The following is a 144,179-nucleotide window of genomic DNA, read 5'->3' on the forward strand; positions in this document are numbered from 1 at the left end:
TTCAACCCGTTTGTGCATCGGTTATTACAGCTAGCGGTAAATGATGGATTCAACCTGTTTGTGCATCGGTTATTACAGCTAGCGGTAAATGATGGATTCAACCTGTTTGTGCATCGGTTATTACAGCTAGCGGTAAATGATGGATTCAACCTGTTTGTGCATCGGTTATTGTTGCAGCTGTGCGGCTTGTTAGGCATTTAAACCACAGCATCCCTGCATGCAAGGCACTAACCTTGTAATGATCAGTTTATTATAAACACGGTATCAAATGACTAAGTGTAAAGTACAAAGGGGTGACTCGTAAATACAAACTTATCGTCCATTGTTTTTATTTTCCAACTGTACGCTGCCAGCCCAGCACCCAATGGTTGACAGACAAAGTTCGGGACTGAAGCTTTGATTTACTCGCGGTTGGTGCCGTAGCACAAGCCTCCGCAGGCGGCGCGCGAGCTCCGAGCATGAACGGAAACGAGTGTAACCCATAGATATATATTGTCTCCAAGAAGGGGACAAATCTCCACAGGAGATCACCATTACAAACTAGAATGGCTACACGTGTGGTGAGTTTGGCCAAAAGTTGGCGCAAATTGTGGAGGCAAGGGAAAAAACTACAATTAGAGGTTATAGTGATGGGAGGAGGGAGGGAAGATGAGGGGCTCAGGCTGCATGTGTGGACTGTGGACGGTGGGGAAAGGAGGCCCATGGCTGACCTCAGCTGCCGCTACAGAAATGATCCTGCCAATTATCCAGGACGTATTCCTCTAGTGCTCCAAACATTCAGCGGCCAGCCTTTACGACCGTAGGAAACTTTCTGTGTTGTTTTACTGTGGTGACCTCACTTCAATTAGCGTGCACTCGAGCTCTGCTGGGAAGAGGGGCTGCTACTTGTCACAACCCAAAAGCGTGACGTCAGGGGGAAAGAGAGTTTAAAGACCTGTGCAAACCTCTATACAGTAGTCAGCTTGGGTTGCAATGTGTGTGCCTGTAGGAGGCACGTTTTAAAAGGAAAGTCTTATAAGCATATAAAAAAAACACCTTTTTCAAAATGAAGGTAGGGCAGTCAATAATGACAATATAAACACTCCTTGCTTGGAAAACAAGACGTACTGTCATGTTGAAATATTGCTTGACAGCATTCTACCAACCACTTCACGGAAATGAAGCTAATTCTAACCGATGATATGATAAACACCAATCCAGCTTCGGTATCAAAGTCTGACAGAAAGAGAGGCGAGAGGGTTGTTGTGGATTACCTCAGCGTAAGACGTCAGTGGGTGGTGTGGTGGTACTTTGTCTCGTTTGGCCATAAAACCGATGAGGCAGTGCCAAATGGCGCTACGCTCATTGTAGTGCCACACATGAAAGAGGTTGGTGATATATTGTCCTGCCAAAAACCCGTGCCAAAAAAAATATCAGAAACTAAATTCATCACATGAAGCCTCATCAACTCATAAAGTATGTGCCTACAGTCTCCAACATCAGCAATTAAACCCCTGGAACTCACAGCCGGGCAATCATAGAAGCAGCCCCCAATAAACTGTTCACTGAATAATACCTGCTTTTTCCAATTTGTTTATTTAAATGATTAATTTATTTGTAGCTCATCTTGTTCATTTTTCAAGTTCTGAATCTATATCGATCATTTTATGTTTTAACATACCCTGCGGAGTTCAAGTTCAAGTTAATAGAATAGGAGTTAACGGTAAGAACATTACTTCATAGAGCTGTACATTGAAGGGAATCTTCAAGCTCATCAGAAATGTTGATTGTCGATATCAATATATATATATATATATATATATATATATATATATATTTATTTATATATTGATATTAGGGGTGTAACGGTTCACAAAATTCACGGTTGGGTTCGGTACGATACAGTGGAGCCACGGTTCGGTACGTTTCGGTCCAGTAGAAAACTATAAATGCCAGAGAAATGTACTTGATTTTAAAATATATTTATTCATTACTACTAACATCATCAAGTTATTCTTTGACTTTGAACAATGATGGAACTATACCTGAGTCTTCTTAGCAACACATAAGCATAAAAAACTAAAACTGCTCCTTAATGTTATGTAGTATTGTTACTTACATCTTGCTTACAGCTTGTATTGTTACTTACATCTTGCAAAAGAGATTTTTAATCTCAATGGGACTACCTGGTTAAATAAAGGTTTTAAATTTTTATTTTTTTATTTTTTTTATTTTATTCAAACTTATTCGGTTCGTCATGCGTACCGAACCATGAGCCTCGTACTGAACGGTTCAATATGAATATGCGTATCGTTACACCCCTAATATATATATATATATATATATATATATATATATATATATATAGATGTATATATAGATATATATATAGATATATATAGATAGATAGATGTTGACATTGACAAATCTGGAAAATTAAGGTTTTTTTTGCCATATCACCATATTTGCCATGTGCCATTTACATTGTAGGTAAAAGTAATGAAGTATCTTTCACTCAGTACACACAGCCGAGCAGAGGAAAGGGGAAACGAGTAATGGCTGTTGGCAAAGTCTTCTTAAACTATGTGCCAATCACAACAACATATTAGTCCATCACAGCCAATCAAATGCCTCGGTGTCAGAGCTGGGAGATACCCCAGCTTTCTCTGATTTTACGACTGCATTTAGTACAAGCTGTTGGCTCTCAGAGAGGCTGGTATGAGAACCAGACTGGAATCAGTTAGAGACCGATGCCAGTGTGGATCAAAGTAAATGGATGGCCATATTTAAATGAGCCACGCCATTCATTTGTCAACGTAAGTATGTTAAACAAATGCAGTGTAGGTCAATTCGTCTTATTGAGATTGTTGGGAAATTCTGACAATGCAGTAACATACAGAAAGTACATGACACACATGGTAGAAGGACCTTCAATTTTGGTGCGAGGGATAAGATCAAAGACATAAAACATACTGTTCACACATATATCATCTTCATTCAGTGTCCTAAGGGCCCAAAACAAAGGTTGTCAGCTGATAACCCAGGAAATAACCTGGTGCCGTCATCCAGAGTAAGTGTTCAAGACATTTCACTCACCACGGCCTGTTGCAATACAATGGAAGTATCACATTCATTTTTCATCGGCAACAGAGCACAAATAACAATCCTGATCCATCCCAGTGAAACCATATGGGTCTATACAGGACAGGATCCAGCAGTCTAATTATTAACACCAGTCCCTCTGTGCCTACAGGAAGGGAAGATTTGGAGAAAGACAGCGGGCAGCTCTGCTGTTATGGTGGAAGCTCTGAAAACAATGAAATGCGGCGATAAGATCTGGACGAAATCTGCAATAAACAGAAACCCACAAGTCTTTTTTTTTTTGACTCAATCAGTATGCAATACAATGAGAAACAGATACATTCACATGACAACTGAGCATTGGAGAGAAAACTTAGAAATATAAAAACCAGCAGGCCATGCCGAGAGAAGAGCGTTTCATCCAACAGTCAAAACGAGACATAACAACCCACGCTACGCTGCTCCGGATCACAAGATATCTGCACATATATGTTTGCACGAGAATAAATGTGCAAGCATGTGTACAAGATCAAACAGACTGTGGCTACGTGGAGAGCAGGGTCGCCCTTCAATCAGAGGATCGGCGGTTCGATCCCCGGCTCCGCTACTCGCATGTCGATGTGTCATTGACACTTAACAAGCAAGACCCCAAAATTGCTCCTGTAGCTGTGCCTACGGTGTATGAATGTTAGCGCCTGCCATCAGGGTGTGAATGGGTAAATGATGACTAGTAGAGTGAAAACGCTTTTGAGTGGTCGGAAAGACTAGAAAAGCGCTATACAAGTACAGTCCATTAGCCATTATTATTGTGTCTATAAATGTGTTGGACCCATTCTCTCCATCATGAGGACGACAGAGTGGCGGTATCTGTAAAAATTGCACGAGTTCATACATTTCTAAGTGAGAGGCTGAGGTACAGGAGGTGAAGATTTTTTTTTTTCATCTCTTGTGTTGAGGTTTCTCACCACTGAATAAATGGTCACCAAAATTCAATTTAGGCACGAGGAAAAAACATGTAGAATCTCAATGACCATTTGAATAATTTCTCTTACTCGGGTTTTCCCAAGCGTAGCTTTAGCTACAGGGCATGCCATTATGTACATGTGCTGTCTGTAGTTACTTTAGCCTCTGTGGAAACAACGTTGACAGACGATGGCTGAGGACAACACGCTGCTCACGCTTTCATGTTATTTCTATCATGCTTTTTATGCTGATGTACTCATCTTCAGAGATGCCGATTTAGCTTTGAACATTCTGAAAAACTTGGTTTAAACTGTGCAAAAGCAGACCATGAACTTAAAAAAAGTTTCTGGAATTTCCTACCGGATCCCATGGAGCCCTTCAGTGAATTAAACTTGCTCATGGTGTCAACACCTTATGGTCAAAAAGCGAATAGGTGAACCTTTAGTTTAGAGTATTTTATCACAGATAAAGTGTTCCGAAGGTCAGGAATGAACCTCCATGCTGTTAAAGAGTTAAAGTGTACTCTCTGTAAATGTAGACAATCGTCTGTCACTGAACATAAGAAAAGGAAATAAGAGGACAGTGTGGGACCACAGTGTTGTGTGCACTAACGCAGTCAGACTTCTAAATATCAGCAGTAATATTTGGAGCAAAGGGGAACACCTGTAAAGCCCAAAAGACAGACTCCAACCCGACACACCAGCAGTGTTTGTTTTCCATTCCTATAGGATGTCAGTAGATATGGCAGCAGAGAAGAAACAACCAGAGCTATGTCGGAAATAGCTTCAAAAATAAATCTCTTCAGGCGTAATATTAGTTGACGTAGCGGTTCTAATCATATCAATGTCCAAAGTGAGATCCAATGCAGGAAATGGATAGGGTGGTAAAACTGGCAAGCACGCACAAATCCAAGGATTCATAAAAGTGGATTTATGAATGGCTTAGGATCGACTGCAGCTCAGCACGCTGCCGTTAAATGCTTTAAGCTGTTGTGGAGTTTTATGTACTGTAAGGTGTGTTTAATAATGCTGGTTTACTACAGTACATTTGGCATTTCACTGGCGCTTAATTTACCGTATGGTGTACCTGGCAGCGTGATGCAGGCTGTTAGTAGGATCTACATCCAAATACCAATCAAACAAGTTAAAGTTTGTTCAAACTCAATTGAAAACACAGAAGGAAAAGACTAATAAAACAGTGTTAATGAGCTGAGTTAATAATCTCTGTCTGAATAGTTCCTTCACAGCGTTGAATTGTTGTTCATACAACACATTTTTTTTTTTCCACATCTCAATTGACAACAACCCACAGAAACAAGGAACTCTTTGATTTATTGCTTTACTGCTAGAAGCGCAGCTCTTTTTTTAATGGCCTGTTTGATAGATGGCCCAGTTCTCTTTGAGTACTTTCCCACAAAAGGTGGAGGGTGGAGAAGAGGACGATGAAGCAATGGGTAGGAAGAAAACCATCAAGGAGGGAAGCAAAATAAAGGAGAGAAGAGGAAGCGAACATGGAAATGCAACTGTAAGAAGTCATTAAAGGTTGGAGAAGAGAGCTCCATTTATAATTGTATCCAGCCAATCCCAGCATGGGGGCACGCACCAGCCTGGCCACTGAGAGTCTTTGCTAAGGGGGGTACGATCCAAAGGCAGAAGGGGGCAGTCCAGGGGGGTAAATGGTCCTCTCCAAAACCTTAATTCCTAAATTGGTCATTCGTTTTCCTCCTCCTCCCCTGATGCTCTGACCCTCACTCACTCAGCCAAGGAAATCATCAGTGACTGCTGTTTAAGGCAGAGCCAGGGCCAATCTTGTACACATGCGACTATGGCGTCACTATGGAAAATGCATATCCACCCAAGTGTTTTAGTCCTGCATCGCATCAATATCTCAGTCTTTGAATGGTGTCTGATGGAGATAACATTTAGTAAAGCTCACACTGGGTATTTTTTTGTAAAGTTTACGAGGCCCAAACTATTCACACGTATACCGGTAAATGTTGTCTTTTTTCACAAAAAGAAACTGTGATGCGATATGCCATAGAGTCACTGTTACGTCCTTATGGACACAATCATATTTGATGAGTTAGATCATTTTCCGATAACATATCCTCATTTCCCCTAAGTAAGCTACTGTTCCGTATTTTTCCACATTAGCATCCATTTATGATTATGAATGAAAGCATGTCAAAGAAATTCCATATCACTCCATTTTCCAGGCTGATTGCAGCTCCTGAAGCATTCCAGACGAGTGCATGTCATTACGTCTGCCTCATCCCACATTGGTCTCCATTACGAGACACGGCCTCATGATTCCACTATCTCCGCAAATTAGGCCACCGTTGTTTTTCTCCTGCTCGCGCACACACACACACACACACACACACACACAGTCAGATGTGTGTGCTCAAAATCAAACAAACTTGCACACAAAGTCTCACGCACGCTTTCAGTTCATGCACGGCTCTACCCTTGAGTAATGTACATCCAATACAGTAATGTATAGCCTATAATGTCAGCCACATATGACACACATTTCATTGGGTGATTTACTGGTTAACAGTTACTGTTGAAACACATCCAGCATTGCGGAATGAAGGGAATGAAATCTAAACATAAATCAGCTCATGGGGTCGCTCTGTAAGGCAAGACTCCAGTTTTGGGAACTGGTAGTGTGCACGCACACAAGAACACACCAAGGATGGATATGCTGTAGAAAAGACACGTCTTACCCTATATATTGTGGCTTTTACTGCTGTTGGCTTATGTTCCACTTAACGCTCTTTATGTTAACAGGCAGGTTGGAGTATATCACTCCAACCTGCCTCTCAGCTCACTGCTAATCCAGTGGGCCAGTGATCCACTGGGTCACTGAGGAGGCGCAGACTGACACCAGGTAGAGCAAATAGACTGCTGGATCACATCTACAGTACAGCTAAATCACACAAACCTTTTTGAGAGTTGTAGGCGCACGTCTACACATAAACGTTCATACACTATGCTGCATATCTATCACCAGAACACCCACATCTTGTGCGTGTACCGCGTAAAACCAGGACAGAGTATCATTTGACATTTTTCAAACCTGATTTCTTGGGTTGCAAACACTTATTTCACTGTTAACTAACTTTTTTGTCATTTAATGATGTCCGATCAACAGTGCAAACCTGATAATATTCCATGAACAATTATGTAAAAAAATATATAAACTGCATTTCCTCCGATTTGAGAAGCTGATTTTATTTATTAATCATCTATATGTTTTCTTATTAATCTTTTTTTCATTTAAGGTAGTAATGTCAAAGATCCTCATTGAAATACATTTTTTAAGTCATTGTTTATCGCCAAATGAGGTAACACAATGGTGATTGAGCCTATAGCCACTGACTGCAATATTTATATGTTTGCAGTATTAAGAACTTAGTTACTGCTGATGCAAACTTAGGATTTCCCTCTGCTGCAGCTTCACATTAAAAGCATTTAACCGGCGGAACACGAGTTGACATTTATTATAAAAGTAGTCACGGGAAATGCAATGTGTTTATCCCTGCCCCAACACTGGAATTCTCTTCAACCCACCATCCAATTGTGCCCCACTGTTAAGATCCTCAAGAGACATCTTAAAACACACTTGTACTCATTAGCTGTTAACTGCTCCTCACTTAATCAACCCGGATATTTCTCCTGAAGTCTCTCATATTATTGTCATTATTATCCATCATCACTCCGATCTCTCTTCTAATGTTTTTTGTTTGTTGTAAAGTGCTTCGGATCAACTGCGTTGTGTGTAAAGTGCTATAAAAATAAAGTTCATTCGATTTGTAAGTGAGTCTGACACTGACACCGTTGTTCATTGACAGTGGGTATTCAAGACAGGAAAACGGTCTTTTTCAGCATTTTTTTACAGTGGATAAGTTTGAAATTTTGCAGGGAGTGGTATTTTATGCCGTCTGCAGCATAAAATGAGATCATCGTTTCTTATAGAATTAAGGAAAAAGGAAAATTATTGTCCGATAAAATGTCACTTTGTTTTGCTGTCCCCAGTATTCTGGGACCTTACGAAACCACATCTGCTGTTACCACCATTAAATAGGATGGCGCAAAATCAACCAGGACTCAAATCTTAAAGATTGTCAATTCAACAAAAGAGGCTCACAAATGTAAAACACAAGCAAGCGTGCCAGAACGTTGCCTGAATGAACCAGTTTATAATGAGCCAAATGTTCATCAATATCAGGAACCATTTAAAATAAAAAGAATCTGATAGATGGTAGTTTTTGGTAGTTTTGGTTTAGTACCAATAAAGGGGGGGAAAAGTCTGGAGAAATCATTTTAATGTAGCTACTCAATTGCTGAAAGGTAAGAATGCTTTGAAATAACGAACACACTTATTTTTCCTTCAAACAACATGCGGTGGAAAAACTTCATTCCTGATTTTCTGTGTTCTGCAGACATATTTAAATGTACTGTTGCACAAACTCTGTATTGGAGATTGTGTAGGATTTCCAAAAAATGCAAGAATGTCGGTTTGAACAATGATGCCATGCTGAAAACAACAACTAGTAAGACGCTGTCAGACTGAAGCCTCAAGTTGGACTTTCCTCCTGTAGCTGCACGGCATGGCAGGTTAGTGACTAAAAACATCTCATCTTCCAGCTGTAATGTAACCCATGACTACACACAAGAGACTAAAACACGTGCTTGCACACAGAGCAAGAACTGTGAGACCGGTCTTATAAGACGATCTCGCTATGAAAGTTCTGTCAACAGCACAGCTCCTCTGAGTTGAGGATGATTGCCGTTCTGCTGTTTCAGATGATCAGCAGCGACATAAAGTGTGCCAGTGTGTGTGTGTGTGTGTCAGCTGTGCCATACTCTACTCTAGTGCAGAGATTTGACTTGACATGTGGAATCATCTCAGCCAAATAGCAGAATATTTTCCTAGTTTAATGAAAAATAAACCCTCGAGGCGAAATAGGAAACTAAATGTCCTGTAAATAAGGCTGTGGTTTTTGCAGTGTGGGCAGCCTTGATGTCAAAGTGAAAACAGCTGAGAAGTGATACAGTGCAATCATCACCAGGGCTGGAAAACTATAATTCAGTTTTTAACTGTTCTGTGGATTACATTATTTCATCTTTACAGCAAGTCTCCCTTTAATACACAATCACAAAGCGTACGTATATCACTGTCTTATTCCCCATTGCATGCTGTGACAGTGATTACAACGTCACAGTTTCTCTCCTGCACCTGCAAGACATTAAAACCATATGTCCTGCAAAAGAAGTGAACTCCATACTAATAAGTTGTTTTAAATGAGACCATCGGTTAAACACCTGAAATAAGTACGATTTATAACGACTATAACACCCGGCTATTATCTCAACACATATGCACAACATAATCACAGAAACTGCTCTTTAAAACTATGACAGAGTTTATTCATCTCTAACAATACTGATCAAAAATCAATAACATTATAAATCAACAATACCACTACTTGAGGAGGGAGAAAAAAGAGAAAAAAGAGAGAGCAAGATGGTGGACGTAGTCACGTGAGTGATTTCGCTGCGCAAGGATCCGCAATTTTCCGCCGGTGGGTTAAGCAGCGTGCTGATCCGCGTATTGGCAGCGGGGAAAAAACAGCGAATGTCGACTTGAACAGGAAGAGAGCGCGGCTTAGTCAACCATCTCTTCTTCTGAAGAAGATGCATCTTCCTGCTGCAGCTTAAAGTGGGAAAGCGCGGGGAAAGCTATCTGTCTCTTTTGTCCTGTAGTTTACTTTTTGTTTGTCATCGTTGTCGCCCGGTCGGATGTTTTATTGTTGTGAACAGTAGTCTCTTCAATATAATATGTGCCTTTTTGGAAAAAACAAACATGCAGTCAGAAACACTTCATAAAAAGGTGAAAAGGTGTTTAGGTGGAGAGTTCACGTCCAAAGAACAAGCTGTACACAAGTATGATTACACTACCAGCGAAACCCCTCTTTACACTGGAGATAACTTCTGCCTGTCATTTGCAAAGTGAGGAAAGATTTAGTCACACAAGAAATCTCAGAATCTCCTTGGTAGCAGATAAGCCATAAAATGAGGAGACAAAAATCTCCGGCATCTGCTTTTCAAAAGGCCATAAGGGAGTCTGGACTTTCTCTTGGTTACATAAACAATGGCGCTTTAAAGTCCAAATGCCTTTAACAGCACAGCTACTGCCCGGCCACTCAGTTTCCTCCCCTCCCTCTTTGCACAAACTTACCCAATAGACCACAGCGGCTGTGTGAAGCTGCTCCCTAAAATGACCAACAACCAAAATTCCAAGAAGGTTTGTCACGATGCGCTTTATAAGTATAAACATTTTCACCTTCAATTGAGAAAAAGCGGATGATGTAGATAGATATAGGCGGCATGCCACGACATCGAGGTCTGATAAGGTTGCAGGACAGACTAAATTACAGGGGAGGAAAATGAAGGTGACAAACTGAATTATTGTTGACAGAAAAGCTAAATAAAGGATTTATGAGAAAGAAATACAAAAGCAAGACAGAAAGTGAGAACGGAAGGACAATGTCATTCTCTTTTGAATGCTCCCAGCCTGAGAAAATAAATTTGTTAAATTTCTTTACATCTTTCAAGCATCGCATCGTTTTTAACAAGGCCAAGAACTTTCTTAACAGCAGAAAAAATGAGCTTTGTTTTTTTATTTGGGAGCAAAAGGGAAAGTGAGCATTTCCTTCGACGTGAGCCAGCGAGCACTTTTTTTATTAGAAGTGATAGTACATGTGTCTATACGTGTGCGTGTGTGTGTGGGTGTGTGTGTGTGTGTGTGTGTGTGTGTGTGTTTGTGTGTGTTTACACAGCTGGAAGTACAGAGTGGAATCACTTCAACTGGCGGGGGTTCCTGGGGTGTCTGCTGAGGCAGACAGGTTCTGGCAGCCTCTCCAGAAAACAAGAGGACTTCACTTACCAGAATATCCCTGCATTACAGCTCAAAAAGCAGGCCAAATCCCTACAAACCCCTGTTGAATTCACTTAGTGGGCACACGGTTCCCTTTCTAACCTCCTGATAGCTGATTGCTCTGGCAGGGTTCAGGTGGATCTGCTGAGTGGCCTCCAGCCCAGTTTCCATTCAAGTTTCCACTCAGACCCAGACTTGCCTCCACACCTCACTCTCATCTCTCTTGCTCTCACCCCAACCCGCCCTCTTCACATCCTCCTCCTCAGGCCCAGTCCAAAAGCCCAAAACACTCACAACAGATTTACTGAAAGCTCCATATCACTAGGTGTTTAACAATCTATCTATCTGTCTGATAGTCTCTCTCTCACTGTGCTCTGCTTCCCACCATCAACCTGAACTGTGGCAGCTGCCCTTGGAGCTTCCTGTTAGATGTGATTTACCAATTAGGCGATATTACGCTCAGCATATTTGTGGTGGAGATTAAAAAAAAAAAAACTCAACGATCCCAGTCCCTGATCTATCCATCTCACTCATAGCTGTTCTGAGTCATGGTCTGAGTTACGGGACGGAGGGCAGCATAGCACAATCCAGCATTACATTGTCGATCCCCAGCCCACCTCAGCAGGGCCACGCTCCGCCTGCCTGCATGCCGGGCGGTTTCCAGGAAAATCTACTGGCCACGCTGTGATACCGAGTGCTGGGCATTGACATCCCTCCAGGGCTTACTCACTTATCTAAACAAGGCCTTTTCACATTACACACACGCTTAGACAGGCATCCCTTATGAATACGCAAAACCAAAAAAAGCATCAGGATATCAAAACACACACTTTGTACACCTGGCACAGGATGAGAACAAGCATGCTGCTCACTAATCTTCTGGTCACTGTCCTGCAGTCAACAGAAATAAAGTGGAGAGACCAGAACCAATTAGCTGTGGGGGTGAAGTGGGGGTGGGAAGCAGGCCTGTGAAGGAGCATGCTGTGGTCCAGCAAGGCCTGTAATGTGGATCAAAGCGTCAACAAAACTGGATTGAGTCTCTGTTTCATCAGCCTGCTGTCCCTGCCCGGCTCTGTTTACAGGCCTGATTGAGCTGTATTGAAAGCAGATCACTGGCTGCTCACTTATCGTTTGTGCGCCGTCCAGACCAATAAAACTCATATCCATACATAAACAGGCTGCCAGACCCTGCAGGGGAAAACAGTGGCCTGGCCCAAACAGTGAAGCACTCTTGCATGTAATTAAAGCAAAAACCAAGCAATTAAAATCACATCATCGGATTCGCACACTGTGGGAGATGGGGAGAATTGTGGATTCAAATGATAACTGCACTTTAACAACAACCAGACAGACAGACAAAAAAACAAACAAACAAACAAATGGGGAATGTGTGTGTGTGTGTGTGTGGGTCTAAATCTGCATGCTTTTAAGTGAGATTCAAAATTTGATAGCAAAACATAAGCAACATTTCGGAAGGGAAGATTCAATCCATACCTGTGTGGCCTTTGGTCTTTGGCAAATCAGTGGAGGTGAGGGTCAAAACCGGGGCTGGAGGACGCAAAAGGAAAATGTGTTATGCAGCTGTAGACAGACGCTGCCAACAAACTGGGTCATTCTCCGGACATTTACACAGATCTACAGTTACAATTCAAACAGCTTTGAAATAAGATTTGCCTCATCCATCAGTGATGTAAAGGCAAAACAAGATTTTATTGCACTTAGCAGATGATGTACAATGGTCTTGGTCTTCATAGCAGACCGCAAAGATCAGAGAGACCAGATCTTTAATTACAATGATAAAACCTGAAGCCTCCTAAGCTTATCTTTCTGCCCAAACGGTCTCCTATTTCTCGAGCTGCTTCTCGACATGCAGAGGGGGGAATCTTTAGCAGTCAAACATTTGACAAGATTTTGCAGCAGCGATGAACAAATGTAAAAGTGGCATCTTAATGTGGAAACTGTGATTATTTAGGACAGGACAGCAACCTTTGGAACAGCCATCATAAAACAGAATGGTACATTTGTCTTGCTCCCGTGGGCCAATTTGCTATGCAGTCAGTAGAAGTTGAAGCATATTAAACAAACAAATTAAACAAGTGGCATCAATAATCCAAGCAGTGAAGAACAAGCTCTGCTTTTAATTGGAAACATATTCAGGTAAACCTGGGTAGGCGCTCGGGGTACACTGCTCCATACAATTCTAAAGTGGATTTTAATTAAATTTTTTTTAAAAGAGGCTTGCACGCAAAAATGCTGACTGTTAAAACAGATACAGATACTGTGTCGTAAATAATTTACTCAATCACTACTCCCTATCCCAGGAGGTCTAAATAGAGGACTACCGGGTGGGATTAAGGAATGAGTCCAACGACCTGGAAAGGCGTTAGTATTTGTACACTTCCGGTTCCATCGTCTCAAAGTCAATTTTGTTTTGGTGAGAGGCCTGAGACAAGGTTTGTGGTTTACAAAAGCTTCAAAGAGCCTGGACCAGGCATAACAATGGTTAGGCTGAAATACAGGCCTGCCTGTTCTCACGTCCTGAAAGCATCTCTTTTTTTATTGTAACAAAATGTTTGCATTCATAGGGAACTCACCAAAATGCACTGTGTAACCTTGAGGTACAAACCAGAATTACCACCTTGCGGTTGTATGGCTCAGCCAAACAGCCCTGTTGCAGTTTACATGCATGTCTGTCCAAAATGTAATCTTATTATCCTTTGAGCATTTTATCTTTGCATTAAATTGTCATAATTAGCACATGAATTATTAAGTTATGCGTTATGTTTGCGAGGTCACAGTGACCTTTGACCAACAAATTCTAATCATTTCATCCTTGAGTCAAAGCGGATGTTTGCAGCTTGAGAATGGACTGGACAGGCATGTTGGGGTCTGACCATATGGCTTCAACATGTGCTGTGGACAAAGAGAATCAGGCCTTCACTTTTTCAAGCAAAGGTTTCATCCTGATTTGTAGTTTGATAAGAGCAAAGGAATGTCACACTCGGGTGTGACATTCAGTCAGCGCGAGATACCTCTGCCAACATGTTGATATTTGGTGCGGGTAAGGCAAGCTATGGCACGCAAACAACTAACCAGATTGCATTATTACAGCACATTTTGAGTGTGCCAACCTGCAGCCTCAAGAAAAAAAAACTCCTGTGCTGCCAACAGCTGCATCATGCAAGACCTGTAGGCTGGTCTGCCCCATTTGGACTTCTATGCCCCACTCACAATGCAAGAATTGTTAAATGAGACAGATCATGAGCTGCAATACACCTTCTACGTAACAGGATCCCAAAACACATTCAAAGTGACTCAGGGCCACGTTATTTATTCTAGATCATCTATTTTGAACCACAGTACATCTGTCAGTCTGATGGGAAATTCGTAGCACAGAGCTTTGATAATTAAGACCCCAAACACCTGTTATCATTCCATTTCAACAAGATCTATGGTAAGTGCCTACAGCACTGTAGAGAGGGTAAACAGCATGACATGTGCCTGAACTTTGGGCAATATCCCTCAAACACAATGAGCACACACATACACTAGATGCATAATGAAGCATGCACGCACGCAAGTGCCGGCCAGATCCTGTGCAGTGCTGTTTTGATAGGCAATGAGTTGAGTGTTGGAGATGAGGATGTGTGTGAAAGACTGGGCCTGCTCAGAAGCTGCTGTGCATGAAGCCTTGGAACGCACACATGGAACACGTAATTTAATGAAAAACGGTCTCTCGCTGGATCGAGACAGGTTTCTGGCATCGTAATAAAAGCATGAGGTCGGTACAGGCTTTCGTTTTTTTGCTGCATTCGTTGTGTTTGCAGCACTTTGAGCCCCTTTGATTACTCACTCTACATCCTCCCTGTGCCAAAGCATGCATAATGTCATGAACCTGTACATGAAAAGTATAAATCAGATCTAATAAAGGGTGGAAAGGAGCTGTTTCCAGGAGTGAGAGAAAGAGACGGAGAGATTGGCAGAGTGATTGGCCGTGCAGTTGTTCCTGCTGCTGCTACTCTCCCGCTCCAGTGTTGCAGATCTCCTGCCAAGATGGACAACCACACACACACACACACACACACACACATTCACACACTTGCACACAAACTTCTCTCTGCTTGGCTTCTCAGCCCACGCCCTAACACTATCTCTGCCATTCACACTTACATTAACCACAGGTGGCCATGACGTACGAGTCAGTGGCATGCTAATAAGTATCGCAACAAGAGGCGCAGCAGTTACATGCACACAAACAAAAATAAATGGTAACGTGTACGCCAGACAAGGGCTGACATAGTGTCAGTGATTTACAACCTATGGCTACAGAGAAAGAAACCAGATGTGTCAACAAGCTCTAAGTTTTACTTGCTTTTTGCAAACTGGCTTCCACAGTCAACAGAGCATATTTCATTCTACTGACTCGGTGGGAAAGTTTTAATTATCTCTTAGAGGAAAAGAAATGGCAGCCCATTCCATTAAGTGTATGGGAACAGTATCCCACGTGATACAGAACTACCCTCTAAACTCTGTTTGCATCTTTTCACATGTGATTTAACTGAGAGGCCCAAAGTTTAACCTTCAAATTCTCTTGGCTGTATGTAGGCATAAAAATCTGGGAAGTTGACTGACATCCTGTCATTGATGTCTGATGAAGTCAGGGCAATTATAAACACAATGACAGGATCGGTTTAAAAACTCTCAAGAAGTGATGTCTTTGGGGTAGAAAAAATTTACCAGAAACAAACTGAAAGTATTGAAAAATAAACATACCTTGTGTTACGCCTGAAATAACTGTGATTAGATATACAGTTTACACACTGTCATTTTTATTCAGATATCCAGTTGGTACATGTTGTGATGACTTCGGTAAGATGTACCTAAACTTGCTGTATGTACACTGGGATTGATTTGGCCATTCAACGTTACTTGACTCCTAGTTTTTACAGGAAACATTGGGTATCTCATTTAGATGTTGGCATTCATCTACAAATCCGTTGAATAGAATGTACCACTTGAAGTTGTATTTGTGACAACTTTGTTGGACATCCATTTTTCACCACCTGGCAGTGAGCATTAACATTAAACTATCCAAATGACGTGTTGTTGCTATGAACCCTTTTTACTGTATTGTCTAAATCAGATGCAAAAAGTAGGTATGATTTTATGGATGTCAGCCAAATTTTCATTGTAGTGTAGGTTTTCCCAAATGTCAAACAATGGCCACACTTAAAATGTAGTCTGCCCTGTCTTCAAAAAGATGCATCTACTCACAAATAACAACAAACATGCAAGATTATCTGTGTTTTACAACTTCTGGCCACGCTTGAAGAGAATGAATATTTACTCACAATGAGGCGGTGGATGGATTTAATGGCGTTCAAGGAAATAAATGAATGGCTTTGGCTTTGAGTCGTAGAGCTGAAGTTTGGCTGTCATGTGTCCTGTAAACCCAGACCCCCTTGTGATGGTTGGTTTTAGTCACTGGTTATATCAAGACAGAAAGGTGATTAGAGAGAGAGGATTTAGAGGGGAATGAAAAGCAGACCGTGGTTCACTGAGCAAGTACCATGATTAATTCCACATTTCTTTCTGGCACATACAGATACCATTTTCTTCTGTTGCTATCCCTCCATCTCCATTTTGCACACACAAATACACAAACCATGCTGTCCTTACACTCACACAGGGCTCAGAGACAGCAAAGTTCCATCCTGCCAACAGGTTTAGGAGATAATGTTCCAAAAGTATTTACAAAAACACTGGTCGTGTCATCAGCGCACACTCTAGAGCCAAGGTTTTACATAAGGGATTACAGTATGTGCACAGCCTGAAACATTGCCTGCAATTTAAAGCCACTCACTCAAGTCTTATACATAACCGTCGCGAGGAGTGTCGACCTGAACGGGAGCCATGAAAATCAAATCCTCTTAAGTGATCCCAAGGTTGGACCAAGCTATAACTGCCTGGATGTTCCCAATCATTGCTGAACTTGCTGAAACCATGACTGAACCAGCATGCTATATTGTTATTACTGTTTCTAATTAGGTTAGAGTCCAGCTTTTTGTCTGAATTTATTATCCATCCGAGTATAAGACCCTGGGGTACTGCATGTCCACCTGCAGCAAGACAACACGTTCCAAGACCTAGTAGTGACCCACACGTCTTCAACACTGCTTCATTGCAGAGCTAACATGCACGTTTTCTTTAAAACTGTGAAGCATAATTGTAAACACATTGAGAACGAACATGTAAATATGTAGAGTCAGCGTTGCCAATCGATAAGAAAGAAAGAAACCCATTATAACTGCAACTTCAGGCTATGCTTTTGACCGAAAGACCATAATTCTCCTGCCAAATAATCCATGTTAATTATGATAAGGAACCTTGTTATTCACCCTCGGGGTAAACAAAATTTTCACAAAGATGATTTGGTCTGTGCTTTGCTGCAGGGTTATCGGACCATGCTGATTTATCCCAGTAGAGGTGATGTTTTCACACTATTTGTCATTGTTAAAGACTGTTTGAATAGACACTGAAACACACTAAACAATCCTTCTTCAGGCAACAGTCCTGAGTAAACGTTGATGTGAAAATACCATCTTCTTGTAGTTGATGACCATGACCAATGAATGTAAGCCAAACAGGGAAAAACAAGGCACAGAAGGACACCATTGATTTGATTTTAGCATATTTTTATGAAGCAGATCATAAATTGGCGAGATGTGCAAGTCAAAACAAATATCTTAAGTAACCCTAGTTTGATGAATCGCACTTTCCAGTCTTTAAAACAGAGGTATCCAGTCAAATGAAATATGTATGTGTACGGTGAATCTGCAGGAAGCATCTCAATCCAAAATCAAGATCATGCTTGAATCCAAACCAACATCCCACTTTAAACCAGTAGCCTGAGGCCAAATCACACTTGTACAGGAACAAAAATATTGCAGCACTATGAAGCAAAACACCCAAAACAGCCACACCACAACCTATCCTATCGTATATCCTCAGGCTAGCAGAACTAGAGAGGCCAGGAACCCACACTGCAGTAAACCACAAGTCTCTTAGGGATCGTGGGCAATATGAACGGAAATCCAGACACAGACAACACCACTGTTTACCTGCCTGAGATCGAAGCTTCCACGTGTACATTTAGACAAATATAAATTTGAATGAAAGATGTGTAGACATAGAAGTCAATGATCTCAGTCTTAAATACTTAGTAGTACTGCTACTTACAAATAAATTATTAGGCTGTGGACTTGTCCAAACCAGCTAGCCTGTTGCTTTATAGAGAGCAGAGCAGTGTGGTATCAGATACTTGTTGGACCACGGCACTCTTTGGCGAGTGAGACAGCTATTCCACGCCAATGCAGCAAACACCGGCTCACCCGGCATCCCTCTCGAACCCCTTCAACCCCCTTCATGGCTACTGGACATAATGACTTACCCCCACTAAGTCAGAGCTGTTTTTCAGGCACTGAAACCTAAAAAACAACACTAAAAGTGGAGGCTCCTTTTTTTTGTTACAACTTGTTCTGCCAAGAAATCTAATTTATGACAAGGTTCGTCTACAATAACATATTAAAGCCCTATGAGATGGGAATGCCTGTTTTTATTCCGCCTACATGAGGAGTATTCAATGGAAAGTAGAGGGGGAGAGACGTTCTGGTGAGAGTCAAAGTACACTGCAAACGTACTCAAGTGGTTATTTACTGTAGGAAGAGTGTGTGCTGGAACTGGACAGAGGCATGTACCACTCTGAGGGAACTGAAAACATTCGGTATATTGGTCAGGTTGGATCCAGAGCCAGCGTTAAGAGTGTGCCTCGTGTCTGAAACAATGCTTTTGAGTTACAGCGCATTGTTTGTGGTTAGGACATGTGGTTGAGTAGAGGTCCAGTGCACATTGTGAACTCTGCTTTCATTTAAATCTCTGCAGTCTCAACACAAAAGAAATGCTGGCTCTGAGGTCAAAGTTAACAGGATTGACACTCATCCATCGGTTTATGAGGTATACTCTGACATGTTCTTTCATCCATTTCATCTTTGTTTATCAATGTGCTATGCTGCATGAATCTTTCAAATGTGATTCATCATAGGGTTTATCTTCTGAAGATCAGGTATTGTAGGGCTCTTTGTCATCAGTCCATCTGTGTTACTACAGTCAATGTATAAGATGCCAATGTAGCAATACAGCTGATCACACAATGGGTTTGGCACAGTCACAATGCAGCAAGAAGGTCCTGATCAAGAAACATCTGCGATTTTTGCATATTTTCCCCATATCTGTGTGGGTTTCCTCCCTCATTATGAAGTTGTGCTGGAGAACACATTCTCATCCCAACTCGTCACATACTGACACTTGGTCAGGCCCTTGACATCACTTTCTACGGTCGCAGTTAGTATGTGGTTAACTTTGTGAATTCAAACAACAACACTTGCTTAGGTTTAGGCAGCATAAGGTTAACTTTGTGAATTCAAACAACAACACTTGCTTAGGTTTAGGCAGCATAACTTAGTTAGGTTTAGAAAAAACATAGTGGTTGGGCTTAAAATAAGTATGTATACTAACTTAAAAATACCTCACACAACAACTTTGGGACAAGAACACCGGTCTCCTGGTTGAAGTCCTGTGTTTGTTTGACCCATCAGGCAACCTGAGAATGACAACAGGGTGTGTCAGTATGTGTTTTAACCCTGTGATATGTCACATTATGACATGTTACCTAGTCCGAGAGCTTCAAATCTGCTTTGATAAGCACCAATGGGCACATCATCAGGACTTGACATCCACTTCTACAGTCTTATGTGAAGTATGTCAAAGATGTATTCGTGCCAGGTTAAAGGACTTCATTATCTGACCACACTGTCCAGTTGAATTAAATATATGATTTTTGTGAATCAAGGATGGTCACACTGTATTCCATGGATTATCATCATTACTGTAAATCACCCGATTAAAAAAAGAATTACTATGTATAGACTACGGTTCCATCATTTTAACAGGATGTCTGACCGCCACGGGTTGTCTGAAAAATCTGTTTCCGTCGAAACGCCCTGTTTTTTCCCAGAAGAGACAGCAGGATAAATACACAAACAGACATCAGAGTTAATGTTTACTCTACAGCACAAACACGCAGTAAACCTGCCTGGAACGTACAAGTGAGCACTGGAGTATGTAAAAACTGAATACACACACACCCGCGTATTCAGCGTGGCTAGCCAGATCCATTTACGATCAAAGCATATCACCAGTCAACTGACATCAATGCATTGTGGGCACAAACAACACAGAGCCAAGGAGCACTGGGAAAAGCTATTGCAGAAGTATAAGACTGGAATTGTTGAGGCATACCGGTCATATTTGACACTGACAGAATTGGTTAGATGCCACCTACCGTAGAATTCATATTTCTTCCATATTGTGCAGTAAATTTACAGCAGCTGCAACAGAAAATCCCAATTTTCAGCATCAATGGCAATTCCAGTGACAGCTACGAGCCTGCCACATGGGCTGCGCCTGCCATTGGGGTGGGGGCTTAGTGAAAGAGGCTAGCAAAACAACATTCTCCAGCAATGCTAATTGGCATACTTTCACATGGGTTGGAATGCTATGATAACATCCACCTCCATTCCCAGAGGAGGCCTTGATCCTGCATGCGTTTACTGGGTCAGGGGACCTTAATGTGGATGAAAGCAAGGTGGAGGGGCTTCATTATGGATATACAGAGCGGGGGATGGTCTCTCACTCTTGAACTGACTCTTGGTATTTGGATATGTTTGGGGATGCTGATGCTTACAGCAATGTTTTTTTTTTTTGATGCACTGGGGGACAGAGGGAGGCTTTGGCTAAAATGTCTTGTCATTTAGGGGCCTCTGCTGTCAGGTAGCTGTCACGGCCCATGCACAGCGGGGGGCTATGAGGCAGGGGGACTAGTGAGGAAGCGGGGTGGGTTTTGGGACAAAGTGGAGCCCTGTCTCTGCAGGGATGGTTACAGAAGCATGGGATTGATGGGGTGGTGATGAGAGATGGAGATGTCAGGGAACAGCCACCCATTCAGAGTGGGACCAGTTAGGGAGGCCTACTGGGGAACTCTGGGGCCCATCATCACCTACGCTCTCTGACCTGGGCTGGGGAGGGAAGCATAGAGAAAAATGGGGGGGGGGGGGACTGTCCAGTAGGGTTCACACACATCAACCCACTGTGGTTTTATTATTCTGGAGTGTGACCTGAGCCAGCTGCCCCGGCTTCTACAGAGCCTACAGTATGTGTCCACGCAAGATGCTGTGAATCAATTACTTCTCTATGCTACCTAAATAAATACAAACGTCACTGTGTGTCATGCTAGTAGGTTGTGGAGAAGAAATAACAGACCTAGCTGGCTTCCTTGACATGATATTTTGGGTCACAGCTCCATCTCAGGGCCTCCCTCATATGTCTGAGAGCAGACACACAGAAATAGGAGACTGATAAGAATCAGCCAGCAAAGGTCATACCAGGTACTCAGAGGGAGACTGCAGTAGATATGCATATATAATGCAAGTATGCAGCAATCCAACTTTGTCGCTATCGATTCCAATACCTCCGCTCAGGATACTGCAGGTACTAGTTATCGATTCAATGGCAGTGTTCTCTTTTTACCAATTTTAAAACCTGTATGCCTCACTGCAAAACTTAATTTAGGTGTTTCTATGAGCCTATTTATAGTAGACAGTAGAGAGATGACAATAAACCAAGGTCCCTGGCTGGATGTGCCTGAGGACATTGCAGTTCATCGATAGCGATTCAACCACCATTTTTGATCATTTTTGAAATGGTGTCATCGAAGCGTTATCCGATCTGGGTATGGGCCCCAATTGTAAGTTGTTTTACGTGTGCATGCACGGTGTGTTTCTATGTTTATTTGACAATATTCTCATCTATGGGAGGGTTGAGGTTCTTTTCATGCTGTTGCCGTAGACAGGCAGAGAGATGAATGAATCGGCTATTGTTTGGGGTGCATGTGGCATACACGTCAAGGGACAGAGTAACCAGAGACAGACCCTCTCCACATCCCCACCAGGGATCTGAGCCAGAGAAACTCTAGTCACGTTCAAATAAATTCTTTCCTGTCCAAATTGACACCCTTCCGTTGCCATAGTGTGGCTTTGGTTTAGTTTACAGTAATTTGGAGTCTGGGTGGCACAGGAATGTGGTGCGGGACAGAGGCTTATGGAGCACTTAAGATGTGCTCAAATTATGGGGTGGGTTTCCCCAACACTTATCACATATACAGAGGAGGTTTACCTGCTGCTAGAAAGAAGCAAGTAATTGTTTAAAATGGGTTAAATATCAAAATCTCTCTTAGTTCTTTCTCTGTAATAAAGGCTTCACCATTCATCACTCTGTCAAGATAATCACTGACCCATTGATCAATTTTTCTTTATAAATGTCAATGTTAGTCTGTGTTGGTTAAATGGCATCTCATATACACTACCATTTAGTTGGACCAAAGTGGCATATAAAGACTTTAAGGTCAACTGAAGATGCTAACCTCATGTGAAACGTACTACTTTATGTCCAATATCAAGCAGATCATGTTTGAAGCTCCCTCAAAGTTGGGCCACACCCATTCCCAGACAATGCATTTGTAACAAAAAAAAATCAATAATCAACTTTTACCACACCAAAAGCATTCAGCGGCGTGTGTGTATGGTTTGTGTCAGCTATAGTATTGACAGCCGCACAGCAAGAGTGGACGTTCACATACCCATGAACAGTGAAGCAGGCGGACTCAGTTTTGGTCAATTTCAAACAATGACAGACCAACATGTGGTGCAGTCTTTATTTACAATAAGCAAGATCTAATAAAAGTTCCCCGTGTACACAAGGAAGACAGACACATGGTGTTCATCAGCATCATAATGCCCTTCCTGCTAAAAGGTAATGGAAACCCCACTGCACAGAGAAATTAAATACACACATGCACACTTCCACAGCCAGATAGCATCTCTTTACACTCACTGTCTGTTCCCTTGTCTCTTCCACACTTTTCTCCTGTCATCTAGATTGTCAGCAGTCTATCCAAATTCCTGTTTGAATGTAAAGACTTGCATTCGATTGGAAGATGAGGTCTGCAATATAGGTCTTATTTAAGCCAGCAGCCATCTTTCCTGCTATAGGTAAAGACAGGGCAAGTAAGGACTATCAGCACAGCGTCCCTACAAATGACCTGCACATACGAATGCAGGAAGCAGTGTGCCCGAGATGTAGTGAGGCAGAAAGTAAGGGTGCGAAGGTCAAGGTTGATGATGGTCATGTAGCACGTTTTACTGTCATGCAGGGGACAAGAGTTGGCGTCTTGTTACAAACACGCAATGAATATTAACTGTCCCTGAGTTTAATTGTGCTTTAGTTGCCATGTGCAGATAAAATAGTATTCTGAAAAAAGTGGCCGTAATCCAGGGTTTTTCAGAATTGCCCCCAGAACCCCCCCCTCATACATGGTTACAAACACATGAACACATGTCCAGTTGAAGTAAGATAGTGGGGAATGGACCAGGCATTTCACCACAGTACAGTCTATTTCAAATTGAGTTATGCAGTGGTTATGTTTTCCAGTCACATATTACTGTGGAAATTAAAGCAATCTGACTTCACGCTCAGAAACCCTCTGTAGCTGGGGAACAAGCAGAGGCCAGCTATACTTCAGCCGCTAACCCCAAACTGTTTCCAATGTCTGGAGGCCGGCTCCTAATGGCAGAGCTCATCAAAAAAACAGCGTTCTCCAGATGAGAACTTTTACTCGACAATCCAAACCATCCTTCATCTCCAACTGTGGAGCGCTGATAATGTCTGCAACACGGACCACTAGGGTTCCTATTGGTTTTAATAAGAGACGAGGCCGAATGTCAGTGTTTATAAAAGGAGGCCTATTATCATTATTACTGTTGCGTATTTTAATATGTACCTGCCCTGGCCATGACCACTTACAACCTGATTATTGCAATAAATCTCCAGGAACAAGACGCAGAGCAGTTCGTTTCTTTATGGCCATCGCTCGTCTTTCCAAGGCTGATCACCACATAGAACAAAAGATCAAATGCGTAGCGAACGCAAGGCCATGACAGTTAATCTCTCCATTTGAAAGACAGAAAAACATGTCAAGTCAGTAAAACATTAAAGTAATGAAGTGTAGAGTTTACAGTGAGCCAGTGGAACAATCCAGCCTTGCAGAGTGTGACAACAAGGGCGGGTTAGGTCCACAACAGTTAAGGTTAATGCTGAAACATGAAGTAAAGCTGGGCGACTCTGAAAGATGCTAGCAGGAAGAAATACGCAGGGCTGACTGGCTGCTGGGAGATGAAGGGCTGTTGTTTTTGTGCCTGAAGTCTTGAAGAGAAAGAAGGGGTATAATCCGAACATGTGTGAAAACTTGCTGTTTTACTTCATTCTCCTTCAGCGTCCTTTTTATATTCCCTCCCAGTTTAATACCCTACACAGCGATTCAAGTGGAGACACCCAATAGAGAAATTCCAAGGTAGCAGCATTAAATCAACTATGCAGACAATCTTCAAACACACACGCAGGGCGTTAAGAGGTCAGGTTCACACAGTTCTGCAGTGGACAAAATAATCTGTGATCTCATGCAGTCTATAAAATACATTTTTCAGGTCATTTTCAGATAGTCTAGTCTGGATTTATTAAAAATGAATTCCAAGTGCAACAACAGATTTCCTTTTCACTTCGTCCCCCGCTATAGGGCCGATTCTCTTGACGAATACTTGATTAACCTTTTTGGACTTGCGGCAGAATAAGGTTGGCAGCGGCTAATGTGTGGTGAGAGCAGGGGGGCGTTAACAAAGAGTACAGGCCACTAAAACAGCAGACATGATTAAAACTGTTTGAATGGATCACAAAAACACAACCTGGCAGTGGAGAAGATGTATATCTCCTCTCTTCTTCTCCACTCTACTGGAGGACCAATCCAAAAATGACACAAGGATGAGAGTAGGTGCATCGAACTGTGTGCAGATTTGCATTTTTGCATACGGTTTGAGTTAATGACAATGTGTGTATCATTTTAATCTTGAGCCATTGCCCGAGTCTTTTGTGATGGTGGGTGGGAGCCAAGGCCTGGCTCCACTACTCCATGTGAGATCTGGCTCTGTTTACCTAGTCCTGATGGAGTCCAGATGGGCTTCCTATGACTCCCCTCTCATTCACTGGCTTGCCGAGTCTGGACCACTGATTCCAGCAGCCGGGCAGAGTTTGGAGGATTGTCTCTGGATGGGTGAGGAAGACGGTTCTTAATTGGGAGGTAAGAGATAGTTGATGGTCCACCATGGCAAAGCTGGATATCAATTGCTGCGTCCAGCTAGGGATGGAGTGAAAAATATTCACCACAGGAAGTGACAAAAATAACTGGACTTTGTTCCTCTGTGGGGGGGAAGTTACATTGGTGGAGGACTGGTGGCTTTACTCAGAGCCATTAAAAATGCAAATAACTGAGGTTTGACTGATACAGTGAATGCATGAAATAAGTCTACACTTCAACCTTTTTTCACAGACCCTAAGGTGGTGTTTTCTTTTAAGACTACAGAGGAGGACTTCTACTGGGCCAGGTTTCACACTCTTTACGGTTAGCCTCAATAGCAAACCTTCTTCTCCTCCGTGGAGAAGACCGGGGGCTTCAGGGGAAAAAAAGCCTCTGGGCATAATGCAAAGCCCAGTTTCTCTCTGTGGAAAAGCACTCCTAAGCTTTCAGTGTAATAGCTTCCATGTGCAGAGCCCCAATTCTCCAAACAAAACTGTGATAACATGGAGAATGATTCATGTTATTGCATTGCACATCAAGATCTTCAAAGGCTGACACTGAGAGATGTCCTCTGGTGACTGCTGAGGCAATAATGTTAGATCTGATGAGATAGATCACCAAAAGCCCCTCATCTCTCTCTCTTATACTGTATGTCACAATCACTCATACTGTATGAGCAAAGCACAGCATGCAACATATGTACATATAATATATATATATATATATATATATATATATATATATATATATATATATATATATATATATATATATATATTAGTGCTGGGCAACGATTCAAATATTTAATCGCATGGATTTTTTGCGATTAATCGCATTGTTATGGCAAAGTTCAATCATGAATTATAAAGTAGTGTATTGCGCACTTTTATTTTAAAAGTACTGCTATATGAACAAAAGGGCAATAACATTTGGTTCACGAGATGCAGGTAGCATGTTTCATACTTAATGTGAATATAATTCATACTTTGTTGGCATCTTATTCTGAAAACCGGATGTTCGTCTGAAGAAACCGGATGTTGTCTCACGTTAATGTTTCCACTAACTTTCAAAGTCCTTCGCTCGCTCCAGATCTGTGCTGTTTAAATGAGTTACCGTGAATTTCAGCATATAGGTGCAGTAACATGTAAGTGTCTGCTGAGTTGACCACGGAGATCTGAGTATCTGTTGACTTTACCGCAGCGATGGCCAGTAGTCTCCAGGGAGAGCAGCGGAAGTCGCCTTTTCTCTACGGCAACCCTGAAGGGACATCATATCTCTAATACAAAATGATAAACATGAGACAGTCTGACTATAGGATGTTTGCTGGCTTTTATCCCACTGTTCTTGTCATCCTCTTGTTATGTATATGTATTGTCTCGTCTTTCAGTTTAAAAAAATGCGTTAACGCGCGATACAATAATTATCGGCGTGAATTAATGAATGCGTTAACGCGAAACCAACACGTTAACTTGCCCAGCACTAATATATATATATATATATATATATATATATATATATATATATATATATATATATATATACTATATATAGTATGGTTGTAAGCCATCACAACCTTTAGACATACTGTATGCATAATAAAAAAATCCACCTGAGAAAATATACATTTCCTTTATAGAAACTTTATTCAGTATGCATGCATTAACATACAAGGGAAGTTATTCTCAATAATTTATGACACAGGTCATAGTCCTGCACAAAAATGTGCATACTGTATACAGCCTAACTTGACTGACCTTTGTAGTAAAGTAAGAGCATAAACCCAACTCTGTCAAAAGACTACCTGTGATTACAAGCTAAGAGCTGGAATGACTACCACAGTTCTTCAACAGATACAAGCTTGTCATCCGTCACAAAATGATGGAATTGACACGATTCCAAATAAAATGAAAACACACCCTGCCTTTGACAAGTCCTCATTTTCCACCCAACGTATTACTTTGCCACAGGCTCTTACTGTTGCTGATGTCAATGTTACCAGCTGTAGATACTAGATATAGAACACACTTTCATCAACGCATGCCTACATCAAGTGTGTAGACAGAGCAGCAGTGACTGTGCAAGTACATGCACATACAGAGCAGAAAGTTCACCACAGACACATTTTATTTTGAAATCAATTCATCATCCCGGCCTTGAAACCTGAGACGGTTGGGTCAGTAGGGAGACATGTGCAAGGTAAAGATTTACAAAGATGTATGTGTGCTCTGTTAATTATCACTGATTGCACTCCCTTGCTTCTTCTGACACCTCTCTGCTCACACAACTAAAGCCATGCTGACAGCAATCCAGATTACACTGAGTCAGGTCAGTGTGCAGAGCAGCCTCCACATACATGAAGCTTGTCAGCAGGGTCTACGAATGCTGTGCAGTTTGGTTCCCTCCTCCACTTTAACTTACGGTTGGAAATAGTTGTGACACCACGAATGCTCGGAAATGTCTGATTTCTGAAAGCAACAGTCAAACCTCTGGGCTAAACTTTGGCCTGTGAGCCTTGTGCCTTGCAGCACAGAGCTCAGTATGAATGCAGCATCCGTTTGGATCTGTATCGTAAAATAGAATGGGAGGCAGACAAATGGAGTTTATTGCGTTCATGTGGTGACAGACGCTGCTGTGATTTGTGTTTGTGCTGAATATATACATGTGCATAGTAAGTGCATGTGCCACACAACTGTCCTGACCCCACATTTAATGAGCATGTTCATAATTTATGACACTATGGGGCTCAGAGAGACCATTAACTGAGGTTTTTGGATGACAACTTTGGTTGACCTCTTTATCCCCAAAGGGGTCCTTACATGTGGCAGCACTTCCAGTACATCCAGACTTGCACCCATGTCCAAAGAGCACTATTAAAGCGCTGTCATTGTTCTCAGAGCAGCCAAGAGTAAGAACTGGCATGAGTTGATAGTTTGTGGGCTCGATAGAGACAACGTTACAGATGGTTTATTAATCTGTCGGGTCTCATCATAACAAAAGCCACTTTGTTGTTGTTGTCACTGAATTGTCCTGAACAGATGATGTCAGAGTGCAGTCCACTGCCCTGCATAACCCACATCGGTGACCTCATAAGGCATCCGGCTCCAATGTAGCTGGTCTCCCCCTCATCACTCCTCTCCTCTGTTCCCCCCACAACAGCCGGTCTTCACCAGCCGACTCCCCCACCAGTCATAAAGTCAAAGTGACAGACAGTCTTAGCACGAGTCGTGCCCAGGACTTAAGGAAGGAACAAAACCAATAAATATAATTTAAAAGGCATTCCACAATTTAATTGCATGCATGGACATCAGTATTTAAGCCAGTTGGAGAAAGTAGGCAAGTGGTGCTGATACTTTCCATGAGTCCATTACTTGACACCCATGGGCTTAGACATTTACCCCAAACTCACTGGACTGGCCTGCACCAGAGTGGCTGCCCAGGTATTTATACGAATGACGGGTAAATGGATATCCGCTCCTAACGCATGATCAAACACAGTCCTTCCGCCCGCAGTAGACCTTCTCTCACACTGTTAAAACGAGTCTATTTTATTTTTTCTTTCAATTTCCCCTTGCAATGTATGTAAAAAAAAATCTGGCCAGAATCTGCGGCAATTCTTTACATCAGTGATTGTTATTCCAAAATCTGACAAAAATATCTGTTGAAAAGGCTGCGAGCCATTGGACTGCTGTAGCTGTGGAATGAGCAGAGTATCCAGGTGCACTCAGTCACCCTTCTGTCTTCAAGGACAGTTACATCACCATCGTTTCCCCAGATAACGACGGAACGATTGGATCTTCCTGAGCCACCAACCTGACTCCAAATTCCATCTGCAGGAGGATAGAGAATGTATTGTTCCTTTAACACTCCAAAACAAACACAGTAGGCGATCTACTCTCTGCAGTCCACTCTCAGATATGTCCAACATTTTGTCTTTAGGCAGCCAATAATCACAAACGGTCATTCTCTTTCATTTTGACCTCAGCAAGAAGGCCACTGTCCCTCTCATATTCTCTCCCATGCACTCCGTCCCCGCATTTCTTCTTCTTTTTAAACTCTGCCCCCTCCTTCACATCTTCTCTTTCCTTTTGCTCTTCAATAACAGCTCTGAGTGGTTTAACACACCCAGGTCAAGTTCAAGCAACACCCAGTGTTCGCTGGTGACCTGCACAGCAGCTGCAAGTGCTTCACCAAACAGCAGGGTCAAAGATGCACCGACTGCCTAATCCCCGCTATCAATGAGACAAAGAATACATGCTCATGTATGCAAACACACATGCCAAGTCATCTGTGTTGATCCAGCACTGACAGGCACAACTGGTAAATAGTCATGAGTTTGCCACCCCATCTCTGTAAATACAATATACACTCCACATTTCTGACAGGTAGTAAGAGGTCTGTCAAAGTCCAGACGTTAACATGAAAAGGGATTATTTTTCTACCTAACTGAGATCATGTTATAAAAGCAGCTGAAATTGAAAAGCTGAGTGAAATAGGAAAGGCACCCGTCCCAGGCCTTCTGATGCGTGACTCAGTGGAGCTTGAACCTGCAAATGAAGGTTAGCAAGTTCAAACACAAATGAAGACGGATCAAGCTTATTACATGCATACCAGCACGTCTTAACCGTGAAAATGCAAACAAGTATGATATACTGCTCAGTCTCTTTCATTGACTATGATGGCATTTTCTCTGTGGATATTGAAATCAGCAAATGCTGTGGCCTGGTGACAGAAAATTCCACAGTGTGTGTTTTTTTAAAATGAGCACATGTCTCGAGTTAATTATATGTAGCTTCATATAATGATGTCATGAGAAAAAAGGTCAAAGCAGGTCACCTCAGAAACAACAGATGGAGATTTTTAGAGCCGCTCTAGAGGGCAGAGAGGGTAAGCATTGGCTGTATTGGTGAAGGGTCTTATTGGAGAACAGGAGCATTTTCAGTAGAGATTTGTTTGTAAGAGATTTACAATTCCACCTTAATGTACTGCAAGAAATGCCCCAAGTTTGAACTCATAGTCCAGTAAACGCACAGTACAATCCTGCAAACACAAGCCTCAATCCTGCCAAGACAAGCCAATACATTGCCCTTGAGAGTCAAGGTTGGAAAGTGTGACAATGGACTGACAGTAGGGGGAGACAATGGAGGAACTGTGGTTCTAGAAACAATAGGACTGAAATGTTTTGGGGTCATACACAATGCAGAGATATGACTGCGGTGGTGTGGTGGGATCTTGGTGGAGGGATAACCATTGGGAGAAAACAAGAGACAGAAGCTGTGCAGTGTGTCTGAATATGTTGGAGAAGAGTGATTATCCGGCTGAGTGAGGAGGAAATGTAGGGCTCCATAAATCTGCAGACACGTCCAGAGAACCTTAGAAAGCCCAGGTGTCCCCCCCCCCCCTGCACCCACACAGAGGCTATTTGACACTGACCTTACAGCTGATCATACAAAGCTCTTTATATGACATGAATATGATCTATCACGGCATGTGTTAACAACATTTGTGATAGTTTCTTGGAAGACGTAACAGCATACGAAAATGTCAAAAGAGTGAGGTAATGTGGTCAAGAGAATCCAACGTTTTTTTTACATCCATTATCAGCCCGGTGATATGAAATCATTTGTGTATATGGAGGGTCCATGAAATCTTTTCTGTTGTGTTTGTGTGCATCCGTGTGTGTGTGTGTGTGTGTGTGTGTGTGTGTGTGTGATCATGACTCCCATTAAACACAAACGGTTTATGATGAAACCTTATGATGCTGGCAACATTCAGATATAAGTGTTGCTGTGAAATTACACAAACTATCCCGCGCTGTTAAGGCTCATTCATCCACTAAAGATGTTTACTTCACTATTATCAGTATTTACTTTACTTCCCTATTACGGCTTGTGAAAATAATGGCGTAATTGGACAAAACTGAACACTGTTCAATGTTGTTAGAGGAACAAAAATGTGGACGTATTTTAACCGCCACTCCAATGCTGATGAAAGTCATGATGACTGATAAAGACATAATGCTTGCATGAACAAAACGAATGAAGATATAAAAAAAAAAAAAAGAGGTTTTGAGAGTCAAAACTGCTGGTCTTCTCAAGATGTGTAACATTGTGAAATTCCAACTTAATACAAACTTCCCTTCCTGCTGTCACGCTGCATTAGTGCATTTGGCAATGGGAAGCTGCAAGCTGTTACTAATTGATCTCCTTCTCACGCTGCCATTTATTTTCCAATTTATCCAGAAAGACATTTGTCACACTCGTCTTTTTTTATATTCAGGAGTCTGTTACTTCGGGGTTAGAAGTGGAGCAACTGCGGAAATGAGCAAGGAAACGTGATGCTGATGGGCTAATAACCAGGTCCTTACAGGTAATGACCGGGTCCCTCTCGCAATGTGTTGTGCTTAAGTGCAGGTTGGGGTAGTGAGGGGTGTGACAATGCATCCTTTTTGTGTTTATGCAGGAGTGAAACCAAAACACAGCATGAAGACACAGTCAGCTGAATCCCATTCAGAGAGGATTCACCGTGTCCTGGTCACTTGCTGAAACTGATCCAAGGCTTTGACGGTGAAAAAAAGCACCATATGTGCGCTGAATGTCTACCCCCTTGTGGACAAAATGCAAATTGCTCAGCATTGTACAGTTTACCCATAAACAATTTTTTTTTTTTTAAATGTTTAATTAAAAAAGCTGATGCAGGACAACATAATAAAGACAATGACATCGTTTTTATTTAAAACTAAATCCTATTTGATGTTGAAAAAAAAAGACAAAAACAAATTGGCAAAGATCCAGATGTGCAGTTGTGGTTTAACATAAATGTGAATGACAAAGTATGTGAATCCTCCAATCCCTACTTCTGCTCTCACTGTTTTTGTGAACACAACAGGTGGGGCTCATTTTCATCAACCCAAGATAAACCTGCGGTTTGAATGTTTATGCCAAGCAACATTGTTAATCTGTAAAGGCTTCCAAGTCCAAGCCCTACGGGCCCTCCTGTGAGCAGAGCAGCAATGTGCAATGAACGTGCCAACCCTTCCGCTGCAAAAATACATTCAACTTACATCGCTGTCATCTACAATCCTCTATCTTAATGCTGCTATTCCAAGCATAGCAGAAGTGCCACCCCTCTCTCTCTCACACACAAGCACACACACACTGTTTTTCTTCACACACCATCTCACTCTTTCTTCCCATCAGTCTGACTGAGAGTGAGGTTGGCATGCAAAACTCAGTTTAGAACATCACGAGGCTGTAGGTGGGAGCGAAAGTGTTTGGATGCCTTTGGTAATGTGGTCAGGCTGTGATACTGATCTAAGAGCTGTTGCTAACACAGGGACGTTCTTGGCACGGTTGAGCTGTTAAACCAAAGCATTCTTCTCAACCAGGATGTATTTGATTTGGGTATTCATTCTTTAAAAACAGATGAGCAATCCTTTTTCTTCAGTCGACCCAGTTAAATCTACTATTGTAACTCACATTTCCAAACAGCTAAAAATGCACATGCAGACCCAAATAGGTAAAAGTGAATAACGATAAGTTAAAGTAAAAAGAAAGTATTGCACACACACAAGCTGCTCCCATCCTTTAACAAGTAATGTAGGGAGCACTTTAATAAGTGTGCGGTGGAGTATTATAAATTAGACTTCATTCTAACACCATATTGCATTCAACATATTCGAAGAACCATCTTGTGTTTCAGCGTCTTGCTTTAATCAGAGGAAGACGGATTCCAATCATTGGTCATTAAAATCCTCTCTCTTACGACGGATATGAAAGCGGTGCCATTTATCATGACAGGGAAAATAATACCATATATATTGGCCATTCTTAGAAAGCTGATGTCGATGTGAAATCACTTTTGTTACTCATATTCATTTGTAATTTCTCTGTATGGAGGTTAATAGTCAAATGCATTACAGGCTTGGAAGTTTCTTAAGAGACATAAAATAGAAAGAATAAACCACAAAAGGGCTCAAATAAAACTAAAAATCCAGGCAGGTGTGGCCAGGCATTGAGATAAAAAAAGAATTTAAATGATAATTACGTGTAACCGAGACAAATACAAATGTGGGTGTAGCTACAATGCGATGCAAAGTAAACATTTGTAAATCATAAGAGAAACCCGGATGGATGGATTAACCAACATTTGTATGAGCCCTGGAGTCTGTGTGTGTCTATGTAGCTGTATCTGTGTTATAATGACAGTATGGAGACCCGTGACAGTGCTGTGAACCCCATCACGCCACTGGCACGGAAAACAGGCGTCCCAGGGGGAACCGGGCCCCCGCCAGAGCTCACAGTAGAACTTTGAAAGCAAAACACATAAATAACAACAAGAGTCATTACCCTCACCATACAGCAACCACACCAAGCTGGGCAAGGGGGGAAAGTGGGATCTGGGGGTCCTGGAGCAAATCAAAACCAACACTCTCTTTCCTGGGAAGGTTTGTTGTCTGCCTTCAAACCAGTATGCTTCATCAGCAGTGTGATGGATGTTATTGTTGGCTGTGGAAAAGGTTCTTCTCGTAAACCAGTAGTACAGCAGAGATAAATGCCTTTTATATCACTGTATCCCCAATCACATTCACGAGCAGTATTTGTGTTGATCATATCACAACAGCTTGAGCAGGTGGAGCCCTCTCATTCTCCTTACTGATGGAGCTCAGACATAAAGGGATGAAGCCATCCCCCACCACCAAAAACACACAAAGAATGCCACTAGCTGTCAATCATTTTTAACTGACCCGACCTCTTATATACCACAAACACAATCATCAGTGATCATCAGTCGGCAGGTCTGTAAAGCCTGGTGTTTACCCCGTCTAGACAGACCGGGGGACTGGCAGCCATTGGCATCCGAGTAGACTATTGCACCCAGTTTAACCACAGACAAGAGCTCCACTGTCATTTTACGCCGTAAATCAGCCCGTTAGAGTCGGGGTGTTGAGAAGACAATTTGAAGAGTAATCTGAAAACAAGGTTTCAAAGCATAAGACCCTCGGTGAAATAATTCCCTTTTGATCAACGACCCTTTTGATTAGCGCACCTGATTCCTGAGGCTAAACTGTTGCTGTGCAGTAAATCATCAAGATGAAGCAAAAGTATAGTCTATGTGGTTCCCACACCATGTTGGGCAAAGCAGCTTCATGGATGAAGTGAGACAGGGAGGAATTGTGTTGGAGCTGAAGGTGAACTGAACACCATCAATCCTGCTCCCCACCAGCAAACATTGCACTGAGGTGAACAGAACTCAATTTTCACACGGTTACCTGGGCAAATAAGAATAGTTCTTGCTGCGAGCAAAGCACTCTTCTCTCCAAAAGACAAATATTATTTCCCTCTTTTAACTCGCCAAGCACTGACAGAGGCATACTGTACTCGGCCTCTCCTCAGTGTTTCCAGCTGAAACCTCACTCAGACCTCAATTTAACATGGCACACAGTGATGCCTGGAAAAAGTTATGCCACCACACATATTATCATATTAATTACCACGGCGTATTTTTTGCTCACCAGGACGAGAAAGAATTGCAAAATAAAGAATCACAAAATGCTGTCTCGCCAGAGGAATCTGTTTACACAGAAGTTATGAGGCAGAAAGAAAGAAAGTATCGAGAAACAGTCTTCAACAGTAAAATCTGTTTTTTTTAAACCACATTTTGCAAGATGGGCTTTAGAAAAAAATTGAAAAAGACTAATTGCAGCATCAAGCTTGAACATCTGTTGGAAGATGGATTAACACGGTGAAGCTATGTGGGTGCTTTTCAGGAACACCAGACTTCTCATTCTAAATACACAGCTGTGACTGTATATGTGGGGTTCTACAATTGTAGATAAAGGCACTGGGGGGGGGAGGAATAACCTTCTGCACAGCTGTGACAAGTCCACTAAACAGCGTGGCGGCTGCTGCTGCTGTGATGTGAACCGATAGCGTCCAGCCCGTCTAGAGCACTTCGACTGGAACCACTGCCATATCACTGGAAGGAAGTGGACCTGTTATTGTTATGACCTCAAAGGCTTTGGGTGGTCCACATTCAGACACACACAAATATGAAGAGAGAGAGAGAGAGAGAGAGAGAGAGCGAGAGACAAGGGACGAGAGCACGCACACTGATAGAAGCTCTCTCAGAACATCTGCAATTTCCTATGGCAGCGCACACGTCGCATCTTTCATCCACACTTTAATAAACAACATGAATATCTGCAACGCCCTTTTCCATGTAACCAATTCAATTACATTAAAATCATCTACACGGGCAACTTATCCAGCGATGACTCATATTACCTATAAACACATGCACACCAATCCACATTAGTCACAGGCCTATATAGTTGTCACAGTATTGTGTCAGTGGATGATGTTAGATGACAGAGATCCATCATGGCCAGAGTACAACACAGGCCTGTCCAAACAACATGTTCAACCTCGCCCTAGATAAGCAGGACGGCGCTAATCTCCACACAAAAGACACAAAGCTGAGCCCATCAGCACTACAAATCTGAGAAAACACCAAGGTGCTGCTCTTAGCAGGTCTTTGTTCAGTCTTTGGTTACTTTTCTACTCAGGATTTCAGCTCATATCGGCACAATTGGTAACTTGGTGTGGTGACATTTCAGTGATGCACTCAAAGTTGTTTGGTTTTAGAGTTGGCATTGCTCTGTCTAAAATACAATCCATCAGCACCCAGCAGAGAGAAACATCACTGTATCCAGTTACCAGCAGAGAAACTCTAGACCTGCGAGGACACAGGTCTCACACATGCAGACGAAAAAACACTCGGCTACCGTCAGACGGACTGAAAGAGACATGCTCATATTGGCTGCAACAAACCAGCAGTCCCGTGCACACACACACACCACACACACACACACACACACACACACACACACACACAGACAGACAAATAGTGGCAATCAGTGGGTGGATGTCAGCCCCCAGACAGGAACTGCTCTCAGCATTTGTAGCGCAGCTCATAAATCACTGCACACATTGGGGTAATGATCCATTGAGAAAGAGAGGTGAAACTCGCCTGTCAAATACATCGCCTCTTTTCAAGACCACACCGCAGCATTCACAGCTCGGCTTTCATTAAAAACGATTATCACTTTGACAAAACCTCAACACACAGAAGCAGAGCACAAATATTCCAGATTGGACAAAGGTTGTAATGCTGGTGGTGCTTCAGTGGCAGCTTTGTTTGCCGTACACTTGCTATCAGTTATTCAAAAGGTGAACTTTTAACATTGGAGCTATTTGCACTGGTATATCTTCTCAAAGGTTTGTACTTATGAGTGTTAAAAGAAACAAATCAAATCGAATAACAAGTTATTTTTACAACTAACACTTGAAATGACACGGTAGTACGCATTTTAAACCCTACTTTGGTGTTTTGTGGTGTGGTTATTAAATCATCTGGTGAAAAGGAGTCTAGTTTGGCCTCCTTTCTTTCTGCTTTTCAGAAGAAGGACAAGCTTGTGTTGTTAGATGATGAGCCAAAGGAAAACATATATTTGCAATGCAAATATGGTCCGAAAGTATAAACAAAATCACCAAACAATGGAAAAGTATCCTTGGGTTCTTTGTGTCTCAGAACTTCATTTCATTCTGTTCATCTGCCATCCATTTAGCCTGATAGAACCATCGAAGGTACTGCGAGTGCTTTTCCTTATTTTTAAAACATTTCTGCAATGACTAACAGACTTCCAAAAATTCAGTTCAGGGAAAAACTCACTTCAGAGGAAAATATTTTCTTGCATTATATTCAAGCTGGGCACTGTTGTTAATATTGTGCTCTGTAAACTGTGTGAGACGGACCTTGAGGCTCGGAGGAAGTAGATCCTGAAACGGATCTGTTCATATTCTGCGGATTTCCTCCACGTTAATTTCATCAATTATGTATTCAACTGCAATCTGCAGGCTATCTGTTTTTTTCGCAGCAGAAGAGGGGAACATACCTGGTAGCAATTTAAAGATTGGGATTGATTAGCATACAAACAGCTCTTTGAGGGCTAATCGTAAAATCGGATTTCAGGGTGAAGTTCAACAAGGGATCGGTTACTCAGGACAGCATATGGATGATTGCTTTCAAATACATGTCAACAGTGGTTCTAAAAACATGTATACCAGCTAAAAACATATCGTATTACCTATAAGTAGATCATCATCCGCCTATTTATCGAAACGATTTCACCACATCACCACTACCCCCCAGTGGCTGGACCTGATCACAGACCACCAGTGGGGAATATACTGGCCTGCTCTCCTCCAGTGGCTGATGAAAAAAATAAAATCCAACAAGTGCTTCACAACAATCCCTTTGACACATTCTGAGCAACATCACATTCTGAGTGACTTGCACTGAGCCTGAGAGCAGAGTAAGAATGGAAAAAAGCTTGCTTTCCTTTCAATAGTAAGAAGAGCAAGATTCACCTTCCACTGTGCTTTGACAGTATTCCTGTTCATTAATTATGACTGATGTGAATCCAAGATGACTACAGCTTCTATTCTTCACAAAGGAGTGAGCTACAAACTTCAGAAACACTTTTCATGCACACAGAGGCAGTATTAGGTACTAAAAAGATACATTTGTCAGTTTCTCTTTACCACATATGGTTGACAGCAGAAGACTGTGTTTGTGTTTCTCAAGAACCCTTACGATCACACTGAACCCCAGGAGAGATAATGGTACCTTCTCTGCGTATATTGCTGATGTATGCGTGCAACATAGGTGCACATACAGTACTTAATAAGAATACATAATGTAGGCAATACATACAATACAAAATAATAACTGGTCATTCATACATGCTTGAACAGTTCTGCACTTACTGTTTGGGTTTCTGTCAGAGTTGTATCTCTTTCTGCAGTTGCTCTCTGCTGCTTGGTCACACTCTTCTATAAGAGACAATATTAGAAGAAACAGTGTTTGTTACACACTCCGGAGGAAGGAATTACACACCACTGGCTCACTTTAAAATAAAGACAGTAGCAAGGGTACCCACATGCATCTGGATAAAAGACAAACACATACAACTGGAGGAAACATTATTTACTGATAATCATTTAGAAGATCCCAACAAAGCTCCTCCCTTAAACCCAATGTCCCTTCCCACTCCATGAGAACGCTAACCATGAAATGGAAGGATTGCGTCAGTGCAAGTGCTTCTTGGACACACCTGAAAACCCTGAATATCTCTGGCAAGATAAACAATGCAGCAATGCAAACACGATACAAATCAAATCAGGAAAATGACAACAGAACAGCCCGGCCCATTCATTGCAGCAGTAGGAAACTGTATGCTGAACACTGGGATCAATGCCAAGTCACAAAAAAGGCCCATGTGTGGACATGCTAAATATATAGCAACAGCTGATGATTAACTTAAAACATAAATATGATTTCCACGTTCAACATCGCTGTAAAAAGCTAAATATCAGAACGTTGTGTAATGATGCATGAAGCGATGGCAATCACGCTGAGTCAATCGAAGTCAAGAGCTCCACAAAGTGTGAGGGTGCCAATGAAAACACAGTGGCCCTCACTGTGTACTCTGCATCTGTGCCCACGCTATCAGCCTGAGCAGGGAACTGTGTTCTTAAGGAGGGCTCCAATCGTGGCTTTTATTTATTCATGGCTTTACGTCAGGACAATAATATGTCAAGCGGGGTAATCAAAAACAATTATGATAACAGGTGCCAGTGTTTTGAAGATCACTAAAACAGCTAAATATTTGGTCGAAGTCAGCTTCACCAAATAGAAGACAGCAGGATTATGAGATTTGGAAACTAGCGAGGAACACATTGACGCAGCTGCTTGTGAGAGCTTGCGAGGACCTTTGAATCATACAGCAAAGAGTGATGTATTCGTGGAAATGCTGACGATGACGTCTACTGCAGCTGGATAGTGACAATCTGTGATTTATCTCTGGTTGAGTTTGAGTGAATTAAATCAAAACTTAAAAACTCTAATCAACACTTTGAAATTCATTTGAAATGGTAAACCTGAATCCTAGTTGCTTGGCACTGTGCTGTGGCCGGTGGAATAGTCGTTAGTGCAGTTATTTTATTCTCCAGGGGAGTCTTTTTATTAAACCGGATCCAACACTGGCTCAACAAATCTTTTTCGGTCATAAAACAAATTGAACGTCAAAAAGTCAAGGGCTGTGCTCGTGTTTATACAGCACCATACCACAGAACTGACAACATATCAGTCTTTCCTAAATAGTATCAACGGCTTGCACTTTTATGAGTGTTATGAGCTTCCGAGGAGAGGGATCCCCTCTACGGACAACGCTGTAATACCTGGGCAAAGCCAGGAGGACACTACGCAGTCAACAGGATGCTCGTGTTCACGAGGGGACTCTTGAACATCAGTTTCTCAAGCTCTCAGACAATCCTGAGGAGAAAGCTTAGCATGGTAACAACTACCATATGGAAGACGTTGTGGGCAATTACAGTACAGTAGTTGAGACAAGCTACATGCAATATGAACACAGGAAAAAGCCACAGCGTGCATCTAGGCTTAAAAGAGGACAGGGGGTGTATGAATGCTGGTAAACAAAGGTTAGGGTAAAACAACTCTGTTCCGTTAGCCTGAACTGATGAGCCTGAGCGACAGTGAAACGCATAAAATAGATCACTAACAGGGGGAAATGAGGTCACAAACATCAAGTTATTTTTCAGCAGATTACTGACCTTACAGTTTTGTTATTGAGGACTATAGCTGATAAAGAGTTTCACTGATACCAAAGTGTGTGTGTGTGTGTGTGTGTGTGTGTGTGTGGTGGATGGAAAGCGTCACAGGGGCGAATGGTAAATAACTTCTATTGTGTAATGTGTTTTGCACTCACGCAGCCATATGTAATCAGATTGTCGACAACAGGTTTGTACATTAAAAGCAAACAGATGCCGTTTGTTTACAACAATTGTGGTTTTGCCGTCTGAATATTCGTAGAGGCAAATAGGTCGACCTACGCAAAATGAGAGCTTTCGATTCAGACCATCGGGCCACTCTGGTTGAATCTAAATTCATTATGACGAGACAACGGCACAGGCCACATTACACACCATTCTTTATAGACTGTGTTCTGAAAAGTCATTATCCTGTTTCATGCACATGGTTTGAATCAAGGCTGCGTTGGCTGCTCAGTGTGTCGTTTTGGAAAGTTGTTATTTTACAAAAGGCCCACGGGTCTCTTTTTTCAGGGTCCATGTACTGCACAATGTAACGTCCCCTGTCCAAACATAGGGATGTATCTGTGAAACAAACTGAATAGATTGGGTTCAGTACAAACATTAGCTGCACATTGGGATGCACCGCAGCACTCTAGCACCGTGCCAATGCAAAATAGTCACACTCGAGCCAAAGAACCAATGCCAAAGCCTTGTGTTGCACTTTGTCCTTATCAAATCATTGTGAAAATGATTCTCAGGTTACCATGAACTGTGGAAGCAGAAAGATATAGCCCTCAAACACTGGCTTTTTTTTTTTCACACCCACGAAACCAAATATCTTGAGCCTTTTTCAGTCAGTTTGGGCGACGGTGTTCACACGCCTGTCTCGGCAGGCTGGGTCATTGTTGAGCATTGTTATCTGAGAATGGAGCTGCCTGGGAGACAAGCAGAGCAAATTGACAAACAGTTTGTCTGTCATTTGATAATACTGCCAGCCATAGTCAGTGGAAAATGGTGGTGTGACAGTTTTTGTGCTTTCAAAAAACGCCCACAGCTGTTTTCCCCATTTCTCCTGCGCTTTTCCCCGACACAGATCATTTAGGCAGATGTACACCCCACCTGGGGTCGGCCGGACAACTAAAGCTCCCTTGTGCTTATTATGGATGCACGAAACATATCCTGTCTGTAAGAACTATCAGGTGAAGGCTGAATTCACTTGACCAGCGTCATGCCATTAAACACGCTCTAATCACGGAGTAATCCACCTTTTGCCAAGAAGCTGAACACAAATATATACACCGTTAACTGGAAACACACATACTTACATATGCATGTGGTGATCTAGCTGGAAGCATCTGTTCCGTTCATCCCCATGATCCAAATTTCTTTCATCAGTACCGAGCAGGCCCAAGGATGTGTCCGCCCAAATCCCCTTCTTTCCTCAATCTTACGTGCGTGCCCCCCCCCCCCCCACACACACACACATACACACACACACACACCTCCACAGATACTGCAGCCCTGTGTGGGCCTGTGGAGCCTGAGGCCTGACATGTGCAAGTAATCTCAGCAGAAATGACACATAGAACTAATAGAAAGATGGATCAGTAATCTATTGTCCAATCAAAATACAAGCAGGGACTTCTTGGGTGCATGTCTCAGAATGGAGGCCCTGGTCAGTAATGACCTGGATCAGATATCTTATCACAACACAAAGATGTGAGGGCCTCCATTATAAATATTAGCCAAAACTACTGTTCACACAGAAACTCTCAACACTACAATGATGCCATCCTGCTAACCTATCAAGCATTTGAAAGGGGTTTAATAGAATGAAATGTCTAAATATCCAAAGGTTTCCATTTTCTAGCGGAACCATTACTTGAGCGGCTCTCGGTTAAATCACAATATGTGAACAGAACCACTCTCGTGTCTGGCCGATACTCTTCAGAATGACTCTTTGGTGGGAGTAGTGCTCAGCGGAGTTGAACACTCAAATTACGGATCATTTTACTGAGGTATGCAGGTTTGGATTTTGATAACTTGTTCCATTTTTTTGTTTTGTTTCCAGGTTTGTATCGTTTTAAGCTCTGTATCTGACCAATCTTTATCTGCTCATCCTTTTTTAAACAGCAAAAGAGCATTGCACCAAACATTCAGACAGCTCACATAAATACTGGAGCAAATATGTAATCTATCTGGGAAAAAAACAACTCAGGAATGTTTTATTTTGCTTTGGCCTTCAAAACTTAAATGCTAGTTACCGTATGTAAAACACATTAAAAAGTGAAAGGAAAAGTTCCATTTTGTGAAATGTGCTGTGTTGTTTCTGTTCCAAGAGTTGAACGACGGGATCAAGACCATTCTTATATTTGTAGTATGAATGGGACACTGCAGTCACAGGGTGGTTAACTGAGCTTAGCATACAGACTAGAAAGAGGGGGAAACAGTTGGCTGGCTCTGTCCAAGGATAACTACATCCACCTACCTCTGTGTAAAAAGGACAAATGGCGGTTTCAGGGGAGGCTATGCGCCGGACTAGTTCTTAGCCAGGGGCGTTGACTTCCTGCAGTCTGGCCATCCCTGCGAGGTTGCGAGGGAACCAAAATCTCCAGGATGATACTGCACCTGTCTGTATTTTGCATGTACGTCCAACCCATGTCTCTACTTAGAATAATAACGCATAATTATGCAAAATCTGAAATCTATCAGCCCACAATGTCAGCAATAGTTGGATGCACATCAGAACACACACATTGAGTCATACTTCAGAAAATAAATTCCATCAGTATGAAACTTCCACTTTCCTTCTGCTAGCCTCACGTACTTTTTTACATTTCAGTGGAGACTAAAAGCAACGAGGAGGGCACAGTGAGACATTCAGACGTACAGCGTATTTAGTGAACACCAGTGGCGGCTGGTGGAAAATGTTCTAGGTAGGACCATCCTATCAATTTCAGCAAACATCCCAGTATAATTTAATGCATTATTATTATTACTTGGCAGTTAAATATTTAACATGTATTCCAACATGAAAACAATCAGTAAATAACACTTATATAATATAATATAATATAACATGTTAATTTATTGAGATGCCCCTATGGACCTTGTTATAGGAGGTAAAGATCAGGAGAAGTAAACATGAAGTGTAATTATGAACACTGATGTTAAATTAAGCTATGATGAGTTCTCACTGTTAATTTAACATCTCTATTACATGTTGATGCCTCCATGACCAAGTTAAGCAGATGAGACTGAGGACAACTGTGTAGAAGAAAAGATGTTCACTTTGCCTAATATGTAGCTTGACAGAGTTCTCATGTGTGTCCTGGTGTTCTCATGTTTCCTTACCTCCTCATCCCTCACTCCCGTAACTGTCCGTGCTGGATCCGTCCCCGTTGTTTTAAAAAGCTAAATAAATGATCAGCATGAAGTCATCCAGCTAGCCAAACATGTCTGGTGTACAGCTAGTGAAGCTTCGCATGTAGTCTGCTGTCTGATTGTGAAGTCAGGCTGATCTGATATCAGCTCTTTGGCTGCAGAATCTCCTCAAAGTCCTCCTCTCAAACGGGTCTTGGAGGAGGAGTGCTCGCGCTGGCGCTGGCGCTGGCGCCTGTAGAGACTTCTCCTGACGAGAACGCGCAGCGAGGGGGGCCTGATCGTTCTGGCCCCAAGCTGAATCTATTTGAGGGCGCTGATTGGCTAAATTGTATGTCACTCATTTATATCTTGAATCAGCAATTGGCTAAACTGCTTCATAGACCCGTCTCTTTTGGGCCAAAACTATCAGGCCCCCCAAGCTGCGCGTTCTCAGAGTGTCGTGCACACAGACAGAGAGCACGAGCAGAGAGCACGAGCAGAGAGCACACAGGCGGAGAGGACGAGCAGAGAGCACACAGGAGGAGAGGACGAGCAGGAAAAGCATATATTTTGCGCAGATATCATATTTTACACACATTACTGGGTACATTCCAGAGTTCAGAAACAAAAATATTGACAATTTGTATAATTTATGATTATTATAATTTTTAGTTTTTTGTGTGGCTCATGGTGGGGCCATGCCCCATGGCCCTCTATTGACCAGCCACCACTGGTGAACACAATGCATTGTGGTCGATTGAAGGTACTGCTGAAGGAAAAATGTACAGCAACCTTGTCTCGGAGTATGTTGTAGTACACTGGCCTAAATATATATTTTGTTATATTGTGGTTGTTTTTTTATAATCGCAAAAGTATTTTATCTTTTCCATTGATAAAAACGTCTAAAACTGATGAAAATGTACCTTGTAACAAAGAAATACCTTGTGTTCTGTTGAATCAGATTCACTACATGCATTTACAGGTAGTTTTTTTAGCCTTCATATCTAAACTTTGCAATATTTGGCTCGAAGGTATCTGCAAACAAGTGTGTCCTTAACTGTAAAGACATGCCTACACTGTACCAGTGGGGGGGACATTCCTGAGAATATCTGCTGTTTGTACGATATGTTTAATATGTTGATCGCTTTATCTATGGTGGTAAAGGAAACAGTTTGTGTGCTTTTACATTATATATCTTCAGTATATATATATAGCTTGTTTTTTATCATAATAATTCATAACCACAGTCTGTATACAGTATATATTTTCTCGCCCATGTTTTATTCCCATGAGAAACACGATTGTAGCTTCAGTGGAGATACCTTGACAATATGTTCAATCATCTGCACAGGATTAATAAATTAGACAACAGATGAGACAGGTTTCAAAAGGTGCTGCAAACAGGACAAAGTATTAAACTGTATGTACCAAAGAACTGATTGCTTGTTAAACCCTCCTCAAAAGAAGACTACGTCCTGCTCTTTGGTTTACGTTAGCCAAATACATCGATTAGTCCTCATCCTCAAGACCAGGTCTTTACAGCGATGCGAGAGCTGTGCTGCTCCTTATTCACATGTTGTGTACATGACGCATGGACCAGGAGGAAGCTACGTTTTTGCCTGGGACATGCAGCTTTTAGCACGATATCATGTATGTAGCCATCATGTGCATATGTAACACTTGTTTACATGGTCCTTGTGTTAGAAACAGTCAGCTGGCTAGGTGATAAAAATCAGCTTGTGACAATGGTCATTTCAGCCGACAAAATCGATGGCGTGTGGCTATGAATGCGAGGCCTGGTTTTGTTTATTTCTGTCTGAAAACAAGGACCCATTACGTCAAACAATACTGAGTTTTCAGCTTTGTTTCCGACAAACTTCAGGCACAGAAGCCATCCTCTTATTAGCTTTCTCACAAAAATGCAATACTTTCAATATGAAAACAAATTATGCAAAAATGGCAAAGACGGAATAATATAGACAATTTATACCTCCATCACGCACAGTACAGTGCACACACACACACACACAGTACAGTGCACATACACACATTCTGAGGAGTCCAATGTCATGTTTCTGTCAATGTATCTTCAGGTACACTCTGCATCGTAAACCAGGAATGTTTCAGAGTCAACAGACAGAGAGACAGCTCAGTAATCTTCACTCCTCAGCCATCTCACACACACATTGGCCATCATCTCTTCGACAGCGACTGATCGTCACACGAGATCAGTCGCAGCTTTTTGACCCAATTTTTAGAAATGTCTTCAGTAATTACAACCTGAGCAAACTATTAACCACACTCTGATTCCACTACGGGATCTATCCATCATAACTTTAATAGCAGTTTGTTAATCACTGACGTTTTTGTGCATGTGTGTGTCGAGCACTTTTGGAGAGTAGAGAAGACGACGATAGGATGAGTGATGAGAGACGGTCCATGCTGCATGTGGTACCACAGCTAGACATATTGGTTTGATGTACGAGGATCAATTGAGAAGATCTTTAATGAATCAAATATGATAAATGCTCTCCAGAGTGAACTGATAGATCAAAATGATTGTCAATAAATCTCACCTATCCACGGTGATGTGAGATGCGATTTAATTCTGTGCATTTAACAGGTTAACAACATCCCACAAAATAACAATAGGTTGGAGGAAATTGATGAAGGGGGTATTTAAGAGGTTTGCCAAGTCAAGAGGAGAAAGTGCTTCAACCAATATTTCTTGAAAAAGATCTAAGAAAACAACACGTACACAAAAACAGGAAAACGTGACATTTAAGAATATTTCTGTTTGTTTGTATCGTAACCAAACTCCTCTACCCACTGATCATGTGATCAAGAAGAGCTGAACCAGATGGTGAAAAGTCTGAAGTCCCACCCACACACCAAAAACCTATGGTATCACTTAAGCCAGACTGTAAAGCTTTAACACATTACCACAGACTTTGGATCATCAATAAAATATTCTCTTTATGTCTTGTCTTCACAGATGCAGGTTTACAACAAGTCTGTGACCGTAATGCACTGGACCTTATAAAACGCACTGATGCTACACCGCCCTGACAACAAACTGGCTCTGATGTTGTGTTAATGTCTGCGAGTTCACTCGGCGCAGGCTCTGGAGTTCTGTTAATCCTTCAAGTTTACATCAGATTCCTCCTCGGGCCTTCTGAGGGCCACTGCCAGCCACACTCACTTCATCATGTTACTCAGCAGTGACAACATGGCCTTTGGGTGTTTCCTGATCTTGCCTCTTACTCTCTAATTGCACTCAACTATTGCTGAGCCAAGACACAGCTGGGTACGACAACATTCACCTCATGTTGCTGGACTGAGTATGGTCAAGCCGAGTGGTGCGGGCAGGGCGGAGCCGTCAAATGAAAAGGTTCTTGTTCGGCGCTGATTACAAAGATAATTGTCCAAGCTGGAAGCCAAAGAAGCCCCCTGCCTTTTCTTCACTCTCCTCCTCCACATCCCTGTCTTCACTTGCATCATAACCATGCCACAAACCCGAGCCACCCGCCGTCCCGCTTGCAGTACCGGACCCTGATTGGACCTGAAGACCGACGGCTCAACCAGAAAACAGCAAGAGCTGAGAAGTTCAAACCACATCCTCCTCCCTGTTTCATGTGTTTTCCAGCTAAAGCACTGCATGTGATTTATTTCAGTGTGAGAGCTTTAATGAGGATCTGCTTCTAGTTTTCTCTCCTCTCGGTTTTGTCACACACTCTCTGTAGGCCATTAAGGAAAACAAGGAGAATGACATGACTTGACGGGCTGCAGAAGGCATGAAGGCGCTGCGGAATGGACAGTATGTGTTGGGCATTAGTCGAAGAAACCGACTGGAAGTTTAATGTAATGATCCTAAACTATGTCACATGAATAAACCATAACCATTACCTGGTTCATGACATCTGTTACATCTGATGTTGATACATCCAATCAAGTCAAGAAGGCTCCATTGGGTATTTTCCAGCAAAAATTGCTTGGATGTGCAACAGTGTGTTCTTTTGAATGTATAGAAGATGAACATAATTAGCATGAGTAATGACACTCACCACAGCTGGGTCTACCAAAATCTTTAACAGAAAATCCAAGGAAAAGGTTATTGCTGATGTTTGATGGAAATGACTTGGCAAAAAAACACAGCAGTTGGTGCTATTTATCAAAGATTTTAAAATAACCTGAAAGAGATCCTTCCTGCAATAGTGCTTTAGGAGGCGCTTTCACATCCTAGATCAATCCCTAATCTCCATTTGTCCAGAGACACAATAGGAGCTATAAAGCCACCACACAAAGTTAAACAATTACATTGACAGCGCCCGTGAAATCATTCTAGCACGGCACACTTCTTCAGGTGTTTCAGACAGCAGCTCATTACTGCCATGTCGGTGTTTTGTATTTTAAACTCCTCTACTATAGCTACAGGTTACATCCAGTCCTACTCACGACCTGCATCATACAACACAGGCTGCTAAGAGAAAACATCCTACAGTACGTATGACACAATCGAACACGTTTGGCTGACATCTAATATCTTAATAGCGACTATCATTGACATTGTTTGAACTAAAATGTAAAGACGTTTTCCTTGAATTGATGTTTGTGAAGGTGGATTCTTCAGGGAACTACACAGCTGTAAAAATAGCCCCCAAAACAGTGTGCTTTCTGCAGTTGTCATGGTTACAGGGCCACAGTAACTGAAACATTACCGTCCCCCGTCTTCACAGATGAGGTAAACGGCATGACATGCTTTTAGACCGTTTTAACCGCACACATTTTGGCATGTCACTGCAGGAAAAGCAGAGTTGTAGTTGGTGACTTTAAAAACATTCCACTGAAGTGATCCTGGTGTTGAGCATGCGAGCGTGCTGGATAACTAACTAGCACGACTTACAGGGATACCGCTGAATGCGTGTCCTGTCAAAGTGTCCGGTGTGAGAAAGGCCCGTCGACCTCCATCAACGCAGACATTTCTGACTTGTCGTAGAAGGAGAAGCACAGGCGTAAATAATAAAATCAATGACGGCGGAATTCCTTTTGGCTGCTTTGATTTCAGGTTGTTGGTGTTGTGCACGCTTGCTCTCACTTTTACTTGCAACACTTGAATAGAACAGAGCCATTGTTAGTAGTATCACCTGTTCTTATACCACCGAGTCATGCTGTGAGAAAGGCCTATCGAGTGCTGCAGGGATGACCGATTTTTCAACCCGGAAATTAGCATCGATATGGTTTCCTGGACAAAAGGCCAGTGGGATGTTTCCATTGATTTTGGGATTGTTGCAGGAAATAAACTCTGCGGCGAACAAACGTTTATGATGGCGGCAGGATTTGTTCGGCAAGATGATCTTAACAGATGAACACACCACTTTCATGATCTTTGAAGCGTCAATGCAATCGGCAGAAGTAAAAAGCTAACGTTAGGCTATAAACTAACGACAGCACGGTCACCACATCACCACCACCACGAGCCTGAGAAGACCATGGTGCGATGACGTTTAATGTCCCCAAAAGCATAGACTCGTTTCGCCACTTGTCAGCAACCTTCTAAACTTACAAAAGGCGTATTTACTGACATATTTTACGTCAACAAACATCTCTTAAGCTTGTGTTAAGCACAGACCTGACTTTATTTCAGGAATCTAACCAAAAGCCCATTGACTTTGAGATGAGGGAAACAGAAGTGCAAAAATGTTACGGCATTTCCGGGTTGTAGGACTGTAGGATATGTTCAAGGGTTTCATTTCAAATGTTCCATTAATAAAAGATGTCTTACTTCTGAAATATGAAACATGAAAAGAAATGTTGGCCTTCTCATACTCTCCGCTGTTTCTAGCACATAATCAGTTTTCTGAGACTATTCAGAGACTATTTCTGCGGTAAACATGCTACCAGTCTTTAGCAATTTAATTCCTCCTTGGCAGGACTGGCCAAAAAACATTCCAGTAGATCCAACTGAGTTTACTGGAGACTGACAGACAGAACCTTGCTAGCCTAGCAACGATAAAGCTACAAACAACCCATAATACAACGCTCTTAAAGAAACTGGATCACTCTGAGCTGGTACTCACACCGTTAAGAGTGACGTCTACTCCTTGTAATACATAGTATGACCTCACCTTTTTCAAACATAATTGAAATAGAAAGGCACTTTACCAGACCAATGCAAGATGAAAGAAATATAACCAGACTTCCTTCTTGTGAGCATACTCAAATATCTGTTTTTATCTGTTGCTCCCACCCTCCTGCAACATCTCTCCTCTCACTTTCCACTCTACACTATCACAAAAGATAAGAAACAATTGATTTATATAAAATATACACACTGAGCCCGGCCCAAAGATACGAGTTAAGAAGCAGAAAATGACTATATCAATTGATCATGTCTTTGACAAACCAAAGGAAATGAAATCCCCCACAACGGACGATGAAATTACTTTCCAGCATTTTTAATGTTAGTGAGCTGACGATGACTGCAGCCAACTTGACAGATAATTTCAATGTTCAATTTGTTTTTATGCAAGTACTTGTGTGCTAAACATCCGTCAACTGTTAAGCAAACACCTGTCATCCGTGGTATACACACAGGGTTTGTGACGGTTGCTGGAAGCTGGAAATCAAGTTGTAATCTCAAGCTGTCCTCCTCTTCTTCCCCCATCTCCTTGTGTAATTCTTTCACCCCATTAAAATCTGTTTTAACCCACCTCTCCATCCAAACGTCCTCTCGTACACTCCCTAACCCACCGCAATGTCAGAAAAAAAAAAAAGGTCTTTATCACCGCCTAGCACTTTTGCTTGAGTCATACATGCTGACTCAGTCCAATCGTGCCGATCTCTCCATGTCTTGGCTTTCTATGAATGTGAAAACGTATCATCTCTCTATTTCGCTGTCATTCAGTCTGTCTAGCCAGAGAACAGTGGCTTTTTCTGTCTCTTGTCCTCGAGTGACTTTGGTAGCAGGCTGGGATCAGGTGAGCCAGCAAATGGCTTGGCCTGCAACTCTGCTCAAAGTACAGGGCACTTACCCCAGAATCAGACAAGCAGACTTTCTGCTGTATGCTAATATACTAATTAGAGGCAAGGAGCTCATTTTATGAAGCCTCATGAACACAATAATAGCCAGCTCGCTCCCCTGCATACACTCAAACTAACTTAAATAATTGTGAGCCAGTCAGCCCGGGCACACAGATGATCTCGAATGCTGATAATGTATGAACATGACCGGTGATGGTGGGACGCAGTGTCAGACACTGGTGTTCAACAGATCCAGAAACCTCTGAGTCTGTGTTTTCCTGGGCTGACCTCCTGGTACGGTTGGACTGGAGGAAAACATGCTCCGAGTTATCAACCATTTATGGCTCCGGACAAAGCCTCATACCGCATGCCACATCTGGCATAATTATATTTATAACCATAACAAAGATAAGAGGAGGTAAATCAAACACAGCCTGTCTCAGAGCACTTACACTTCGGCTCAATAAAAAGCAAATTGGAATTTCTTTTCATCACGTGAGAGCTTTCTGGCGTTAACAAACAAGCAGTCGTTCTCCCATGGAATAAGGGTCGGCCTCGGTCCAAACTGGACGACCTCTCTCAGTCCCCCCCTAATGTCTCAGAAAACAAAGAACCCTTCTGGCAAGTGAAAGCTCACAAAGTGTGAACAAAAATACACTGCAAGATGCAGTCATTTCCGCCACCGACCTCTACTGTGAGAACAATACACGTCTTTCAAACTAAGTCAACTTATCCATCCCCTGATGCGTATTTATACAGACGTTATCAATCTGGATTGTTCAGCGAGTTGCCATTTGGCAAAAAGCATTCCGCGATAAGGACATAACTGAGGCAAAAGACACACAGTGTAAGGTACTGTATTCCAGGTATTGACAACCAGGTCAGTGTACCTCCTGCAAATGTAGCTTACTATTCATCCTCAACCTGCAAAAAGGATGGTACTGTATGAACGTCCTCCCGGGAATCTTGTTATAGGCAAAGAGGCAGCGGTGACCTTATTAAGTTCCCTGCAGCTTACAGTAGGCTCTCAATAATTATAATGGGATTCAATATAAAAGATGTTAGTCACTTTTAACAGAGCCCAGTGTACATTGTAAAGATGCCTCTGGTTCAGACACTTCATATCTGCAAGTAAGATTGATGTTTATGGCACTGTTGCTAAAAACAAAACGGGCACGGCCTCCTATCTAAGACATGATCTCTTGCAACCCACCCACATGTACACAACACACACACAACAGAATATATCTCCTTCAAATAAATCAAATCATGTCTTGTTTGGAAGTTACTGGTATATATAAAGTTAGGCTCCCATACCTCTGAAGCTTTGTATTGATTTCCCAAAGGAGGGCAACAGTCAATGACGTTGCATGGAAGACAGGAACTAATACGGGGACTTTTCCGCATTTAACTCATTGCCGACAAGATATGAAGTGCAATCTTCAAACGCGTCTATTTATATGTCATCACGTGGTCCTCCTTGGCATCATGCACATGCTTCATTGTTCGCATTAAGACTTTTGGTAAGCTGTCAGCTGAGGGAACATTGTGAGCCGGAGAACTGTGAAAGGTCTGCCACAACACTAGGACCCAGCTGGGCTGGTTTTAAATGTTCAAATCCGAGCAAACATATGGCAAAGAGAGCAGCGGGGACCAGGAAGCACCTCGCGAGCCCGTCCAAAGTACCCCCGTCACGTCATGACGTCTTAAGTTCACCTTCAGTTCATCGACGTAACGCGCATTTCAATGAACTATTACAGACGGCCAATAAAAAGTCAACTTACCGTCGACGCATTCAATCAAAAATATCCGCGCTGTCAGCTTCAACAGTTTGTTTCTTTATCAAACTCGTTGACCAGGAAGCATTTTGTAGCCGTTGTGTGGATGAGTGTGCCCCCCTCCTCTCGCACATCTGGTCCCTAAAGTGAAGGGAGTAACTCCCATCCAGCTTCAGCTTCAGCTGCGAACCCTGTCCTCACTTTTTAATACTTCTTCTTCTCATGAGTCGAGGAATTCCCTGCTGGTTCCTATTTATTCATCATTCATATATTTGACGCCTCCGTTAATAGACACTAAATGCATCGGAATTTATATACTTCACGGTTAATGTAAATTACGAGGGCGCTAATGAGGAGATCTATGATGTATTCACACAAATATGTCGTCCTTGCAACAGATCCGGGATACGGATACATGAGTACACAATGTACAGTATTTACATCATTGTACTCTTCTGGGAACAACAATCAAAGAACAAGCATGTTTTGTTTTCTGAACTATTTACTTGTGTGGTTGATAACTAGTATAGGTACTTAAAACAGTACTGTTACAGTAAGCTGCTCTGTCAAAAGAAAAATATACTTTACAAATAGTTTGGTAGTGTAAAAGACAGTTTTAGTCAAATACCCAAAGGGAGTCTTAGTTGTGAGGGGGAGCTAAAAATAACAACATTCTTGGTAGCTGATCTATATTTTTGGAGGAAATATAAATCTTCCAGTAAATTATTAATTCGACCCTAAAGCATTCTTGGAATAATAACTCCTGATTTACTGTGCAATGCATTCCCATGTATACTGAGTTATTGGAAGATGCCTGTAGTTTTCAAATCACTGGATTTTCTTCTTTTCATTCTTCTTTAGTATCTGTTATATTATGTGTACTGCTGATAATTAGATATCTACTGCAATATAAACTAATATATCAAGTCAAATGCAAAGCAAAACTCAATAAAATAGAATTACCGCCTTGTGGTTGTATTACATCCATGTCTGTCCAGACTCATAACATATATCAAATGTGTTATTTTCATTATTAGATGAAATGGAAGTTATCACTATATTGACAATCATGATTGCAGTGAATCATTTCCAGTGGAAAACATGCCGTTTGTCACATGGTGCAAGAACAATCACCTGAAACTCTACAGCGAAGGCGGTGCGCTTGTGGTGGACGACCGGAGGAACAGGAGGACCCCTGTCCTGGTTGTCATCCAGGAAGCGCAAAATGAAGAGGGCGGACTCATGCAAGTATCTTGGAGACCGAATCAATAAAAAACTGGACTGGCACCACAACACTGAAGCCGTCTTCATGAAGGGACAAGGGACGTTTGTACCAAATCTAATAAAATGCCTTCTATAGGCAATACTATGATAAATGAAGTCACCTTTACCTTTGACCACCAACATCTTGTGCCAGTTTGTGCCAGTTTTGGAAGAAATTCCCTCAATGGCTGCCCAAGAGAGATCTTCTAAGCCAAACACGCATCTAGAATCCCCATCATTGTACGTCTGTGAAGCTAAACACTCTGCGCTCACATGCAACAGGAAACAATCAGACAACACAGCGGTTTCTGAAGTCAAAGTTAGCGCCTCTCTTGTGACCTTTTAAAAAGCGTACACTGTAGACTGTGACATCACTGTACCGGTGTAATCTGTCCACCGGTACGTGACAAATAAAGTCTGGCCGTGCGGAGCTTTGTTCCCCCCCCCCCCCCCCCCTCATCTAAAGTTTGGACATTTTCACTCCAACAGATATGTTCACTCATCTTTGCACATCCTGAGGTAACTCGGCCAGCCTTGTAAAAATAAGTGCAGCAGCGTCGATGCCAGCGGACACGCCCGTCTCACTGCAGGAGAACAGAGCTGCTGAGAGAAGGAAAGGGAAAGACACACCGTCCATCACTCCGCTCCTTCTCCTCAAACACGCAGCCTGCTTCCAAAACAATCTCATCTCTCCATCTATCATTCATCTCCGTTTCCACCAGGTTATCTCGGAGGCAGCCAGAGAGAGGGGCCGTTGCCACGGCAACCACTCAGGCTCCTGGACGGAGCCCAGGGTTGTAAAAGTGAAGAGCCGAGTCGGTTCCCCTTCCAAGTCCATGATTTAATGGAGGGGTCACTGCAGGGGGGGAGACAGTTGTCCGCGCCAACGTTTTAACTCGGCTCCATTAAAATTATTTTTAAAAGGACGGACCCACCACTCTATGCCACTAAGTGTATAATGGACTTTAACACAGCTGGCCAAAGTGAGAAAGAGGAAAACCACGAGTTGAGTGGGAGAAGAGGAGTACGTAAGACAGGAGAATTAATAAAGCGGGTCTGAGACAGCAACAACAGACTGGAGGGAAACAAGAGGAAGCAGCAAGGCCGGGCTGTTGTTCCATCAAGTTAATTTTGTCGCCTGGTTCCTCCAACTCCAAAATACAGCATTACATCACACAGAGCATGGGAAACTTCCCTAAACCAACACAGAGCCGCAGAGTGTCTCGCTCATCTCTTTTATTGTCGTCTGCAGAGATGTTCATCATTAGCGGAGCATCACAACACAAGAAAAAACAGAACCAAGCAGTGGGCACAGAGTGGAGTTTAAAGAAATGTAATTACAGTCCAGACACTTCTATAATGAGGCAAACATAATTTATTTGTCTTTTGACAAAATCCCTTGTTGAGGCCGCATGTACCAGCTTAGCTTACATGATTGCTGACAACACAGTAGGCTAATCCTGTGGACATGATACATATTTACTTCAGAGAAAAGACCTCAAAACCAAACCATCATTTCACACGCTCTTCAATTATCTTTTTGTCGTGGATGAAAGCAGAGTCGTGTCTCGGACATCTTTGATGACCCGGGTTGGAAATGACGCGAAAACATAGAGAGAAATCGAAATAAAAAACACACTTTTATGGCAACCACCAACATGTTTTATTCACATGAATGTATCTTTTCACAGAGACAAAACTGGGGTGAATAAACAACTTCAAGGTTTCCTTGGTTTTTCTACAAGCACCTTGTCCTGCCTACCCACTGGCACCAGCTCTTCTATTACATGGTCTTCTACCTCCAAAATCAAAGCTCCCCCAAAAATGTCAGCATGTTAGAATTAGATAAATCAAACCGACAAACAAAGCTGTGCGGCTAAAGCAGTATGAAAACAAGAGCAGCGAAGTAGAGGAACGCTCACAGCCGGGAGACACAGTACGGAGCGAATCACGGAGAGTGGAACCAAATTAATCACAACCGAGAACGGCTGTGCTCAGCTACACCTACAGTCCACCGTGACAACACGAGGAGAACAGGAGCACAGGACTGGCTGTGTGAGGTGGGATTCACCTCATGGGGGATTTGGGATTAGACAATGTGGCTCAACTCCAAATAACTCCACTGTTTTCCAAGTTGATGTAAACATGTGTTGATGAGGTGGCAGGGTGATGGTCTGCATGAGCAGCATCCTCCCTGGATACACAATAATCCCGCTGTGTCCTGCCGTGGGCCAGGACCGTTCTCGTGATGACAACACCAGAAAGAACACAGCTGATTTGTGGGAATATTATGATCTTTCCCAGTTTCTAAGATCACTTCCACATTGAGACATCTGGTTGGCAATGAGAGAAAGCTTCTTCCCTGTGTTTCATCAGTAACCTTCAGTGTTTATTAAAAATGCCTTTCCGACCTAGTTGCTTGTCAGACTGTGTGCATTCGTCGACCTCCGAGACTCGTCGGGCCGTCCTGTGCTGTGCAGCAGGGTTCTGGGCTGTGTTGGACCAGAAGGGGCTCTCAGGTGGCCACGGAGGTAACGATCTGGACCACCTCGCCGTTCTCTCCCTGGATGGCCCCCTGGATGGCCTCTTTCACCTCCAGGTCCGCCTGCAGGGCCGGGGCCAGCTCAGCAGCCTGCGACACATGAAAGAGAGGAGAAGGGGGGGGTGATAATTGGGAAGACGTTTTGAGATCTGTGTGTTTCCTGGGAAGCAACAGATGCGGACGAACCACACTATAGCCCCCTTCCTGTGTGTCATTAGGGGAGATAACCGCAGTGCACGGACAATAGATAGAAGGAGCGGAGGAATGACAAAGAGAGAGAGATTAGGGGAGAGATGTATCAGAGAGAAGAAAGAGGAAGACGGTTGGTGGAGCGACAGGTGAAGAGAGACTTGACAAGTGTTGAGCTATTTGTATTTTAACACTCTCTGGCTGTCTCTACGGTCGGTGTCAGACAGAGCGAGGTATTGTGTTGGTGAAAAAAACCAAAAGAAAAACCTGAAAAGAGGTTCATGACTCAGTCCTGGATGAGGGCCATGAAGAATGACTCACTCCTTCCTCAAACACACCAAGATGCATTGCGTTGGGGTTAAACCGGGCTATTGGGGCTCTGCAGCCCTAGCTTTGGACCCGAGCTGGAGATAAACAATGTTGCATCTAAAGATTAGCACCAACGCGCAGAGATGCCCCTTAGAATGTCCAAACATCACAGTGTGTAGCCCCCCCCCCCTCCCTCCCTCCACTTCATCTAGTTTGGGTAATGGAAACTATTAAATAAAGAGAGGAAAAATGCAGAGATAAATAAATACAAAAGCCAAAGTCATTTTTCAAAAACTTGTGTAAATGCTACCATATGTCTGGAAACAGATGAGAGCAATTCACATGATTCAACACTCTTCAGAAAAGAGGGAGAAAAAAGAAAGAAAGAGCAGCGCTAACCTTCCTCTGAACTTTGATGTCTACACTTAGGAACATTGAAACATAACTGTGATAATAACCCAGCCTGTAGCAGAGCGATGCTCCCTGTAGGCTACTCAACGCTGCGTCTTCATTTTCACCCTCGGTTCCAATTGTTTGCAAACATTTCGTTGATTGATCGATTATTGGTGGGCTTAAACTAGGTAAAGTCCTTTAAGGCATGTTGAAAATGAAAAGAAAAGTCCTCTTGAACACACTGGATGCATCTATTGACTCAATACGTGCATCATTCTGGCACTGAAGTCGAACGAAAATCTGCCTTTGACGAGTTTAAACACAGTTTGAGCAATAAACACCACGTTGTTAACAAGTTGATTCATGCTGTCCTTCAGCACGTGCCGGTGGCCGTACTGAACCCAAACTCTCATTGAACAGAACGCTGATGAGTGATCAGACTTCTGCCGACTTTGTTGATTTCTGTCAAGATCTGAGTACAACAAACATTAGGAGGACGAATCAGTGGAGTAAACAGTGGAGATTGTTGAAACATGGCGAACAGACCTCAGAGCCTATCAGTTTGTGTATGATCCACACGCAAAACATAGGATGCTTTACCAGTTACCGAGACAACTACAGACAACAAAAGGACAACAAGACAGTGTCTTCCTGAGAGAGCTACAAAAAAACAGCATCACCGTCTGCAGGGAGATCCACATCAGGACACATGTGAGGCTGGTATTTCACACAGCCAATAATCATGTCAACTTCTTTCTGTTTGTATGATGATTTGTGCACCGTCCCGATTCCACATGTGGCGTCAAAAAAGCTCAATCATGAAGGGATTTTAGGCAAATCTAACAATTGCTACTCTTCTCCTTTTAACGCTCCCCTTTATTGTGTTAAATGACTGTTTTTACAAACACTCATCGTAATGACTGAAAGCCGAGTGCATTTTATTTGAGCACAATTATGACAACAGGGGGAAAGCAGACCCATAATACCTGCAAGTAGTTTAGATAAATTGCAGGCATATTTCCATTATAGTGTGACAGTAATTATGAATGAAGTATTACAGGATATATTCTGCCTCATTATGAAGCTGATCAAACGAAAGGAGGCGGGTGTCAGCCCAAACTACCAGAAACGTTTGGCTGCCTGTCAGAGACGAATTATCCAAGAGAAGAAGACATATATATATAGTTTTATATTTTAGGTGAATGGAACTTAATTATTCAATATAGAAAGTTTCACCACAAATTCATTCCTGGAAGGTTGACGTTGGCGGCTGAGCTTTGTGGGATAGTTTCTGTATGTTGGATCAAATCCCTTTCTGTTTATGACTTGAGGTGGTGTTGTGTTTTATTGTTGGTTTGGAAAGGTAATGCTTGGAATTAGCTTTGTGACTCTGTCTGGCGACTCATAAGTACAGAGTAGTTACTTCCATTTGATTTTACAGACTTATAATGGAGTCAGCAGTAAGGTACAAAGCTGAAATATGTATAAATAATGCATTAAAACATAACCAGAAGACTCGTATATTTAAGGTGTTTTTAAAAGTAAACTTTCAAATCCATATTTTTGCATTTATTAAAAAAAGATACTCCTCTAACTTCCTGGCACCTTTTCTGGCTGATTGTAAACATGGAGGGCATATTTGTACATAATTATGATATGAATAAAAATAAATGTTCCTGATTAGGACCAAGAACAACGACTCTGCATTTCAGTTTCTCTCTCTGTGAGTCTGAAAACAAACCTTGACATCCGTTCTTCTGGCCGAGCAGCGAGCACACAGCACAGATTAATGGCATCACTGAAAGACTGATTCCTGATCTACAGCATGCGTTTCAGAGGAACAGTTGTGTATTATGGATTGCTCAAAAAACAAACCCATGTAGAGGGACTGATTTAGATGAGTGCCATGGTCTGTTTCAGCTCAGACAATAGAAGCATACTCCAGCACCTGGAATGCTTCCCAGTTACAAACAATCTGTGTAAACGTGTGCCAGAGCCTGGGAGAGTTTCTGTGTGTGTGTGTGTGTGTGTGTGTGTGTGTGTGGTTTTACCTGTACGGCAGCTGTGTGATCTGTGACGGGGGCTAGTTGGACGTACTGCACTTGGATGTCAGGAGGGAGCGGGCAGCCCTCTATGGCCGTGGCCCCCCCATCAGCTGATGCCACCGCTATGAGCTGAGCCCCACGTAGCACCTAGGACAGATAAGAAGAAACAACCATCACTGACGTTTTCAGTCTCATGTATGTCCTATCTGATGTGTTTATGTTCGTTTATTGACAATAGTTAGTGGCAAGGAAAGAGTCATGCGGTGGCATCCGAGTGACGTAAATAAACATTTCAGTCCTGCTGTTCTCACTGCTTCTCATCCCGACCTCTGTTTATACATCGAGAGAAGAACTTTATGGTCCATTCAATTCAATTAAGTTCTTTTTTTTCTCGGCTCCATCACATGATATGCTGGCTAGGATTCATTTTTGTTTGGGCTAATTAAATTTTCGTCATATTTAGACAAGAAAAATTAAATAAATTGTCAGAGAATGGAGAGTGCGACATCGCATGGGGGGGGGGTTCTCTAATCTCCCACCGTGTTACAAGTCAGCCAGGCGACGGTAGAGCTCGGTGGTTCTGATGCACTAATTACAGAGAAGCGCAGCTGGAGTGTTGTAGGGTATTCCTATAGATAGACTGCAACCACAAACACAAAAGGCCACATGTGTGTGACCTCATACAAGTGTATGCATGTATGCACACATGCACGCACGCACGCACGCACACACACACACGCTCTGGGATTAGTACTGCTGGTGACTTGGACAGCATATCTCCCATGTGACACGAGACCTACAAATTGACATACGATCCCGCTGTCAACACAGACACAGGAAAAGATGAATGGAGGGAAATTCTGGGCCGATATCGATGTTTAAAAGAACATTTTTGGCCGATGGCAGACGCAGATGTTTTTGTTGTCTTGTGACAGAGAAACAAAGAAATCTTCATTGTCAAACTAACTCTCTGCACTGTTTTAAAGTCCTTCAGCATCTCATTACAAATTATGAAACAATCTTTAATATCCCCTTCTCTCAAATGAGAACTATACATAAAACCCTTTTTAACAAAAGTTTAAAAGTCTTTAATCAAATAGCTTTTTCAAATATACAAATAAAATGACGAAAGACAGCCAATGCTGGTACATTAAGATGCCGTTGGTTTACAGCCTGTAGTGACCCAGCTCTGTCTTAACATGTACCAGTGTCGACCTTCCTTCTTTTCTGATAAATAAAACACGATTAAATGTAAATAGGGCTACCTTTCACCTCTCGAATACAACACATCGTAATACTCCCTCACTGCCCACAAACCACATGTGCGCAGGACACCCGTTGGCCCTCTTTCGTCAGGCAGGATTCGTGTGCAGCCAGCGGCTTCTTCTCCGTACCAGCAGCTGCATTAGCAGCACATGCTAGCCGCCGGTGTCAGCGTTTTACAGCACGGCATCGTGAACACAGGCCTCTGTCTGGCAGGTTTCATATTCATACACGTTGTCTTCGTGTGCTTTCTTTGCAATGTTATGCGAGGTCTCCAGCTCGGTCCTCTTCCAGCTGCAGTTGGTACTGGGACTGGCTGGGACATGCTCAACAGGCATTACAATTCAAGGGGAGAATATGCAAGCCTGCAGAAAAACCCAAACCTCACAAACCTCAATTACAGACGATGTTCATTGCCCCCTAACCCTTCCAATCCCAGAGTCCCACACTGCATCCCTACCCCCAGCCCAACCGTTGCTTTGAAGTTCGGAGTTACTGACGGGCCCCAAAGGTTCAGTTAACCCCCCCCCCCCCCTCAACCCACCGGCATGCCTTGTCATCTACGAGACTTTGCCAGTTTCACCACAAAATCTGCCGCCTCATCGCCAGAATGCGCCAGGCCCGGTCGGCCCGATGGAAGCCATTAGTGTTCGAAGTCTGTCTGACTTAACTGTTGAGAGAACCAGGACTCTTCAAGCACAGACATGGGTTGAGGCAGACGACTGTTTGAGCTGGGTCAAATGAATCACTCGGTTCTGTAGGACCCATAAAACATTCCTGATCGGTTAGTGCGTTAGCCTGGAGCGTTCAGTTTAAACAGGAATCAGACAGTTGAAAGAACGGCTCAATATATTTGGGAAAGAAGCTTATTTGCTTTCTTACAGAGCGTTAGGAGAGAAGATTGGTAACAATCTTATGTCTGTGCGCTAAGTATGAAGCTGGAGCCAGTTAGCTTAACTTAGCATAGAGACAGGGAGCAGGCGGAAACAGCTAACTTGACTCTGTCAAACTATTGTAAATACTTCCAGTAAGGATCGTCCCAAAGATCCTAAATCCACGAAAACAATGCTCAATCAGTCACCTCATTGAGGACAGTGAGAACCCGCATGTATAGCCAGCTGTCAAGTGTTTGTTCATGGCAGACATCCATAGCGATCCATCCTCATCCCGTCACTTCATCACACGATCCTCTGATTAGGAGTTAAACGCAGCTTTTTGCCAAGTGTGCATTTGTCTGCACACAAATGCACACAATGAACGTATGTGTGATCACGATCAAGCTCGATCACGTGTCTGTCCTGTAAGTGTACACTTTACCGCGGTTCGAGAGATTCTATGTTTGATACTTGAGATCATAAACACTTGTCTAACTCAATTAGATTCTCAACCTCCACTTGCGAGCCGTTTACATTCTCAGCTGTGAGGAGCAGCACACGGAGGCTCAGGAAAGCATTTACAGAGTTGGAACGCTTTGTGAGATCTCAGCGGCAATTACACAGGAACTTCTCGGCTCCACATCCTGTCCCACGACCGGCTCTGTCAGAGCAACTCCTCGCCGCTGTCTGGGTGTATCACTGTCATGCTTGGTATTCAAGTATGACTCAGTCGAAAAACAATCTAAAGCTAAATCTACCCTCAAGAATCCACTTCACAGAAGATGCCAGGGAAGTTTACTCAGCGACACATTTCAGGCTTTTCTCCCCTCTAGATATAAACTATTGATTTGTTGTCAATAATATTGTGGTGATAATTACTCCTAATTCAGCAAATACCACATAATCAACACAACATGCTGTTTGGCAATGACGCAAAAACAATAATCTCAAAATGACCTCAAGGAAAGGTTTTATGAGGTAATGAGTTAGTCTGCTTGAAGATTGTTAGTAGAAACGATAAGGTCGGAAATGTTTGAGGGGGCTTTCTTGGAGAAGCCACTGGGGAAACTTTACAATCTCAGTTTTCAGCTGAAAGCCGGTATGACTCACTTAAAAGGCAGACAAATATATTAGATCTTGGGCTCAATTTGTCAGAAACAGGGGCCATCAGCAGATCTTAAGTGGATTAGTCACTGTTGATCTTAAAGTTTTAGGGACCGGGACCCTTAAATAATGAGCTGGCCGGCTGGTGAAGGGCTACGACAGTACTGGAGAGAGGAGCGCTGAAGAATCAAGAGTATCTTAAATCCTCTGCAGGCTTCGCTATCTGCCACGGCCTTGAGGAAAACAGGGAAAGGAAAAAACATAAATCTTTTACTGATGCCGTAATGCTTTCAGTGATGCATCCAAGACACTAAGGAAACACAGCAATGTGAGAGCAAAGACACAAACATGAACAACAACAGACGTGTAACTCAAAAACATTCATGATTCCAAGACTAGGCCAATAACCAACTGCAGAAACAAGCCTCTGTTGCCCATCCCTTGTCTGAGGATTTTTAAATTGTATTTTTATTTTTTTCTCCATTCACGTAAAACTAGTTAAACTTAAATAAAGAGGGCTTTAAGAAATGATTGGTTGTTCGGAGATGCAGCAATTGGCAACAGTCTGAGAGTAATTCGTCAATAAGGAAATATGTTTCCACTAAGCACACACTATGTGCAGACTGGCATCAATTCACAGTCTCACAGGAGGTCTCAGTTAAAACTCAGCTGTGAATCGGACGATATTATGAGGGAACTGCTTAGTGTGCATGCGTGTGTGTGTGAGTACGGTTTTAAAGATTTACCCTGGCTGCAATCAACGTACACTGGAATCCCCAATCACACAAGATCCTCCTTTTAGAAGAATCAAAAGTCCATACACACAATAGACAAAAAGAAGAGAGAGCCACACAAATGTGGTTGCTATCCTCCCACGGAGGAATAGCTCCTCTTCGTTCAGATCTGAAAACAAAACAACCAAAACAGGGAAATGAAAAAAGAAACATTTGGACTTTGGAGTGGCTGGAACTTCCTCTCAGCCTCACAGCCGACAACAACATCTGCAACTGCCAACCGTGGACAGATGTGCAAGTAGATACATTAGCTCTGGGTGGGTGGGTGGTGGGGGGGGGGGGGGATGCTCAGGCCAGGCTGTAAAGATAGCCACAGACACAGCGGTGTGCTGAGTGATTGTTCGGTGTAGACTGGGAAAATGAACACGCTGGCCTTAATACATCTCACTGCAAGCATGAACTCTTTTTATTTTACCTCCGAGCCTGAGAACTATTCTGATTCCATGAAATGATTGAACAGCCAAAAGTGGGCTTGTGATACAAATCAAAAAATGTCAGAAGCGGAAATAAAAGCCAAAGAGTATCATGCTTTTTATTCCCCACTTGTGATTTGTGAATTCTGTCACTTGTTTGCAGTTATAGGTCAGATTTCTGACAAGCGATATTACCGTACATCACTGACGTCTCCCTCTCCCGTCCACACACTACTCCATGAGATACATCCGCGTTATAGATCTTGATGTCTTGCCAGACCCCCGACCCTGTAACCTGGCCCACTGCTTCCCATCTCCACGCACACCCTGACACTGCTTCTACACCAGAGCTCACCACCTGCATCCCATCAAACCCTCCCTCGCATCCTTTGCTCAGCAACTCCCACCAGAACACTGGGAGTCACGTTCAGACAGGACTTTTGTGACAAAAACCAGCTTGACTTCAATTCTGATCCAGAACCGGCAAATCAAAAGGGGACTGATGACAAAAATAACAGCCGTTAAAGAAAAGAGTCAATCCCCTTAAAAAAAAAAAAAAGGCAATTTCCATTGACGGTGTTCTCTGTTCTCAGGCACCAATGAGAGCTTGGCTTGCCTAATTGACGACGGCATTTTTACAATATCTGTAAATTTCATGATTTAAGATGATGACTTTATCCTGTTAAATGTGGCGGAGCCAGAAGAAATGATATACACAGGTTGTAAAACTCAACTAACTAAAATATCACACCGCACAAAACACCCATCTGAACAAGTAATCGAGACAGAAACTAGAAATGCACGATGACGAAGGCCAACACAGTTCTTCAATGAAATGCCTTTTTTTTCTGACACAGCTGAAGTGAAACATCCGATTCTATCGACGGTTCCGGCCCCTTCTTCCGGTTCTTTGAAATATCCACAACAAATGAAGATGCTTTGGGAATTCGGTTTCAAGACGAAACATGTCCGGGTGACCCCAGACTGACCTTTTAAGCGGTACACCCGGCCCTCCAAACCATCTCCGCGGGTCCTGACAGCAGCACCTTTGACACACCGCAGCCATGAAGTCTCCGATATGCCTCGGAAGAACATCTGTCATCGTACATCAGCGCATCGCACACTGGAGTCTTTAACTGACTGAGACATCACATCAGATAAAACCACTTCTACAGCTGCCTGTACATGTGCCAGCACTGGTAAAAAAAAAGAGAAAACAACGTATTCAGAGGACTCTCTGGTTTGGGCTTCCTCTGGCATAATTATTCAATAGTCACGGCAATGTTCAGAGGAATGCGTAGTCTGGATTGTATTAAACACCTTTGGTTGCAGTGTGTGAGCCGTTTACCATTTCCATAAAAAACAAGTTTTATTGTTCCCCCCCGTGCTAGTCCATGCTGCTGTTTTATCCCCAAACACACTACTCTGCATTCATTTCACTCACGGTTTTGTGGTGCATGTACACACAGAAATGAATAAGATGGAAATCAGAAGTGTTACATGCCAGGAGTCACTGGAAAGACTGTTAATCAAGTTATGTTTATTCATATTGCGTATCAAATATTCTGATTAAATTGTTTACATGACAGATGCAACACCGTAACCGGGCTATAATTAACCCAGAGCCCATAACAATGCACAAAGTGTTGCTTGAAGGCTTCCTGCTGTAGTTGACACTGATGCATAATGAGCACTGTGGGTCGAGGACCGAGTGAAGCCGGGCTGCACCCCGCCCGTGCTGATGGTGAGTCACGATGAAATCCATCTAGAACATCTGTTCCCTCTTACTCACACACCCCAGCGCCCCAGGGCTCTGCCCGCGCAGAACAAAAAAAAAAAGACAACACCACTGGGGGGGTACCCTCCTCTGCACTGTTACAAACACACACACACACACACCTTCAGAAGGATCCGTGGCCCTTTATCTCCAGACCACGATGCCACAAGGACACAAAGCAGACTACTCCTCCTTTGAAACCAGATCCACCACTAGACCTCTAAATCGCTAAATCCTTGGCTGCTTACGTACATCCTCCTTACTCTAAACACTGGTCATAAAACATCTTGTTTGTATCTTTTCATCTCATTTTACCCTCCTCTCGAATGACAGGAATCCCAACAACGCCTCACATATTTCAACATTCTGGATCAGAGAGAGAAAGAAGGACAACAGAGTAACTCGGGCTACGGGCCAGCAGAGTGATTCCAGCACAAATCACACCCTGATTCTTCTGTTCTGAGGTTAACCGTACACATTGTTCAAGCATCTGCTTTTTGTGTACACATGACAAATCAAGACTTTTACAAAGGCGAACTAACTAACAACAGACATTGAGGAGTAGATGTCACTAAATGATCTATTCCCTCTTCATTACCTCACCTAATGTTCTCCCTTTTCTTGGTTTTGGCCCTCTTCCTCTCATCCTCTCCTTCATAAACTCATTGACATGTCCTTCTCCCTCGGTGCACTGTCCCTCTTACACAATACATTGCCGGTGTTTATCCTGGTTCTGGACTGGTTCTGTGTTTACAGGTCCCGACTGAGGGACTAGTGCCGAGCTGGACTCTGTCCTGTGACCCGGTTCACACAATAACCGTTAGGAGTGTCCAACAGACAGTCACTTTTAAAGCCCCCAGATGGACGGCATTCAGGTCCATCACTGATAAATGGCGCAGACGGATGACACGATCAGTAACTTTGGCAAAGCTGTGTAGAGGTGTCTCGAGATTGGCTGGATTTGTCGGACTGACACGACGGTTATCGGACAGTCCTGTGAAAACTGTGAGCTCACTCAACAGTGGACTTGCTGATCATCTGTAGGTTGTATTTTTACATTATTTGTTTCTTTTCTGTTTTCACATATTTACAAAGAAGAGTGACATCAAAGACGGATAAGGGATAAAGGGTGGGGGGGGGCATCCGAGGACATTGTTGGCCCATTGTATTTGCCTCAGCCATTTAAGCTAGTAAAGGGCACCCACCGCCACCTTCAATTATTTTATGTGGCACCTGTTGCCATGTGTGGTTTTCCCGATTCACAGCTTAACGAGTCTCAGTTTTCAAACATTAATGGGACAAAACATCTCTTCCAGATCGTGTCCCTTTTGGGCTTTCCTCTTTCTTTCTCATCTCCCCTCCTCCTCATCAGTCACTCCTTTCATCTTCCAATCCTCCATTTGGTCTGCATCATTGCAGGGTAGGATCCCAACACTGAGAGAAGCACACTAGATAAGAGACTAGGACAGACAGGGAGTTCAGTAAAGTTAAGCTAGGCTTAGCTAGTTATTTTCTAGTTTCTTGGGTCGGCCTTCTCTTCTGTCTGCATGAGAGTGTTTTTATAGGCTTGCGGAAAGCTTTGGATCCAGTTTTGTTCAGATTTTCAGCTGGCACAGCTGCACTAAGTTTAGGGCTAAGTTGGCACAGACTGACGTAGAAGCGGATACAGAAACATCTGCAGCTGAAGTGCGCAGATTTGATATGTGCATGGGCAGTTAAGACGAACAAACAAAGCGAACACTGGGATACGAGACGCACACTGCGCTGTGCACTGCAGTACATTTCTGGTGACAGTATAGAGCTGGATGGGTGGACAGCGGGCACGCAGAGGGGTCAGATCAGAACCAGTTAATTTACTAACTTTTATTTTCACTACCCGCACCAATCTATAGTGAAGAGGTTAAGAAATCTGCGGAGGGAATGGATTTAGACTCGTCTTCTCAATGACCCTTGAGATTTTATCCAGGAAATGAGATATTTGTGACATCATACACATCAATATTTAGCCATTAGACATTTAAGAAAACACACATTGGTTGAAGTCTGCACTGTTATGTCTTTGTCTGAGGTTCCAAACAAAATGCCGGTCCAAGATACACCACACCAATCACGATAAAGCCCTAATATGGCATTTGTGTGTGATTTATCTCCTTGAATAAGTGCTATCACTAATATCATACTTGTCTGGGCCCCGTTTCCCTCAAGTGGATTCTGGGGTTCATCAGATTTAAGAGCTGACCTAAGAGGCGTCCGCCCTCTGCTCCATGAGAATACGAGGAGCCGCTGCCACTGTAGTGTATCACTGCATGCGTGTGAAAAGCTCGACCTGCAACATGAAGTTTAAAGAATAAGTCACTGTGCTTGTTTTGGCAACGCACTCATTTTACAGACCCAATCAAAGTATGAGCTAAAAAAGAAATGGGAAAATAAAAGAGCTTTTTATTGGACGAGGCTCCCAGACACCACCGAGGGAATAGAGGCCTTGCTGCTGCTTTTTTGTTCTTGCATCCTTTGGTGTCTATCTGCAAGAAACTAATGCCGATCAAATCGCCCGCCCTGTAACATACAGAACAGCTGGAAGTGATAAAGCTGATGAGAATCTGCAAAGATTTCATGTACCGTACTCTTATGTACTCTGAACGGGTATGAAAAATCTAAACCGAACTCTGAGGAACGCTGCCATCAGGCTCAGCGAGCGGGTCAACGGTGAGCGGCTTGTAACTACTTCTCCACCACAAATGTTGACAAAGAAAAGCTTTGTAGAAATGGCCAATCTTCTTGCTGATGGTCTTTATATGTGGGTCTCATAGAGGCATCTGTTGAGTAGGCGGAGGCTGGTACTGTGGCACGGGGAAACGGCGAGAGGACAAAACCAAACAAAATAATAATACATTTAGATTAAGATCTGTGAGAAGTTAAGCCTCTTTAGTCGCTTCACTGGAATAATATTGTGGTGGTGGGCGTGGGTGGCTCAGCTGTGGAGGGGGCGGAGTGTGGGAGTGGTTCGGGGAACCGTGCCGGTAAGGGACTTAATTAGGCACAGCTGCAAGGGATCCTGATTGTCTCACTCACGGCTGTATTTAATCCCACAGTAGAGACTGAGGCGAGGAACGGACAGGACGGAAAGCTCCTGCGGCGTGTGCTCGGAGGCGAGGCAGGAGAGCACCCGGCCCGGCCCGTTAGGGTTTCAAACAATAAAGAACCATTGAAACCGTCATTCCACCGTGTGCTGGCATCATTGTGCTCCCCAGACCCACCGGGTAGCAGAGAACCTGCTACAAATATATTTGACAAAATTGCCTTCTTCTTACTCTGCCTTCAATTCATGCCAGAAATGTCTGAATTATGAGTAAAGTGCATATGACTGAGCCAACAAAGCGGCGAATATAACTCCGAAAGTCTGAATTTAAGGCTGGAGACTTATTTGGACATGTTTTTGACCCTTTTTAGTACGAACGTTGGAAGCAAGGAGTGATGTGGTCTTACTGCGTCTTCAAACTCAAGGGGCCGCGTTGCTGGAGGTCTGATGTTTAAGGTACCGGTGAGGCGATTAAACACATCTGGTGTGATTAAGACTTCCATGAGTTTTTGACGCGCATCAGATCCCAAAACACTGTACAGCAGTTTTTATTAGGAGGATTTTCACAACTCTGGAAAAGCATCAAGGCGATCATTTTATGAAGTATTTCGACAATCGCAGGGTTGTCGAACGGTAGAACGGTGTTACGAACTACAACAGCTGGAATGTAAGCTTGCAAGTATTTGATTGGCCAATGCCATGCCTTGCAAGAACCACAATTGTTAAAGAGCTTACTGCAGAAGTAATATAATAAATAAATATTGAAGGTCATTTTCTTAACTAACCTTAAATGGCCCCAACAATGAATACGTGTAGCCTCCATTCACATTGTAGAAGGGAAAAAAAAGCCTCTACTGGCTGTTACATAAAAACACCTGTCCTAACAAAATAACACAAAACAGTTTAACCACCAGATGGGCAGCGTGAGAAATAACTTCCTTCCCTAAAGTCGTGCTTCTTGACAAACATGATGAATTGATGAATGTGAAATGATGTCTTGGTCTGCAGGCACCCATATGTGTCCTGCAATGGTCCTACACAGGCCGGCTCTGCTTTGATCGAGACTCGCTTCGCAATCGGCGGAAAGGAAAGAGAAACAGGAAGGGCTCTTGGTCCAAAACATCCAGGGCAGAGAAGGAGGAGGCGAGAGGACACAGACACAGACACTTGGAGGACTCAAAGACATCTGTGAGAGATGTTTCTCATCAGTGCACCATCATAACATCAAACTGGATCGTAGTTTGGGATGCTTTTGAATGGTTAAAATGTATTACTATGGATATTCAAAATCAAAAGTGCAATCAAAAGTGCACTTGAGGAAAGCTTTTACTGACGATACCACCATGAGCAGAATTACTCTGTGACTCCCAACGTCAAAATGAGGTACATTATCAGTGTACTATAGGCCGCTAGTAGCAGCATGGGCATATGTTTCGATGAGTGGGTCCCTGTTTTGTTTATCTTGAGGTAAAAACATGCACGCTCAACGGTTTCGCTCTATTCCACTGATCTACAGGTGGCGGTAATACGAGATGTGGCAAAGCACCAGCAGAGGCAGGGGAGAAGACTGCTGGCTCGTCAACACGGATCTCAACAGTGCTAGATTCAACACGCATAACAATCTGCTCTGTAAATGTTTCATGATGACGGTGGAGCTCAAAGATACACATGCGTATTGGTGAGTGACATTGAACATTGTGAGAGAGGATATGAATTAGGGATGCACCGATTCTGATGCCAATTTGGGGCCGATACCGACTCAAATAGCTGGTTATTCAACTCAGTTTTATATGTATATAATATAAACATTCTATACTGAAATGTTTCATTCCTGTTGAAGTTTTGACCAGTTTGTTGCTGCATTAAAAAGGATTACAATTCAGTTGTTGGTGTACAATTTATTATTTTAATAATAAATAACAATAAATGTATATCCATGTATGCATTTGTTGTATGAAGTTTTTAAGTTAACACTAAAGTAAAGCCTGATTGACTTCCACCTGTGAATTAATCACTGATATCAGATCTGTACTCGGTATCGGCCGATACGCAAAACACGGCAAAAATGATGAGGAGAATACGTGGAATCACTGTGCCGACAGATCCAGCAAAACAGTGAGACACGTGGTGTTATTGTTGGAAGGTATGAAGAGAGGCAAAGATACACTATCACTACAGTTTAGTGAGGTAATTCATATCCTGATATTAAAACATTAATCAGTGGCTGACAGATTTTCTTTCAACACGAAACCACACACACACACATCCACCATTGCTGCTATCCTGCCCTTGTTTTTGAAGGATGTGTTGTACTTTAAGCACATAAGTAAGAAGTGATGCAGACATGTGGTTTGTCATCTACAGCATGGATTCATTAGTGTAATGTAACTCCTAATCAGCTCATTGTGAACGTGTTCTTACCTGTCCATCCTGACCAACATGTACCTGGTGGATCTGGAGATTTCCCTGAAATAGAGGAGTGACACGTCACGTCAAAGACCTGATGCCATATTAAACACACATAATCATTTACATGGAGTCATAACAATGATACGTCTTGCCCATTTCTCTGCCCTTCTATTCACACTAACCTGCATGGACAGCAGATTACTAAAACCTGCATTGTTCCGAGGTGATTGCAGCCATTAAGGTGGTAAACTCTCTAAATGTGCAGTGTGCAGTGTGACGGCGTCGATATCTGAGAAGAATCAAAAGTGTCTTTCCAGGTTTCTGAGCATTCAGGGTTTGGCAGAGGAGTTTTTATACATGGTGACATAAGAGTGAGCGGTGGAGGCGATGGCTTTGTGTATACGTCAACGGTTGTGTGATTTCCAACGACATAAAAGATTTAGTAAACAACAATAGAAATCCATCCACAAAGGCACGAGCCAATCGCTGCCTAATCAGGATGCAACGACCGTCGTAAAGCCTCTGAACACCCACAGTGACGTTTACAAGACCACATATGAGAGGACATTATAGAAGCCATATTTAGCCAGCCCCACACTTTTAGTTGTTTTCTGTTGTTAATTGTATTTCATGTATATATATATCAAATGAGGTCAGAGCTGCCATATGGCCAAAGAGCAGTGTAATCTCTCAAATAGCTAATTTCCTTTTCAAGCACGCTAAAACTGATGACTTTGATGAGGGGGGCCTGCTCCTAATGAAAACATATTGTACGAGCGGCAGTTGGGAGAAGGGGGATTTCGTTGCTAAGCTTTGAACTCCAGAAAACAAACAATATGATGGAATAGGAAGGAGAGAGGAGGAAAAAATAACTGGGCTCGGCCACAGAGAGCAGGAAAGGCTTTAGAGCTTTGCTGCCTCCAGTTCACTCCGTCTCACTCGATCGTGTACTTCTCCTCAGAGTGTCCTTTAGCACCACTGAACAGGAAATGAGAAAAACACTCGGGCAAGGTGTCAATTGCTTTTTGCATAAATGTCAAGCTGTCGTGCATGTGGGCCACGTATCGTACAGTATGTGATTAGATGTGTATGTGTGTGTACACAGAACGGGGCCTTGCAATAAATCTCTCTTCCACTTCCTCGAAATATCACTAACAATGATGCAGATGTGGAAATTCCTCTCCAGCAGTCGGTGTAGTTTGGAATTTGAGTTGTGATTTTCACTGGCAGGCTGTGTGTGCCTTTCAGAGCGTATGTCTGGTGGTGGTGGTGATGGTGGTGGGGGGGGGGGGGGGGGGGGACGACATGAGACATCTGGGTATTATGTGGAAACAAAAGTCATAACCCCGTGCAAAAGCAAGCGGATATATAAACATTACGGGACATCTGCTTTTGTTAGAATCCACTAATGACTTAAATGTTGTCAGGTCTTACTTGGGTGCACCATGCTTCACTGGGATGACTATTTGCATAGGCAGACCGAAACATATGGGGCTCAAAAGAAACTAATGTTTAATGACGCTTACCAAACCTATTCGACGAAGGAAAAAGAGAAGTTTGCTCTTTTCACTTCGTATACATTCTTGTAGAAGTAAACTAGCTTTAATTCTCAAGAATGGGAGTTTTGCAATCGCTAATTTATTCGATCGTTGGCAGACGGGTTTAGGCAAGGCAAGGCAAGTTTATTTGTATAGCACATTTCAACAACAAGGTAATTCAAAGTGCTTCACATGAAACCATTAAAAGCATCAAAACATAAGGCAAAAGAAAAGGAGATTTAAAAACAATTAAAGAAACAGTGTAAGAAATAAAATTCATGGAGGAATGGAGGAATAATCCTAATGTTGTGAACAAACACTTGGCATGCTTTCAACGTGACAGAGAGCCTCATCAAAAGAAAACTGTAACTTTATAGAGTAACTCGTTAGGGAGCAGTTTTCGTTACTGACACAAATAATGTATGAAAAACTTTACTCTATTTCTGCACAATTGTAGTGTATCCATGCTAAATGATATGTCGTTAAGCATCCATGTGTTTGTAATTGTTGATTACTGTTCTCAACAAAAAGCTTGATTCAAATCATGCATATTTGGATTAATTGCTAGCTAAATAAACCCAAAAGTCTTTGAGTCTGTAAAGTCCTGTAGAAATGACAAAAGGCAATCCAGAGTGCATTTTGCTTAATCGACATGCTCACAAAGATCGGATTGTTTCAAATGACGCAAGTCCTCATCTAGCCTGAAGTGAACCAAATTACAAACCAAACCAGACTTTGAGTGGTTGATTGTTCCTCTCACACGCAGACACTTGCCTCACTGTCCTGTGTGATCTGCACCTCTTCTCCTTGCGGCACCTGGGCGATGTGCAGCTGACCCTGAGGAATCTGAGAGACAAGGATGAAGGATGAGAGAGCTGAAGCTGGAACACTTACACAAACATGATCAAGAACTTTGCCACGGCATGTTTTCAACCGCAAAGAAATCTATGAATGATCATCATACACTTACAAATTGTGGTTAAACGACTTAAGTCCGTCCTAAAACAATAGCCAGGCCCCCACATACAGACTGAAATGTATCTTGCTTGTTGTAATCATCCCCTCTCTACATACTGGCCATTAATGTTCTAACATAAGGGATGAAGATACAAATACACAGTTGTTGTTTTGTGCAGAAATGTATTCAAAAGTCTTTAGTTTAGTCAAAGTTAAACAAATCTAGTTGAACAGCAGAACTTTCAACACTGAATTATGAGCTAGCGTTTGTATCACTGTCATTACAGCTGCTGAGCTAATGAGTAGATATGTAGTCTCACAGCAGAATGTTTATGTAGTATCATCAGATCATGTGTAATAATTAGAAACAGTGACTGTGCAACTCACACACATGCACTTAATTTCCTCACAAAGAAACCCCTTCATGACACACATCGTCTCACAGCTCGTGTGTATCCGTCACCGGTTGTTTGACTCCACAACATTAAACAAGACTCGTCCGAGGTGCTCTCACTCAGTAAATAACTGTAAACTCAATCGTAAACCATGGACATGGACATGGCACTTTATCAATTTGGTCAATCGCACAGACGGCGTAACTTTAAAACTACGATATATTTAAGACCTTAAACAGGTCGTATAGTTTAACGAAGTGGTTCATCGGACACAAGATCTAAATGGTCAAGTCCCTTCCTTCCTGTCAGCCCACATAAGCTGCAGAATGCTCTGTGTGTCACTCTGATGGGTGGGATGATCTCCCCCCCCCCCCGGACTGAACCTGCTCTGTAGGACCCTCACATGACAGCAGCAGAACTCATCACACTCTCACTGTTGTCACTCACCACCTGGACTTGTCCATCCTCCCCGATACGGTGGAACTGGACTTGTTGATTGGCCAGTGTGTAGTGCAAGGTCTGCTGGGTGGCAGTCTCAATCTGGCCCGTTTCTTCTGCCAGGCCTCCCTCTGGTGAGGAGGACAAACAGCATGGTCAATAACATTGCAAATGATTCCAGCTCGCATAAGAAATAGGGATGAGGTCCTCTTGTTGTTATGTCTATGTATTGTCTTAATATTGTCTCATGTCTTTCAATAAAAACAAAAAAAATAAATAAAAAGAAATAGGGACAAGGTCTCTAAGGCACAGACACACAAAACAACAAACACCCACACATCGAGCAAGGGACCGTAGCAACAAAAAACCCTGGTTAACTCCCAGGCCATCTGCTGGATGATGTCGTGTTTATACTTTATCAAACGCCTAAATACACAACAAGGGCTCTCCAGCTAGCCATCCAAACACATTCATAGTCTAACAGCAGGCCTCAGTCTAAACACCCGCTATCACACCAGCCGTTTGAAACCCCCTGCATGGACCTGTCGCAGCTCTAAAACACCCAAAAGACCTCTGTCAGCAATTCAAAGACAGCAAAGTGCTCAGCGACAGTGGAGCTTGAATCAAATGCGAGAAACTAAACAAAAACCGCACCTTCTCTGTAAGATGTTAAAATGTGCAGCAGCAAGAAGACCATTTGGGAGAAGTGAGGACTTCTGGAAAACAGACCTTGCTGAGGAAGGATGTTTTTTGACAATGAACAAAAGGAATGTAGCTTTAAATGATACATATAACATCAAAAATTCTGTTTTGTGTTATGCTGCTTTGAAAAGTGAGGCTATATTTGCGTATGACTGCCATGTACTGTATCGTGTAAATAATCCTCAGGGCTGCCAGACGAGGGAGCAAGGAGCCAGGTGGCTTGTGAAAACTACAGTTTGGGTCTGAGCTCTCTTTGCTGTTTCACTGATAAATAATGTTTGGTGTGAGTCTTTGCGTGTTTGTGCACACACCATCTGACCTAGTGTTTGTGTTGTACACTATGGGGTGTGTGTGTGTGTGTGGCCCCAAAAGGAAGGGCCTGACAGTCCTGAGCACTCACAGGATATTTGGGTTTCCCCTGCAGTCATTGCTTTTCCCTGGTGCAAGGTGAGAGGTGATGGCTCACAGGGAGGGAAGGACAGCAGGCATTGTGTGCAGATTACAACCATCTGCAGCAGAACACGCTGCATCTGCATTTGAGTCGAGGTCTTAAAATAGCATCAATATAGCTGGTGAAGTAAGTCTTGTATGAGTTTACTGTGTGAGGCTTTTTGTTGACTATTTACAAACATTTTCCGGCATAAAAAGTTATAAAAACAACTTTAATAAATGATGTATCTTGAACCAGTGTAATGCTAATGGGAAGCCTCTAGGTTGACAAACTGGATACATTTTATAGAAATCCATTGGTGGCTAATCATAGTACATTTTGGCCAGAACTATTAGAAGTCCATAAGCATCAAGATGATAAAGTTAAGAGGCTGACTAAACTTAGAACCTCCTTCAAACTGTTTGAAAATTGTTTGAGCACAAGTTCAAATCCACAGATCCAAATTGAAAAACCATCTTCCATAACTACGAGCCAACTAATAACTAGTAACATGCCACTGCACTCAGACCAGTCCGTACGAAGGACCGGTGATGGTGTCGCTGGCCCGTAAGCAACAGAAAGAGCAGCAGATGTCTCTGTTTGGTCTGTAGTTGGTTCTCAACACTGTAAACTTTGTTTGATTAGAAAACACACAGACAAACTTAGCAACGTTATCAGCCGATAAAGACTTCCAGAGAGTGGAGCCAGATAGGTATTAGCTTTCTCAGAACATAGAGATAAATGTCAATGTGCTCACTCCCACAGCATTTCACAAGGAAGGCTGCAGAAGGTTCAAAGGACTTAACTAAAGAGATCCTCACGCTTTAGAAGGTTGACTTCAAGAGGATTTTTGAATATGCGCTGGTGTTGAACCAGTCATATCCCTGATTCTGTGTCACATAAGCTTATTTTGTATGCTGTGAGTTTCCATACTTCCTTGCCTATGCTGATCTGTTCTCTGTAACGTTTTTTTTCCCAGACATGTTTGGATGAAGACTGATAGACAGTAAAGAACCAACTGTAAATGTTCTGGAAACTACCACCAAAAAAGGAAGATTAGAGAACAACACCATCCGTTTCTCTGACACTGTTACTGTGCCTCTCTTTCTACGTAACATAGAGTCAGTATTTATACAACGCCTGAATCTAAAAGCATAGTCAGCAGCTTAAAGAAAATAAATTGTCCTTAGTATGCGTGTTAATGCTGAAAAGTGGGCAAATAAGTAACAGTCCATCCTGTTTAGGGGGACGTGTGGTGTGAATATAAAGCTGCTATTATGTCTTTTCCTTAAATCCTTAAACAACTACACACACACACACACACACGCAACGAGATCACGTCCCATATAGTATGATCCATGGTCATGATGCACAGAGAGTTATACAAATACATGCTTTACAGCCCCCGGAGCATCATCTGTACTTTACCGGACGTGCTGCGAGGTGTGCGTTTGGAGAAGCTCTTCACAGCCAGACTCTGACCGCGCTGCTTGCGTCTCCAGGCAGTGCGGCACTTCGAGTCGATGCTTTGCTTGATGCGGTACCAGTCTGACTCGGTGATGCCAAATTTGTGGAACAAGTGGCCTGTTGGGACACAGAGAGGTAAAATGTCACCACATGCTGTGTGAATAATACGAAATTGTTGGCTCGGTTGTGCAATTAGTGCATCGTATCTCAACGCGAGTCTGTGCCGAGGCCGTGTGTCGAGATGCAAATGCTCCCTCCGGTAAATTGCCTTTTATTCTGTTTCAGTGGAACAGGAAATTAAATAGTTTCCTTTCAATTTTAGTGGAGTGGAGCTAAACTCAAAACAACTGTAGAGCAGGGAGGTGTGATTTCAGGACAAGCACTTCACACCACTTTATTAACTCAAAGCACAGGAACTCCTCCTAATCAACTCTTCCATCATTCTATTTGAGATGGACAAACTGTTTATGCATCAGTTATTGTTGCAGCTGGGCGGCTTATTAGGCACATCAACCACAGCACTGCTGCATGCAAGAAACTAATGTTGCGGGTTAATGAGGGTCAGCTATCAATCTGATTTTTTTTTGTTGTTGTTTTACAATAAAATCAGTATTTTTCATCTTAGCATAAAGACGTGAGTGTCGTAGGCTGGTTGGTACACTTAATCCTAAACTCTCTACAATGTCAGCATACAGTCGTTTAATCAAATGACAAAAACACCGGAGGGATGTAAACATTCGAAGGGATTGAATGTCAGCTCTCACAGCAAAAGAAAGCAACAGACTGCGGCAACAGAATTGATATCGGCTCATGTGATGAAGCTGTCTGATTGGCTACAGGACAGACTGGATGCAGCTGTATTTTGTGTCTGTCTACCTCTGGGGTTATGAAGTGTTTAAAAGGAGGTGCGCCGCTTGACAGCTCATTTCTACACAAATTAACAACGAAGCTACAGCCTGAGGTAAGAAAATGAGCTGAGGGGTATCTGTGGATAGTGAGATGGCAGTGTATACAAGCCCTTTCACACCTGACAGCTCCTGCACAGGCAGGCAGCGCACTTGTGCCTCCATTCCTGTGCCTTTTTTCAATGCAGGCAGGATGAGTCACCCAAATGTCACCTGGCACTGCTCCAGCCTCTGCATACCTCATGTGTGCCATGGGGGATGTTTAGTGAAGCCTCCTGCAGGGGGCAGAAGGTGCACTCTGAAGGAAAGGCTGAAGCTAACACAGCCCGTCTTCGCACAGCAATGGCAACCATATAAATATGGTATGTAGCCACGTGACTTTTATAAATCTCCCGTCTGTCTGCCACCACTGCCCCGACTCTGCTTCTCCAGGAATCAAAGAGTTGCCTGAATGGAGGGTGACATGTGCTTGTCATTTACAGTATGGTATGTTATAAAAATGTGTTGCACATTAATGCTAGTGTGCAATGAATGCATGTTGTTGTAACCCGCATTGGGAATAGAGACTGCAGTCTATTTCTGTGTCTAATTCAGTGCTGCTTTGTAATGGAACGAAGATGAAATGTGGGAAGGTCTCAGAGAGTTCATGTATCAATGTAAGGGGGGTAAGGAGACAAACCCCGGCTGAGCGAGACGTATCAGCAGAAATGATACTATGCCATTAGACATTAGCCTATCATGAGACAAACAGTAGTTACTAGACACCACCTTGGAGGTTACTAGTGGGTCATTTGGCCAATTAGATGATGGTACGTAAAAAGACACTCCTATGTTAATAGTGTTAACCACCAGGTCTCCCTTGACTTTTGTCCAAAATCACAAGGCGAGGCAGGTGGCGTGAAATTGATTCGCTGTAGAGACTAGACGGTTACGACTCACAGCGAATGCCGTAGATCATGAGCGGGTCCAGCTGCTTCTTGCCGTGTTTGCCCTGGCCAGAGAGGTTGGACATGGCCTGGACCTCTCGATGGAACAGGTAGTCTAACAGTGTCAGTGCCATTTTCTCCGCCGTGCGGCAGTTTGTGGTGATATGAAGCATGTCGGCTGGGGAAACTGGGCAACGGACTCGCATCTCTGGATTGTTCTCGTCTCCCAACCAGGTGCCCGCTGGGTAATCATCTAGAGGAAACGGGAGAAGGAGCAGTTATTCAATCACTGTCACACAGCTCTCTCTCTCTTTCAGCCAAACCTGTGGAAACCTGTAAACTGAGATGTAATTTCTACCTGGTTTCCCTTCACAGGCTGACGAATACTACACCGGTACAGCGCCCCTGATGTACTTCACGTAGTACAATAGCGCCCCCATGTGGCAGTAAATGAGAAGTAGGTTAATTTTGGGCAAAATTGTGTTGAATGAGCTGAATATGTGGCTTGGCTGTTTGCTCACACCGTATGTTAGCTGTTAAATCCGCCACACAAACGAAGCACGAGGCACCGTTCTGGACACCACATGGGTACCATCTAGCTAATGATGACTAACAGTCGTATCATGGTAACCCACAGCTGCAATTAAAGGATGAATAGTTTCTGTTTGAAGATGACCAAAAAACGTCTTAAATCCACTGAAAATAACCAAACAATCACCAGTAAATAGTAACAGAGTTACAACAACGTGGACTTCATTTGCAAATGCCAGCTCAGCAAGAACGACTGCACTAAGCTACTGAAAACATGAACGATCAATCAGAGCGTTCACCAGTGCCATCTGAGCCTGAAACACGGGGCATTAACATGACACATCAGCAAAGTTTCCTTCAATGTGGACACCATCTGAAAGAGTCACGTTAGCCACGTTGAATAAGTCCGATCCGAACAAAACAATCTAAGAAAGTATTTCGGCCAGCTGTGGCTCAGGACGTAGTGCCCTGAAGCCTGATGGTCGGACCAGAAACTGCATGATCGCTCGCTGCCATCATGAATGAATGAGAGGCAAACTGTGAAGCATTCTAGATAAAAGCGTAAACGCAGCAAAAGTTACATTGTGAAAGCAGTAAAAGTGTTGCTGCTGCTCAACCTATGATGGAACAATTCAAGATGTGCCGCAGTAATTTCTGTCTTTATGCGAGGTCCTCAGAGAGAGTCAGTGAGGTAATCTCTGAAAACGATCTTGTTTCTAACATTGGCTATACAGGCGTGGAAAGGGCAAGTTCATTTCCATGATCACCCGACAACCGGCTGGTTTCAATTGGTGCATCGCTGGATATCACTTGTGCTGACGTGGACAATGACTGCAAATATGAGGTTCATGAGTGAGAACCTCAACAACTGTATCGCAGAAAGTGGCACTGGGGAAACAACAAGTTATTGTTGAACTTGTTTTGACATTCCTCCTGATGGAGTCACCTTTTGACCAAAGGTGAGAGCTGACATGGACGCTGAAGTGTGGGTTTGGAACTGGTTACCCTGGAGGAGGATCGCCGGTGCCATGAGGGCCAGAAGCTGCATGCCAAGGGGCTCAACGTGTTCTTGAAGGCGGCTGCGCTGGACTGGCTTAAAGCTCCCGGTTATCGGTGAACTAATGTTGCTCCAGCTTCCCCAGAACCTCGAAACCTTGTTGCCCAGTTGTTGGGAGTATAGGAGGCGTTCCAACCTTGTTTCTTCTCAACCAGAACGACCATCCAGTCTTGGAAGAGCTCCAAATCTTGGGTTTAGCACCAGGCCTGGCTCAGGGATCTTCCTCATGAGTCGTGACGATCACGGCTCCGGCTCCTCCGCGATGGAAGAAGGACCAAGTCAAGGGGTGTGTGAGAAGTACATGACGGGGGGTGCAGAGTAAACCCTTTAGCAGTAGTGGTGTCACAATACACGTATTTGTACCACAGCGATTGGTACATTTTTAGCCGCGGATATGAGACGCTACTCTGTCGTGGAAAAAGCAGGCAATACGAACATGCTTAATGTTATTGAGCCCGGGAGCCCGGAGTCTGAGCGAGCTAATGTCGCTATTCCTGTGACTACTGAGAATGCCAGGAATATAGTTAATGCTGTTAGAGCTGCTGGTCCAGGGCCACAAATAGGAGGTTTTGCCCGTGTCATTAATCTAGCATCTCAGAAAGCAACGGCAGTGCAGCAGATCTCAGGCCTCCCAGCAAAGATCAGAGTAACAGCTGCACATGTGTTGAGGACAAAACAGGAGTTGCTGCAGCTTCCTGTACACAAATGAATCCATCAAGTCAAAAAGAACATACTTTATGATGTTACTTAAGGACATTTTTCTGGCATTTCTCCTTTTTTTGCAGTATTGAAAACGTACCGCACCGTGGCACCACTGTGTCGTATCGAACACAGTGGTGCCATAAGATCAATTAAAAGCCAAACAAATTAGAAAATATGCTCAATTCTATCCACTGTCTACAAGGGAAGAAAATCAATAACATACACGGTAATGGCCTTTCTACACTTTACAACTTGGGAGCGAAACACCAACCTCGTGATTAAAGGTCAACCCCGCTTTATCTCCTGAACCACAGCCGACCCCCCTATGAGTGGTTTCTTTTTGTGTCTCAACGATCAGTGTTGAGTCATACCTTCTGAATTGAGTGTGATGAGCGTGACATTTTGGCCATTTTGTGCGTTGCTGGAATGGCCACCATTAGAAACAGTGTCACTGGCCTCTGAGCCGCTGTCTTGTTCTTCCTGACTGTCCTCGGGGCCCGGCACCTTTACCAAGATTGTGTTCTGTCGCTTCCTGGTCACCGTACTGAAAACAAACACAGATCTGTGATCAGCATGTGTAACATCAAGACGGATCATGGCAGCAGCCACCTTGTATGAGGAATTCAGATTATTTTCCCTGCTCAATTGGCTGGATTGAAAAACTGGCTACTACTACTTATGGTAGTGCTATTTACAGGGTATTTAAAAATCCAGACGGTATCATTTTCAATAACGTCTTGAAGTCAGACGCTATGCTTTCTGTGACGCTTAATTGATTTGCTGTATTGTAGTGCACAGCAAGCGCCACCAGAGGTCAGTCTCCACTAGTGGAACAGGAAACTGAGGTGAAACAGGGCATGTTGTGGGTACTTTGGGTTTAGTCTTTTTCCGTTACAGCTATTGCAACTGCTGTTTGGTCAATTAAAAGACAGGGCATAGATATGATATTCATACATTTATTTCACAACCTATAGAACTAAAAGATAAACAGTCATACTGTAATTTCTATTCAGCATCTGTCATTTTCAGTGAGCTTGGCATTTGCCCCGTGACCAGCGGTGTGATTAGGCTACAATAAAAAAGCACCGTGTTTAACTACATCGTAAGTAACACAGGTCTAGTTTTGATAAATGTCGAAACCATTGTCCCGTGAAGAAGTCTCATGTTCCAAAATAAAGCAAATTGTTTAATTACGTCGTGCAGGGGCAGTTTTAGGAATTCCACATAGCAACACAAGGTATCCTATTCAAAACACAAGAAAAGCCGTTAGTGCTGGAAACAGACTGATTACGCTGAGAGACACTTTTCTCTCTTTGTACTGACGGCCATAAGCAAATAATTACACATAACTCTAGGATTACAAATTTAAATGTCGAAGGCTGTCACGTGTGTTTTGATTTTTCTAAATATTACTCTGAGGCCGAGTGAGGGTTCATCTAATCTCACCGGTCTGCCGTCGCTTTGTTCAATAAAAAAATTTAAAAAACATGTCGATCTAAAATATAGTGGAGGATGTGTGAGGTAAGGCTTCACATGTAGTCACATGTAGCACACGAAACATTGATCAACTCAACAACATACACTGTTCCCACAAGGCGTCAGTCAGTGGGGCTGCATAGCATGGATCACTCATATGAGAGAGCGAGTAAGCTACAGGAGTCATTTAAATTAGCCCATCACACAGGATTACTTACTGACATTACACATGCATTTAGACAGGTCTGCAGATGAACAGATCACATACAGTAAGTGACCTACTTTGTATTCAAAGCAGCAAATCTCACAGAAAAGTGACATGTTTGCACGCCTGCGTTTTCCAATAACGACCCCAACGTTGTTTATGCGACACTGTGTTGTTATGTCTGACCTCATTCCACACTAAAATAATAATAACAATAACTTTATTTATATACTGGGTATATAGTGTGAGTGTGAACCACTCACTTGCTCAGCAGATTCTCCAGAGGGCTGTCTTCTTGGTGAGCGCCCTTCAGGTGTTCACTGCTCACGATCACATTTGTTTGTGGAACAACACTAAACAAAAAGTTCCAAACACATTGGTTAACTGGCACATGTAAGCATGCCTTGCAGTCTGTTTTTAGGTAATGTGGCTCTGCTGGCTGCTGTAATCACAGTCAGCTTTGTAAAATGACTAAAAGGACAATTTTCTGCCTGAATGGAGACTATTTGCAATTGGTGCAAAATGCAATAGTGGGCAACACTTTATATCTTACCATCGCACTTTGTTCCACGTTTGAGTGGCACCCTGAGGAGACCCTGCAACCATAGGAACCTGGATAGGACTCTTTGCACACGGCACCATGCTGTCTAGTTTGCGTCCGAGGGCTTTGCATGTAGCATCGAGAGAATATAACTTTGATTCAATTCCCTCCAGCCGCTGGCTGATTGATGCGGTAAATGAGATCAACAGATTCTGGAAATAAAAATAAGATTTTGTAAGTGTCATTGAAGCAACAAGTCATATCCTCTTACTTGAATTGTACAAAAAACATATGAGCTTTTGATGGAGTCTATTATACTGAGCTGTTACCTTAATAAAAGATATGTCTTGGCTGCTGGTGCTGTTGTTATTCTCCTGGCTGCTGCTTAATTTCCTTTTCTTCTTCTGAAGCCTCTCATCATCGTCTTCGTGATTGTCCAGCATGTCTGCCGTGAATTAAATATAAAGACACTCTCAAACCAACAACACAGCTTTCTTGTTAGATGTCACTATGGGATGCCCAGATTGAAGCTTTTCTCCTGCTCCAATCTCAGACATAGTATTGAGTATCTGATCCCCACCCCATACAGTGTTTATTCAGCAAATTCTAAATAATACAGTTGTAGAAAACACACTTAGCGTAAAGTAAGCTGACACTGATTGAATGTCCATGTTTGATAGTGCCACACTTGCCCAACATGGGCCTGACAATATCTCCTCAAAAAGGCAGATAATGAAAATATTCAATGTAAATAAAATTCTCTATACACTGATAAGAAAATATATAAATAATAAGTTTTCATGTTGTGTCATAAGAATTTTACCTGTCTGGTCATCCGGGTTAAAGTCCTCCACTGTTATTTGCACAATATCATCCAACTCTTGTTCAGACATTGTTCACAACTGAAATAAGATCAATTGAAAAATTTAACAAGAAAGTAAAATATGTATTAACTGACATTCTATGACAAGGCAGAATATTTTTCTGTTGCGTGTTGCTGTCTCTGCATTAATGAGGAATATGCACTTTAACGACTATTTTAAAAACACATTTATCTATTATTTCCTTATGCTGACCACTTCCTTTCCTATACTGACCATCTATTTCTGCCGTCTCTATGCATTTTGCATGCTATATGTAATGCCAAATATTGTTAAGCAATTCTAAGTAATTTGTACATACTTGAGTCTATGCTTTTTCAGAAATTGAGCATTTGTAGGATATTATAAAAATATACACTCATAATTGACTAAAGAAAGACTACTAACTAATGCATGCTACGACAGTCACCTTATTGAATAATGCAAAAACCTTTACCTAAAAGTTTATGAAGCACATGTAAGGATGCATTTTAACTATATCAGTCACTTAAACTCTGACTCAAAGAGGAATTAATTTATTGTGTACATGGCTCATCTGCCAGCATGTGAGGAACCAGACAGGAGTGACAGTTGTGTTGTAGTGTGTGTGAGAGGGGGAAAGGGAGGGAAATGCTAGGACATTATATGCCCACCTTATCCTGAGTCAATCCCTCTTTATATTTCATTAATGTATGAATACACGGAGAAGATCATGTAATTATGAATGAGAACAACTGACTTGAAACTGCAAAACCCCCTAGCATTGTATTAACTGACGGCCAATATTAGCTTCTTGAGCTACGTTAGCTCTAGCAGGTAAGGGGGTCAGGGTAGGATGACGTTATGATACAGCTGTTTTTGCAAAAATCCTGCTTCTCTAAATAGCTAACAGAAGCTGAGTCATTGAAATAGCACGCGTAGCAGCAAAGTCTTGCTGGCCCTACTGAGTTAACTAACGTTACGTTTGTATTGCTAACGCCACATTACTCCACGTTTAGCGTTGGTTAGCTAACTGGGCAGGGGTCTATTGACGGTGTACATTAGGTTAGCTATGGGTAACGTTAGCGTTGAGATAAAACAAACCGATGAAATCAACTTTTAAACCTGACTTATTAATACTTTCATTGAACGTATCCTAGCTAACGTTTTTACTACTGGATTTAGGCAAAAACGTCCCATGTTGCACTCACGCGAGCTATATAGCCGGAGCACATGCTAGCTAATGTTAGCTAAGCTAGCACAACTCCAAAATCGGATTTGCAAGCTCGCGTGCTAACGTTAAAACCAAGGCAAAGGAAATTAGTTGGTGTCTAAGCTAGCGTGGTGGTTAGCATGCTAGTGGGGCCTAAAGGCCGCCCAAATGTAAAGCAAGAATCTTAAACTGTTCTAAGAAATAACAATTTAATGTAATTTTGAATGAGCATCTTCCCCCACTGCTGGGCACACAACACATGTACTGAGTAAGATTGGGTTATATTACCGTGTGAATGATGAATTCTCGTGTTGTTTGTAGAGATTCCGATAACGGCGTCGTTCCTCGCGAGAGATGAGTCCGTGCCTTCGTTTGTTCCTCACATGGACGGTTCCTCGCTCATTCAGGGGGGACCGAGAAAGCAGCCTGTTACTGTACAAACCCAGTAGAAACAACACGCAAACTCATCGGAGGATTTAACATCAACACATATTTTACTTATCCGTTTATTGGCATTCAGTTTAGTTCAGGTTTAAGCTGTTTAGCGAGTTAATAGTTTCAAAACGGTTTAGAGTAAAACATTGTGCTGACTTTAATTTCTGAAAAGAGGTATTTTTACTATGTTTTTGTGACTTTAGTCAATCTGAATATACTGGCGCCCTTGAAGAAATTGTAAATGATGTGACGCCCAAAATCGCACTTGTAGGAAAAACATGTAATGTATGTTTAGGACCGATATTAGGTTGTTTAGAAAGGGGCAAACGCGAAAAATTACGAGCCAGCCAGGAGTCGAACCTAGAATCTTCTGATCCGTAGTCAGACGCGTTATCCATTGCGCCACTGGCCCGCGCCGTATAACAGGTATGACCCGGAACTACTTATTTGGGCACATAAATGTGCCCTTTGACAATTATTTTTTAATCGATCCCACATTTCCGTGAGCCCGAAAATGTTGATTGGTCAATTCTTGCTTGATGTTTAGTTGCGATACGAGCGCTGATTGGCCACAGAGGACATATCTTGGTTCATTTGTGGTTACAAGGTGATTGTCTGTCTCAATTTGCAACCAAGAATGAACTCGACTCACGGGTGGCAGTGAGATGGCGACTGACAGCTGGAGTAAGCTGGGCGCCTTCTCTTTATCTCTAAGACGGCGCAGGCAGTTGAATCTAGTTTTCTGTAAGACTATGTGACAGTTAACTGGGGCATAAGCTATCTCTCGGAGTCTAGTACGTTTCCACTGTGTTCAGGCGAGCGCGAGAGTGCCCCGCCCGGAGTATTTGACCTTTGTGTACTAGAGCTCGCATATCCGCGTATAAGCTGTGTTTAACATTGAATGTATATTTTATTTACACACTTTGAGATCTTCCTTACGAATCCCGCTCATTCCTGTTCTAACTCGTTATGATCAGTATAAATACGTATGACAGCAACATATAACATATGTGAACTAGGCCTATGTAAAAGCAGTGGTGGAAGAAGTATCAATACGACAGTGTAAAATACTCTGTTAGTAAAAGTTCTGCATTTCATTTTATCAGCCCATGTCAGAATAATATACATATATTAAGGAATTTGGGACCAATAAAGATTTATTTTAACCTATAATAATGCATAATACATTATTTGTTGATCATATTTTGTATCATTAATCTGAATCTTCAAAGTTAATGAATGAGACATACAGGTGTTGCCAAGTCAATCATGTAAATCTTCTCCACACTACTTGTGGATCTCTTGGTTCTTCCGGTCTGGTGCAACACTTATGCTCACTGGTGCTACTCTGCACAGCTAACGTCATGGTGATCAAGAAGGAGTGGTCTACTTTCCGGTAATGTGAGCCCTTTGCTGTGGTCTAAAACTCACGGAGTCACGCGTTATCTTGCGCATTTGATCATTTTGCGGGACCTGGGTCACGTACAAAACGGAAAGCTTCGTGGGAGGTGTCATTTTCTCCTTCAGCCGAGTCGCAATCCGGACACCATGAACTTCCGTGCTAAACTAACTTTCCTCTTTCTGACGTCTGTGTTATTTCTCCATGTCGCTGCAGACCTACATGGTAAGAAGGAGAAAACTCGTTTATTTGCACAGTAACGACGACCAGCATGCATCTGACTGCTCTTTACATCTGAATAGAAAAAGTTCGCTGAAGTTACATAATATCATATCCTCTTCGAATGTATTTGTCATCGGAATGAATCTGACTATGTTGTTACTTGCAATTCCATCGCAACTCGATTGAACTAATCTTTCACCTTCATATTCCCGGGGATGAGTGCGTCCAAAGGTGAGACGCCTTTCACCGACTTCTAATCTGGCTAATCATTTCTTTGGTGACCTCGCGTTGGGATCGCACTATGAATGATAGTGGGTGTAAAAACAAATGCTACACAATTCTGTAAAACTGCCCGAATGAAGACATTAATTACAGTATTTTCAAATCTATATTTTGAGGTAAATGTGTAACAATTATCACACTTGTCAGTTGCAACAAAAGCTAGAACTCAACCAACAACCGTACATGAAGAATTTATATTTGTTACTTTGACACATTTTTCCTGGGAACTCAAACTGATAAATTGTTTTACATTATGATTTGGACTCGTCCCTAATATCCTGACAGCTCCAGAAGTCCACACAAAGCTCGGGGCACTCAGAGGCCAGTATGTGAGCGTGAAGGGGAAGGAGACCGGGGTCCATGCCTACCTGGGCATCCCATTTGCCAAGCCCCCCGTAGGCCCTGCTCTGAGACTGTCTGCACCCCAGCCTGTAGAGGGCTGGCAAGGAGTGAGAGACGCCACCCAGCAGCCAGCCATGTAAGGCCTTCGTGTGCATCTGTTGCGTAACACACTTGGAGACCTTGCATCCACTTCTCTCTGTAAAAAAAATCCCCTCTTTTTCAGGTGTGTTCAAGAAAAACAGCTAATTATAGATCTGCTTGATAAACTCGGTGGCTTGTTGCTTGCTGTTCCAGACATTTCAGAGGACTGCCTTTACCTCAACATTTACATTCCTGCAAAGAAAGCTCTCGGTGCCAAACTCCCAGTAAGTTGAAATGATGCTTTGGATGACTTTCGATAGTGTTCATGGAGGAGTTGGCGTGATTGCTTTTAGAAGAATCCACAATGGCAATATGAGTAATGATTCCCATATTTAGAACCAGACTGCAAAGAGACTGATGCTGATTACATCAGTCGTGTGTTTTAGTCTGATCGAAGTCTTTGTTGGATTGTGATCGGATAGAAAAAAAGTAAAAATGTGCATTATGTTCTGTGGAAAACGGCGTCTTTTTTTTTATTGCCTTACCAGGTCATGGTCTGGATCCATGGTGGAGGGTTCACCATGGGGTCAGCTTCAATGTTTGATGGCTCCGCCCTGGCTGCTTACCAGGACGTGGTTGTGGTTGTGATCCAGTACCGCTTGGGAGCTCTGGGCTTTCTCAGGTAAAAACGACTTAACTTACTAAGCACAGGTAGACTGGACATGCTGTTATTATATTCTACTGCTTTTGATCTGATCTGTGCCACACGTGAACAATAAGTCAAAACTGGGTCACTCTTACCAGCGGGTGTGGACTATAACTGTATGCTCTATCCAGCACTGGAGATGAGCACTTGTCGGGGAACTTTGGACTGTTGGACCAGGTTCAAGCTCTGAGGTGGATCCAGCAGCACATTCATAACTTTGGTGGAAACCCAGATTTAGTCACCATATTTGGAGAGTCTGCTGGTGGCGTAAGTGTATCCCTCCTGGTAAGGATCAATCTGCAGATGAAGCACTTTAAAGAAATGGATTTGTTTTTGAAAGTGTTTCACAGTGGCTAGTGTCCACAGGAGCTTTTTATTTGTTTCTGTTGCTTGAATCAACAGCTTCTCTCGCCATTGTCTGATGGCCTGTTCCACCATGCCATTGCTGAAAGTGGCACTGCTGCAATGGATATGTTGCTCACAACTGATCCCCTCCCAGTGACGCAGGTTAATTAGCAGAGTGTTTATTTTGGTTTGTAAACATCATTCAGTGCATTTCAGTAAATGTGAGACTAATCCCACATATCGCCCCTCAGGCGATAGCAAATAGAACCGGCTGTAGCCACGAAAGCACAGAGGAGATCGCTGATTGCATGAGAAACCTCGATCTTGACATAATTATGGCGACTGCGCGGGTGAGATATTGTTTGTGAAACCGATCTATAGACTGACTTGATGGAATCTGCCTATTTATGTTTATTGTACTTGTACATATTTATCTCAACTTTCCCTTTCGCACCTTTTTATTCTCTCAAGGATGACAAATTGAGATTTCCTTTAAATGTTGATGGCGTCTTCCTGACAAAACCTGTGACTGAGCTGTACCATACACATGAACTACTCACAATACCGTTCATGACCGGCGTCAACAATGATGAAGCGGGCTACATGCTTCCTGGCGTAAGTCTGAATGCGACTGAAATGTGTGTGACTGACGCGCTAACCGATTTCCAGACGAGCCCATGGAAACATGATTTCATTTTGCTATGATGCACGTCTGAAATGTTTTGTCTTCCCTTTAGTTCTTCGCTCCTCCAAACTGGACGGAGGGAATGGATCGGGAGCACATCATGAACGTGATGTCCATCTTCTTCCCTGATGTAAGGCAAGCGGTGTTGGACATAACAATATTGCTTTGCTCCATCGTGCTCAAACTTCTCTGACGGATGTGTGTTGCTCCTTTTTTCTCAAGCCCAAAGACGAGATCATCAGAGAGTTGCTGGTCGATGAATATGTTGGAAGAGGCGAAGATCGTGTGAAAAATAGAGATGGGTTCACTAAGATTTTAGGCGATATGCTGTTCACCATTCCAGCCATTAAGACTGCTAAAGCCCACACAGGTATTTTATTGACTCAAGATCATTTCCTGTCACACACCTAAACGAGATGTCTCACACCCATTCCTCTGCTACTAGATGCCGGTGCCCCTGTGTACCTGTATGAGTACCAGCATTCTCCCAAATTCCTGCTGGATAGAAGGCCAAGCTTCGTTGGCAGTGACCATGGAGATGAACTTTTGTCAGTATTTGGATGGTGCTTCACAACTTCCCATGTCACATTAGCCGGTAAGTAAATGTAGAAATTGCTTTATCGATGGACCACCGGAGACCGGGGGTTTTCTCTGTGCAAAGTGTTTTACCAAATATCATTGTTTTAGTACCATGCCATGAAGGCGACGAACGGTTGAGCAGAATCACGATGAGCTACTGGGGGAACTTTGCTCGCACAGGGTAGGAATTCACCTTCATTGCACGTTCTAATGCACATGAGATGAGACTTGTTTTAACGTTGTGCACGCTTAGGTCTCCTAATGGTGACGGCCTTGTCCACTGGCCAAAGTATGGAGCAGAAGAATACTACTTGTCAATTGATGTAGAGGAGCAGGTCACTGGTCGTCACCTGAAGGAGGACAAGTTTGTCTTCGTGACTCAGACTCTCCCGGAGAAGCTCCGAGAATACAAAGAGAAGATGGAGCGCAGCGAGCTGTAGAACGGTCTCCTCTCCTTTCTTTGTTCCATCCACTTCAACGGCGAACATTAGAAATACTGGAATATATTTGTTAAAGTGATGTGATAATTGTCATTTTGAAAGTTCTGTGTATATTGAACATAAGTTTGAATCAAAGGTAGATGGCCTCAGGAAATACTTCTTTCAAATGTTAACGGCCAAGAGGAAATGTGTAGCGGGATGTCACGAGTTACCCGCTCTGTTTGGTCACATGTTTAATATCTGGTTTCCAATGTAAAATAAAAAAAATCTTCAGGAGCTGTTTTGTGAAATGTCTGATTAAAAATTGCCCAACAATTTCATTCATACAGATGAACACAAAAAAGACACAGTTGGTGTGAAAGGGTTAACTTGGACCCAGGGTTGTTCATAGGTCAATGTGGTGTGTGTGTGTGTGTGTGTGAGGTGAACGTGTGTTCAAACTGTAACAGTACACAGGACTTGTCCTACAGGGCTGTTGTGTGAAGGGATGCAACATTTTATTACATAATGCAACTGTGGCTCTGGAAGGAGAGAACTTTTAGGTGATAGTCGAGCAGCAATAGGAGACACGCACAACAGACTTGACTTTTTCATTTTTTTTTTTTATTACCGAGAAGAGTGCTTAAGCTGAAAAGCTCCCTGAAGTCTGATGTGAGCAGTTCGATGGGTCAAACTTAATTAATTTCCCACAAATTCAGGCGCGTCTCATTGACGATGGTAGAAAGCAACATTTCCTTTTCCAATGGCAACTTCAAATAGCTGGGTACAGAGGCCTTACAGACAATGTATAAAACAATTCGATTAACTTAAGAGGAAAGTAACAACATCGATAGTGCTTTGGCAGACTTTTTTTTGTGTGTGCAAATGTTAGTAAAGCTGCAGTCTGATTATAAAAGTGCTGGCCAGTAGTTTTAAATTATTCACTATACTGCCCAGAAAAGTGCACTTGGAGTAAGAAAGCTACTGAGCAGGGACCTAAGGAGACACACTGTACTTTGAGCTGTTAGTTTCATGTTCAGCCAGCCTGGTCTCAAGTTCAAAATGAATTTGGAAAACTGGAGGGATTAGCTTTGCAGGTGGAAAGCCAGGCAAATATTACATCAGCCATTTAAACAAATGCAATACATTTCAAAGGTTTGTTTCAGATCATATAAGTACATAAACTGTATAACATTGATATTTTGATAAGCTTATGTAAAGGTTATGTTCTATTGCAGTACAATACATCTTTCCAACTTACATAATGTGACATGACAGCCGTGTTTGATGTCGGGCCGTGAGCCCATGAGGGCACATGACTGTCTTCAGTTCAAAGGGCCAAAACTGATTCATCTAGTGTTTTGATAAGACGGCATACCCTCTCTCGTCAATGGTGACAAAGTTGCCCAGTTGTGAAACTCACCCTTACTAGACAAATGACTAAAATGAATGTAACTTCCTACATTTTGGTTGCGCACAGGAATACTTAAGTTCTGGGTTTCACTGATTAGTGGTAAAGGGGAAAACACCTGAGAAGCAAAAACAAAAAAGCAAAGCATGCTGCTTAATGAGAATAAAACATGTTCAGATAATGGTTATGAGATGTGGTTAGATCTAAACAAAACACAGCATGCAGTTCAACATGTTGGGCACCGAACTCAGAATAATGCTTCATAGTAGAATACACTGGACACCTTTATGGTCTTCAAGTACAGACATGGTTTTAGAATCAGAGGCACGTACAGTTTGATCCACAGTAAGCGGTATGAAATATCATTCCTTTTCTTCCGCAGGGAATAAATAAATAAATAAAAAGCTTAATGTGACCTGTTTTCATGCTGCACTAGAGGATGACGGTCATACTGAGGTGAGGCGATAAACGGTGACTTGTGAGGCCCTTTAAAGTGCTTGCATGGGAACAGGAGCTTAGGGGCGCTGGATCAGGGGGACAGACGTTAATTAGACCGTAAAACCCAATGTTTGTGAAACTTCCCCGATAAAACCAGGACAATGAGCGACCGCGGTATGTCATAGCTCACGACTCAAAGGACAGCAGGAGGTGAATTGTGTGAAGTGGTTGTTTTTATGTATTGCACCGTGTGTGTGTGCATCAGGATGTCCAGGACTGCATGTTGCACAGCATGGCCTCAAAGCGCTCCATATTTGGGGCGTGAGCGTGAGCTAGGTGGTCCGTCAGCCGACTGTACAAACTGAAAGACTTCAACTCCAGCCAGATGAAGCCAAAGCGGTCCTCGTCAAACAGCACGAAGAGCCCCGGGGTGCGCTCCGGACTCGTGAAGCCGTGCCCGGCGATCAGCCCCGTACCGTAGAAGCTGAAAACGGAGGCACGTCAATTCACAAATCAATCAACACCTTGATGGATGTCACTTTCAGATGGGTTGAAGTGCGTACAGAAATAACAGGTCATGCTTGTGACAGCAGCAATTTCATTTAACAATTACTGAATATTACTTTCCATAAAGCTGTTTAATAGGCCAGAGTACAAAAGGAGCTATTTAACAAGCCAATTAATCATCCAGGCAACTCCAGCCCAGGCAGGCTTTGTGAATCTCTGCGCCATGCAGCGCACTCTCTCCCTAGTCGTCACTGTAAAAGGACTTTCACCTCACCTGCTGTGTGCGTAGATTACGAAGTAGGTCGACTGGTCAATTGACTGTTGTGTGGTAATGTTGATGTGAAGGAGATAGTTTGTGTTGTGTTAAGTAAGACCCTCATTGCCCCCCCATGCTAATATCAGCTACGGCTAGAGAGTCTTAAATTCAATGATTACGCAATATACAAACTGCTCTTTCAGTTTAGGTGGAATTTCTCCAGAGAGTTAGTTGCTTTATCTTTTCTGTTTATTACCTTATTACTTATCTTGATGAACCACGTTAGCACTGAGACGTAAAGCCTTCAGCACAGACCTCCTTGTGGATTAATGCAGATTAATTGATTGTGAATCTGTGACAGAAACAGTGCTTTATCACAATGATCCACATTCATCTTCAAACTTATTTAAGGGTGCCACCACAGCATGCAAACAAAAAAAGAAGAAGTGTGCCGTTACATTTCTCTCGCATATTGCAATTAATTAGCAAAATAATCATTTTTACATTGTTAATTAAATATCCTTATCTATAAAGCATGAATACTGATAAGCATTGATTAGAGGCCGATATGATTTCAGCCTGTTGGCCATGAGCTCTTAACAGCATACAAGCTTATACCAGCTCAGGAACACTAGGCACATTGTGTCGAACACCACTGTTACTGGAACAAAGGTAGCTACAACCAATCCACCTGTACTCTGGGAAATTGATACTCTATGCATCTTCCGTACAGCTGAGTTCTTACCATTTCCTACAGGTGCGAGGGTAGACCTCATTGCGGGCCATGACTCCCAGGGGCAGGACAAAGGGCTGGGCGTCAGGAGGGCCGGTGCTGCTGCTGCTGCTGCGGCCCGACTGGCAGCTGTTTGAACACGTAACACGCTCCTCCTCCTCGTCCTCCTCCTCCTCCTCCTCCACTTCTTCTGCCGCGCCGGCATCACCACAGGCCCCCTCTGCTGCACCTCTCACTGTGGCAGGAGTGTCCTTGGCCTGTTGCTGTTCCTCTCTCTGGACCTCCGCATGCACCCCCAGCACCAGCCGCGACAGCTCCTCTATGTTGCGCTGGTGCTCCAAGTCTGGGAGGACCACAGGCCGGCTCAGGTCAACATCTAAAGTGAGTTGCCCCGCAGGAACATTGGGGTCTCCCTGCAAGAAGGAGTGCAATTACAGTCTTTCCGTGTAACATCAACATGCATGATGCATTTGTTGTTGAGAAAACTTTGCAGCCTCGGATAATGATTGTTCACTAACTCACAGTGAGCTTGGTGGCTCTCGCAGACGTCCCGTGGAAACTGAGCACGACGATCTCCAAGCCGTGGCTGCCGTAGGTGCCTTTGAAGAGGCCCGGGTGCAGAAGGTCAGAGGGCATCACAGGCGGCAGGTAGATCCTCCGGTATGTCAAGCAGTTACTGTCAAAAGGAGGCAAACAACTAGAGTCAAAATGTGACTTTTGCCGCTGTTCAGTGTTTTCATTTCACTGAAGATCTGCCATGATAAACAATAAGAGCTGCTGAGGGTGACACTCTCGATGTCAGCTTTAGAGGAAGTGTGATGTAAGGAAGAGACTCGTACTCGTATTGACTGGTATAAATGAACTTCATCAGGATGAGCTCCTGCATGTGCTCATGGAAGATTTCTTCCAGTGTCCGGCCCCATTCTTCCTCCAACCATGTCCTGAACTCCTACACACACACACACACACACACACACACACACACAAATGAGAGAACTCGGTAGAATGCTGGTAAAAGTCTTTCGACATTATCAAAGCACACAGGCTTTTAAAACATAAGCAAGACAAGTGAATAGAGCAGGTTTCAGGTAGTGACAGCTGCCTCACCTCCTGTCTGCCCCCCGGCATGCGGTGATGATCGGTCTGGTTACACTTTGTTGAAAATTCGTCCTTCTTCCCGGTCTGAAAATAACAGAATTATGACACATATTAAAGGATAAGGTATTTTCTATTGATTTCTAACCTCAAACTAAAGTAGAATCTTCTTCTAAACTGTGTCACCAAACATCCAAATGACGTGCAGCCGTTTATTTCTTTGGTTTCACAGAGAAGCGCTCACCTGTATGTCCCCTTTGTGTGGCCCCTTGTGACCGTACATGCACTCCACCGTGGCCTTTTGGCTCTCCAACATGTGGATGCGGAAGAGCGGCCGTCTTCTCATGGGGTCCTCCACACGGGGGTCATGAGGCGGCAAATACATCCAGCCGATGATGAACAGCCCGTCCACCTGAAGGAAAAACACTTTTAATCATTCATAAGCCCGTGAAATGATGTTGCAAATGCCAAAGCATTATCAGCGGAATATTGCCGCATCGTAAATGACACGCAGAAGACTGTGAACAAACTGTACACCGCGGCCATTGTTTCTTATCTGAATGCAAATGTGCCGATTGAGAAACACGTCTTACCACAACGTTGAGCAATCCCCCATAAGGCCCTATGTCAGGCTGCCATAAACCCAGGATATGTCTGTACGGGTGAAGCACTGCAACACAGGAGCACAATATCACACCACACTTATCCGTTTCTGTCGGTGCTTTGCTACGAGCCACATCGTGCATTGGTTACAAACACAAGAGGAGGTGTTAAAGCCCACGGACACAACTTCCTGTTTAAACACCGACCCGCCCCTTGCCCACCAGTCCAATCAAAATACACAGCACACCAAATAACCTGGCGTCCCATTTCACACTTCACATGAAAGCAAACAGCGCTGGAGGGGAATTGTGGACATGTTTACCGTTCATAAGGGAAGCTGCAGCCGTTTGCTTACAAATTAAATCAACAAGAGTCCCGCTCACACAACCCCTCATGCAGCAGCCATCCACGTCGAGGCCCGTGGACATACAGCGCGTGCACACGTCTCTGTAGTCCATGTGCTCGTAGGAGGAGCTTCATAAAGCGCCCGCGGGTTGACACCTGGACAGGCACAACACGGGCATGTGTAGAGCAGCCGAGGACTGAGGCGGGCTCAGCCCAGAGCAGCCCCTCTAGTGAAGGCAGTGATGTGCTAAAATAAACGATTCAAAAAAGGGACCAGCAACGTGCCCACACTTTGCCTGGCATGTCTTGTGGCAACTGGGACCATAAATAATCTCAAGTGGAACAGGGAAAACACATTCAGTCGTATCAGAAAAGCAGTCGCTGGGACTGTTTCCTATCGGCTGCAAATCACAGTCATTGGGGTGATCTATCAACAGCTGGACGCAAGAAAATATGAGGGTGCAAATGCCGAATGACCCAGTGGAGGAGGAGTGTGGCAAATACTTCATTGGCTCAATTCATGGGTGACGGGAGAGCTGTTCAATCAGCAGTCGAACTCACGTTTAACATAGAGGTCCCGGCTAGATACTCCTCCCACTTCCATCTTCCTCAGGTCCTCCTTCGTACCAAACTCTGCAGAGAGAAGACACACGAGAGTATTAAGTTCAACCTTACATTTACTTTATTAAGGCTAGTCAGTCACGCAAAACCATATTACAAAATGTGTTTACACGTTACGGCCGATCTGCCGACTTGTGAACTGAACTCTGCACTAAACCGATGTTTTTGACCAAGTTGGCTGACAACTGGGTGTTCTTATAACGCTTTTGATCATACATCTAACTGTGTTTGACTGTAAAGTCATAGTCAGATATATTTGATTGCGACTACTTGTAACGTCTCTGACTCTGCTAACAGTCTTGTTCAGCTTCAGTGTAACTGTTTTCTTTATTTTAAAACGTACTCGATTGTTGTTCTGCACACACATTAAAGTATTTTCCTCGCTTACTATAAACGCCTGGTATCCTGGTTGTCGTGTAACTTTTCAGAAGATTTTTGTATAAAAAATGCAATTAATGTTAAGAAACTGATAAAAGGAAACTGGAAGACCAACATCAACGCTGTGTACAAGAAGGGGATGAGTCGACTCTTCTTCTTGAGGAAACTTCGATCCTTCAACGTGTGCAGCAGGATGTTGGAGATGTTCTACCGGTCTGTTGTGGCCAGTGCACTGTACTGCTCCGTAGTCTGCTGGGGGAGCAGCATTGGAGCCGGAGACACCAACAGACTTAACAAACTGGTTAAGAAGGCCGGCTCCATCATTGGCTGCAAACAAGACTATCTGGAAGAGGTGGTGGAGAGGAGGACACTGAAGAAACTATTATCCATATTGGATAACCCGGACCAGCCTCTCCACCACCTCCTGCAGGGACAGAGGAGCACTTTCTCCAACAGACTGATCCAGCTCAGCTGTCACAAGGACAGATTCAGAAAAACATTCCTGCCCACTGCCATTAGACTTCATAATAAAACACCTCGGGCCAGATCGTCGTCCTTCACATGACTACAACGCTACACGGCTGTTGCTTGTTGTTGGTGATCCTGGCTCTACTGTCCAGGTTGTTTAGTTTAGTTTACTAGTTGCTAATTGTATTTAATTAATACCACTATATTCATGGTATATACTGTGCATTTCTATTTCTATTATATTCTAGCTTATTTTGTATTAATCTATTCCTTCAATTCAATATCTGCTCTGTTATTTTATTGTACTGTAGATATTGTGCATTCCATATGTTATATTTTACTCTGTCAATTGCTGCTGCTACAAATGAATTTCCCCCTGGGAATGAATAAAGTTTAAATCTATCTATCTATCTATCTATCAAAAGCAGTAAACGCTTACACTGCAGAAGCTGGCGTGAGCAAAACAATTTAGTATTTTCCTGTTTACATGATTTTAAGTTTGGCTGGGCGATATGTCGCTGTATATTTGTATTATCATTTATTTTGAGGTACATCTCCTTTAACATCTCTGGGTGTCGTTAGCTATTATGGACAATGTTGCAAAACACTGAGCAGAACTGCTTGTTGTCAGTATTGGATGTATCATTATGTAACATGACATATCAAGAGGATTTTTATCATGCTTTCAACATGCATTGATTGATAAAGAAATCAGCAGTATATATTGTTACATAGTGATTAGTCATTATGTACAGGTTATGAGTGCAGTGCCCTGCCAGGATAAAAAAGGGGTGAAGGTGGTGTTCGAGGCCCCCAAAAGGTCAGGTCCGACCCGCATCAGCGGCCTTATCAGCGACACAGGCCTAACAACATAAGAGGCCTTGGTTTGTTTTACAGCAGTGACTGGGTTAACGCGAATGTCTCTCATGGTCCACGTACAGATCAATAGAAAGGCTTTTTGGGGAACTCATTTCCGAGAAAGCAGAGCTGGGCACCGAGCCTGACACAAATAACCTGCGGACAGAAAGGAACCGCACAGTCTGGTCTGCACACATGTAGCCTGGTATTAATGTGACTCAACGCTGTACTACGCAGTCTAACGTTACACGTTTAAATGATCTTTATGTGCAGCACATCGCTATATTTACCTTTCATGCAGCGCCTTCTCCAGATGGTCTCAGTGTTGAGGATCTGTCTGAATTTCTTGCCTACGAGGGCAACGTTTGGCAGCGCTGTTCCGGGAAGGAAGGAGAATATTTCCACTAAAAGCTCCGGGGGTAATTCCGCTAACGACTGCGGGTGTGGAGGTCCCGTGCTCGTGCGATCCAGAGAGCCTCTGTTGACATGACAGCTGCCATGTTCACAAGCGACACTCGGCCCTGCAGTGGCGCCGCCGCTGTCCGGGCCTCCTCCTCCTCCGCCGGCGACGACGTCGTCGCCTTGCCGCTGACCCACGATCTGCTCCTCTTCCTCCTCGTCCATGTCGGAATCGCTCCCCTGATCCTGCTGGTTTTGCCGCTGTCGCCTCCGGCACCTCCGCGACTGACCCACTCCGCAGAGCCTGGCACAGACCGCCATCCGTAGTCACCAAATAGGCAGCATTACATCACTACAGCACATCGATCAGCTGCAGACTGGCTGATCGCTCCCGTCGTTGTGAGCATGTGCAGAAGCATCTCTGGCGACGTCACGTCAGCGCACGTAAAGAGCGTAGCGACTACGCCCCCAATACCAATAACACACTGTCATTACATTACATTGATAAGATAACACACCGTCGAATATAAATTGAAAATATAAATATAAATTGAAGATAAATATGAACAAATATAAATACAGATTGTGCATAAGGCCCAGTAAAAGGTGATTAAAATGTAAAAACTGTGCATGAATAACGATGACTGAGGAAAATATAAATAAACAAATGAAGATAAATATGTATGTATACAGATTGTGCAAAAACTAAGCTAGCCAGTAACTGACTGACAGTCCAGCAGCCCAATGACAGAATGCAATCAATCAATCAATCAAGGTAGTTTAATCTACAACAATGAATCCATAAAATAGCCTATCATATTTTATAAACTGAGAATATATTTTGTATGTAAGACATCGACTTTCAAAGTTAATAACTGCTGAAGTTATAAGATAAATGTAGTGGAGTAAAAAGTACAATATTTCCTTCCTACTTGTAGTGTCGTAGAAGTATAAAGAACAATACAATGGAAATGCTTAAGCAAAATACAGGTACCTTAAAACTATAGTTAAATACAGTACTTCGTTACTGCCTGGGACAAAAAGGATTTTTAAACAAACAGGTGTCAAACAATTTCCAAGTCTTACTATTTCATTTTAGCTATCTTCATGCTGTTACATAGCTTAATTATAAATGTATTAATACATTTAAGAAAAACTACAATAACTAATTTAGGTAGTCTCAAATTCGACATCGGAAAGCACACTGACACATTTTGCAACATTATGCTGTACACATGATGTTTTTGCTCGACTGAGAAAAGGAACGAGCTAGCCAGGAGTCGAACCTAGAATCTTCTGATCCGTAGTCAGACGCGTTATCCATTGCGCCACTAGCCCGCTGGAAATGCGATGTAGGCCCAGACCTATTTAATCAACCTACAGGATCCTAACCCAACTGGATTCTGAACCGGAATTTAATCATAACGATCCATCTTGGAGGACATCCCAAATCCTACAATGCATCTCGTGGAGAGAGAATCGCTTGCCGGAGGAGCTATGAGTGAGAGTACACCGACTAACATCGATATGGGTATATAATATATAGATATATATATATATATATATATCAATCAGTCATGCATACGATATGTCACACTTTATTTTTATAGTACTTTTCGTAAAAAACATTTGTCGTGCTTCACATAATAGAATATATAAAGGCTGTGATTTATGTATGTGGGTTAAATTGAAATGCATGACATCCTAATAGTATTGTTACAGTATACCACGTTGTGAATTGAATGAATAGTAAATATGTAAGTTGTGCTCATCTGACAGAGGTCACAAAATACAGAGGTGTAACCATGGACAATAGGGTATAACTAAATAATAGATAAAATCGGGAAATGAAAAAGACCATGTAAAATACATGTGCATCATCATTTGACAGCAGCGACATGTGGCTAGGAAACAACAAAACAAAAAAGCTAGTGTTATTTAAGGTTCAAGGGTAATTTATTGCCATTATTCAACACAGGGAGGCACAACGAAATGCAGTTGTGGCAACACAAGTAAAAACAAGACAAACAAAAGCTCAGTAGTTAATTCCTGTAGTGCATTGTTTTTGAATTAGCATCATAAGGAAATACATTTGAATTCAATATTGTGAATAATTTTACATTTCATAACTCAATGTTGCTATACATTGTAACACAGTACGAATATCACAGCATAGGAGTGGACTGAAACTGGCGACTTTCCCTTCGTAAAACCCGTAAATTAGATTATTGATGAACCGTCAAAGCACAACACGTGCTTATATTATAACAGTGAAACAGCCAAGACAAACATTAAAATACACAAAGACTGATTTTCAAGAGTGCGTGAGCGTCAACTCTGACTTTGTAGGCGTGCCTTGTAAACGGGGTTGACAGGTCTGCGCAAATAAAGTTTTTCTACAAAATATTATATTTCTTGACAGAATTTCAACATCAACTTTTTAGATGGACCTTTATGTGTCTAAATCATTTCACGTTATAGTAAAAACACATGTCGTGTTAGTGTATGTATTTTACGGTATAGTTAAATATTATGTTGCGTTGGAGGATACTTTGAGCCAAATCTGGCAACCACAAAGCAAAACAGGAAGTGTGCGCTGGCGGGAAATTCGTAATATAATAGCGTCGTTTATATTATGCAAGCGTTACCAAACTACCGCTTGACTTTGACTCTTCGTGGACTCAATTTAGTTCGCTAGTTTACTTTATTGAATCGATTGTCCAGTATCAATAGTCGCTAAACGATCGTATCTCTAACGTTACGTTTAACCCGCCGCTCGTGTCTGTTTGTTTCCGGGACTCACGAGAGCTGAAATGGATAAAATCGTCATGCTGTCGGATGGAGACAGTACCGACGAACTTCAGAAGTACCTGTCCTCGCTTACACATGCCCAGGTAACGTTGCGTTATTTTGTCAACTTGGCCCACCGCAATTCATAATCTCATCCGTGAAAAAATAAATATATGTCCCTTTCCATCACCTGCTTTCTAGCTCACCGCTGTGATTAACAACGGCGCCCTGAAGGGTAAGGAGGTCGGTGCCATGATAAAAGGCATATTTAAAGGTACGCACACAGTGTCAACTGCTGTCAGTGGTATTAAAGATCACATCATATCTCTGGTCAGAATACCTGCATTGTCTGCTCTTTCTTTTAGGCTCCCCACCCACTTCCACTGAAGGGTCAGGCCGCAGACTTCTTGTTTATGAGCACTGCATCCCTCTGTGTGAGTCTGGGGATCTTCAGGCTGAGGTGGCAGCTGATGTCATTGGACTGCTGATGCTGGAGGTGTATATCTATTCATAATAATTGCTCTTCTGTGCTGAGTTACTGTCCGATCTGATTTTTAGCAAATTCTGGATTGTAAACATGTCTTTACATATTGTCCTTTTCCTTTTGTTCACGTGTGCAGTATGGCATCTGTCTAATTACCATTTTCCGCCTCTTAATTGTTGAACACAGACTCACACGCTGCCCGGACCCTCTCTTGAAAAACTGGCGTCTCTTTTTGTTGACGCCATTAAGGTGGGAAAGATGGGCAGTGGGAAATCCCTGGAGCTGTTTCCTACTGTGCTCACTGCCCTTTCAGCATGTGAAGCCATGTCTTATGGCAAAGGTGAGTGCAAATTACGAGCGCTGGTAGCTTTACCATTTAACGTTCTATCAAAAACATCATCAGCTTCCTTGGTGGTGTAAACTACAAGGTGCAAACTGGAACATGGCGATTTACCGTCTGTTGTGGTTGCTTGTTATTTTATGACAACGTTAGGCGAACTCAGTGGCGAAGAATACAAGAAACAGCTGATCAACAGCCTCTGCTCGAGCAGGTGAGGACATCTCAGATTTCAAACTATATGGACATTTCACATACATTTTTCAAAGGAGTTTGAGTCCAAACCATTTCACATGGATCTTTAACAAATAGCACTAGTAGTCAGAGGAGTTTTGTATTTATTTTCCTGCAGATGGGACCCGCAATGTGTGATCCACCTGACAACCATGTTCAGGTAACACCTTTGGCTATCCGACCAGAATAATACGACTTTATTTTGCTTTCATGATGTTTTACAGTGTATAGCAATGTTTGTATCTGCTAATACTAGTCACAGGGCATGGAACATTAGTTTTTTGTGTCTGCCTCATTTTAGGGACGTGCCCTTGTCATCAGAGGAGCTGCAGTTTGTGGTGGAGAAAGTGCTGAGGATGTTCACCAAGCTGGATCTGCAGGAGATCCCACCACTGGTTTATCAACTGCTGCTATTATCTGCAAAGGTGTGTGGCGTGCGTGCGTGTGCGTGTGTGTGTGTGAGACAAAGACAACAGGTAATCCTCTTTCCTCCTTGTTTCCATTATCTAAATGCCTGCCCTGCACTCTGTCTGCTAGGGCTGCAAGAAACAGGTCCTGGATGGAATCATCTGTTATTTTAAGGACCAAGATGTTCGCCAGGAAGAGGAGCAGAAACACGGAGAGTGAGTGGCTCATACACTGCGAGTGGAGCGTACTGTGTTCACTCTAAACTCGTACTGCCTACTTTCCATTACTGATTGCTGTTACTCCCGGTTTCTTCCTCAGGAGCCTGGATCTCGAGGTTCAGTCCATTCCACAGGACCAGTTGAGGCACGTGGAGGGCACTGCTATCCTCCACATAGTCTTTGCCATACGACTCGACCATGAACTCGGGAGAGAGTTCCTTAAAATCTTTAAGGTTATCGAACTCATCCGTTGGTTATTGAAGTTATTTTTGAAAGGTTGAGTGTGCCATAAATCTATGAATTGCATTTCTGCAGACGTCCTATGGGGATCTCTGCCCTTTCAGCGTTGCCCTGTTTCTCTCAGTGGCGCGCATCCAGCGTTATGAAGAGCAGGTGAGACATCTGTACATTCCCCCCCACCCCCGACACTCATTGGAGTCTTCTTCATTTGATCTTTTCTGTACATTCGTCCTGTCGCCGGTGTGGTTAGGTGTTTGACCTCTTGAAGGGGGCGATCATCAAGAGCTTCAAGGATGAGCAGCTGCAGCAGGGGTCCAAGTTCCTGCAGGACCTCCTGCCTGGGCACTGCAGTGTGGCTCAGATGATACTGGACACAGTCAAGAACAGGTCAGAGCTTCAAAGCAGTTGAGCCGTTAACATAAGAACTTTTGCATGTCTTGATGTGATTTTCTTGGGCTAAGTTATAACAACATGTGATGTTAGATTCACTGCTTTAGCACCTCTTGAACACAATATTTGCAGTTGATCATCTACACATGATTTCTACACTTCCACCTGTGCAGTGTGTTTGGTTGGGATCATGTGACCCAGGGGCTGGTGCAGCTGGGCTTCTTCCTCATGGATGCATTTGGACCCAAACCTGGACCATTTGGCAAGACCACAGAAGGGTCTGCTACCGTAGCCCGGACCCCCAATCAGCAGGCATGCAAGCTGGGAGGACAGGTGCTTCTGCAGGGCTTTAAGGTATTTCATTTGATTGAATCAACAATGTAAATGACTGATAATTAACTACATCGTCATTTTGTCTTCTCACTGAAGGATGTGTGTTTCTTCTACAACAGATGCACGAGCCCATCAGAGGCGAGATACTGGACCAGGTCTTGAATCGATTGGTCACAAAGACAGCCTCACCTGTCAATCATTACTTGGGTAATACAACCGATAGATATTAGCCCTGGCTTTGTGGTGTACACCAGCGTCTAATCACTCTAGTTAAAACTAGATTCTGACTTTCCTCTTTTCTCTTCTATGTTTCTGCATCATCAGATCTTTTCTCTGACATTGTGGTCTCGGCTCCCATGATCCTTCTGGAGTCATCTTCCAAGGTGACGGAGACATTTGACCACCTGTCATACCTGCCTTTGACCACTGTTCAGGGTTTACTGAAAGCTATCCAGGTATCTAAACGGACACACACACACACACACGTATATATTGTAGAGGTTGATTTTGGTTAATCGTTGTTCTCTGTTTTAATCTCCAGCCCTTGCTTAAAGTCAGTATGTCTTTGAAAGATGCTTTGATTCTAGTTCTCCGCAAGGCCATGTTTTCCAGGTGGGTACTGCTTCGCTTTGAGTCAGATTAGCTTCATCACTACAGTTTAACGAATCATGCTTTGGTAAACGCATTTGAAACCTCAACTGTAACACACAAATGAAGGTGTTTTCTCACACTGTCCTTCCCTCCATATGACTCTCTACAAGCCAACTGGACGGCAGGAAGTCTGCAGTGACTGGCTTCTTGTTGCTGCTGAAGAACTTCAAAGTGTTGGGCAGCTTGGCCTCAAGCCAGTGCAGCCAGGCGATCTCCTCGAGCCAGGTACAGTTCCAGTTAGCCTGTACTGGGGCGTGTGCAACGAGGCGGCTGGAAAAACACACGCAGCTGTGACAATATGTGCCATTTTAAACATGGTCTGTTGTATGATAACTGTCTGCCTGAACCCCCGAATAGATCCAAGTGGACGTTCACGCTCGCTACAACTCCGCTGCCAATGAAGCGTTCTGTCTGGAGATCCTCAGCAGCCTGCGTCGCTGCCTCGGCCAGCAGGCTGACGTGCGCCTCATGCTCTATGAGGTTCGACGTCTCTTTTGCCGTGTTTGTTAGTTGTGTTTAATTTTGCGACATGCTGCTACAAATACTAACTATTTCAAATCGCCTTGATAAGCTTAACTTCTTTTACTCCACCTTTAGCATCCTGCTTACATATCATACATATCTTTCAAACGCAAACAAAATCCTTCAACATTTGAAGTATGATTCATCAGAGAACATTTAGTGTGGAAAGATGCTTGATACTGAGAATATAGATACAAATCCTCAACTATTTCAGGGTTTCTACGATGTCCTCCGTCGCAACTCTCAACTTGCAAGCTCCATCATGCAGACCCTCCTCTCGCAGGTATGTGTGTTTATAAGGTGCATGCCGGGTTGGGTATAATAGCCCGTTTGTCATGTTCTCTATGAGATGGGGAGCTGTATGTCATGTCTTCGTATCCTTAGCTGAGGCGGTACTACGAGCCTGAACAAGACCTCCTGCCCCCGGTGAAACTGGAACCGAGCATCACAGCGCTCGGAGACCAAGTCTACCTCCAGGAGCCTCTGGTACTCTGTCTGCATTGTAGCACTTTTGTGACTGTTTTTTTTTTTTGCTGTTTTAACGTCTTACTCTAAATAGCGTTTGTTCCACTTCAGGCCCATCTGGTGAGCTGTACTGTACATTGCCTGCTGTGGCTGCAGAACATGCGGCGATCGGCCAACCCCAACGCTGACGACAGCGGTGAGGAGGAGGAGGAGGAGGATGAAGGGGAGGGATACCAGTCTGAACTACAGACAATCCTCGAGAGCATGACAAGACGCATGGTCAAGAGTGAACTGGAGGACTTTGAGCTGGTATGCATTCAAGACAAGTACACAGCATACACTGTGAAACACTGAACCAGATTGCATGGGGTTCAAAGGTCTTTAGCTCTCCCACCTGTGGTTAACAGCAGGAGTAACTTTCCCCACACACTTTATTGGTTTAGTTATGTGTGGAGAAGACTTTAAGTTTGTAATTCTAATACAAATGTCTGGTTCAAGAAAATATGGGAATCCTAATGAGATTTGCAAGCAGGAAGCAAATAAGCACTTCTCCTTCAGAATGAACTGCTGAGTGTTTTCTTGAATTGTATATCGCGTACATCTTCCATGCTCGGCCCGATAATGTTCCACTGAAAGCATCGTCTTAAGCCGTGTACTGCCCGTGTGTCGATCAGGACAAGTCAGCGGAGTTCTCCACAGCATCCAGTGTTGGGGTTAAGAATAACATATATGCTGTGCTGGTGATGGGAGTGTATGAGATCCTTATGGAGTACAACTTCATCAAAGCCAACTACAGGTAACTACCACTTCTCTTTGTACGGTCGAGACCTCGCGTCGCTTTAGTTGCGGTTAAAGTGACGATTTGTGTGTTGCAGTAAAAGCTGCTTTCAGGAGCTCGTGGAGCTGTTTAACCGCTACCACAAACTGGCCGAGATCCTGAAGGAGAAATCTGGAAAGGGTCGAGTGCCTTCAAACAAGAGTCCTCGCAGTTTACTGTCTTCGGGCTTCATTTCGACTCTCCTCACTGTGCTCTTCAGGTAAATGTTTACATGGATTACTGTTACACCTACTGGCTCTGTCTGAGTATACAGATCACAATATACACAGTACAGCTGGAAAATCTTTTATGAATACTGTGTTAATCGGGGAAAGCACTCGTTTTATTTATTTTACATGGATCTAACACCTTGTATGGCGGTTATCAAAAACAATTACAAATAAACTTGAAAGCCAAAAGTTAGAAACACCATGTTATCGAATGTGCACTGAATCATGGGTAGTATCGGCAACACGAAGACATTAAAAATAATTTCTAGAATGAAACACGACTGGATTGTTTACTGAAAGTAATAACAAAGAATGCATTTCTTTTGTTCTCTTTTTCAGAGACAGTACTCAGAGCAGAGAGGAGGCGCTCTCAGTGCTTCGCTCGAGTGGAGAATTTGTGCGCTACGCAGTAACTGTGGCTGTGCAGAAGATCCAGCAGCTGGAGGAAACCGGACACACAGACGGACCAGACGGACAGAACGCAGACAGAACTTTCCGCTTCCTCTGTGACATGACGAGGTCGGAACCCCCTTAGCCTAAATAACGGCGTCTCGGTCGCACCGTGTGCATGGTTTTGTTGTCTATGACACTGTTTGACCGACGCAGAGATCTGTCTTTTGCATAATCCAGTGTGCTGATGTGGCGTTACACCAACATCCCCAGCGTGGTGGAGGACGCGGGGAAGAAGGAGAAGCGCTCCAGCTTGTCCATGCTGTGTCTGGAAGGTCTGCTCAGGATCTTCACCACTTGTCAGCAGCGCTATCCAGACAGGATGGCCCAGCTCCTCTCCACCATGGGTTAGACACGCACGGTAGAAGCAGCGAGTCTGCACAGTACGCAGGACATCCTCACATTTTGTGTTTCTCGCAGACATCTCGGAGGACGACGCGGAGCCAGACGATGGCAACGTTACAGAGATCAACTTCTTTTACGTCAGACAGTTTCAGGTGCACCGATACAGAATTCATTTGGTTATTCTCTACGTATTTTAAAAGGTTACTCCCAAACATTTATTTTCTGGTGTGAAACTGTCAGTCACTCCTGTCCGTTTGAGAAGCCTGGCTTCTTTAAACACTTGACAGAATGTTGTACCAGGAGCCATTTAATGTGTCAGAAACGAACCAACTTGGTTTGTTTTCCAGACAGAAATGTACTGAGCACTGTTCATTTTCTTTGCCCGTCAACAGAGGGCCCTGTTCACACAGCTAAGTGGAGGCGAGGAGGAGTTTAACAGCAAAGAGGCTCAGCTGCTGGTCAGCATCTTGAGTGTGCTTTCACGCCAGCTGAAGCCCTCCTCCCAGCAGGTAGCTGTCCTCTTAAATGCACCTCACACAACAGCACAGGTAGCACCTGTTCCACTAACGCGCGTCTTCATCTACAGTTTGTGCAGATGATCAGGTGGACTGTGAAAATCTGCAAGGAGACCGGTTTCGGTGAGCGACCGCTTACTTAATCTTTGCGTCTACGTACAGTACGGTGTGTTCTGAGATCTGTTTGTTTCTCTCATTTAGAGGACTCTGCTTTCTCCAAGAGCCTGCTCTCGCTTCTCTTCAACCTGCATGTTCTCTATAAGAGTCCTGTCAGCCTGTTGCTGGAACTCTGCAAAGACATCCACAGCCAACTGGGAGACATCGATCCGGTACAATAACAGAGCACTAGCATTTATAACTTTATAGCCATTACATTTTGGCAAATTGTGCAACATATCTAAATCACTGTTCTGCTATTGTACCTTTTTTTTTTTTTACATTCGACACTATATTGCAGGGGGCCTCCTGGTACCTGGGTCAAAAATGAACATGTGACTTTTTGTTCTTTCTGTATGGTCAGAATGTGGAGGTGGAAAAACAGTCTCACTTTGCCATCGTCAACATCAAGACTGCGACCACAGGAGCGGTGAGTGTCGGCTCTCACACGCGGAAGCTCCTGATTTGCCGTGTCATCAATATCTCAGAATCAGTGTTTTACGCAGTGCCGCCCCCCCCATCATTTTGAATCTCTTGCCCCCAGCTGCTGGTCCTGTCTCTGGTTGACAGAGTGCTCGATGAAGTGGACTGGCTTATCGCCAGGAAGAAAAGCCAGACATCCTCCGACAGATCGGGATCTGGTAAGAAGCCTTTTCACAGTTCTCAGTTGGATTAATGGTGAGAGTTGAGAGGGGGGACAAGGAGAAAGGGATGCACCTCGGCGAGGGAACGCGTAATAAAACTTCTGCGATGTTGTATTCTTGGCGCGTAGGCGAGGCCACCCAGACGGCAGGCCAGCAGGATCCAATAGAGAAGGCACTGACGCTGCAGCTCGGGACTCTTTTGACGGCTTTGAATGAACTGGTCCAGACGGCGCTGCTGCCGGGCACCTGCACCATCACACTGCTGAGAGAACTGAGTCGCACGTACACCACCCTCACCACGCTGGTCAAATATGTACGCATTGTGTCCCCTCTATGATCTCTTGACTGAATGGAAAGTTGTTTTTTTTCCGGTGCGACATTCATTTCTTTCCTCCATGTGTCGTTTTAGTACATCCAGGTGTGCGCCAGCCCGCAAGGTGCACTGCCGGCCCGCTTTGAGAAGCTGGTGAGTCCTTGTTGTTGTTTCTCTTGTTTGAATCTTCTAATACTTCTGATGTCATGCTGATCAAGGTGCTTTTTTTTTCTGTACAGGTAAAACTGTCGGGCTCCCACCTAACGCCGCAGTGCTACTCTTTCATCACACACGCACAGGTAAAGCACTCTTGTAGATTAGCGCCCCGGCAGAGCTTCAGGTTTGCAGACAAACGATAATCTGTCGTTGTGATCGCGCTGGAGTTCTTCAGTTATGGTTCACGGTAACGTCGGCTTCACGAAGGACTTTGAAAACATTGTGTTTTCTTCGTTAGAGTGGAGAATTCAGTGGTGCAGATGACAAGAAGAAAAAGAAAAGAAATGACGGGAACACTGCTGGCTCTGTAAGGTTTTTCATTCTATAATATATCAATAATCATGTATAGATACATCGTACAAATAAAAATGATTGCGCCTCAAACAAATCCGATTTTGAATGAATCCAGTCAGAATTTAAATCCATTTTTATTGTCCTTGAAGGCAAAGCTTCTGCGTGAGACGAAAGCCGTCCCTAACGTGATCTTCAGTATTGAGCAGTATGAAAAATACCTCATCACACTCTCAAAGAAGTCAAAGGTATGTGTGAACTAGATCGCTTGAGGAAGTTCACAAAATACAACAAAGAGAGCCATCGCACAAAGCTCACTGAACACCTGTAGTGCTGCGTTAACAGTTAGGCCACTCGTACAACAGTGTTTCACCAACACCTGTGTGTCTGTCTGTCTGTCCAGGTGAACCTGATGCAGTACATGAAGCTGAGCACCTCGAGAGATTTCCGTATCAACCGTGCTACTCTGGACGCAGCCCTGCAAGAGCAGGATGACAGTCAGGAGGTGAGTGCAATCTCATACTGTAACGAGCAGCTCTCGGTCTTTCCTCACACATTCCTTTACCTGATCGCAGTCGGTAAAGCACAATGTTCCCGTTTCCCCACGTGTGATGCGCTGAACAGTCGCTGCTTGCTGAGATCTTATGGTCAGTTTCTTCTTTCGATCCTTTCAGGCCAACGAGTCACAGGAGGCAGCGGAGACCCATGAACCCCATCAGAAGAGGAGAAAACAGTGAGCCAAGAATCACGTCGTGTGAATCACGCGTCTCCAGATTCTCCACGGATCTTGAACTTGACCTGCTGTTAAACAGCCTCCTGGCAGTCGTGTGTGTTTGAACTATCTTCCTTTGTTCAGAGAGCCTTTCGTGATGTCGAGGATTTGGTACATGTCCAATGCCTCACCTGTGGAAAGTTTGCACAACGTTTGTTCCGAGAGTTCACTTGATTTAGTCACACGTATTTCTAAACATGTTAATTGTAGCAGTTTCCAGCAGCCACATTAAAGATAGTAGAGTTATAACTACATATAGTAATACTAAAGATGGCTCTACTTTATCAGTTCACAAAGGAAAGAGGTGGAGATATGGTTACATAAATGCTTTGTGTCAAGTGCTGTTTTGTTTTAAAATTAATATTTTCTTTATTCTATTTATTTACACTTTTCTTTTAAGGCTGGCAGGTATCAGGAGTTGAGCTGTTGAAATGCTCTAATTTGTAATTAATTCTCTTAAATTAATATCTACATCTTACGTCATTTCAGTAAATAATGTACACAAAAATATGTCTTTAAAACCTGCAGGTATTTGATCCTCAATTTAGCCTGCTGTCTTTTTTTCAAGCACATTGTTTATAAAACACATTTGACAAATACACAGTATAAGCCTCTATACAGAAGAATTAGGCTGACGATGGTGTGCAGGACTCACCGGGTGGGAGGTTGTATCGTCGTTCCAGACCTGTGGGGTTGGAGGGCGTCACACAGTCCATGGTGACCTCCTTCCTCAGACACTGGTCGATGTCAACGGCGCTGAAGAAAGCTACTGACTGGGGAAGGTCCTGCAAGCCTAACGCATGGGCGAACACACTCCTGCAAGGAGACACAAGCTCACACTCAGTAAAAAAAGCTGCAAAGTTTATTAGCCTAGTCCGTAGTAGAAGTTCTGACCGGGAAGAATAAAAACCGCTAAGCAGCGAGCAGACCTGGTGAGCAGGTTCGTGATCTGAAGTGCCAGCGCTGCTCGGTAACGGTCTTCGCTTCCGACGAGGTACCGCACCTCGTCGTGGATGCTGATGCAGAAACGGCCGTCGACGTCGTGCTCCTCGAAGAGCCACTTCATGGCCACCAGCATCAGGTGTAGGTAGTCCACCGCAGAGCTCTGGACCACCCAGTTCACTCTGCTCGTGATGAACTGACAAAGACAATATAGCTCCATCGTAATTTGAACGTTTGGGCTTTTGAGAAATGTGTATGCAATTAATTTTTTGGGGGAGGGGGGGGGCAGCCATTTCCATGCAAAACATTTCTTCTGAAAAACTGTTTTTATGATCAGATTTTAAGGAACAGTAAAATAATAAATAAAAGGCAAGAAATATCTGATACAACCAAGCACCAAAATGATACTATTGGGGGGGGGGGGGACAAAGGCTTTTGGCTGTTCATGCTGGTTGAAAACCACCATGTCGGTTAGATGTACGCCTCACCTCATCCTTAACTGCCATGGGCTCCAGCGCTCTGCTAATCCTGCAGCCTAGAACGGGAGTGGCCGGCTGGGCCGAATGAGCAACGCTCTCCAGCTTGTTGAACATGTCTGACTCCGTACCTCCGGCCCACAGACGTTTGTCGACGATATTCCACCTCTTCCGCCGCGAGCTGAGGGGTATAAAGGAGGGAACTGCAGGAACTGAGGCGGCATGGGAGAATATATTGTGACACTAAAAGCGCTTGTAGACGTCCATGTGATGTACTTGCTCCCTCACCACTGCGAGGCCAGTCTGGTGATCCTCCGCAACTCCTGCAGCGTGACACTTCCATCTTCCGTCTCCACCTCTATATCCAGTTCATTGACCAGCCACTCACCCTCCTCTGACAACTGGTATCTGATGAAACGTAGAAAACACAAACGTGTAGCACTAGAGCTTAACTTAATCACCTTTCCACAAACAACTAACCCGACCACACAACTACCGAGCGTACCTGCGTATGCCCTTAGTCAAGGCGTACATCTGCTTGGCCTTACTGGCAGCTTCTTCCTGACCGAGCCGGTGGTTGAACTGCAATAGCAGCCTCTCAGCAAAGGGTTGTCCCGCACCATAAATGCGTCCATAGTTGAACACCTTGGCATGCTCTCGGCTGATGCCCACAGTCTCAGCGGTGCGGCTGTGCAGGTCAGTGCCCTGACTCTTCTTTCCCTGAAGGGTCATCCAGCCAAACGCCGTACAACCTGAACCCAGCAGAGGCATAAGAAGAACACCGATAACATCAGGTGCTGCTTGTTGGAACTAGAACAGATTTAAAAAAGACGAATTGCCTTCTACAGCTTTAATAACATGCAGTTAAAGTACGAACTACACAAGACATCAAATAGGGATGAATCTCACCATGCATGCCAGCAAAGTGAGCCTCTCCAAGCACAGCAGCAATCCACAACTCTTGGGAGTCAACATCTGCTCCCACCAGGTGATATCCAGGTGGAACCTGCACCATGGCCTTCAGCTCACTGCCTACCCGGTCCCGCTGTGGACACAACAGAAAACAAAACGGTTCATACAAAACAACATTTCTCTCAAACGCTACGCTCAGACTTGCGTTCCTCTTTGTGGGCTCTGCTTCTTACCCGCGCATTACTGGCAGTCAGCCACGTCGGCTCCACAGCCCTGCGCGTTACCGTTCCAGCGGTGACGACTTGAGGCAATATGGCACCATACTGGCCCTCTTCATCAAACTCTTTGTGTCTTTGGGGAGACAGAAAGGTTGTTAAAATAAACAGCCACGATGAATGGCTGGTGAATGAATGGGAGGATAGCTATTGGTATTCCAGACAAACCTGCTGACAATATGAGGAAGTTCTCCCTTTCTCAGCCACAGCACCATCTGAGAGCTACGGAAACACAGTGAGAAATCCTGTATTCACCATCTTTATGACAAACGGATGAATAACTATGGTGGAAACTGAGAGGCACCTTATGCGTTTATGGGCATTCCTCCAGAAGGACACCATTTTGTTGATCTCCAGAGCTCGTGTTGCGTTGGTTCCACCATGTCCGGCCCTGAGAGTACCATCCTCCATCTTGGACAGGAAGTCTTTTGAAAAGGGGCTGCCAACATTGTTGTGATTACCGTCCTGAAACACACGCATTCAGTGAGACCATGACAGCAATTCAACGAAGTGACAATGTGCCAATGGTGGTTATTCAGGACGCTCTTGGGGTGAACAGTGAAACTTCACCTTATGAGGTAATTTGAAAAACCAGCACCCTGGGATATCCACATCGCTGTAGGGACCGTTTCCGTGGTGATAATGGCAGCGACTCTCCTCTGGGGCATGATGTGGATCTTGAGACTGTTGTTGATACAGAATGCAAACTATATTATACAACAAACCACAATAACTAATGTTCAATGTCAGCACAGCGAAACAAAAAGCATGCAGAATGAACCACAACACGCTGCATGTTAGACCGCATAGTGCTGACGAGGCTATCATAGCAATTGAAATGTAGAACATTGATCTGCAATACAGTAAAAGTGTTCATGTTACAAAGTCATAAAGCACCCGTAAATGACAGTGACCATTTTCACTCACCCTGTTTTTCTTACTCTCCCCATTTCTCATCATTCTGACTCCATTTTCCTCGGTCAGACTCTCCAATGACCCAAACTCCTCCACCTTCAGATGAGGTCAAGAAACACACAACCATTTCATGATATATGTTGTCATTCCAGAGCCGCCGGGCCTGATCAATGATCCGAAGCAGCACTCGTTAAAACACCAATGAAAAGGTCGGTTGCTTGTAAACACTTCCAATAATGATGTAAATTACATGATGAGCGTACGCACCTTTGCCCACACTGTGCTGTCCGTCCACACGAGGTCATCTGAAGGGTTGCAGTCCAGATATTCAGGCCGCACTTTGCTGTTCTGCTCACAATACTCTCTGTAAACACTCTCGATAGCTCTGTGGGACGGGACGGAACAATGCCTCAACAAACACATCCTACATCGTGACAATCTTGTCTTGATGACTCAAGCATTATATATTAATATATTATGTATTAAGTACCCGTGTGGGCACACGGGCCCTGTGCTCTCCTCCTCGGGTACCAGGTTGTCTCTGCGTCCAGGAACCAGGTAGCCCCACCCATGTTTCTCAGAGTAGTGCAGGGGGAAACCGTCCCACGTCAGACCCATCAGCTTAGGAGTTACTCTCATCTGGAGACTGATGAGGTTGGCTCCAGGGGACCAGCTGTCCTCCTCGGACATCTTCTCACACAGCTTACGATACCACCTGAAGCACACAATAAGGGGGGGGGGGGTGAAGGACTGACTGACTAACATAATGATTATTAGATGGCTTAGCTGTGCTTGGGAGTGACCTTACTTACCCTGGATGTCCAGGCAGATGTTGCCTTCTTTTAGGAAGTCGACTCACTGTTTCCTTTAGCTTCTCCACAGCCAGCCTGCTGGGGTAAGGGCCTGCCATCTCCTCTTCAGAGGGTGGACCTGGGTCTAATATCACAAGAACTCAAACTCAACTTCATCTCTGTTATCCTTTACCTCTTTTGCAGATGATAACATTTGCTTTGTAAATGTGGCTCCGGATATACCTTCATCCCAGTCTGGAAGAGGAGTAGCAACTTTTGCTTCGACTGCTTTTTTCTTCTTGCTGGCTGCTACTTTCTTCAGTTTAAACTCCTGCACATCCCACTCAAGATCCCAAAGCCAGGGGTCATCTTTGTACCTTAAGAAAATAAGAACATAAAACCCAAGTCCATTGATGTACAATGTGGATGTTTTTATACAAAGCACTTTAAAGTACCTGGCCCTTAGGAGTTATGGAACTACAGATTATGCATGAATCTACCGGTATAATGCTTTTCACTCATCACACACTTAAGATCAGAATGAAATAATGCGCTGCAGTGAGAGACATGGTGATGAATAGGTGCTCTTCACACCTGTCATCCTGCAGCAGCTGGCAGGCATCGTCCGCGAGAGTCATCAGAGACTTCTTCATCTCTCTCTGGAGCTCTTCGTAGACGTCCTGAGAATCTTCCAGGTAACGCCCCCAGTTTTGATTGACGGGAAGGTAGCTCACGCCCATCTCCAGCATTCCTGCAAACGTCACTGGATGAGGGCACCTTGTTAAAGATGAAAGAGATGGACTCATTATGCGGCATTGTGTACGAAGCAACGTCATACTGGCTAGAAAAAAAATTATATAGCTATAAAAGGAAAGAGAAAGTGTTCGTGGGTTGGGATTAACTGACCTCTCCATGAAGAGCGGAAGCTGTTCTGTGAAGACTTGATGTGTGGCTTCGACGTCCATGGCGCAGTACTGCATTAACTCCTGAAGAGGTCAGCAAAGCCATATGCATTCATCAGTACTTCATGATGAACGCAAGTCATTTGGGAGACTTTTAATATACCGTCTATAAATCAATGTGGCCGATGATAACAGACAATTTGAAGCAGGATTTGTCGTGAACATCTGACCTGGAAGTTGTTCCGGACATCCGTCATGCTGCCCTTCACAAACGTCTCTCTGGCCTCTTTCTGCAGTGGCGGCCCTCCCACATACAGAGCATGGACATCAGCCAGGTTATTAATGCTGCTAATATTAACCCAGTCCCAGGAGCCGATCTACACACAGAAACGTCACGTTGAGTTTTGCTGATGACAAAAGCCAGATCCTGACACTTTCGACAAAGGAAACGCTGCAACATTATCACAATTAATGCATGTTGTAGCTGAAATGGGGTGAACACAAACCATTGGACTCTCCCTTTTCTGTCCAGCTTTTTTAATGTGGTCCTTGACCTCCTGAAGACCTCTCCTTTTGCCCAGCTTGTTGGCCATCCACAGTGTGCGCTGGAACCCGGTCAGCCCAGAGATGGCCATGTGAAGGCTCATTGTGTCCATGAAGCGTACCTTAGAACCCTTTAGGGAAGAAAACAGGTACATGCTACTTGGTGCATTTACTCATGTGACTCGTAAAAATCTTACAATAAAGATGCAAACAGAAAGTAAAAAAAAAGGGACATGGGGCTAGAAAGCGAAGTTGGTACCGAGCAAGGAAACAAGGAAAAAACACACCACAGTCTGAATACTGACCTTTAGTAAGTATTGCTCCTTAATGTAAGATCGGTCAAAACTGACATTATGGCCGACTATGAGCCTCTCCTTCCACTGGCCCCCTGGTGGGCGGGCAGAGTTGATCGGCGTCTCCAAGGGGATGAGGTCAGCGAGGGTCAGCTGGTTTGACCAGGAGTACCTCTCTTCTATTAGGCGCTTACTGCACCAGGAGTACCTGGAATGAAAGAAAAGCATACTCATTGGGACAATTATAATGTAACTATTGACCCATTTACACCCACACCCTCATTTCTCCCCTTTGCACTATCTTTATATTCCTTGCTTGTTCCTCACCAGTTAGTGGGAGACACAGCAGCAGCCAGCGTGGGACACCGTCCCTCCGTAACGCACACCTCCACATCGAACACCAGTGCAGACTCCTCTGGGAAATCAACCTTCTGACTCTCCCCGTTGGGCCCATAGCGTGTCCATCCAACCTCCCAGCTCCATTCCTGCGGCATGGGAGGGAGTTCAGCCAGCTGCAGCTTGGTGGCAGCTTCAAGGTAGGGAAGACTCTGCTTCTGGGCCAAGAGACGGAAATGCTCGTCAATATCCTTGCCATACATTTGGGGAAGCTTCAGCTCCACTTCGGGCAACAGTGAAGTTTCCTTCCCCCACAGCTGATGTTTCTGCAGGTGCCTAGTGCTACGCTCCACATCATCCTCTCTGTACTCTGGTTGCAGCCCTCGAAAGATCTGGTCGTGGAGGTTCCTTGACAGCATCTGAATGTTAAGGGGGTTCAGGCGGGTCTCTGTGGAGTCCTCGCCCTGAAGAGAGTCTGGCTTGGTGGAGTAGAGGGCGCGTGGACACCTCCATTGTAGAGAGATGAGAGTCCTCCACAGAGGACAGCGCAACACATGCAGCATCACCTCATGAGGACTTCACACTGGAGCTGGAAGACATTGGGACAACATATTTTTGGACATGATGCAGCTTAGCCCCAGTTTGAGGCACAAACCGGGACTAGACGGCTATATCTAGCTACTAGATGGATTATAGATACAGATAATAAAATGTTTGATTTTATCCTATGTGTGATGTTGCAAGTGCAATATTGTTCAATGGCGGAAATGTTATTGGTCAAAGAACACAGCTTCAGATCTTTCACTCAGATAGAGCTAACTTACTCAAAACGTTATCACCCAACTTTAACTTTAACGCTAGAAATAAGTTGAGTCTGGACTAAACGTCAGCTTAACCTACTGCAACATGGTATAGTTAGGTAGCGTTAAGTTGCGCACACACACTTTATTTATCACGAACCTGCTCACGCATGTTTACTATTAATTGAAGGGGAGTGTTGCTATTTTGTGAGCAACCAAACAAAAATAACAGCCGTTTAATTCTGCACTCACTAAATGTGTTAGCTGTAGTGTCGATAAAAGCAAAAAAGACACCTCACCCGATCTGTGCCTTGAGGTATAACGGCAAAGTTATCAACCACAATATGTCTCAAATTGCTCCACAACAAACTAGTTTGTTATTTAGCATGCTCAATGCACGAGGATGTGAAACCAAAGCAAGACGAAGCGTTAGTGACCCCACGCGGCCCGGATGACTATACGTAATCGTTTTTTAGGAATACAAACAAATGATTGGATGAACACACTCAAGTTGTTTCTAGGAAATGCAAAAGGGGATCATACACAAGTATTAAATAAGTAAAATATAACAGTATATAATACATATATATGAATATAGAACCTATATGTATTTACCTTGTCCTACACACCAATGCAAGGCCGCGTGGCCTAATGGATAAGGCGTCTGACTTCGGATCAGAAGATTGCAGGTTCGAGTCCTGCCGCGGTCGCTCTTTTATGCCTTTTGATGTAGATTGTGATTTCCGCGTTTGCAAAAAATGCAGATATGTTATCAAAGCAATCACTGCCTTTGCTGCCATGGGCATTTTCGTCACGTTACATTAAGGGAGTCCTCTCAACCTTAAAATAAATTTAAACCCAGCTTCCTGAGTGATGGTGCATTTAGTGACAGAGGGGGCAGCGTCGGTGTCGGTCTTATTTCACTGCAACACCTGGTTTATTCCATCCCTATAATACAGCTAAGCTTTACCCCAAATGGTACTTCGCTTTGCTTTACACATCTACGACATTGACAGCAATGGGTATCACCGTGGTACCAATGGGTTTCTCTCTGCCTCTAAAATGTATTGTGTTCGTCTACGTCGTATCAGCTAGGACGATGTTGGATGATTTAATCCTGTTGTGTTTTGTCATTGCTTCCTCAGACGATGGCGGATGACACGGAGGATGTTGAGCTGGACTTTGCTGCTGACGAGCAGGAGAGCGCGCGGAGAAGCGCAGTGATAAGGTGCACTGCAGGAGATTGTTATTGTATCAACAAAATCTGTCTTGAACAGAATATTGTGCTTTTGTAAATATAATATCAGCAGGGATGACGTGTGAGAGTGTTTCCAACCTAAACCGCTAAAATTAGAGTAATTTAAATAAAACGTCAACAGCTTTAATTGGTCGAATTATGCTCTCTCATAGGCGTTTATGTGTGTGGTTTTTTTCTGTTCGTCTATGATTCAGAGTGCCTCTGTGCTGAGAAGTGTAGATATGCTGTATGTTTATGTTTATTTTATTTGATATGGACATCACAGTAGCATTAGAATTGTAACATACATTTATGCACAAAGCCCAGATGCACTGTGTTAAGTGTTCGTAGCGAAATGCTAATTTACAACACCTGTCCACAGGAGGCTTTTTTAAAGAAGTTAAAATAGAAAATAGCCGACAACAAAGTTGTCTGCTTGCTTTAATTGTACATGCTTTAATGGTATTTTCAGGCTCTTGGTCATTTCTAATCCTCTGCTTTTAAATGCAGACACCCCCTCGCCTCCTTTTTCCACCTGTTCTTCCGGGTGGTTGCCATTGTCGCCTATTTGCTCTGTGACTGGATTAGCGAGAACTTTGCTTGGTGTTTTGTCCTGATCATCACTCTGCTCTCTTTTGACTTCTGGTCTGTCAAGGTGAGAGGTCAACTAGGTCAGCTGCTAATTCCCCTCACTCCCCTATGCCCTTGCCCCTTTCTCGCCCTCTTATGAACTTCAGCACCGTTTAATCCTTTTTGTTTCACCTCACTAGTTGTGATTACTCACGTTTGTCCTGTGTTTCAGAATGTGACCGGCAGGCTGCTGGTCGGCCTGCGTTGGTGGAATCAGATCGACGAGGATGGAAAGAGCCTCTGGGTGTTTGAGGCTAAAAAAGTAAGACATTGTGTGTTATTTTGAGTGTGGCGGAGCATTTTTGGGGGTATTAAACATTTGGGCATGGCTGTATGTGTGTGTGTGTGTGTGTGTGTGTGTGTGTGTGTGTGTGTGTGTGTGTGTGTGTGTGTGTGTGTGTGTGTGTGTGTGTGTGTGTGTGTGTGTGTGTGTGTGTGTGTGTGTGTGTGTGTGTGTGCAGGCCTCCCTGGGCAATAACAATGGGACAGAGGCAGAGGCGAGGATATTTTGGCTGGGTCTCATCATCTGTCCTCTCATATGGACATTCTTCTTCTTCACCTCCCTCTTCTCCCTGAAGATTAAATGGCTGGTGAGACACATGTCGCTTGTGTGCATGCTCTGTAGAGGCGCATTATGATTATATACATCCTTCTTAAATGCATCATCTGTGTGTCTTCCCCAGTCACTTGTGGTTGCTAGTATTTCCCTCCAAGTGGCTAATCTCTATGGTTACCTTCGCTGCAAAGCAGTGGGAGAGGATGGCCAGCCTGCAGACATCCGCTCTTTCTCGGGGCAGCACCTCCTGCAGCGCGTGAGTGACTGACTGCAGCATTTAGCACTGTCCTGTTAACATGTCGGTGTGTATTCAAATTGAACAGAAACTCACTCATAATGTATCCTCTTCCAGCCAGACATCATCTTCGGAATACTATGAAGATTACCTCGTCCTTTACAGCCACTCTGCTGTGTGAGTGTGTGTGTGCGTGAGAGAGAGAGGGAGATAGATGAGAGCTGCCTCATCTCCAAAGTTCCCACAAACTGCATCTACTTGAATGGCCGTATGCCTCGTGCATGCCTTATGCTGCTGATGTTCACTTCACATGTTGCCCATGGATCAGTCTGGCTATTATGTCAATAAAAGATAAGTGCATTTAAATGTATCCCTACTGTCGTTGGTTGAATATCTGCAGATGCATTTTATCATGAAAGAATTAAAAAGCATATCGTTTTTAAGCAGCTCATATATAAGCCGTGTTTCTAGCTTGTGATGTGCAGATGATATGTCCTGCTTTTAGCAAACGTCTGCTATATAAAACACAAAGACCCCTAAATGTGCTTTATTTAAGGAAATGGGGTTTAAATAGAATGGATTGATTAAATGGCACACCCTCCACTGTTTTATTGAAATTGTTACACCCTACTTCCAAAACTTTCAACAGGAAATGCTAGCACCTTACCATAAGAACTAATTATAGGTGAAAAAAAGCCCATTCAAGTTGAATGAAAACGTTGACAGTTGTGATCTGTTGTAGGTGTTGTGATGTGTGCTTGAATGCACCACATGATGAATAAATGAGCAAAAGGAAGCACACAGAGACAAAATATATATTTTTCAAACATAACTTAAAATGTTAGAGAGACCAGTTGGTTGAAAAGGTTTTGTATTGTAGGATTTTTTTTCCCTCAATGAGAAATTGATTGATTTGTGTGCAGGACAAACTGCAGATTACAATCTAACTCAAATGTATTTGTCATTTCTCTGTGATTCCAAACATAATCTTAGGTGAAATTGGCTATTTAATACTAACCATGGTGAGCTATACAATTCTTATTGCAAAATATTTCTGCTTCGTGGTCAAATCATTCATTTTAAGAATAAATATGAGTATTGCTGTCTGTCCCTAAACTGGAATGCAGTGGGAGCTTCAAAAAGCATTCCGACTGTACTTTAAAAAGATCCAATCAGCTCTGAGACGAGGAGTCACCAACCCAGTGTTGTATCTTACATTCTGCCAATATTTGCTGTAAAACATTGTCGAATAGACATAATGGGAATGACTCTTGATATATTTTCATTTCGTCCCGGTGCAGTTTACACGGACTAAAATCCTGACCGTACAGATTTGGAGGGAACTGTTCAGTGTTCTTGGCCGTGGCCCCTGAGCTCCACACACAAACGGCTCAGACCTCAAAGATCTTCTATTGATTGACGATGCTCACTCCTGCGTCCAGCCTGTGTAACCCTGTCAGCAGCGTACACACTGTAGGGCGGGCAATTTAACTCAGTGTGCTCACTCTATATAAGCTTACTGGTACGCTAAGCCAAGGCCATAGTAACTTCTGGTGATGAAATACAAATATGAACCCGTAGGTAGAACAATTTGCCTGCCACAAAAACTGTGACGGCCTATTCTGTCTTGAGCCACAATGGCAGTGATGCCCAGGGTGTTGCAAATCTTATTTCAACTGTGTGTCTGTCTAACATGGCAGTGGAGAAACGTTGGGACCATTCGCTTGCTAATGTAAATCAGGAGATATGTGGAATTGTATTTCTGAGAAAGGGAGCGCAATGAATAACTAACATATGAGAGCTGCAGAGGCATGGAGCCGGGTTCTCACATAGTCTGTAATACTGTAAAAAAAAATTGCCTCTACCTTTGAAATTATGGTCAAACCATCTGTTTGCTTTTTTTATACATCACAATCTGGCCTGCTTTGAGACCTATTACATGAAGAAATATGTAGCTTACTGCTAATAAGCCCACAATAATGTGACATTATCAAAAGCCCCTAAAATAGCTACTAAATGGACCTCGGTGTGATGCTGGTTTGTCACCTGCTGTTTCGAAGGTCAAGGGTGAATGTTTAATTCTCAGCAGAGTGCTCAGTACGACATCTAAAATGATCATGATAACTGGGAAAACAGGGAATATGATCAAAAGCTCCAGAAAAGTTAGTAAAGGTTTTGCGCATTGTGAAGTCATGCCCATGTAGGCTAGTAGTGTTATTGTCATTAGTATAGTAGTAGTAGTAGTAGTAGTAGTAGTAGTAGTAATAGTAGTAGTAGTAGTAGTAGTAGTAGTAGTAATAGTAGTAGTAGTAATAGTAGTAGTAATAGTAGTAGTAGTAATAGTAGTAGTAGTAGTAGTAGTAGTAGTAATAGTAGTAGTAGTAGTAGTAATAGTAGTAGTAGTAGTAGTAGTAGTAGTAGTAGTAGTAGTAGTAATAGTAGTAGTAGTAGTAGTAATAGTAGTAGTAGTAATAGTAGTAGTAGTAGTAGTAGTAGTAGTAGTAATAGTAGTAGTAGTAGTAGTAATAGTAGTAGTAGTAGTAGTAGTAGTAGTAGTAGTAGTAGTAGTAGTAGTAATAGTAGTAGTAGTAGTAGTAATAGTTCAATTCAATTCAATTAATTTTTGTATAGCCCAAAATCACAAATTACAAATTTGCCTCAGAGGGCTTTACAATATGTACACGTTTGACATCCTCTTGTCCCGGGACCCTCACATCAGAACAGGAAAAACTCCCCAAAAAAACCCTTTAACGGGGAGGAAAGAGGAAGAAACTTGTGGGAGAGCAATAATAGTAGTAGTAGTAGTAGTAGTAGTAGTAGTAGTAGTAGTAGTAATAGTAGTAGCGGGTGAAGAAATCAACAAAAAGCAAGAGAAAACCTTTTTGAGTGAGACGTCCTCGTAAACTCGATCATTCTTTGGCGCCGGCGGGCTCTGTGATTGGTCCGTATTCTAGTATGACGTCAGTGCGGGTGCGGGAGTAGAGGAAGCGCGCAGCCTGGAGGAGAGGCAGAAGCTGGAGGACTGAGGATGCGACCGGACTCACCTGTGAGCAGCGGCGCTGACTCTCTACAAGGGCCCGATGTAAACGCAGAAAAAACAAATCAATCTGGAAAAATTCGGTACGAACCTTAAGTTGAGGACATTTCTCTCCAGAGTCTGCTTTGCTTCTGAAACGGGTAAGAGACGCGTCTATGGAAATATCCACACGTACGACTTCACCTGCTTTCAATCTGTTATCCTGCCATGTCCATACGATGCATACATATATAGCTACACATAAGATGCATGTTAAGTTTGCCTTTTAGTTTTTTTTGACGTAAAGTAACATCTTTTTTATCCACTATACAAACGCCCTTGTTTCGTTTAAAATGAGGCTACGTCTTTGGTCCCTAACAGACAAAAAGCCTTGTTTTTTGAAGTGCCAGAATATCACACCCTTCTATTATTATGATCAGTAATGAATTGGTTTCTGTAATAGCTTATGCGGATAATCCTTGAGATGTGAAATAGTCTAGTTCTAGCAGAAGTAGGCCAATCGCAACTCTCATTAAAAGTCGGGATTCGTTGCCCCCCAGGAGCGCCATAAGAGCCCAGAGCGAATTAAAGCATCTTAAAGCCCAGCTCAATTCACATTTAGAGTTTTAAACAAAAAGGGGTCAGCTGTTGATCTCGGAGCGTCATCAAAGGGATGTTTCTTTATACCTAACACTGTCTCGGGTTCATGGGCATGTACGTGTTTTTCAGGCCGCCCATGTTTGGTCACACTGACTTTTTAGGATCATCCGCTGACACAAAATAGGCTGAAAATGTGGTTTATAACCAACTAACATGCACACAGTTCTAAAGCCTGTATCTGATTTTACAACAATATGTCAGGTTGTAAAATATCCGTCCGCCACTCGTTCACCGTGTGTGTTGAGATGCCATTAGTTGAATAAAATCACATGGCAGGTGAGTCGTAATGTTGCCTTCAATAAAAGAAAAATGTAATGCAACTTAGCAAGTGAAATGTGACTTGCTTGTATATTTCACATTGGTATTTTGGCAGTTTGAACTATAGTATTATAAATCTGTATGAGAATAAACATTGCACACGTTGTCAGTGATGGAATATTACGAACAATTCGTTGTAGAAATATAGTCGGGTGTTAATTGCAAGGCATGCTGATGCAATAGGCCTCCCACATTATTTACCTATCCTATCAATGCTAAATAATGATTTAACTTTCTTACTAAAGATTAAAGTAATCATTTAATGTTTTTAACGGAAGCTTTTCAAATATATCTACAATGTAAAGTAAAATTAGGCCACTGTAGCCAATTATTTCGTAGGCCTTCAACCAGACACTTTATCATGACAGGAATATTTGTCGTCTGAATATTTGTCGTTTTTTACCAACTCAATATGTGTCAGCTGAAATGTTTTAGTTTCACACACATGTGATCAATCTCCTCTGATCACATCGTGTCATGCAGCTGTTATTCTCAGTGGCCCGTAATTAAAAAAAAAAAATACTATAAATGTGTTTTTAAATATTAAAGGCCTATACTTCTTCATCCTCCTTCTAGATCACGTCAGCATCATGTCGTGCTCCAGCACGAGAGTGTGAGAGGGGGTCTGTTTCTGTCTTTGGTTATCTAGCTGTATGCTTTTTAAATACCTGTCATAAAGCTAGATAACCGAAAGTAGAAATGACTTCCGTAACGCTGTGTTCATTCCCGAAAGATATGGTGACTCCTCCAGCTTCACACTCAAAAAGGTAAGAAAATAGTTTTACTTTGTGGGTTTCTAAAAGTTTGCACACACAAAAAAATATTAACATAACATAATCCCAAATGGCTACAAAACATATATGTAATAAATACGTTTTTTATATATAGCTTAATAAGTGAGTTTTTATTTCCTTTTATATTAAGTACACATTTTGAGCATTTGGCAGATTTATAGGCTTTTTCTTTGCAGAAGAAAATGTGTGGGTGTTAATTGTAGCCCATGTCAGTCATACTATGATGGGGCCTTTAAGGAAAACAAAAATATCTTTGAGAATTGATGTTGAGACCAAATGCACCAGCTAGTTAACCCAGCTTCTCACTTCTCACTACAGAGTTTAATATTGTGTTTTGTTTTGTTTTTCTATCTCACTTCACTTTATTTTGAGGATTCAGAATATGAGCTCTTTGTATGCTGAGGGCCCTGCGTCCTGTTTTAGGGTGGTTAGGGTTGCTGTCCATTCAGGTCCTCTGCAACATGGTGCTGAATGTTAAACAGGTCGCTCCGGTGGAGGGGAACAGCACGGACTAAAACAAGAACTCCAAAACTTTCTCCATTTCAAGAATTTTGTTTGTATTCCGTGGATAAAAAACCAATCAAATAATATATGCAGGGAGATAATGTTGGGTCACAATACGTCATAGCAGGAAAAAGCAGGCGTTACCAACAACACGAACAATGGCTCTGTTCTATTTCTATGTAAGTCATGACAGTGAGCCATCGTGCACAATATCATGACCCTGAAAGTGAAGCAGCTAAATGGAATTCAGCCTTCTTTAATTGTATTATATTCGCCTGGGCTTTTCCGACTGTGACATGTGAAGAAAAGAAAAGGCCTATCACACCTCAGAGTGTTTAATCTGATCCCTCCTGCTCACCTGCAGTAAGTGAAAAAAACAAAACAGGAACGCTCAAGTCCTCCAGGATTTCTCTGTGGGATCCCTGAGGACACACTGGTGGGGTGCCCTGCCATCCCTACAGTCAATGCTCTTATTCTACCGTAGCAGACACTCAGGATTTATGTTTTACATTTACTGTTTGATTTATTTACTTTAATCTTTTGGAAGAGTATTTTCCATTTTATTATACATTTAGATTTCACCTGTGAGACGTTGTTTGTAGAAGAAAGAAAAGGGAGATTACTGCTTTATCCAGGCACTAATGTCTCCGACTGCTAATAATGCAGTTGAGTGCTGTAGCACCCTACACACACACAGGGTTAAAAAAGACACTTGGCGTCTGTATTTAAAGCTGGAGCTAATCTCAAGGCCTTTGGGACACATTGTGTCTTGCCTCAATGAGAAGGCCAAGGCCATCCCGCAGACAGGATCTGAGTTTTTGAACTTGGTACTTCAGCGCTGTGCAAGCGCATACGCTCAGCCCGCAGAATGCCACTAAAGGCTAAAGAGCACCAGAGTGAGATGAGTTTTCATTCACCCTCTTAACTACCTATTGCAGTAGAGCTTGCTGTCAAACCGGGCTAATTGCTTCGTTTCACAGCGAGATATTGGACATGTGAAAAAAGCCGTGGTCCAAGTCCTTTCCCGAGCTTTTTCCTGTTAGGGCGCGTCAGCATGGCGCGCCTCCTTAATGAAAGGGAATAAAAACACTTGAGGCTTTATTTACGGGATGGCCCAAGGCGTTCTTGTCTTAACTTGCGTATGTGTATAATTCAAATGATTCTTTTTGTGCTTTTATTGTAGTAAAAATGCACACACTCATACCCCCACAAAAACCTCAACAAGGGGACTGGACATTGATTGAGCAAAGCTGGCCAGAGAGTTAAATGTTTTAATAACCACAACTCAGTGTAACAGTGTTTCCGGTTTAAAGAAAAAAGTGTAGCCTTTGTTTAGTTCATTGGCTGTGTTTAGCTATACTGACAACTAAAAGTGCAAAATGTGTTTTTCCTGTTTTATTCCTCTCTTTTCTCTCTTCCATCTTCTCTTGTTACAGGCTTCCGATTCACGACATTGAAAGATCCCTGAAAAGAAGGTCGAGACATCGATGAAAGAAAACGAGGAGAGAGGCGGGAAAAATGCTTGGTCCGGAATTGCCACCTCCTCCTCCTCTCCCCTCTCCCTCCCACTCATCGCCCTTTTTTGCCCAAGAGCCTCTAATGCCATCTGTGCTGCCAACTGAGGGGGAAACACTCTGCCCGTGCCAATTGGACAAAGACCCTTCCGGATCCCCGGAGTATGGGCGTGCTCACAGGAGCCATCTTGGGGAGACGTTGCCACCGACACCTAAAATGGCTGGGCTGGCACACGAGGTGAGCAGCATCATGGTTTTCTGTTGGGTACCAGTGATGATGGTGGTGGGCAGGAGTGTGTGTGTGGTTGTTTGATGGGGGATGGGGGGGGGGGGTCACACATGGCCTCCCCCTATTCTCTTCTATCTTCTGCTTCTGTTAATTAGCAGTTCAAGGGTGATTCAAGGGGGGGGCGGTGGGTGAGGGAAGGGTGGTGGTAGTTGGTGGTGGGAGGGGGGGGGGAGAGCTGGGTAGCAAACAAAATTAATGAGCTGGCACTGGTTGAAGGAAACCTGCCATCCTCTCTTGTCATGGTGCGTCTTTACTCCCTGATGCAAACCAGGCAATGGTGTACGTTGTGTTTCCACCCGACTAACCTCGTGGATTAATTCATGCAAAACTGCTTTTATTATGAGATTCACATTATGATGTTTCGTACAGTATCTTAGCTGTCTTAATGTGCTGAAGCCCTCAGGTGAATTTTGCAGAGGAGGCGATACTCGGATAATTACTCTTTGGGGAATTGCTTTATTGTTTTTATCGGTAGAACCATTACAATTTTAGATTTAGTTTACTGTATGAACAAATATATTTTGGCTCACAAAGCAGTTCTTCTTATATCTGTAATGATATCAGCAGCGATTATTAGCAGTGTATAATATTTATATCGCGATGTTCAGAACATTTGAAGTGCTTCAAATGGCATTTTGATGGACTTGAAAGACCAGTTATATGTTGTATCTCACATCATCTTCAGCATTCAGTCCTAAACATTTCATGATTACAACTCTCAGTATAAATGCAGCACAACTCTGCTACTACAACGCTGCACAGATGGTTAAGAAGGTGTATTTGACAAACACCCCCCCCACACACACACACACACACACACTAAAAATGATGTAAAAATGTTACATCTTTCCAAAATCTGACAAAACCAACAGTGACTGCCAAATATCAAAGCTCCAAATCTTTACCACTTCCATCCCTGTAACCTCTCACACACACACACACACACACACACACACACACACACACACACACACACACACACACACACACACACACACACACACACACACACACACACAGAGCTCCTGTGAATGCTCCTTGTCATGGCGTAGAGCTGCTCTGTAACCCCGGTGGCTCTGGCAGCAACCTGAAGCAGAAAAGAGAGTGACACGTGAGCATGTGTGTCCAGGGCCAACATGTGCAGCTGCAGTGCTGCCTGTGTGTTAATGAACAGCGCCGTGCATTTTCACATTATCATTCAGCCCCGCTCTCTCGCTCTCTCCCCTCTCAATAGCTGTTTAGTCCCCCAGCCCCCCTCCCCCCTGCCCTCCGTAAAGGCCTGCTTTCCCACCATTGTGGGAGCTGGTGCTGCGGCAGGCCTGGGCTGGGGGGCAGGGTGGGAAAGACCCTCCAGACTAGACATGAGCAGATGCCTGAGACATTAGACTGTCGTGCGGATCACCGGGGTCGGGGCGAGCCGCTGAGTTTCAATGTGTGAGCAAGTGTATGTGTGTCTGATATGTGTGTGATGGGGGTTGGTGGTCTAGGCCCTGGAGTGCCACCTGACTGTTCATTAGTCTATTCAGCCTCCTCTGCATGTCTGAAAGACATGTAGATGCTGTTTTCAGAAGGATTCACTGCATTCATACACGACGTGCATATAGAAGCTCAGGCCTGCACCCGGTCACGCAGTAGGTCACGCAGTAGATCACGCTTTGCCATTGTATCAAAGCTGTAATGCAAGGATGTTTTAACACCACAAAGCTGCATTTTCACATTGGGAATCTGTGCCTGTCATCAGCCGGGCACACCTTTGTCTTTGCTCAGTTTACCAGCTGGATATGTTTTGTCCATCTTGCAAACAGAATCCACATATCCGCATCGCTCTCAGGTGGGGAAACGGACAGACATCACAGAAATCTCACAAGACACCCGAGGATGACTCGGCTAAGGCGACTGGGTGTGCCTAACAAGCTGAATGATGTAACCTGCGGATAATGATTATTAATGAGCCTCATACTCTACATGTGCCTCCACAAAATATGTAAGGCATGTGCGGCCCACGTGTCAAAAGATTATTCCCTCTCTTCACATAAAAGACTCCGAGCTGTCTTCATAATTGCATTCGCGCTGCTCATCTGTGATATACAGCGCATCGCTTCGGGCAGATTTGACAGAAGCAGGAAAGAAAGAAAGAAAGAAAGAAAGAAAGAAAGAAAGGTGAAGGCGAGAAATGAATCTTGGAGATAGCGTAGCTCGCTCCATGCTGCTCTCTGTAGCAGATCTCCAGGGTAGGTTAGAGAAAACAGAGGAGCAGAGAGGGGTCATTATGAAATTGTGGCTTTCGTGAAGTCAAACTAAAGATTGGCTCATCAAGAAAGTGTTAAAGAGAGAAGCGTGTCCGCGTATATGTAAAGGAGGCACCAGAGGCAGGTGCGTAGCAGCCATGTTTGAGCCATCAGTGTTACCTCTGCATCTGCTGAGCTTATGTTAGCTTGTGCAGTGCCATGCTAAAAGAATGTGCAGCCTGCGAGGATCTGGGCATGGGGGACTGGTGTGTGTGTGTGTGTGTGTGTGTGTGTGTGTGAAAAGAGTAAGGGGAAGGTCGGTCTGTAACTGTATGTGATAGCTGCGGCAGTCTACAGATACAGCGTGGTCAAAGAGAGGCGGTGACTGAAGCAAATTTGTCAGGAAAATGTGTTCGTCCTGACTGTGCCTGCTAGAGGAGCAATCACTGTTTCTAGGATGTCCAAATAGAGTGACACACACACCTGCACACAGAATATGTATTCATCTAATGATTACTGTCTGTAATTCTGACTAATTGCAATATGCAACTTGAGGTAAAATGAGCGTGAGGGCACAGCATTAAAATAGGCTGTCGAGGTGAGCTGGTCTGGATTGTGATAGCGTGTGATGTCTCGGGTGAAACTGCGTCTGGTTTTAATCTGCTCTGAAATAAAACAGAGGTTTCAATCAAGATCGTCGGAATCCAGAGCGGCTGAACAGTGAGCTCAGCTTCTCTGACACCGTGGCAGGAGGATTTAGGATGTGAACGGCCCTGAATATTCCTCTGCTCACTGTCGACACAGCGACTCAAATATGAACTCTTCAATTCCTTCTTGTACATTCACTAAAAGCTGACAGAAAAACATGTATCTCCCCATCAGAAAATGACAGAATATCGCTGGTTTCTTTCCTTTCTTTTGTCTCTCTTTCCTCTGTGATTCATTTATAGTCTTGATTTTCAGTGCAAGGAAATTATAATGTGTGACATGATTAAGTGACAGTAGCCGGCGCCCACTTCCAATTCTGTGTGGGTGAAGCAGCGTAGCCATAGTAGCGATAAAATGTTAATACATATAGCTCCTGGGTTACCTCTTCGGCTTCTCCTCACTATGTGTGGACACGATTAATGTTTTAACGGCTCGACTGTGATTTATAAAGCCCGGCTCAGGGGCCGCCCATAGTCTTGGATGAGGTCCAATGTGGGTCAAGCGGGGCTCATCTGGGGGTTTTTAATGCAACGTTGGCCGAGACTAATCTAGCACAAAGCCTGACATTAAGTATCTTGGAGGAAGATGGAGAGAAGTTTCTACATCCCAGGCTTTTCAGATTACGTCTGTTGGCTCTGGTGTCCCTGAGTAGGGGTCCTGTATTCTCCAATGAAAGTAGAGGAGAATTAGGTGACTGAGCTTCTAATACAGCGGCCCTTTGTAATCATATCAGGAGGAGATGAGGTTCTAGGGTGAGGAGAATTGTGACCTCAATTTTAATTTTTATTCCTCCACTGGTACAGTATGTGAATTTGCTACCAGGCTAAAGGGTAAAAAGGAGGAAAAAGTCCAGAGTACGTTCATCTTCAGGTCGCTTTTTTTTTGCATCAGATGGATATACGACTCCATCACACAAGTTCAAGTTCATGGGTGCAGCCGCTCAGACTGTGGCCAGTCGGAGAGTGTTGAGAGAGTCTGTGTACCCATTCAGTACAGGAGGAGGAGGAGGAGGAGGAGGAGGTGGTGGTGGTGGGTGGATGGGGGGGTACATAGCCTTTGACCTCTGTTCGGGTTGCTATGGGAAAGAGGCCGGCCGGCTCAGTAATGTACGACTGAAAAGGCCGAACGGTCAGAGCTGTCCAGCAGACGTCAACCCCCCACCACACACACACACACACACACACACACACTCACACTAACTCTAACCCATTCACACATACTCACAGATGGCACGGGCCAGCTTGGGAATGTAAGCTGCTAAAGAAGGCTTTATGTTCATCAGACACCATTATAATTCATCCAGCCTTTAGAGTCACACATTACCAGTCTACACCTCTTCCTCGGTGCAGACCCGCTATTGTGTTGGACCACTTGTGTCTCATTTTTCAGCCACATCCTACACATCTGAACACCCATTGTGTGTGTGTGTGTGTGCACTGTGGACGTATGGGCTTATAAAACAGCAAATATACCATTGCTGTGGTGAAAATAAAAGAACTTCTTACATTGCAAAGAAAGAGCTTTGTCTCCTTCCACAAGTTCTACAAATAAAATCAACCACACAAAAGCGCTGCCCAACTAAAACACAGCTCAAGTCTTTTCAGCCGGACTCCATTCTCTGTGGCCCACGCCTCCGTTCTTGTGATATATTTTCTGCCGTCCGTTTGTCTGGATAAACTGCATGTACGGGCATATAGGTAACAACATCTGTGGCACCAGTTAAGCATATATTTCCGTCTGCTCATTTCGAAATTGCCAGTGTTCGATGTTTAAGTGGCTGCGTGTCAGAGAGGGCATGCAAATCCACTGATTGCAATATGTGCATGTTTCCATGCCCCCCCCCCCCCCCCCCCCATAAACGTGTGCAAGTGTGTCCTCATTTAAGGTTGCATTCACTCAGGAATAAAAGAGCGCGTATTTGCATACGCTGCATGCTGTCTGCAGCGAGGGAGCAGTCAAAAAAAGATATCAGAGGTGGACAAAGAGAACGAGGACAAATCCTTCATTGTGGGGTTGGTGGGAGAAAAGGCTTGTATGAATTGGGGAGTGGGTGAAAATTGACAGAGAAAGAGTTCGGGCTGGTTCCCTGTGGGGATAAAAGCCTTAAGATCCCTCCATGCATACAGCCTGAAAATGGGAGAGAAGAACAACATGCAGAGCGCAGGGGCCTATTTTGACAGGGCATGAAAGGAAAGTTTGTTTTTCTGAAACACTGCCTCCAATTTCTGATGTGCAAAACTAAATATCATGCCTGACAACAAATTCAGTTGTTTGTTTGCAGAGGGTTGGGTTTGCAGAATCCTTAATCCACATATTGGTTCTTAAAACATACCTCCATAGAATCGCTTCTATACGGCAGCACTGCTATGTGTTGTTCTGTGGCCCTTTGGTTTTTTGTTGTTTTAATCTCTTTTATAACAAATGTTGCAAGCTTTGAAAAATGATTTGTGAATAAAGCTTTTCATTATTATGAATGTTTTATCTTCTAGTTCTTGACGAAACACATTTTCTTTTACGTTGTATTGTCAATATAATTGTCAATAATCCCAGAGAAAGTATAGTGTAAAAAAATATTCATTCTTTCTTTCTTGTGAAATATTATTCGTGTCCATGCAGAGTGCAGCGCTTATGAAACAAAGTTTTATTGTCATGCTAATGGTTTCCTCCATCGTTTATCCCCAGGATGGGACGGGATCTGCAAGCCTTTCTGCACTCTGCAGGCACCTGCTTGGGCACGAGGAGATCATGGACCAAACTCAACCAAATGTTGTGTCATCAGAAGCTCTCAGCACAACGTGGATTCACGAGATTAACAGAGAAGAGTTGCGCTGTGTTAAAGGAAACAAAAGAGCCTGAAATGTTTAACTCTGTTATCCATGAAAGTTTATTCTATAATATTGTATTAATGATTAAGTGTCAGGGATTCGCCATGTTTACACAATAGTGCTATTTTCAAAAATTGCAAAAAAAGAACTTGACTGTGCATTTTCATAGCTAATGCATGTGTAGGAGCGGTCGGTCGATTAACGCGCATTCTCTCGTAATGTCACTTCGAAACTTTATTTTATTCGAGAACAGCATCAGAAGCATACATGGAAATGATCTTAAACAGAAAAGCCCGCTTTGTCTCCTAATGCGGTTTCGTAATGCGTAATGCTTAATGCGGTTGAAAAATAGTTAGCCCTTCCGCTCTCTAGTCGAACGAACACACCTGCATGTCCTCAGGTGAGGTCTACATAAAGAGTCAACGCCCCCTGACGTCATCATTGTGTCACAATCATTTTGGTAGTAACGTCCCAACAGGTTCAACAGTAAATCATAACCAGCATGGTTTTATGTACAATCAGTAGCATGACCATAATTTCCCCAAAAGTATAGAATGTACAGGTAAAACACAAATCAGAGTAATGGCTTCTACATGCATGTTTAAATTCATCATTTATGAAATCGTTGTTCTCATATGCCCACATTGAAATAGTAATTAATAAGATTTAAGTGCATTACCGATAAAGGTGATTGTTTTAAGATGACTGCTGACGCCTCTTTGAAATAAAAACTATGGCAATATTATTATCTCTGTGTTAGAGGTGTTTTTAAGCAATTCTTTTGGTGATCAATTAGGCAGGGAAACAGATTATTACACGACTGACATGCTAAAGGAAGGGTTTTTAATATTGAATATTGTCAACAGCACTTTGTCTTTAATCTTCCAAAAAACGTATTAAAATAAATCTAAAATAGACAATGTACGTTATTTAGGAGTCAATCCCGCAGCTCTCTCTCTCTCTCTCGCTCTCTCGCTCTCTCTCTCTCTCTCTCTCTCTCTCTCTCTCTCTCTCTCTCCTGTTTTTAGATCCAAATTATAATGTGTGTGAGAACGGGTTGGAGTGACCCCACATTAAGTTTTAATTAGGAGGAGCAGACAGAGGGACGTGTGTTGAATCAGTGCGGGGAAAGAAAAGTTCATCGCACACAGAACTCTCTACACATCACTATAAAAATGATATTCATTCCCCTCAAATGTTTTTGATGTCAACAAGTTACTATCATATTGTGCTGATTTTTTTCACTTCGAAAAATGTAAGGACTAAACTAATAACATAAAAAGAGTGTGTTATATTGTATTTTTTTTTTGACTGCCCACCAGGGCCCAGTTTGGATGATTAATCAGGTTTTGGGATTACAGGCCTTCCTGGTGTCAGCTGGACCTCAATCAGTGTCCGGAGTCAAACAACAGATGGACACGTAGAGGGTCAACAAGAGATTATCTCTGTCTGTTTAGGATATGTCCCAAATTTAGTCATTTCCTCTCCATGGAAATTAATAATGCTATATCTTAGATTTAGAGGTTTGATATATACTTTTTAAACAATGAAACAATATTACTTTAATGGGATCACTTCCACAATATATATGATTTTATTCAATGGGCCAAAATCTAATCTTAATTTGTTTTAAAATGTTTTCCTAAAATTTACAACACACTTTTAATTGAAATGAATAAAGTGTAAAAGCATCACTCGTCTCCTCGTGAAAGAGAAATGAAGATAAAAAAGCAAAACTTTACTGATCACAGTGATCAGAGCAGCAGAAGTACGAGAGCTGCTGCATAAAGATACGCGGCTTTAAAAAACTAGAATACTATATATATATATATATATACATATATATATATATTATATTATAGTATCTATAGACTAAATGGATCTAGAAACCAAAATAAAGGTAAGCTGTTGAATACAATAAACACCAAACAGAAAAGAGACACAAATAGTCACAAACAAAGTGAGGACACATGAGTTCTACTGAAGAACTGAAGGTGAGCAGAGTGTAAAACCACTGTGTTTTCATGCTTGAATCTAAAGTCACACTCATGTATCAGTGGAGCTCTCTCTCTCACAGAGAGCCATGCAGGAGTCAGCATGTTCTCAATCCATCAAAACGCTTTACAGCGACTGATTTTGGTGATTAGTTCCCCCCCCCCCCCCCCCCTCTGGATGACTGGAAACTAATTAGTGAACTCATCCTCTGTGGAGTGTGGCTGGAACGAAAGCCCAGGGTTTGCAATTGATTTTGTAAAAACTGTTACACTGGTGATTTTCATCATTAAACGTATTTTTCTTTGCCCTGTGTGCTGTGCAAATGTGTGTTTCTTTCTGCATAATCATGTCAGCTTCAGTGTCCTATCGTCCCTCTGCAGAAGTAATTGCTTGAGTCTGCTACTTGGGTTGACTATTGCTTTTTGATGAGTGTTTTGTGAGGCCGGACGGCTGGTCAGGGACCTGTTGGTGAAGTCCCTGTAAGGCAGCATGGGGTCAGGGGTCACGATCTGGACAGTCCCCCAGAGGACATTAAACAGGCTGGAGAGACGTCAGGTCAGGAGCCGTCTGAGCCAGAGCCAAAGGTCAAGGGCCGCTAATTAAGTGGCTATTTCCTCCCATTCCCCATTGACCACTGGACTCAGAGACAAATGCCTGAAGAAGTCTATTTACAGGAAGTTAATAAAAGAGAGGACACTAGAGAGGACACTTTTTAAAAGATATAATAATTCATTTTTTCTTTCTTTCAAAAGTATATCGGTGCAAATAAACATTAATGGCTGATTTCAATAATCTCAAATTTAAACCAATATCCACTTCAGAAGCAACAAGAGGGATGAACAAAGAGGCACTACCTCAGAGCTCAAGCTAAAGAATCCAAACTTTTTGGAGGGAAAGTCAGTAGAAGCTGTTTATGCCTTTCTAGCCACTGAATAAGCCTATGTGTATATGAACCTTTAGCATGAGAATGGAGATGGGGCCTGTGAACTCCTCTGACACTGACCTTTCTCCCAGGATGTGAATAGTATCGCTCAAGAGCTGCCGGCAGCCTTTCAGTCAGACCCGAGCCTTGCCCTCGCCTAAAACTCCTAATCAGGCTGATTTAATGCATCCTACAAGTCCTTCCTCACCACCCAGCTCACTGCCGCTTCAGAGGAGTCGCTCTGCATCATTTACTGGAGGCACACTCACTCCTCACAGCCCTGCCTCTGGGCCCCTGCATTTTGGAAAGTTAGAGGAGCTGGTTTAAAACAACAGGGGGCCCTTTTCTCCTCCCAAAGAGTCTGGGTCTCTTTATAATCAATTGGTTCCTCCCCCAAGGAGCTGATGCTTAATCCAAACTATGTTGGGTTTCTTAAATAGTTTAAGAATGGAAAATATGTAAAGAAAACTATTTTTTTGAATGGATCCAGTGAATGAAAGCTTCTTTCTGCTGTCAGCTGAAATTGACTGCATACAAAAAAATCAAACATACGCTACATGAAGGAATATGAAGGCAGAGAAAGTTCTACATTTAGTTAGTTTTATCTAACTAAATTATCTAAAGAAAAACAACTGCAGTTGTTAGTGCTGAATGGACAGTGCCAAGGAGAAACTGATCCAATTACCACAAACAGGATATCAAAGTGAAAAATAAAGTCTAAAAATTAGAAGCTTAATATTCTTACAATATTCCGATACAGTTTTAGCTATCCTCTGGTTTGGTGTTCAGCCTACATGTGAAGAAACTGATTACATGTTATTTATCAAGATATCTCTATGATATTCTGAGAAAAAGCTTGAGATATAGAGCCAGCTTACGAATTCGCTCTTTAATAGTTTGTATTTTTAGTATACTTAAATTATCAAATATAGCCTATTTATGTTCATTTTTACTTAATAAAAATGTATTATTTATTTCTTGTCAGTGGTTGTTTTAGTTGCCCGGATATTAATTTACACCTTTTCATTTGCGACTTTACATCAGTGTTTACAGCCAAAGTGCCTCCCTTGATTGGTGCGTAACACCATCAGTGCCGCGGCGCGCACGCCTCTTGCTGCAGCTCATTCCCGACCTGTAATACAGTTAATGGACGACCGGTGTAATGTACTGTTGTTCCTCTGAGAGTCAGCCTGCACAAGCCCTGTGTAGGCTCCTCTTCTATTATGTCGGCACATTAATCATTGTCTGCGCGATGGCATGAATACAAAATAAACAGATGATATATGATTTTTTTTAAGTTTACATTTTTTGACGGCTCGCCATGCGATGATTTTGGCAACAATTGGGTTGTTTAATTACTAATAACGCAAAAATGATCGATATTTGTTTGTATCACGAGACTTTCGAGGATACAAAAAGCACAGGAACGTTTTAATGTAAGAAAGGCCTATTTGTGTGTGATAGACATTTGTTTTCTCCACAAATAACCAAACAACAGTGTACCGCTCGCAGCTTACAACCTTTTGATTGTAGTTATAACGCTATTGAAAATAATGAAAAAAAGAAAAAAGATCTATTTTAGTGACGATATTTTCTGAATTTATTTTCGTGAGGCGTTATCACTAAAACGATCTGAAATCAGATGTAGCCTTGTGAAGTGCAAACATGTCAATGTTATAGAAAGAAGAAACTGAATTAACTTTAAAAAGAAAAAAAACGTGAAGCCTAATTAACAATTAAAATAAGAGTAACCAATCCCTTATTTATCATTTGTATTAACTAAATGAATACTTAAGGTGTTGTGCTCTACCTTGATATTTTTTTTTAACGTATTGCAAAATTAAAGTGCAAAAATAATTACGAATTCGAAATGTCATCTACACACCCAAATCCAGCCTTTTAAGAAGCCCCCTTACTAATAAAATGGGGGCTTAAAAAGCAAGTGAAATCCGTGGATGCAGGTTGAGGTTTCATGAAAGAACTGATGAGTGTTTAGAGCAGCACAGGCAAAGCAACTTGGCATCTATAGTGTGTGAGGAGAGGACGCTGCGTGGGTGTGTCTGATTCTGTTTGTCCTTTTTGTCACCGTGCTTGTCCACGTCTATAGGAGAACACTCAATGTGGCATAAGCACTGTTGTGACTGCTGCTTTGTCCTGTCCCGTGGTCGTGCACCCACCAATCCTTACATTTTGGTTTACATCTATACTTTAAATTGGCTTATTATAATTTAAAATGTCTCCCAAATGAAATGAGATGCTTTACAAATGTACATGTATAGGAGGAGAATAATGGCGGATCTCATAGACTATAAGGATATTTGTTTTGATAACAGAAACAGTGATGCACGTCTAAAAGAGTTTAAAGACAGGAGGGGAAAGAGAGTGACAGTATGTGGGAGTGAGAGATGAGCCCATGTTGAGACACAATCAGCACTGTGCGCATGCTCACATGAGGCTCATCAGAGCTTCACACTGTGCCAGTTGGCATTTTTCAAAAAGCCTCATGAGGATGCGGCCGTTCCCTTCTCTCACAAATCTATCATGACATGCTGGTTAGCTCGGCCGTGATTGGCTGAAGACGATGTGAATCAGCAGTCAAAGGTGAAAGGTAAAATGTAGCATGGCTGCTTGGAAATGTGCTTTAATGCGGCTGAAAGCTGATTATCTTTATGAATAAACAAAAACTAGAGATAAGCCGCTGCTTAAATATAATAAAATATTCAAATACAATTTACTTTTGTTTAAATCCACACTGCTGCAGGATGAGACATGAGCGAAGCTATGAATGCAATGAATGTAACCATTTGTTTTCACGGTCTTCATATTGTCACAATCATTTCTAACGGTCTCCCTGAGGTCTTCGGGTCCGTCGCTGCAGGAATTCAAAGCCACATTCCAACAGGCTGATTTTAGGGTGATTTACCATTCAGCATTCATATGGACACAGGGGACCTGAACCGTGTCTGATGTGTGGCTGCTGTGTTACCCTTTGACCCCAGACTGTCTGGAGGGCCACGGTGACAGAGAGTCACGGTCAAGGGGAAGGGGGATGGGGATGGGCGTGGGCAGCATCTGATGGACTGAAGGGCTCCCTGTCTGGGAGTGCAGAACCCAGACTGTCCCAGACGTCTATCTGAGGGGAGACGGTGTCCTGTGTGAACCCCTTTAGATCCCCACGTCCTACCCCGTCTGTTCCCACTCACCTCCGTGGCCCTGGAGGGGGAAACAGGGACTGCTGGTGTCTGGAGAGTGGCGGGGTAATAGTTCCCAGGCTGCGGAGAGACTGAATCTGAATATCACTAATCCTTTTGATGCAGATAAACACAAACCGACAGCCTTAATTTACCCTTTTTGATTTACAATGCGTTCGCTCTGTCTCAGTTACACAAAAGCTTCCACCTTTGTCTCTTCGTTTTCACTTGAACTCGACCAAACTGTTTTAGTGTCTGTTAACTCAATGCTGCTTATTGTCCACTTGCACTTTCAAACTATTTTTTTATTCAATATCTTTTTAACACTTTAGTATACTTACCTACACATGATTGTACATATATGATATGTATATTGTGTGTGTGTATATATATATACACACAATATAGGACAACATACAGCAAATACTAGACTTACGCCAACATGAACAGCACGTTCCTCTGTAATTGTTTACCTTTATAGTTGAAGTATGGTACTCTTTTTCTTCAATTTTTTTTGTCCCGATTTCAGATTTTATAAATCTTTTAACAGATAGTCATTTGAAATGTCGAAATGCTCAGTATAATAGTCTATAATTCATATCTATGAATTGTTATTATTTCCACCAAAGACTCATTTCCACCTTAAAGTTCTCAGATGGTTTCATTTAATAACAGTTCGGAGGTCAAAGGAGGTAAAGTTATCCATTTATTTCACAGAAGAAACAAAAGAAGTCAAGTCAAGACGGAGAGAGACTCACGGAAATTTGTGAGGCAAAAGTTATTTTTCTTCACAACCCCTCAGATTTATCTTGACCCTTTGGAGACCACTGTTGAAGTTAAGGTGACCAGCTACAACAGTAAAATGCTGCTTATGCATTGATGCAGCAGTATTAAGAATTATCATTTGGTAGTTTTTCTGCAGAAGTACTTTTTAATAAATCTTTATTAAGTAAGGTTTTACAGTTTTTTTCTTTCCTTGTTTTATACTTTTAACACCAACACAGTAGATTATTAGTTATTAGGCTGATTGAACAGCTGTTTGAAGCAGAAGCAGCTCCCTCTACAGGTAATAGACGGTGCCACTTTCATATCAGCAGAAACCTGCTATACTCCCCCCATGTTTCCTTTGCCAACTAACATAACCTGCCATGGAGACACACACACACACACACACACACACACACACACACACACACACACATGCACACACACACTCACTCACTCACTCACACGGTCACAGATATAAGGCCCCCCAGACCTCCCGGGTGATCTGCAGTGGAGCGTGTAGCCACCTGTCAATCACCAGATCTCTGCCGCCTTAAGAGAGACATTTCGTCTGGGACAACGGCAGCCCGTCCCTCCCCACACATTCTGCCTCCCCTAGCAACCATCGCCGGATGACTGAGAGGCTTTGTCCCCTCACAACGGGAGTCCGCCATTGAACCCAGGAGCCCGTGGCAACCAGAATTAGAGGGTGCCAGAAAGGGGTCTTTTCTGTGAAACTGGGGGTGAAAGCTCTGTTCTTGTCCCCTTCGTCTGGGATTCATATCAGGGGCCTGAATGGCGTCCCCTCCTCCTTATAGATGCTGGTGTAACGGAGCGTATGAAGGGGCTGGCGGTGAGCGGATAGGATCATGGTTAATCTGCTGTTCCTCTCCACTGTGGTCCGATAGGGACACTTAAGCAGCCTCTGTGGCCAGTTAGTGGCGTGGGGAGGCCCGTGGGTACCTGGGGAGGCCAGAGCTAGGAGGTTCATCACAAGAGAAAAAGGTGATGGGCAGCGGTGGAAGAGGTAGCCTCAGATCATTTACTCTGACTGTACCAGTAAAACAATATAAATATACTCCACTACAAGTAAACGTCTTTATATATTCACACTGAATAGTGTGGTAGTATGGGTATGGAAAGCACTGTTGGTTCCACCACTGTAAATGAGGACAGGACTGATGTTGGGACATTATGGCACTCCATAAGTATTGGGCATCAAAAAGACAGTCCAGATCTAAATGGTCAGAGACGTTTTGGAAATCAGATGCACCTGCTGGGAAGTAACCTTTAGGGGACACTGAAGCTGCACAGAACGTGAGCAGATTAAGTACAGAGAGAAAAGAGTGAGGGCTTGAATGGTTTATGACCAGTTCTATGGACTTGTGGTTTCTTTCAATAGGGGCTTTTACTGCTCTCTTTATACGGGAGTGAACATGGATCCCTGAATACTCCTCTAACCGCTGTAGATCCTCGTAACTGTAAAGTGAATTCAGGGGAGTTTTACTGCAGAGTGACTGACACCTATGTGTAAACTGTAAAACAATCAAATGAATATGCTGGCAACATCATCACCGTTAGACATATTACATCGTTTTCTTACAATAATGGTGAAAAATAAGAAAACAAAACGCCAAATGGCCACCGCCAGGTGCTCTGACGCGACCTCCCACGTTGGACGTAGCCCTGTGATGCTCTGTGCATTTTACATCACAAGACTACAAACTCATCTCAACCGACAAACAACATGCAGAGAAAACATGCTTTCCCTGGTAGTTCTTTATCATTAATGAGCGTCTCCGCGGCCCCCTGTATGGGAGTATGTTTTGTGCAGCTCCCATTCTAAGCTCTCGCCCTCCCCTCTTTCCCACCCTCTCCTTCCCCCCCGACCTGCCAATCAAAGATCATGATTGAGCCCGGATGGCAGGCAGTCAGTCATCAGCAATGGAAGTGAGGCCTCATTCTCCGTCTGTCCCTCCCTCTTTTCATGCCCCCTTGCCTCCTCGAGTTTTTCCAACCCACCTTCTCTGTGGCCTCTCTGCTCCCCTGCTGTACAGTTTGTGGTCCCCCCCCCCCCCCCCCCTGTGCAAGTCAAATCGGTGGTCAGTGTCTGTCCAAAGGAGGGTAAACGTCTTCAAACATGGCTGTCATGATGCCATAAGGCGCGGCTCCCTCTACCTCAGAGAGGACGGCCCCGTATCATTTATAAATAAGAGAGATTTAGTTTTAATAGGCCTCCGCATTTGCCCTGTAAGTGGCTGATGAATAAACATGAGCAGAGTTGGGACGGGAACTGCATGGGGGTAGGATGAGAAGAGGCCCGATTTGTGTGTGTGTGTATGTATTTTGGGGGCTATTGGGGGCAATGAGGGAGCCTTTCTTCCCAGCAGGGCTGCATCTTGTTTAATTGGAGCACTTGTGGCACCATTACCTCCTTTACTCAAACACGTTACTGATGACAAAAGAAAACAGCACTAAGCCCGCCTTTGTTAGCGAGGAGACTGGACGAGGCGATGGATTCCTCGCTGCTACTCATGTGTGGGAATCATCGGCACTCCCACCGCGAGCTGCTGCCCGCCTTCCATCAATGAAAAAACACCGCGGACAGGTGGACAGAAGACAGAGCACATGGAAATTACTGCCATCGTCAGCAAATAGACAGGACAGTAATGAACTGCATAGTGAAACGACATTCTGTACTTAAAGACATCCTGGTCCATTTATTGACAGACTATTTCTAATAGAATGAAACTACTCCTCCACATTTCTACCCAGCCATGTGCAAAAAATAGCACCAAGATTCAGTGTGCGGATCCAGAGGAATTCTCTCTATCAATTTACATTGATGGACTCCAGCATATGTGTGCAGCCCTGCCGGTGCCCTTTTGCTGCTCTTTGACCAGAGGTCACGATGATGACGCTGGTCTCTAGTTTGTTTTTGGTCACACAGTGTCCCGAGAGAGCAATAAGGGTGTGACCTTTACATTCAGCCTGACTCCACGAGAGAGGGGACGCTGAAGGGCTCTTAAATGAGGGGAACTACTTACTTCCTCCTCTTTTAATTGGTAAGTTGGGATGTTTTTAATCCATTATGTTCTGCAAAACTGATTTCTTAAAGTGGTTAAAGGTATTCAGTCACTAACAAATAAGTATATTTCATTTGTTGAAATTCTAAACAATATATTATAAATTATATAATTAATAACTCTTTACTGATTCTCAAAATGACATTCTCGTTAAACTTTTCAAAACAGCATGACATCAATATTTCAATGTGGAACGTCGAAATGTACAAAAATCATTCATCGTCAGAACGATAACGTGGATAAGAATATTCACTGATACATTACTTTAACCCTCCTATTTGGCATTCATAAGCAGTACATAAACATTCAATAAATGGTTTATAATCCACCATAATGTAGTGCTTATTTATCTATTTCTCAGCAACTCCTCCTGTGAGCACCCATATGTGAAGGCTGGTGTAAAAGATGAAAATAATTGACAATATAGTAAAATACAATTTAAAAATATGCTCTTTTGTGCTTGAATATCAATTGACTTAAACTCAAATAAATATCTTGGGAAAACAGACAATATGTTTTTTACTTCACAAAAAAACAAAAAAAAGACATACTGTATGAAAACTGGTTTTGATTGGAGTGAATTAATCGAATCAAATGAATATTTCTGTGTAGCAGGAAAATTAAAAAGGCGCAAACGGGTGATGTGTGATGAAGACGACATCCATTAGGACAAGGCCTCGCGTCAGGTCTGCTCCACAGAGAAATTTGACTCCGCTCTGAAAAGAAAAGAGCGTCGCATCATTAGTGAAAGACAATGAAACTCTAGACAAGTTGTTGCTCAGTGTGTGGTGTCAAGGTTTTGATCAATGTAGTTTTCTTCTTTGGCCTCTCGTTGTTCCTGCACACTCCATATCACTCCGCTGGGTAGATTACACTGACTGCTAAGCTTTTTGTAATAGTGTCATTTTTATATCCACAGTAAACATGACTGGAAGGTGATTCTGAGGAGCTGCACATGCAGAGCTGTACTGCGAAACACCCCTATCAACACACAGCACAGGTGAGCTCCACTTGAAAGCACGGAGCACAGGATCCACGTCAGCATTTCATAATCTAGCCCGCGCAGAGTGACAGGGACACTGCAGGCCTCTGTGGTATAGGATTCAACACCATGAATAAATATTCCCAACAAAGGGCAGGAACCGCAATGAGTCACATGTGGCCTCCGCACATTTGGATGTGCCGCCACCAAGAGGACACTGATTGCAACACATTC

The 144,179-nt window shown here is 43.1% G+C and overlaps 7 protein-coding genes across 8 annotated transcripts in view; 3 read left to right on the forward strand and 4 right to left on the reverse strand.

Moving 5' to 3' along the window:
* Window positions 1–54,674: 54,674 nt before the first annotated feature.
* banp (BTG3 associated nuclear protein) lies at window positions 54,675–85,582 on the reverse strand. Its single transcript, XM_079277490.1, has 13 exons — window positions 85,166–85,582; window positions 83,649–83,727; window positions 83,155–83,270; window positions 82,838–83,037; window positions 82,548–82,637; window positions 80,975–81,147; window positions 78,327–78,566; window positions 76,444–76,599; window positions 73,893–74,014; window positions 72,868–72,939; window positions 70,568–70,612; window positions 58,848–58,988; window positions 54,675–55,995 (listed from the first exon to the last, which is right to left on the reverse strand). The coding sequence occupies exons 2-13, from the start codon at window positions 83,716–83,718 to the stop codon at window positions 55,879–55,881; spliced, it is 1,542 nt and encodes a 513-aa protein (XP_079133616.1). The 5' UTR covers window positions 83,719–83,727; window positions 85,166–85,582; the 3' UTR covers window positions 54,675–55,878.
* Window positions 85,583–86,694: 1,112 nt separating this feature from the next.
* Window positions 86,695–90,662, forward strand: ces2b (carboxylesterase 2b). Its single transcript, XM_079276704.1, has 13 exons — window positions 86,695–86,936; window positions 87,501–87,693; window positions 87,781–87,922; window positions 88,187–88,320; window positions 88,476–88,629; window positions 88,747–88,851; window positions 88,941–89,039; window positions 89,161–89,304; window positions 89,427–89,504; window positions 89,597–89,744; window positions 89,820–89,969; window positions 90,062–90,134; window positions 90,207–90,662. The coding sequence occupies exons 1-13, from the start codon at window positions 86,861–86,863 to the stop codon at window positions 90,391–90,393; spliced, it is 1,683 nt and encodes a 560-aa protein (XP_079132830.1). The 5' UTR covers window positions 86,695–86,860; the 3' UTR covers window positions 90,394–90,662.
* A 324-nt stretch (window positions 90,663–90,986) lies between these two features.
* Window positions 90,987–98,870, reverse strand: fbxo31 (F-box protein 31). The gene is made up of 9 exons (XM_079268354.1): window positions 98,376–98,870; window positions 96,322–96,393; window positions 95,406–95,482; window positions 95,057–95,224; window positions 94,825–94,899; window positions 94,557–94,666; window positions 94,240–94,393; window positions 93,730–94,130; window positions 90,987–92,705 (listed from the first exon to the last, which is right to left on the reverse strand). The coding sequence occupies exons 1-9, from the start codon at window positions 98,803–98,805 to the stop codon at window positions 92,483–92,485; spliced, it is 1,710 nt and encodes a 569-aa protein (XP_079124480.1). The 5' UTR covers window positions 98,806–98,870; the 3' UTR covers window positions 90,987–92,482.
* Window positions 98,871–101,203: 2,333 nt separating this feature from the next.
* On the forward strand, window positions 101,204–110,342 carry fanci (FA complementation group I; the record flags this gene model as incomplete). 2 transcript variants are annotated; one of them, XM_079274219.1, is made up of 37 exons in its annotated part: window positions 101,204–101,378; window positions 101,476–101,548; window positions 101,640–101,770; window positions 101,945–102,098; window positions 102,252–102,309; window positions 102,448–102,489; window positions 102,631–102,754; window positions 102,867–102,952; window positions 103,056–103,188; window positions 103,271–103,348; window positions 103,446–103,582; window positions 103,759–103,939; window positions 104,038–104,125; window positions 104,243–104,373; window positions 104,460–104,530; window positions 104,680–104,794; window positions 104,927–105,049; window positions 105,306–105,374; window positions 105,476–105,577; window positions 105,668–105,865; window positions 106,231–106,352; window positions 106,432–106,593; window positions 106,943–107,122; window positions 107,234–107,400; window positions 107,474–107,550; window positions 107,791–107,907; window positions 107,985–108,036; window positions 108,115–108,242; window positions 108,434–108,499; window positions 108,614–108,710; window positions 108,842–109,026; window positions 109,123–109,179; window positions 109,266–109,325; window positions 109,481–109,549; window positions 109,686–109,781; window positions 109,937–110,038; window positions 110,208–110,342. In XM_079274219.1, exons 1-37 carry the CDS (start codon window positions 101,298–101,300, stop codon window positions 110,268–110,270), a joined length of 3,975 nt encoding a protein of 1,324 aa, XP_079130345.1. In that variant the 5' UTR covers window positions 101,204–101,297. The 2 variants fall into 2 exon arrangements, with proteins under 2 accessions (XP_079130345.1, XP_079130346.1); XM_079274220.1 differs by having other exon boundaries at window positions 109,937–110,242.
* polg (polymerase (DNA directed), gamma) lies at window positions 110,297–117,877 on the reverse strand. The gene is made up of 23 exons (XM_079274207.1): window positions 117,790–117,877; window positions 116,682–117,279; window positions 116,367–116,562; window positions 116,025–116,192; window positions 115,749–115,895; window positions 115,523–115,602; window positions 115,211–115,393; window positions 114,860–114,993; window positions 114,638–114,761; window positions 114,316–114,540; window positions 114,093–114,210; window positions 113,838–113,921; window positions 113,481–113,594; window positions 113,215–113,375; window positions 113,079–113,132; window positions 112,869–112,986; window positions 112,633–112,768; window positions 112,229–112,475; window positions 112,012–112,131; window positions 111,736–111,904; window positions 111,235–111,443; window positions 110,961–111,121; window positions 110,297–110,436 (listed from the first exon to the last, which is right to left on the reverse strand). The coding sequence occupies exons 2-23, from the start codon at window positions 117,251–117,253 to the stop codon at window positions 110,372–110,374; spliced, it is 3,585 nt and encodes a 1,194-aa protein (XP_079130333.1). The 5' UTR covers window positions 117,254–117,279; window positions 117,790–117,877; the 3' UTR covers window positions 110,297–110,371.
* Window positions 117,878–118,475: 598 nt separating this feature from the next.
* On the forward strand, window positions 118,476–120,402 carry LOC306776978 (Golgi apparatus membrane protein TVP23 homolog A-like). The gene is made up of 7 exons (XM_079267893.1): window positions 118,476–118,523; window positions 118,636–118,718; window positions 119,238–119,382; window positions 119,530–119,619; window positions 119,819–119,947; window positions 120,041–120,169; window positions 120,266–120,402. The coding sequence occupies exons 1-7, from the start codon at window positions 118,509–118,511 to the stop codon at window positions 120,290–120,292; spliced, it is 618 nt and encodes a 205-aa protein (XP_079124019.1). The 5' UTR covers window positions 118,476–118,508; the 3' UTR covers window positions 120,293–120,402.
* A 23,172-nt stretch (window positions 120,403–143,574) lies between these two features.
* Window positions 143,575–144,179, reverse strand: part of rhcgb (Rh family, C glycoprotein b) — a gene marked incomplete at its 5' end in the record, with an annotated part of 6,083 nt that continues 5,478 nt past the window's right edge. Inside the window, one exon of the mRNA XM_079279557.1 lies at window positions 143,575–143,679. Within this exon, the coding sequence (XP_079135683.1) occupies window positions 143,646–143,679 (34 nt within the window). The 3' untranslated portion in view covers window positions 143,575–143,645. The remainder of the gene's footprint in view (window positions 143,680–144,179) is intronic.

The sequence above is a fragment of the Melanostigma gelatinosum genome, assembly GCF_949748355.1.
Source record: "Melanostigma gelatinosum genome assembly, chromosome: 1".
NCBI lineage: Eukaryota > Metazoa > Chordata > Actinopteri > Perciformes > Zoarcidae > Melanostigma > Melanostigma gelatinosum.

Bases quoted from the DNA above. Each gene is read 5' to 3' on its own strand.
- LOC306776978 (XM_079267893.1), top strand. The intron at 118,719-119,237 runs GTGCACTGCAGG...TTTTAAATGCAG, and splicing joins CGGAGAAGCGCAGTGATAAG to ACACCCCCTCGCCTCCTTTT. The intron at 119,383-119,529 runs GTGAGAGGTCAA...CCTGTGTTTCAG, and splicing joins TTGACTTCTGGTCTGTCAAG to AATGTGACCGGCAGGCTGCT.
- ces2b (XM_079276704.1), top strand. From the start codon at position 86,861: ATGAACTTCCGTGCTAAACTAACTTTCCTCTTTCTGACGTCTGTGTTA. The intron at 89,305-89,426 runs GTAAGTCTGAAT...TCTTCCCTTTAG, and splicing joins CGGGCTACATGCTTCCTGGC to TTCTTCGCTCCTCCAAACTG. The intron at 90,135-90,206 runs GTAGGAATTCAC...GTGCACGCTTAG, and splicing joins GGGAACTTTGCTCGCACAGG to GTCTCCTAATGGTGACGGCC.
- polg (XM_079274207.1), bottom strand. From the start codon at position 117,253: ATGCTGCATGTGTTGCGCTGTCCTCTGTGGAGGACTCTCATCTCTCTA. The intron at 115,896-116,024 runs GTTTGTGTTCAC...TTCTGTGTGTAG, and splicing joins AGAAAAGGGAGAGTCCAATG to ATCGGCTCCTGGGACTGGGT. The intron at 113,133-113,214 runs GTGCCTCTCAGT...GTGTTTCCGTAG, and splicing joins AATGCCCATAAACGCATAAG to CTCTCAGATGGTGCTGTGGC.
- banp (XM_079277490.1), bottom strand. From the start codon at position 83,718: ATGTCTGAACAAGAGTTGGATGATATTGTGCAAATAACAGTGGAGGAC. The intron at 82,638-82,837 runs GTAAGATATAAA...CTTTTTGTTTAG, and splicing joins ACGTGGAACAAAGTGCGATG to TGTTGTTCCACAAACAAATG. The intron at 81,148-82,547 runs GTGAGTGGTTCA...GTTTGTTTTCAG, and splicing joins CTGGAGAATCTGCTGAGCAA to TACGGTGACCAGGAAGCGAC.
- fbxo31 (XM_079268354.1), bottom strand. From the start codon at position 98,805: ATGGCGGTCTGTGCCAGGCTCTGCGGAGTGGGTCAGTCGCGGAGGTGC. The intron at 95,483-96,321 runs GTGAGTTCGACT...CCTGTGTTGCAG, and splicing joins CCGGGACCTCTATGTTAAAC to TGCTTCACCCGTACAGACAT. The intron at 95,225-95,405 runs GTAAGACGTGTT...TTTTTCCTTCAG, and splicing joins GGGGATTGCTCAACGTTGTG to GTGGACGGGCTGTTCATCAT.